Source organism: Camarhynchus parvulus, chromosome 3 (genome assembly GCF_901933205.1).
Source record: "Camarhynchus parvulus chromosome 3, STF_HiC, whole genome shotgun sequence".
NCBI classification, from domain to species: Eukaryota; Metazoa; Chordata; class Aves; order Passeriformes; family Thraupidae; genus Camarhynchus; species Camarhynchus parvulus.
Genome location: NC_044573.1, coordinates 52,471,044 through 52,592,961, shown reverse-complemented (window position 1 = coordinate 52,592,961; position 121,918 = coordinate 52,471,044). Strand labels below are relative to the sequence as shown.

Below are 121,918 nucleotides of genomic sequence, written 5' to 3'. Positions count from 1 at the left end.
TTACTAGAGAGGAAAATCACGCATCCCTTCCCAATTCCTGTGGTATTCCCACTGTCTTTAGTGACCTAGAAAATATATCTACAAGTTATTTTTGAATTTCACTGGATACCACATCCTTAATGGTCTTAGTATGTTATATTTCATTATAGCACTTTTAATAGTTACTTTGCTGTACCATTTTAGAAAAACCTCTACTGTTGTCCAGGAGAAAAAAGTATTTCTGACCGAATTAAAAAAAAAAAAAAAAAAACTGCAAAAATTAATTATTATTTCCATGGTGCCACTAGAGCATGGCCTGGCACTTTTGTCTCAGCCACTCTTACTGGAAGGCTGCAACCTGAGGTAGCAGCAGTAATCCTGAACCACCAGACCATCTGACCAGGTTCTAGTGGGTGACAGCCTGGGAGCAGGTTTTCTACACAGAAAATCTGCTCCTGGCCTACGGGGCCAGAACTGGAAACTTCCAAAATTATGGTTGGCAAGACAAAGGAGGCCTCTCTCAGTGACAGTCCAATAGACAGAGTTATCTATCCTATGTGTTACCTGCTGTGGCTCTAGGAGATGACTTTTTTGGTAACTCAAACAGGTTCCCATGAAGACAGGCTGAGATCAGACTGCCTGGAGAGATTGTACAGTTTCTTTTCAAGGAAGATTTCATGAGGATAAAGCCATGAGTGAGCTGAGCTGCTCTGAGCACACAGCTTGAGCCTGCTTTGGGAAGGAGGTTGCACCAAGACCTGGAGGAGTCTGGTTTGACTCCTCCACAATTATGTTCATGGGCAAGCATAACTTCAAGCTTGGCTCTGATGGAAGACTCCACGCCATGGTGGCTGCAGGGTGGGAGGGGGGTGCTGCTGGCACACACTACTGGGCAGCAGAGGGTCCCTCAGAAAGTTGCTGCATGGCATGTACCTGTGGGAACGCTGCTGTGCCCACCCTGTACCCCGGCCATGCTCATATGGCCAGTGACACCAGTCTGGGGACGCTCAAGAGTGGTGCGTGCTGCAGAGGAAGAAATTGCACTGGCATTTCATTTATTGTGGGGAGGTGGCCACTATAAATTTGTCTTGTGTATGCCAGTAGTATGTCACCTGCTGAGAAAGCCAACTGTAGAATTAATTGTCAGGAATATGAAATGTATATTTTTTCCTAATTGGCTTCAGTGCAATTATATCCAAAGGGCCTTTTCACAGTCATTCACAGAGCTTAATTGGTATAGTTTAATATTACAATCTAAAAAGGCCTGGAAGGAGAGCTGGTATTAGGCTAGGTTCCTGATGAATTATAATTATCACTTTGTGTAGATGGATGGAAAACATTTCTAATTAAATTAGTCTTGTTACATAAATTAATATTGTGCTCTGGATAAAGCACTTCTGATTTCACATCTAAAATATTTTTAAGGGCACCAAGTTTGTGCCAGAATTTTACTTGGCAGGTCAAATTGTCTTTTAAAATTGCTGAACTTTTCAGTAGCATCTTATGATAGGTTTCTGCATTGAAGATGCTTGGCAATGCCAGAATGATTCAAGGATTGGACAGCAAATAAAGTAAAACATAATAAAATAAAACTATGCAATTAGCATAATTTCCTAGTTCTGTGAGCATGGAGGATTCACAGTCTGAATGACAGGAATTCATAGCATGACTGTCACACATTTTTTTCCTGTATTAATTTCATCTCCATCTGAGGGTGTTTGCGGGATGTGAACCACTAATCTAATACTTTGAAAACAGGAAAGCTCATTAGCAGCTCTAGGGAAGGGAGTGAGATGGGTGAGGAAGGTGCAGGTCATTAAAGGTTTAAAAGTAAAGGAAGTGTGAAAGTTTTAAGAAGGATTACTCCACACACAATGTGTTGTGCTCTGTAAAAACCCAAAGATTTTTGTACATCTCATATTTCTTTCTCATTAATGAGACCTGCAGTGAAAAACGTAAGCAGGCAAATGGAAAGGTGTCAGCTGAAGATGTCAAGCTGCATTTCAAGGAGTGGGTTATAGGCAGTCACTGCCCAATGACCGGAGCTTCATGGCCTAGTACATGCAGCCAACGTCAGGTGTTGGACGCGGCCCTTTCCAACAGGCCTCATCAGACATTCAGTTTAAGTTTCCAGAGCAACTGGAGTCTGTGACTCCAACAGGGTAGGTATTTTTCAAGAGCATAACGTGGAAGATAGATGGCCACTTTCTGGCAGAAGATAGTGGGAATATTGTGTCAAGACACTCTGTGCATATGGAAGACCGTTCCTGATTTTTTCTGCGTGCATGCCCCCTTGTGTATGCAGTACATTACAGCTTACCATATGTATCAAAATTTGGCAGTACTGTATCTCCCTAAACATCACATCAATCTATCTGTCTGTCACCATGGTAACAAGGCTCCCTATTGATGACTGAAGAAGTGCCGAACCATTAAAACTAAATGTACACTGTTTAAAAAAAAATCAGTAAGCTCACTTGGAATAGCACTACAGAGACACAAATGGTCAAAAATAGGCTAACTAATATTTTTAATGCGTTATTTTTATAGATTATGTGTATTATGGACCTGAAATAAAGCCTGTTATTGAAATGATCCTTAAATCTGATATTTGCTTCTTCATCTCTATTTTTTATATAATCTGCTCAACTCAATATTAAAAATTGTGCATTTTTTCAGAAATTTACATGTTCCATAGTCATTCATCCTGGAGGATGGAGAAATGAAATTAATATCCTAAAAACACCACATAAAAAGCAGATTAGAAATATTGCTGAATATTTTACTGCACTTTTTCTTTCTCTCTCTTTCTCTCTTGCTTCCATACTTGTAACTTTGCCAAAATAAAATCAGTAAAGTGCACTCATTCATTAAAGGATCAATGTCTAACTGAGCACTGTTAGTTAGCTGGACCTGAGACTTTTTGAGAATCACAATGTTGTGGAAACTCTGACATGAATTACTGGACTTCATAAATCCTTCTTGGGCAATGTATTTCCATTTCTTCTTACACTGGCGCCATGCATGCTATTAATGGTAGACTTGAGTCTATAATTCTATTAGGCATTAAAGAGGCCTTTGATTTTAGAGCCAAAATAGAACTTCAAGCTAACAGCTGACTTCTTGTCTCCTTCTGTGTTCATTAGATGCTGCTTTTGGTTCTCTAGAAATGAGAGGACTAGAGAAAGAAATGCGAATACTGCATTTAAGAACACTCTGTCACATTCACTGAACTGAAAGTATGAGTATTCTTGCTTATGTCAGGATTGATACCTGGTTTAAACTACGGCTCTGATCTTATCATAAACCCTTGGGTCAGGAGGTAGCTCTCAAGGGTGCTTTATCAGCCCCATGAAAAGTTGACAGGTTGGAAGGCCAGATGGTGTCATTGCTCTGTCTGTGGTGGGGATATGGAGTTTGTACACATGCATGTATGTTACATGGATGTATATCACACAGATTTTATTAAATCTAATGTCCCAGTGGGCAACAATACCCTGTTACAGGTATATGAGCCCCTGGAGGACATGAAAGATCAACTGAACCTGGAAGATCAACTTGGTAGAACCAGGGGGCACAGATGCCACTAAGCAGCCTAGAGTTTCTGATTAACATCTGACATTTAAAACATTTTCAGTTCAGAAGAAGCCACAGAAACTTACAGGTGTGGAGGAAAGCTCCCTTGCTCTCTCTTTCCTTTTCTCACTTCCTCTTCAGGTGGGTGAAGAATTGTGATCCCTTGAACTGACAAAAAAGGGTATTCCTGTCTGATATGAAGCAGACAAGAAAGCAGCAACCAAAGAGAGTCTTCCTAGTTTCATCTTTGACAGAAAATAAAAGTATAATTCTGAACTTTATAAACACCAGGGTTGTGACATGTGGGTGGACAAAGACAAGACAAAATTATCTGACAGGGAATGCTTTTGGAGGGCATAAAAGTGGCATTTGGCCATGCAGATGATGGACCCCTGTGACGTATGTTGTGATCTAATTTGTGTTTGTTCCAAACAGTACATCACTACCACTGGATCCAGCAGGCCTTCCAAAACAGTGGCAGCTACCAGCACAATTTCTCAGTGTTCTTCCAGTGAGCTAAGCTGTCTCTGATTTTGAGGAGATCTTTGTTGGTCAATACAATTTATTTTGCTTTCCCAAATGTTAAAACAACAATGTAGTGTGTTTCGCTGATACAATTAATTTCAAATAGTTCATTATATAAAGAATAATACAGAGCAATAGCATTCCTAGGGATGGAAGGAACTTTGCTTTTTACTTACAAAATTATAAATTGTACCAACTTTTTAATTAAAGCTCAAAAGAGTGTGTTAATATTCAAAATTCAAAATCCTTACCATTTAAAATTAGTATTCCCATTCTAATTATTACTGAAATGCTCTCTTTCAAAAAGAGTATTCTTATTTTCATGATTTTCAGAAATCGTACCATTTCTCTTTGATTTTTTAATTTTAATTGCATTTTTCAAGATCTAGACAACATATTTTGTCACTCCAGTGAATTCGTTCCTCTTTTGAAGGAAACATGAAAATTTCCTTCAAAACAGGAAATTGTATGCCATTGTAATAAAAACTTGGTTTGAATCCTCAGCTAGCATGAGAGTTATTTCCCCCCAGCTGTATTTCTGTCTTCAAGCCATGCAGCAGTGATGTCCTCTCACTCCTGGTGTAAGAAATTTGAATGTTATAGAGGACATGCTTCTGCACTGCTAGTGGCTTTGGCTGCTAGTCATATACCATGGAGCATTTCTTCAAAACCTGTTTTGGCACCTTCCCCTTTTAACAGTGACTCTCACCCTGTTAAAACCCCATCCAAGGAGGAGCCACGTGGGTTCTGTCAGCCCATCAAACAACAGAACTAGCCCAAGCAGCTTCCAGCCTGAGCATCCCTTATCCATGATGGCCAAATCCAGTCTTTCTTTTCTGAAGTGGTCTCTGCATAGCAAAACTAGATGGAGACTTAAGACATAAGCACTTGGGTTTAAGTCAAGGGGGTTACTTGTGATGAACTCTTCTACTTGTGAAAAGTACTTAGATCTACGTGTATTGTACAACATGTTTTTATTTAAAGTTTTCTGCTTGCCAGCCATTTTAAGTGAGGTGTTCGAAGGCAGATGTTTTCCTCCTTCATCTCAGCTCCATGGCTGGCCTCCTGGAGGGAGATAGTAGGGAATATGGGCTGCCTCTGTCTAGTGGGGATATGGAGCAGGAACAAAGCAGTGAGATACAGTTGGTCTGCCCAAAACAGTTTGGGTTTTGGTTTTGTGTGAGCCTTTCAAGATGCAGGCCTGATCACTGACCTTAAAAAAGAGTGTTCCAACTCCTCAGAGGCAGGATAGGAGCTAATCATACCAAGTGTAAGAAGATGGGGAGCTGTATCCTTCCGGTAGGTTGGTGGAGAGGAGAGATAAACTGGTGGTTTTCATGAGTTTGGAAGGAGGTGGGAAAAGGAAGTGGGAGGATTGATTTCTTTTTTTTTTTTTTTTTTTTTTATTTTTTTATAGAGAGGAAACTTGTATTTGTCTTCTTGAGGAGGTGCAGAGGAAGGAAAGAAATGAGTACATTTTTTTATATGTATGAAGAGAACAATTATGTCCTGTAAGCACTGGTTGGAATGAACATTCATTAAAATAATGCCTTTCTTGCCCTACAGACCCAGGTGGTGCTTGTGAGGCTCTGTTGTTTGCCTACCATCCCAGGGCTCAGAATTGCCTAGACGCTGAAATAGATATAGACAGACTGAAAGACATCATTTTACCAGGCTATTCCACATTGAAGGGTTCACCAAACCCTGCATACAGAGATGGTGTGGGATGGATCCACTCATAGGGATTCTCACAGAATCTGGAAAATTGACATTCCATGAATCCTGGCAGTCCACGGAGTCAACAAGCTGAGTGCACAGTCCCTCACAACCCAGCATGCGTGCAGGTTGGCTGGATGCAGACACTTCATCCAAGATAAAAAGCCAGCAATGCCTGAAATAAACACAAGTTCTCCAGCTTTGCAGAAGCTGAGGTTCTGCAGTGGGGGAGAGAGTGCCAGCTACCCAATCTGGAAGAGTAGAGAGCTGACAATGACTGATATTTTTTCTCTTCAGTGTAGTTGTAAGAACTGCATAGACACATCCTGTGGGAATGTGAATCCTGTCTTTTGTTCCTGGCAATGGAGGAGTCCAGACTGAGCAAGAGCTATCAATATTTTCAATGTTGCTGAAGATTAATTATGTAGGGATATAAGCTGTGGAGAATGGCTTTGAAGATCTTGACTGAAAACAGACCCTTGGATTTGCTGAAGCTCATCTGTACAAATGCCTCCTGAATATGCATGGCTGCCCAGAATGCCAGCTCCTGCTGAATGGCAGGTGCTAACTCTGAGACAGGCATCTGGCATGCAGAGAGCTTTTGATTATCTGCTGCTTGTTCCAAATAGACCATAGCATGGTGCCACAGGGAATGTTAGTCTTCAAGATGCAAAACCTCTTAAGTTATGAAGCTATTGAAAAAAAATGTATTTCATATAATTCTAGAAGTTCTTGCAAGGTATTGAGATGTGATATCTAGAGTTGGCTTATCAGGCTCAGGCAGGCTGAGGAGAGGCCTGAGATGCTGTCAGGATTTCTTGAGCTGTTGCACAAGGAGCAGGCAGAGTGGCAGCCAGCAAGCAAAGCAAAATAACAGGGGGTGGGGTGTGTTTGTAGCGTAGGCTGCACAAAGGTGACGGGTGTGTGCTAGGCTTATTGTGAGCAACGTGCTGTGGTTAGGGACTGCGGCTGGAGCAGACAATTGCTGAGCCTTGTGCATCATGCATGACAGGCAGGGCCGTGGCACGCAGAGAAAACCAGCGTGGGATGGATTTTGCACTAAAATAAGCTCTGTGAGTGTGAAGAAAGGCAGCCCAGCTAGGGCTCTCCTAGTGGAGCCAGTCCGCTAGGAAAGCCCTAGCTTTGACCTGTGTGCCAAAAGCTACTCTGCACCAGATGGCTCGGATGAAGAGAATCACAAAAAAAAAAAAAAAAAAAAGAAGTGAAACTGGGTTCTCATAAATCCCTGTGAGCTGCCCCTTCATGCCACCAGTTATTTGCTTTTTGTTAGAGTTTCTCTGTGGAAGAAATCTTCCTAATTGCAGTTATCTTCAGAAGTGGAAAAAAACCCACAAGTTTTTAAAGATTATTTCCCCTCACAAGGTGTTCCTTCTGAGTATGGTGTCCCTAAAAGTCTACCTGCAGTTTCTCCCACAGGAAGTGAATGCCAGGCTGTCCCTGCTGATGTCCTCTGTCCCTAGTCCTCAGCTCTGCGTAGCCACCTGAAGATCCAGCCATCAACTTTACCAAGTATTCACCATCTCTGAGGCATCAAGGGCTGATGCTGTTTGCATGTAGGACTCTCAGTCCTCAAGGAAGAAGAATTCATTCTTCTATATGAAACCCCACTTAATACATTTTTGCATATAAATATTTATGTTTGTATATTAATGTTAATTTTTTTCCTGTTTTATTCTCTCTGGTATTCTGTACCTACACTTCTCTTAATCAAATAAAACATACCAATTCAGAATGCCTCCAAGACTAATCTTTGAATATTATTTATTGCATGAATAATTTTCTTTAGAATTCTGAATAGTTTTCCTAGATTTGCTGGTTACAGTTTTATTGGTTTAAAATGTAATTATACTCCAGACTGCCATTTGCTCATCAGAATTAATTTAGATGAATGCTAATAGATTAGCACTAGAGTTAGATTAAACTAACTCTACAAAAATCAGATTTATAAGCTTGTTCTCCTATTATGGTGTAAAGTATGTTCTAAAGTATTTACAATCATTCTCAGAACCTTGGCCAAAACATTCTCTTGACCATATGAATAATCCCCTAGCTTTTCTTATAAGAAGTTCTTGAATTTTTAAAAGAATAATTATTGGTTAAAATAATTAAGGTTAATAAATCTTATAGGAAAAAATAGAAATAGGTCTAATGACACCCACATGGGCATATTTGAAGAAGACAAACTTCTGAGAACACTTAAAAGTGAGCCATTATGTTGATTTCAATATGGAATATGCATTTATTAAGAGAAAAACAGATTTCCATCAGAAGATGTTGTACTAGTAGAAGAAATAATTGCTAGAACTCTGCTTCCATAAACACATACCTAGTCGGGCACACACTTGTGAGCAAAGTCCATCCATTAAAGTGTTCACAGAAATGTGAGAATGATAGCTATAGTAAATACATGAACAAAAATAGAAGAAAAAATGTTTTTGTTTTATGCTTCTGACCACATTTGTGTATGATCAGTATCACATTTCTATTAATTGTCAAACTTCCTTTCTGTACTGCAGTGTTGTCAGCCATATGATTCATGAGTCATATCTAGTCTTTTGTATACAGAGCTCATTGAATATTCAGATTCCACAGAGTACAAATTACCAAGTAAATGAACTAATTTTTTTTATCCTATTTGGCGGGGGGAAGGGAAGGAACTCAGGCTTTCCAAATTTGAAATTAATTCAATCATTGCAGTGCTGCACCCCTGAGCAGCAGTCCTGGCTTATTCTTCTGAAAACAATAGCTCTGAGAGGTGTAAAATTACCTGTTCTCCCTTATTGTTTTTACTCATTGTTTTATGTTAGGAAGGTGTGAAAGAGGGGTTGGTATGAAACCTGAGACGAACATTGCTGTTTTCTGAGATAAAGTATTTACAGTGAGGAGGGGCAGGCCTCAAATAGAGACAAAACCAAGTGGAAGGCAGAGAAGGGAAAGAAAAGAAAGGCTCAAGAGAAAAGCAACTATATAATACTAAATTTTCCCCATTAATGATGCTGAATGTGACAATAGAGAGATTTTCACAAGCAGCTGAGATGGCCTAGTTAAGTGTTTAATGATGCAGGTAGCCCCACTCTGGGATTCACAGAAGACTCTAATTGCCTGATTTCCCCCAGAAAACCTTCTATGTATTTTGTGTTAATCCGTATAAGGCATCATGGATGTGTTCCACTGACAGCAATGGATGGTTCTTCTGTAAATGCTCAAAATGTGTAGTCCAAAACAGTGAAACAGCCCACAAGTATATTATGAAGAAGGCTTTTCTCAAAATGAGTGTCATGCTCCCACATAAGCTGGATGGAGTCACTTTCTTGCACTCCACAGCAGAGCATAAGTTCCTACTTTCCCACAGTACTGTGAGTGGGTGTTTACTGAGGCAGCAGAGAAGAGAAAGAAGGGGCACAAGGAAATATACACAGAGGGGGGCAAAAAAGGTTGTGTATGAGATAAACCAGAGCGTATTTGCTTCTGTTTTGTCAACCAGAGGTACAGCTCCTTCTATAGCCTCAAGCAGGAAACAGGAGGGAAAAAGAAAACCTGTAAAAGGGATATTTTTTTAAACAGGAGATACTAGTTAAAGAACAATATCAAAACATTTTTACCACATTAATTAGTTAATTAAAGTAATTGTAGTTGACACCCTCTTTTTAATTGTGTGACCCTTTGTAGGTGTGTTCTTTGTTTTGTTTCCTATGGGAACAGACTTAGGCAATTGTTTTAAGTGTCAGTCAGACTTCTCTTCATACAGAATAAGTTGAAACTTGCTCAGCTGAATGGAAAAGAGAGAAAGGGTTTCAAGTTCAACTATATTTTTTTAAAGTTTCTAGAAAATCAATGAAAAAAAGACAAATTGATGCCAACACTTTTTAAAGTACTTGGGTGTGATGTACTACTACCCCGGGCATGTCATGATGAGCTGGCTGATCTAACAGCCCAGCACTACCAGATGCAAGGTCCTGCTCTCCCTTCCTTTTCTGTCTTTAAGCTGTGTCTTGTGTCCTCATGTTTTGCCAGCTCTTGCATCCTATGGAATCCCTCCATGAGTACATCTGGTTGAGCCTGAAGTTCAGGGGCAGCCTAGACCAATCCAGCTGCTGTCTACAGTCTTACTCTCTGCCCCTTTATATATATATTCAAGTTTATATAATAGCTATTTTTTCAAGAGGAAAGCTCTTTTTTCTTTCACTTCCCTTTCCTTGGGCATTCTGTTCCTGCCCCTCCCTTGTTGCAGTCCTTTGTCATGCTTTGTCATGTCCTTTGCCAAGTCATTTCAGCACATTAAAGCAGCAGAAAACTAACTTCCTGAAAAAGGAAAAAAGTGAATAATTTGTTTTTTCATTTTTAATTCTGCTTATATTCTTTACCAAGACAGCTCTGCAAAACATCTGATAAGCTGTGGTGAGACTGCAAGGGAGAGGGTGGAAGGATCTGAGGAGAAGACAGGCCAACAGCCACCCTTCACTGCAGGTTCAGGCACAAGGAAATGTGGAGCGAGAGAGGCTGTCCTCCCCTGGTGCTGGTGAGCTGCGAGCTCTGCTCAGCACTCACCCATCTTTTGTCACTTCACTTTTGCCATGTGGTGGCAGCCAGCTGGTCGACCCTTGGTCAGCCTGTGGGCAGGCTCCCATCAGCCACAGTGGGAAGAGGAAATCCAGCTTGCTTCATCCACTACCCCCACTGACACTTGTCTTTACATTAATTGTGCAGATCACAAAGAATGAGATCTGGCTCAATGGTAGGGAGTTGAAAACAGCCAGAAAACTCCCAGAAACTGAAAAGCAGGTGTGTGGTAAAGAGTACAGATAGGTGTGACCCATCATTTGTTTATTTCTCTGAAGTGCTACGTTCATTTCCCATACATATTCCTAAAAAAATTAAAAAACAAATTTTAAAGAGGAAGCCCACTGGAAAAAAATAACTGGCTTGATGAAGTGGGATTAGGATACTGGAAATTTCTGTACAGTACTGAATTACTAAATGATGCTGCTCTGCATCTACAAGGCTCTTCACAGGGGAGCAAAGCATCAAACAAACTGTAATTCACTCCACTCTTTGTGCAGTGTACTCTACTAACACATAATGGGAGATTAAGGAAAATTATTTCCTGGCTCCAGTGAGGGAACTTTTGATGTGACTGGTAACACTGGAGAACATGGGGGTTTTGCTCATGTAACTGTACTTTCTTGGCCATTTCTTTTGGCTGGATCATGCTCTGTGTCAGTCTCACAGAATGAAGAAACATTTTTTTTCCCTTCAGTCAATTTAGAGCAAGACAAAATGTTCAATAGGCTTAAAATACCACACTGACAACTTCATGCAATGCTCATCTTTATTTTTTCAGTGGAAATTGTAAGATTTTGAGGCTGTCTGCCTTCATCTTTGGAAACAGTCATTGATCAGGGAAGCATGGCCAATTCCAAAAACTTCTGGATTTTAATTGCATTTTAAGGAGAATTCTCATTTTATTCTACTGGAATAAATTAAAATATCCATCGATTCTGATTTCTATCCAAAGCAATGAAATTGTATGGTAGAAGGCCAAAGTCAGAAGTTGAAAAACTACCAAAATATTGCAGACTTTATATAATTAGGCAATTTCAGATTTTTAACTTACAAACAGCTGTGTTTCTAATGCTTTGAAACAGGGGGGGAAAAATAGCCACCCCAATCAAGATATATGGTTTCAACATGCAGTGGATAAATGTAAATACAAAATTTTGGTCTCCAGAACTTGCAATGAAAAAGCGCTGTTACCTCATCTTGCCTTCTAAACTCAAACACTGCAGAGAAGTAATATATGTTGCACTTTTTTAGAAGGCTGCACAATAAATGAAAGCCATCTTGGTCTTTCAAAAGCAAGAGATACTTAACATCTTTTGTGACCTAAAAAAACCCTTATTTTTTTATTCTTCAGAGAGATTCTGATGTGCATTCTGACTCTCTGTTCCTGCCAGTGCCTATGAATGTAATGTAATATTTCTCGTTTGCACAAAACCTTTTTCAAAGAAATTAAGTATTTTCACAAAATAAATAGTTGGTAAGACTCTAAAATGATGGCAGGGAGAGGTAACTTCTGAAAAACAGCACAGAAAAAGGAGAGAAATATTTGGTCAGAAAACCAGGTATATTATAGACAACTCTTAGGATTATTTGCCCTCAACATTGTAAACTGGCATGTATGATGTACTCTAGCATTCAGCAAGTGTGGAATGTGCAAGACACTGTCAGTGTCCTGCATGGCAATGGTGTTATTGCTACTTTGTTTGAATTTTTTCATTTATTTTTCAAAATTAATTGTGAAGGGTGTCTAAAATGTGCCTAGAAAATGTGTCCACAGCAGTGCTTAATTTACTTTCCATCTGTAAGAATAGCAGGACTTTCAGTTCAATATTTGACACTTCAAGTATTTTAGATATTTGTTTATATAAGCCCCCTTTTCTGATTGGAAGCAAAATCAATTTGGCAGTGGTGGATATATGGTGTACAGAGACCTTATGTCCAAAATGCTGAAGTTTACTACTTTGTGTTTATTCAATCACTTAAATACTTTTCCTGATACTGCTTCCAACACATTCAAGTAGATTCTGCCATGAGGCACGCTAACAGATATTCTATGAATGTAAGGTGACATGTCATCAGAGCAAATTAGCTTCCTGTTGTTTCAAGACTTGCCCTTGTGACACCTCCACACCTAGACAAGGTAAGAGACAGGAATTTTCAGCAGCAACAACTTTTTCATTAGCATTTGCCTAACAGAAAGATAGTCTGTCTTGGTTTCTTTTAAGCTAGGTAACATTGCTGCATCATATTCATCTTTCGCATGAGATCAACCTGAGTCACAGCTAAGAAATCAGAAGAGTACATACTGCAACACATGAACCTACAAAGTTTTTTGAAAGGAGAATATTTTTCCTACCTACTGTAAGATTTCAACTATTTAGTGCCTCAAACCAATTTTCATTAATGTGAATAAACAATAAATACTTTGAGGGATAATGTTGAATCACGTGAAATATTGATATTTAGTGCTTTTTGTAGAGGAGTTTTCAAATTGATTTGAGAAAAACGTCAAAGAGGCATTGATAAAAAAGATGTTGTAACATATCTTTTATTTTAAAGATAACACTTATATATTTTATTTTAAGGATAACACTTTAAATTCCAATGCAATACTACTACTGATTAGGGACTAAAATAGGCTATCATGAAAAGTACAATGTGTAGGACTGGATGATCCTGGTAGAATCAAAATAGATTCACTATTGAAAATAAAAGTGTGTTTGTTTTCTGAGTTTGACTTTTAGAATTATTCTTCCCAGGACTCCTCAAATTCCTTTATGTATTTCTCTCAGTTAATATGCCTGAGGTTCACTTCTCAACTACAATGCCTTAAAACCCAAGGAAAGACTGTGGCATGAGACAGCAGCTTGAATGAGGTGCTGGTATTGTTTACAAGTGTTTCGCTTTTGAACAGTGTTTCTGAAATTAGCCTGAGTGCTACCTGTGAAGATAAGCCAACAATGACATTTTTGCATAAACCATTAGCTCTATTTGTGAATGTCTAAAATATTCCATAATCTCAGGAGAGAACAGTGCCATTTGACATGATACAGTCATTAATATTGTCAAAGCACTGAAGACAGAGCTCCAGCAATATGCTAATAGAAACCTGATGAAGACTAAAAATGCTTGTCAGTGAACCAAAAAAAATCTGTCAGCAGCCTTCTGAATACACAGGTGCTGTATTCATTAAAAAAGAAAGAAAAGTTATTAGCTGTTTATAAAGACCATTTCAAAGAATAAAAAATGCTGTGATATCTAAGTTATGAGATTGCAGGCAAACTGCTGACAACAGGCACTACAAGAGGAGGAGAAGGAGATGGGAAGGAATAATGTAGCTGCATCTATTATATGTGTGGTAAAAGGATGCCAATGCATTTTCATGAGAGATTATATCAGAAACTATTTTTACATCCTGCTGCCAAAGGCCTACTTCTTTATACCTTGCAGAGGGAGACACCCCCCACGCCATATTTTTCCCATGTGTCATTAACATTGCCAAAATTATTTCTGTGTATCAATAAATGGATTGTAGAATCACCAGGAGAGTGTCTACCAGGCTACTCTGTGTGTAATTTGGTTACCAAAGTAATTGATTTCTTCCAAGGAAGGGGAATTTACCCAGTGCTGGTCAGTCCGTTCCACGGTCCCTTTGTTATCAAGCACTGTTTATGGATAAAGAATTAGCTTTGGTATTAAAGGGATAAATATTCCATTCCAAAATTCAAAATGAAATTATGAAAACAGAAAACACATTCCCTGAGAACTCAGCTGCATCCTTACGTGTTTTTGCTGTCTCTCCTAGAACAACATTCAGCCATGAGAGATGCAGGTGATTGTAATCAACTTTTTACAAAAGTTTGCTCAGTTTGCCTGTGGCTTTTCTGAACTGTATTGATTCCTACCGCATGTCCCAAACTAGTTCATTCTCTTTAGCTTACACAGCTCTGCTAGTAAATTGCAAAACTGTAAAAGAAGAATCAAAATGAATCTTTGTTAGTACTAGTTTATGCCTGCTTACCCAGTGCAGATCATAAAATTATACAATGATTTAGTTTGGAAAAGACCTTTAAGATCATTGAGTTCACCTGCAAACCTGGCACTGCTAAATCCACCATCTCCCAAAGCACCATATCTACAGTCAATGGTGATTCCATCACTTCCCTGGGCAGCCTGCTCCAATGCTTGACTATACTCCTAGTGTAGAACTTTTCCTAATATCCAACCTAAACCTTCCCTGGCACAACTTGAGGCATTTCCTTTTGTCCTGTTGCTTGTTACTTAGAAGAAGAGACAAACCCCACATGGCTACAACCTCCTTTCAGGTAGTTATAGAGAGTAGTGAACTCTCCCCAAGCCCCTTTTTCTCCAGGCTAAACAACCCCTGCTCCTTCAATTGCTCATCATAAGGTGCTCCAGCCCCATCACCAGCTCCATAGCTCCTCTTTGGATGCATATGGAGAACGTACTATGCAGAAACAACAGCAAGCAGCGGTTCTGCCTTAACTGTGGGGAGTCTCCCTGGGCTTTTTGCAGGCACCCCTGCCACCAGTGCCCGTGTGAGAAGGGCCTGGTGCAGGATGGCATTTATAGGAAAGCTTTCCCTTTGTGGCTCATACCTTACCAGGATGTGCAGTACTTCCTGGGATGTGCAGTCAGGACATAGCGAGGGTCTGTACAAACATGTCAGTGTTGGTGGACAAACCTTGTACTTCCAGCAGTGTGCCCCAATATCCATCCTGGCCTACATCAGGAATAGTGTGGCCCATAGGAGCAGAGAGGTCATTCTTCCCCCGTACTTGGCACTGGTGAGGAAGCACATTGGGTGCTGTGTCCAGTTCTGGGCTCCTCAGTTTAGGAAGGATGCTGAGATCAGGAGCATGTCTGGAGAAGGGCAACAAGGCTGATCTGGGACACAAGTCCTAGGAGAAGTGGCTGAGGGAGCTAGAGTTGTTTAGCCTGGAAAAGAGGAGGCTCAGGGGAGACCTTATCACTCCCTACAAAAACCTGAAAGAGGGTTCTAGCCAGATGGAGGTTGATCTCTTCTCTCAGGCAACCAGAAATAGGACATGAGGACACAGTCTTAAGTTGCCGAAGGGACATTTAGGTTGGACATTTGGAAGAAGCTTTTCACAGGAAGGGTGACTGAACACTGGAATGGACTGCCCATGGAGGTGGTGGAGTCACCGTCCCTAGAAGTGTTTTCAAGGTAAGACTGGATGTGGCACTTAGTGCCATAGTCCAGTTGTCAAGATAGTGTTACTTCACACGTTGGACATGATGATCTCAAAGGTCTTTTCCAACCTAGCTGGCTCTGTGATTCCAGCATCAGAATGGAGCATGTGGATGCCGCCGGTGGAGCAGTGAAGCATTGGCACTGTGTGAAGCGGGGACAGCCGCGCTGGCCCAGCTCCGGGGCAGTCGGGCACTTTGGGCGAGGGGGAGAGGAAAGGAACCACCTTTGAGTTACACCGGCTGACCCGGAACGCGGCGGGGCGGCGCGGCTCCCGACGGGACCAACTGGGGGTTCCAACGCCGCTTTCCGGCCTGACTAAAAGCCAAACTCGGACGCAGTCCTCCGCGACAGGGGAGGGCACGTAGGGCTACCCCGGAAAAAGCGGGGCCGGGCATGGGGCGACGGACGCGGGGCAGGGCGGGGAGAATCTCCGCCCGCCAAGGCAGATCAGATCAGATCAGATCGGCCCGGCCCGGCCCCGCCCCGCCAGGACGGCTCGGAAGGCATGCTGGGGCTTGTAGTCCCGCGCAACGCCGTCCCGCCCACGGCGGCAAAACTACAACTGAGTGAAACTACAACTCCCGGCGGGCAGAGGGGCGTGTCTCGGGCGCCGTGTCCGAACCCGCACGGGGCGGGGGCTGATCCCGCTAGGTCGGGCCGCACGGGCGGGGCTTCTCCGTGTCCACCGTTCGCTGGCAGGACTCGCCCGCCTTCGGCCCGGCAGCGGCAGCAGGGCAGGACGCGGCTGCCGCCCGGGGCTGGCGGCACGCACCGCTCGCGGCTCAGCGGAGCGTGGGTCGGGGGCGGCTCGGCTGAGCGGGAGGCAGTGGGAGCGGGGCTCCAGCGCGGACACCCGCTGCCCGGCTCGCTGTCCTGCGCTTCCAGCCCGGCCGGTGGGCGGCTGCCTGCGGGGAGGTGGCGATGGAGAAGAGTTAGTGCAGTCACTGCGCTCCAGTGGCCGGGGAGAGGGCCGGGCCGGGCCAGCTAGTGTAAGGGACCTGCTGCCCTGTCGCCGAGAAGCGGCTGAGTGACCGACCGGCTGAGAGCGGCGGAGGGCGCGCGCCTGTGTGGTCCCGTCCCCCGCCAGCTCCTCCCGCGGGCGGGCGGGCGGACGGGCGGGCGGCCGGCGCTGCGGTGGTTACCGCCTCCCCCTGAAAATGAAGAGGTGGTGGCAGCTGCTGCTTCGGGGTCTGCCTGCCGGGGGGAAACCTGGATAGAGGCTCGTAAAGAAGGGTGAAGAGAAAGTCGCCGCTTTCCGGTTCGCGAAGGGGGAAGCCGGGCGTTTTTCCTCACCTTGCTGAGGGGCCGGAGCACAGCGAAGCCGGGGACGCCGGCGGCGAGCCGCTCCCGTGCGCCGGGGGAGGGGGCGGGATGCGGGGGCGGGCCCGGCACCGCCGCGGGCCGTGGGCGAGAGCCTGCGGCGGGGCGGGGTGCGAGCGGCGGCGCTGAGCCGGGCGGCGAGGATGGTGCGGGGAGGGAGAAGTGCTGGCAGAGATCTAGCGGCGGAGAAGCCTCCGTGTCCCCTGCCTCACACCCTCCCTGCCGCGGGGCCGAGGCGCTGGGGAGCATGAGGCGGCGGCGGGGACCTGTTGTGTAGGGGGAGGCGCGGGCAGGGAGGATGAGGAGGACCCGCTCCCGAAGCGCTGGTGTCTGTCGGCGAGCGGCCGTGCCCCGGGCTGCCACGGGCTCGGGAGAATCCCTCGCGGTGGAGCGGTGACAGGGCAGCGCTGCGCCCCTCGGTCTGCGTGGAGCGGCGGCCGCTTCCCGCTGGACTGCGGCTTCGGGAAGAGGAGAGCTTCAAGTGTTCTTCGGAAGCTGGAGTTGCAGCCTCGTTCCTTACTTGCCTTTTTTCTTTTTTTTTTTTTTCCCCCCTCCCCTCCCCCTTAATGATTTGTTTCGCGTGTCTCTCGAGGGAACGTCTTAGGAATGGTCATTTTTAGCAGTGGAATCTGCTGCGCAAAGGAGGATTATAACAAATCTCTATGAATGATAGACTCGATTGCTAAACCTTGCCTTGACCAACCTTCTGACCCTTGAAGAAAACTCTCAGGGTGTGCGTGGGAAGGAAAAAACCTTCCCATTTGAAAATAAACTTGATTTTAAAAGACTGATTTTTTTTTTTGAGAGAGCCTAACTGATTTATCATTACTTTTTTTTCTTTTTGTCCTGTTTTGTGATAAGTTGTTTTTAAAAGGATTGTTCTACGTGGCTGTTTTGTAGCTGGTGGAGGAAGGAAGGATCCCTCTCAAGCGTTTTTGATATGACAGCTTTGGTTTCTGAAGAGTTAAGTGGTGTTTGCATGATACACCTATTGCTAGTCTGGTAGCAGACTTTTCATCGTTTTGTTTGCTTTTTTTATTAACTGGGGCTGGTGGAGAGGGCTCTCTTGGTCAGAAGAATATTTGCACATATATATTTGTATATATTTTTGGTGGGGTTCTCCCCACATTTTACTCTTTCTTGATGACTCCTGGAGGTGGTAGTGGGCCCATGAAAGACTGTGAATACAGTCAGATCAGCACACACAGCTCTTCGTCTCCCATGGAGTCTCCCCATAAGAAAAAGAAATCAGTTCCCAAGAGAAAATGGGAGGTTTTTCCTGGAAGAAACAAATTCTTCTGCAATGGGAGGATCATGATGGCTCGACAGACTGGAGTCTTCTACCTGACTCTTGTTCTCATCTTGGTCACCAGTGGACTCTTCTTTGCATTTGAGTAAGTGACTTTAAAGTCTTCATATATCCCTTGTCCTCCTCTAGATATTTACTTTCTGGCTGAAAGCAGCATTAACGTTTTTATTTAGGAGAATTCCACCAATATTGATTTATATAATTGAAAATACCATCTGATAAGATGCTGAGGGGCGCATAATACAGTTTGGGTTATCATACTCTGTGGAAAACTAATGAGAATTGAAGTTGCTTTTATACCACAGGTTTCCAGCTCTTGCTGCTCTTGAAAGAGGAGTGTAAAATAGCAGGTTTGGGATGACCAGGAAATTATGAGGCTCCTCATCTGTCAATTGCTCTGAGAATCAGAACTGGCACATGCAAAAAATACTGACCCTTTGTCACAGAACTGAATGCAAGAAAAACAGTTTTTTTCATAAGTTTATTAATTGGGCATGATTATTTTTTTTCTCTTGACATCATTTTAATAGCTTGTAAATGAGAATTTGAAGTGAGGAGGAAAAAAAAGAGCTGTACAATTTTGCATTTACCTAGCCTTCCACCACTAGGTAACAGCATTACTTTCTCTTTGTGATAATTTGTATGGGAGTTTAGTCTTAGTTGAAGCTACATTTGCTTTGGAGGTTTTGACTGTATTTTTTTTTGGTAAGCTTCTGGCATCCTTCTAGGGCTTTTTTCTCTGTAGCTCTGGAGTCCCCTTCATCTGTATAAAGTGAACACACAGTGACAGCAAATCAAATATACTGATTTTTGCTCTTATGTTGTAGTAGTTAAATTGACTACACATGGCAGTAAAGAATTAGGCACTTGATGTGAGCAATATTGTGTAACTTTTAATTACTTACTTTTATTTAGGAACCAAGTACAAAGAAATTCATACTGCTAAAATATTTCCCATAAGAATAACTGAGTTATCTTAAAGGGTTAGTAGTGCTCCTTTACCTGCTTTAAATTATTGTGGTTTGACTTGTGGCAGTAAAATATCTTCAAATTACTTTTTTTCTGCAATAAGAACTATTATTTATAACTAAGCTTCAATGCTGCCTCCAGAAATTGTTTTGCTAAACAGTACAGTTGAAAACCAAAGGTCATTCATTACTTGGTGTCTTCAAGCCAGAAGATAAGGACATTAACAAACCCTAAGTTTTACCTGTTAAATGCAGATCATCCTAACAATAGTGGTAGCAGTAAAGAAAGTAAAAATGCTCAGGAGGTAACCAGTGGCTAAATGTATGTGTGAGCTCAGTAGATGAATTGTCACTAGTGGGCTCCAGGTAACTTTAGAGGGGTTTATTAAATGTAAATTCTCCTGCAGACATTATGAAGGAGCTTAAGTATCATTTGAGTAGTTGAAATAACACAGACAATGATGGTATCCATACTGCAAGTGTGTTTACTTTCCTGGTTTTAAATAGGTATTAAAGGTGTAACCTTTATTAGTATGATAGTATTGCATTAGGACTGGGTGCTACTCTCTGCACCCAGAGGTGCAGAGAGGTGTAACCTTTATTAGTATGATAGTATTGCATTAGGACTGGGTGCTACTCTCTGCCCTTTGCCATGATTAAGCTTTTGGAAAGCTTTTCTATGTAGGCTGACACTTCTGTCTGTGTGCAGTCTCATCACCTTCAGCACAGCCCCTGAAGCCTGCTGGACTTCCTGGAGGTACCAGAGCATTGAAAGTATAATGTTTTATAATCAGGATTGTAAAACTCATTTATTAAGCCACCATTTGCAATTTATTTATATGTTTTAACACTTTGATCTTTCAGAGATAAATTTTTTTTGCAGCTGCATGATTCAGAACTTCTAAAACAGGATGGGCTGCTAGCTGTTCATCACTTTCTGATTTCATCGCTACTGTGAGCTACATGCTCTACCAGAGTTGAATTCTGCAACTTCCATTGTGTATTTGAGAATATTTGCAGTGTAACCATATGTAATTGACGAGATTTTTAGTCAAGGATTTTCATATATACTTGGTGCTTACTCTTACTGGCAGTCTTGAAGCAGGGAGGAATCTTGGGCTTTATATAATAGAACTGTATAAATTCTGTGTGTGTGTACTGGTTTTGAGTCACTCTTCTATCACTTGCACTCCTAAGGAAAATCAAAGTAGAAGGTGACAATGGTATTTCATTTTGATAATGATTTTGGTCTTTAGAAAGCCCTTGCATTGAAAAATTATTACTCATCCTCTGAAGGCTAATTAAAACCCCAATCTGAAGACTGTGAGAATGGTGTTCAATATGTCTGTGATAGTTAGACTGCAGAGGATTGTTAATGTTAGAAAGAGGGGAGTCTCTTACTGAAGAGTGTTACTTTCAAGCAGTTTCTACTTTTGTCTGTTCATAGTAGTGTGTATTGATCAGTGATAACATCCTGAGTGTTAAGTGTCACTGCCATTATTGGCTGATTTGATTATGGTGTTCCTCATTAACCAGCCATTTATTGAATATGACAGAAATGTCTTTCAATCCTTCATGTACCTGCGGAGCAAATGGTTTGTAAATGAACGTGTGCCCTGAAACATAAGGTCAGACTGCCATTGAAGAGGAAGGTGACCTGTATGTTCTTGGAAATGTTTGTTCTTTTTTTGCTACAGTGAAAATAAATTATTTTGTTCCCTTTGATTTTGGAAACTTGAAAATGGGTACTCATGGTTCAAGTTATTCCCCGGTTACAGGCTGGAAAGGGGGGAAGTAGGAAAGATTACTTTGACAGCTAATTCCTTGGAAAGCATCATGCTAACATAAACGTGCTGACATGTCCTTTATACTTTGGTTTCGTTTGTTCCTTCAGTGTGATTTCCCTCCCTTCTGTTTTACTCTTGACATCCATACATACAGAGCTGTATCTCATGTGCTTTGGAATGCACTCTTCAGGGAAGAAATACATTTCTCAGAGTCAGCAAATCCTATGTCTCCAGAAGCAAATGTATGTCACACATCTTGACCTGTATAGCTTTTGACATTGAGTCATGTCTTTGTAATCTTTCTTGCTTTGTATTTGTGCTTTTGTGCTTTTTTCCTGCCTACTTTTTCGAGCTCCTGCTTTCAGCTGGTTTTATTCCTTTCTCTCTGTTGACTTTTATCTCTCATATACTCAAAGTGCATCGCCACTTCTTCCTTTTATCATTTCACTGTTCTTTTTCATTTTCAAAGAGATAAGCCAGAATTTGCTTAAAAGAAAAACAACAAACCCTGAGTTTTCAAGCAGGTAAAATATTTTTAGGTCCTGCTTCCCTCCCTTTCCAAAGGAAGAGATTGCAAATAACAAGCAGTTTTATTTCTATAACTTGTTTATTAAATGTAATGTGAATGATTGCAAGCAGTTATGGGTCCTAAGAGGGATGCTGTGCTGAGCTGTTCTTAAAAACTATGCCTATTTTAAATAGTTCAGGATGAGACACCACAAATTACTGAATTTGTCTTTGAAATTTGGGTACGTTACTTTACCTTGAAACTTTTTTCTAACCCGAACCTTGAGTTATTTAGCTGTTTCTTCTTTTTTCTTGTAAATTTGACTTTGTGTTGCATTTTGTTTTTTTCCTTTGCCTTGCACCAGTACACAGAGATGTGTATTTTTCCAAACTACTTAGCACTCATTTATCAAGGTAGCTGCATTTAAACCTTAGAAAACAAATTACCTCTCCAAAGAGCAGGGTTAGCATCTGTAACTGAAGGGCGGATCTGTTGCTGTGTGTAGCCAGTAGAACCATTGTATTTACATGTATGTAAAGTCCTTTATTTGTGCAATAGAGGCAGAACTAACATACTTTATACTTACTGCACTTATACAGCTAGGTATACATATTCAAAAGAAGTAAGAGCCTTTTTTGCTCATGGTCATTTGGAGTCCTGTTTCTGTAGGTTACAGGAAAGCAAAATGGGGCCTGAGTGACACATTTAACACGGTAGGATTTGTGAAACAAACGTATTGTCGTTAAATGACAAATCTCATGTGGATACACAAGATCATGAGTTCCAGAGAGGTGGCTGATGACCTCAGCTATGTTGCTACTGTGAGTTGCCTCTGGGTGCTCCTTTTCCTCTTGGGCCTTGCTGGGCAGGTGGCAGGAAGGAACATGTCTGCACCTGAGCTGCTTCAGCTCAGGCAGGCAAATTAAACTTCCCATAAAATGTGGGTTTAAGGGAAGATGCCGACTGAACTGAATTGACTCCGGCAGAGTCATGTTTTCTTCTGTCAACTTTTTTGCAGGGTGAATGGCTCTGGAAGAAGGTTGAAACAGATGGTAGGATGCTGGAAGGGCTGAAGCAGTGCAGCTTTTTTCTCTGTAAATGTGAATCAGAGCTCTATCACTTCTGATACCATTTGACGCTTGCACTGATTCAGCAAGCTGGAGGGTTTTTTAGTTTGTTTGTTTTGAGCTAACTACCACTTGATTTTTTAAATTTTTTTTTTAGTGAGCATTTGTGTAATTGCATTTTCTTGCAAAGGATGTATGCTGGAAAATTATTTAAACTGAGGCTGTTTATGTGCATACGTGTGTACAAACCATTGATTTCTGTGCTCTCGCTGTTGCTGGCAACCTGCTCCATGCCTCCCACTTTGAAAACCGGTGTGACTGGAGAACATTCATGAGTCACACTTTCTGATGCCGTGTGTGGATTGTTCAATATTGAACTTCTGTGCTGGAGTGGTGTAACTTGCTGCTCACTGCAACAAACCTCTGTGTGTAAACACTGATGTCAGTAAGCTGAGCATTTTCACTGCGGTATCAACAGCCCTTGTCATCTTATGGCAGGTGTTTTCTGCTCTTGCAGAAGGTGGTCTCTTAGCATGACATTGTGTGCCAAGTAGGTGGAAAGTTCCTCTGATAACCTCCTTTATCTTTGTTCTTCTGCTCTTATAAGTTACTTGTGCCTCTTGATGACCCTGTCCTTAAACTATGAGTTCTTAGAAGAAAGTGCTACCAATCCGACTTCAACTGTTAGAGGCTGCTCTAAACTTATAGGGCATTTCTAGCTGAAGATGTCAAAATGGATTTTAAAGCAAAAATCATAGTATATAAGCTAAAATTATTATTCAACAAGAGAACTGCATCCTTTTCTACGTGGAAGGCAGTCACTGCCTAATTGTGCATGGTGACATAGGTGAGTGTGGTGTTGAGTAGGTGTTCTTTTCTCCCAGTTTTACTTTGTTGTTTTTTTTTAAAAAACCTGTCAATAAAATTAAATCAGAGGAATATTTCTGTTCCTTATTTTGTCATATTATGCATCTCTGATAACTTAGTGAAAAAGACGTGGAATAGAGTAAGTCTAATCTTTAGGGTTTACACTTTGTATTGAGCAAATGATTTCTAAGGGACCGTATGCATTCCAAACAGAGTGTTTATTCTTTGCTCTTAATTGCCCTGAAAATGTTAACTGTCAGAGTCAAATATCTTAATCTACTAAGTATATCTAATACTATTTTCTTGATGAGGGACTTTTTTCATTACAAAAGAAGACTTTCCTAAGTTTCTCAGTGATCTGAGCAAGTGTGTCTGCTGAAGTTTGTCCCTGGCCAAAAGAGAGCAGTTTTGTACTACCATATCTCAAAAGTAGTGCATCACTGAGCAGGTATGTCAGTATAAACTTGTAAACCTGCTTTGAATGAATTGTATGATATAAATTGAAATAATTCTGCCCAGAAATTAACTAAAGGCATTTGATATTAGGTCATGCCCTTCTGTTTTTCAAGGCTAGGTCTATTTACATGGAAATGGACAATGATTAAGTGCTTCATTTTTCACAGTAAAATTCTGTGTGGATAACAGAAGGAAGGATAACCTCTCATGTTTTTAAAAGTTGTGTCTTCCCCTGAAACTGCAGAAACTTTTAGTGGTTTTGTAACATTAACCCGTGTTTCAAAACAGCTTTTTGCTTTCTTTATGAGGGTGTTTGTTTTGGTGGTTTTGTTTTGGCTGGTTTTTTGGTTTTTTTTATATTCAGCTTAGTTGATGGCCTTTATCTGCTGTTTCATGTAGAAGTTTTGAACACTTTTTTATTTTTCTACTTACATTTCCAGCTTTTCTTTGTGGAGGTACGGGGAAATGAAAATAGGGACTATAGTGGTGTAATGGGATGTTGGCTTCTCAGATGCTATATCATTCGGGGACCTCGAGGAAATCATTATGTAGCTTTGAATCATCAATCCATGTGCATCTTCAGAGTGAAATGTGAACATTAACAGTCAACTTTGCCACCCAAAGCTTTGGGAAATTCAGTCACTGCTGGCTGGTGGGTGATAGCTAGGCTCACCATAAGTCTTGTAGATAGGTATAAATCCTTACCTGGAATATTTTATATTAATTCCAGAGAAGCAGGGAAAAAAGGTAATTTTAATAGTTTAGTTCTTATTTTTTAATACATATATATATATATACACATATATATATACATATACACATATGTATATATATATATATATATATATGTGTGTGTGTATATGTGTGTATATGTATGTATATACATGTATGTATACATATGTTTACAAATGCTGATAGCTAATACTTCTCTACATCTTGAATCTCAAGAATAGGGGTTTTGATTTGTAATCTTGTGACAGTTGTTTGGTACAACCTATCTTAATTTATCACTGAAAAGTTTGAGGTTTCTATTACTGATATGTGCATATTATGCCTCTTTTGTTTTGTCCTTCCCTGAGTAGGTGCTGTTGTCCCTTTGTCTGAATGAATGTGTGTTAAAGGTATCTTTTGGAGATTAGTGTAGTCATATTAAATAAATTTAAACGATTGAAATATCTATCTGTTCTTCTTGGAAGACTGGTATTGTCATGTGGCTATCTGGAAGTCTTCTCATATCAACTCTGCAGAAATTTTCATTTGTGTTTTAGAGGAAAGATGGTCTTTTTCAGGTGTTTGTTCAAGCTGGTTTCTCAGGAATCATGTTAAATGTTTAAGTTCATATAAAGTATTCTTTAATTTCATGTTGAAAATTGGGATAATTATGCAAAAAATACCTTCGTTGCTATATGATTTAATTTCTGTCATAGCTGTCATGTTGCATTATTATTTTGTAAATGGCATTTCATACAAAACTAAGTATTTCAGTGAATCTGGATGACCAAGAAATTTTCTTCTCAGTGTGGGCAGGGGGAGGGATGGCAAAATACTGCATTAAAAATATATGGGTTTTTTTGTAGATTGTAACACCTAAGTTTTACTTTTAAGTAGTTAAAAACCCCAGCAAACTAAGGTTTCTAATGGAAATGGTCTCTGTTATAATGCAGCATTGAACTGTTGACTGTAGCACTCAAGCACAAACTAATTAATGAGAAAGTGAAAATTGCTGCAGAAGAGGAGAAATTGGAGAATATTTTTAACTTTCTAAGCTGCATACTTGTTTCAAAATGGCCCAGCCAAAAACCCCTACAGCACTAGCTTAAAATACTGGAATATTTTGAAAAATTGCTTAAAAAGTTGAACAGCTTTATCTAGGAAATTTTTCTTATTCTGGTAGGTTATTCTTGAAAGTGAGGCTGTAGTAGCTGATGATCACTTGAGGTGCAGGCTACTAGTAAAAAGTTTGCACACAGCAGTGCAGTTCATCTTTGGTGTGGCAAAGCTGATGGAGAAAGGGGGGGAAATTCCCCTGAAGTCAGCTGGAACTACCAAAAGTTTATTAGACTTCATATAGTTACAGCTCATTTGTATTTCAGAAATTAATACAAAACTGTAAAGTGGATAAATTTTTTACAAATCAAAGAGACAAATTGAGAAATCGAGATGAAGCCTATATGTAATAGCCCCACGTAAAATTCTGTTTCTCATGTTGCAGAAGTACTCAATGGTACTAACATAAAACATTCTTATGGAAGGATGCTGGAGTTGTTTTGGAGTTTCAGTTTAGGGCAACATATGTCCTGTCCCTTTACTGTGTGGTTTCTGTTTGTATTTGAGCTCCTGCTCATCCAGCAGTGAATAGTCAAAGGGGGCTTTTTGCAGTGTGCATCAGTGGAGCTCTTACCCAAATGGATCCTAGAACTTCAACTACTAAGTTGACAGTGTGCTTTAGTGATTATATATGATGATTATATATGATGATACAATTCTGTGTATGATCACTTCCATTTCATCAGTGTCCATAGGGTTTATTTACATTAATGTGAGGTGGTGCCTAATGAGGTCTTGCATAATGAGCTTGGCTAATGAGATCACAGCTGGTTTTATGTTTTTCCACCCCTGCTGTCCCCTGAAGTTGCTTACTGCAGTAAATGCTGGCAGTGTGCATTTGTTGTAGTAAATATGCAGTCAGTTCAGCTGGTTCTAAAAATTTTACTCTTGTGTAAAAAAAATAAATTATGAAACTAATCAAATAGAATACTGAAAATCAGATTGAAAACAGAAACCCTGAACTCACAAGCTGATGTACATAAAATCTGAAGTGAATTTTGTAGTTTAAGTGCAAAATAATGTTTTTACGCTGTCTGCATTGAATGAATCTATGAAATTAGTTTGAAGGCTTTAGTATATGTGTCTTGTACATGTGATCAATATATATCAGCTCTTAAGAGCAAGCAACAGATATATTAGAATTTATTAATATTTAACATAAATATTTAGCATAATACTAAAAATTATGAATGTAGATTAAAAACGTGGTCAGGAATTGGAAGCTTCCTCTTCCCACCACCTTGCAAAAGGAGTACCAATACAAAAGTTTCTGATTTTGATAAATTTTATATCCCCTCTTTTTTGGACTGTATATCACTGTCTGTATATCAGGAGCTTGCAATCCTGGTCTTGCGTGTCCGTTGCACTTGTGAGGTACCCCACTGGTTACGAGTGCCATGATTCCGGGCAGAGAAGTGAATGTCAGATCAGCCTGTACTTAAATTTTGCTGGCGTGCTTGTTTGTGCACATAGTGTGGGTTTTCATGGCACATCTATGCATGTTCCTTAGTAAACACTTTTTTTAGCAGAAAGGGTTTTCTAGTGTTCAGTTAGTACATGGATGAGTTAGAATTCCTTATTTGGAACTGTGTAGAGCACTTAAAAGTACTAGGAAGAAAAGTAAAAGCATTTATAAACTTGCTTCTTGTGAGTGTGGTTTCCTTAGAGCTGAAGCTCATAATGTGTCTATATGAGGAAAAAATACGTTTTTTAAGATATTTTTATTATTTAACATCATTTGAGCTCTTTCCATGGCTGAGAGTCACAGGGTATGGGAACAGCAAGTAAACTCTATCACTAGTCAGGGTAGATGTGTTCATGAAGTGTGCTGCATGGAGTGATACCAAAAATTGGAGTGCATGGTTAAAAGAGGCTATTCACTTCTGATTTGCTTCAGTGCATTAGTTTGGAGAAGAGAAAGCTTGTGAGGGAAGCCTAATTAATAAGTACGTGATGGGGGAGAGGGAATGGAAAAAAAGAGCATTGGACCCTTCTCAGTTGTGTTCAATGACAAGACACAAAATAAATTACCTTTAAAACAGAAGAAAGAAGGGTGGGGTTTCTTGGTTTTTGGTTTTGTTTTGCTTTGTTTTTCTCATCTGCCTGCCTGTTTGTTTTTTTTTTTTATTTGTAGGGGTTTTTTTTGCTATGAGGATGATTTGGCATGGGCATAGGTTGCCCAGTGAGACTATGGACAAACTGAAAACCAGCCAGATACAGACCTGAGCAGTCTCCTCTACCTGACCTTGCTTTGATCTGGTGAAGTTAGACCGAATTTTCAGACTTCCTATCCTACCTCAGCTGCCCTGTGTTATCTGTGAAAATCAGAGAACTTACCATAACACGGCAAAGCAAGATGTTTTTAATCTAGCAAGATAATTTGAATCTTGTTTTGATGACTCATTTATCACCTGCATACTTTAAGAGAACTTCAGTTTTATCTAGTCATAAAATATGAACCTAAAGTCTCAGTCTAACGAAAGTGAAAGTCATAGCTGTTCTTTTTGACCCTTCTCTTTTCTCACATTTGAATGTGGCTTTCTCAGTCCAAAGTGCATTTTCTAACAGTTTTTGGAGGTTCTTTTCCTGTTTTTTTCTGCTGTTCCTCATCAAGCTTTGCCCTCTACTATTCACTGGCTTTTGCTGAATTATAGTTAGTATTTTCTTTTCTTATAAATAACAGCATTAGGTTTTAATAAATTTCATACAGAAGAATGTCTTTGTATACAGTTGTTCCAGCAGTCTTATATGTTTATCAGGTTGTCTTAGTCTTGCTTTTGTAAGCTTTTCTCTCCTTCCATCAGTATTCCTAGACACTTGTTCACTTTTAATAGGCTAAGATCACTGTTGCTGTAGGAGTGTGAAGCAGTAAAGTTGAAAAACTTAATTTTTCTCTTTCCATAGTCATTAAAAATGAGCGTATGTTGTTTGGTTTTTTTTCTCTGTAATCTGCATTGTTTGCCTATATCATTTTGCAGATATGTGAAATCATGGGGTCTCTCTCCTTGTGCTTGAGCCAGGTCAAAAAGTCCTTCAGATCCTGCAGGTTCAGCTTCCTCCTTGAGCCTGTTACTTGACAAGATCAGCTTCTGTACCTTAAATGATAGTGTGTTCCAGCTTCTAAACTCCTAGATATGAATGAAATGGCTTGTTTGAAAAGCTGCTAAAGCTGGATTAGTTATCTTTGGGGAATGGAAAACACCCTAGATATGTCAGATTAGTCCAAGCTCCCTTTAAAGGGTGATTTGCTTAAAAAAATTAAATGTGTAAATAATTCCAGCAAGGCAAGTGTCCAGTTCTGGATTAAAAACTGGAAATAAAATAATAAGATAAGAAAGCTTAAATGATACAGAGTGTATTTTATTGAAGCAAAATATATATATATATATATATGAATCTCTATGTCCCATAGCAGCTATCAGAATTAAGTTTCTCCAAGGATGGTGAAAGACAAGGGGGACATCTTCCCATAACACATATCCAAAGCACTGTTTTTTTAGAGTGAACTCCATGTCTGTAGACCTGCCTGTTTTGTTTGAGAGACCAAAAGTTGACATTCTGCTCAAGAATTCAAACAAAGCTCTAGAGTATTTTAAAGGAGCATCCCAGTTTCCTTTCTGTTTACAAGTCTCCATTGCAGGAAGATAGCTCTGATGATTGTAGAGTGCTGAAAAGGATGAACCCACCTCTTCCCTTCTCCAGGCCTCAGATGTCACTTCTTTTGTCTTGCTCTGCTATTTTCCCCACCCAACAGTGAGCCACTTCAGGGAGTTCCCTTCCTGAACAAAGACTGTCCTTCCCTTCTGCCCACAGAAAGAAAAACTTTCTGCTGCTGTAGATCTGAGCTGAATCTCTGAAAATTCAGAAAAAATATTGTTACTAGTGGGAGGCAGGAGGTTGTCATATCATCTCCACTGTGATTTGGACCTGTATCCCAGCTTTAGCAAACTTGTTAAGTAGTCTTGGCTCTTTGGCATCTGTGAGGGTGAGAACAGAACATCTTAGTTGCTTAATGAAAATGTACAGAGTTCAGACTTTTTAACCATACTTTATTTCTGAAGTAACTGGGTTGTAGTTTGTAGAAATTGAATTGCAGCATCTTTCAAATAGCACCCCTTAGTTGTTCATATCTTAGAGATTTTCTGTTTTTTTTAAAGACATCCAATTTGTAACACAACATAAGCAGTAACTGAAGCAGTGTTTCTCCCTGCATAATATCTTGGGTAATCTGTGTTCCCCATTTCCAGACTGCAGAGCCAATGCATTGTATTGCATTTGATAGCAGAGCCTATGGAAAGCTCCGTGAACGCTTCCTGGCTTTAGTCTGTGTAAAAACAGCTGAGTTAGCTCAAAATATGCCAAACTGAGCCAGGATGGGAGTAGTGTCAATCCTTGCCATTTCTCCCAGCTTCAGCTGAGATAGCAAACAACGTAGGGAATAGCATGTTTCTCCACAGTCCCACTTAGTTGCCTGCTTGGGTGGGGTTTTTGTTTTGTTGGTTTGTTTACTATTGCAAATGTTGAATCTTTCAGCTTAGGAGGTTGTAGGAAGGACGATAAAGCAGTTAATCGAAACCTGAACAGCTGCATGCAAGAGACTGTTGGAGTGTATGTCTCTATTCACAGTGCGATTAAAAAATGGCCTTTGAAATGATTTTGTTAAATAAGACACCTAAAGCTAATTAGAGCAGAAGGAATTGTCTATAGAGCAGAAGATGGGGAAGAAGTTGTGGACTGAAATCTGACAGAGATTAATATAATTCAATATAAGACCTTGAAAGGGTAATCATTCTTTTGCAAGACCCAAAGCTCAGAAGGCTCTCTTCACCTTGAGGTGTGGAGGCTTTGAGACTTCTCATCACTGATGAGATCAGTGTTCATCTTTAGAGTATGGGTTTTTTCCTCCACAGACTCTTTTAGGATCAAGCTGCACTGTGCATTGTTTTTAATACTGGCCTCTGAAAGCTGGAATCTCATTTCCAGTACTTGAGTGTATCACAAGTAGTGTGCTGGAGGGCAGAGGGACATTGCAGAGGAAAGCCTACAGGGACTGGGTGGAGTAAAATAATTTTGCTTTTTTACTCAGTTCATACTCGAGAAGAGTTTCAGAAACAGGCAAATGACTATGAATGTGAAAATCCAAACAGTCTGATATGTGGAAAACAACTGACATGCTTGAGTCGCAGTAAGTGAAGTTGTTATGGGCTGATATCCAGCTCAATTGAAAGGTAAACATGCCTTTCCCAATGCACATACCTTTCTTTCTGTTATTGTATCCTAGAAAACTTTAACCAACAGTTCAGGTTGCTAAATGGTAGTGAGGGTGCATTTACCCAGTGGTTGACTGTTCTTGGTGAAAGTAAGTTTATTTTCTGTTCTGAAACTTTTATAAACAGTTGTTGGCGCTAATTCTTGCTGTTGCAACAAAGAAATGCCTTTTGCAAAAGGAGATCAAAAGTTTGTTGCTTCTTAGTTCAATACAAAAGAAGTGACATTTTATTGAAATAATATTGTCACATATAATAATATTTTAATTTCAGCTTTATTGCAAGTGTTATTTCTGACTGCCCAGTAAAGATCAAAGATTTGGGGGGGGCGTATGATTTGTTACTGAAGTTGATCCCCACAGATAAGAGTTGCATAGTTCTATTACTCATTCAGAAAGAGTGCAACCCTCAGCCAGCTATACTTGTCCTCATATTCTGATGGAAAAAGGTGGACAGTTTTGGAAGGTTCTTCAATCCATGCAGAAGAGTTGGGGATTGAGGGGGAATAAGAAGCGGAGAAGAACTGAACTGCTGTAGTATTTGCTTCTGGAAATAAATTTCATATACTCAAAGGAAAGTTGTTTTGTTTCCATATTTCCAAAGTAATAACTTTGGATACACATGCTGGATTTTTCAGTTGTTACTGCATCCAGTACTGTAGGCATAGTTGGACTGTACTCTTAAGTTGCTTATGCATGTTGTGTCCTATCAACATCCCTTTGCCTTTGGAGCCTGAAAGTAAGAAATAAACATATGAAAAATAGGTGTGAATAGATACAAAATGTTGACAAGACATGTGATGAAATGCTGACAGTCCTGCTTCATAGGTGCAGAGTCAAGAATGCTGGGAATGACAGCATGAGGCATAGAAAGAACTTTGTTATTTGACTCCTTTGCGGTTTGGTTATTTATATATTTGTTTTAAGAGTGGGTCAGGAAAGAGAGCTGTAATGGGCAGTTATACTGGTAGTGCTTCAAGGTTTCAAATTCTTTTTTGTGGGGTTTTTTTTTCAGTCCAGCTTTTCTTACCATTCTTGTGCTAATCTTTGTCATGACAAGGAAACTCTGTAGTTCTGACCAGCACTGTTCTTTTTTTGACTTCCAGTATGATAATGGTGAGAGAGAGTGTGGGGAGACTGGCTTGCAGGTTACATGTAGAAGAGATAGTGGCTTATTCTGACTTTTGGCTGTACGTAGGCAGGACTCTGCAAGTGTGGCGATCTCTCAAAGATGTGTGTTGTGTTGTCTTCATAAAAGTGCTGACATTTGCCAAGAACTTGATTTTTAACAACTAAAATTTGATAGCTGTGCCTCTGCTGGGCATGCCTCTCTGAGGGCAAGGCAGAACTCCTTCACTGAAATTACAGTTTTGAGCAATGCCAGCCTAACCACGAGTTTGGTAGCACAGCTACAGGTTTTGGGAATTAAGCTCTGCTCTTTGGAGCTGCTTTCACCTGTGGCTGTAGGCAGCATAAATGAAGAAACTTTTTAAATTGCTTCATTCACCCCTTGCCTTCCAGTTTCTGCAATCTTGAGTTCTGTACAGTGTTATTATGCAGAAATCATCTTTGTATGAACTCCAGTTCATCTCCAGAACTGTCTCACCTAAAGGTATAAGGGAAGCAGGATTCTCTGGGGGCATTTGAGGTGGAGGTCTTAAACTAAAAGGCACATGGCAGAAGAAGAGGAGCCTGGCAGAAGAGTATCAAATTTACCTTCTACAGGCATGCTGGCTTTTTATTTCTTTTTGGCAGTCTTGAATGTAGCAGTCTTACAGTTTGTTTTAGAATAGCTTTTCTGTGTGTAGTTATTAGACCAGTAAGTTCCCAAACAGGCACTATTTCTATTCTTTTCCACATACTCCCTCCCAAATCATTATCTTCCCTTCTCTTCTCTTGTAGTACTAACACCTTGCATGTGCTTGTTCTTTACTGTTACATTCTGTGGATTGATACTTCTTCCTCTGGATCTTTTCAGAGAGCATAAAAGGGGCAGCACTGCCTCTTCTGCTCAACAGTGTAGTTAGTCACTGTACTTACTGGAAGAAACTGGGAGATGCTCTTTGCAGGCAACAGGGTACTTTTGTGAATTGTTGGAATTGGGTGTTCTGCACAGGAGGCTACTGCTCTGCTGTATAAAACAAGGTGGCTTGATGAATCACCTGTTTTTAACCTGGTACCTAATGCATTGTACAGAATACTTGATCAAGTGTGGCTAAATGCTGGTTGTATAGGAATAAAAATATAAACCCTACTTTGTAACCCTAAATACTGATACTGCTTTTCATCAGGTGTGAAACATGTGGTGTGCAAAAGTGACCAGTGAAACTGCCTAGGTCTTGATGACATGGAATTTGTAGCAAATGTAGGTTAGCAAGGTCCATAACATAATGGTTTTTAGTGTTTACACTTTTCATTTTGTGACCATTTTATGTGCTTAAGATGCTATTTTTCACAAGGTAATGTAATGCAGATAGTTTGATAATTACGCCAGCCCTATATTGGCTGGTTTACATTTTCATATTGTAGTGCTTCAGAACCTTCTTGTTTGCTATCATTTTTTGTCATTACTTCCAATATAATTCCTGTGTTCTGATTCTGACAATCAGCTTTCATGTGTGCTTTTTATATATCATCATTAAATATTAATTTGTTTTGTTTTGAAGGTGCAGAAAATTTACTGCTTCAGCTTTGGTCATATATCATAGTTCTAAATTTATTTTCAGTTTGTAAGATGACTCTACCTTTTGAGTAGACAGCTTGTGTTGACTAAAGTGGACTAAAGTTCATTTACCAGTGGAGGAAACTGAGGAGATCAGCTTGGTTCTCCAGTGACAGTACTGGTCTAGTATGGATGAAAAAATAATAAATACATCAAAGTAGTGTTTAACTGTAAGTAGTAGCTGTAAGAGGGTCAGGTGCTGATCATTCTACAGACAACTCAGAGATGTGTGCATGTGTGTGACAGACATGCTGGATGAAAATTTTTGCTCCAGTAGAGATTTTTTCAGCTGTTGGTCAGCAGGCACAAAACCTAGTTAATGCTAAACAGCTGTCTGGATGGAGAAGCAAAACTACTTTTGCTTTGCTGTTTGTTGTTGTTTATTATTCCAGTCTGACTTTTTTGCAGTAAGATTGGCACTGGCTGCTTCCTCAGCTAGTTATGAGGGTTCCCTGCCATTTTGAGTTTATTTTTCTTGCACAAAGTCTGGGAAAAAAGATGAACCTTGTTCTGAAGGTCACTATGTCCAGCTGTCTTTCTGAGTGATGGGCGTGAATGCATTTCAGAACTACTGACCCTTCATATAGTATTGTGCTGCTGACTGCCCTCATTTAAAGCACAGACCCACAGGACACTGAAGGGATTGCAGCACTGGTGGAAATGAATGAGGAGCATGTCCTGTTAAAGTAGCTGAATGCCATGGATTCTTGTATTGGCAGGTTCCACTGGAATTCTGGAATTTTCTTTAAGCAAAAATTCGTCCACAAACAAACCTTTTTCTTTATTTGATGACAGCAGAGTTTTAGAGGAGTTATCTTTTTCTTCTAATAAGACATCAACTAAATTTTACTGCTGTTTGTGGCTTTTGATAAATGAGGCTGTCTGCTGGGAGAGCTTGAGTCCAGTAATTTGCATCTGTCTCTTCATCTCGTGGTTGTGAACACAGCTGTGTCATCAGTTTAATAAAGGTATATCTGTAGGGTGGAGTTTGACACATGAAAAGGAGAAAATGGCCACTGAGAGATGCAAGATTTTTTTTTCCTTTTTGACTGGGGGCAAACTACGTCCTTTACTAAGAGGTATCTGACATGTACTTGTGTTCTAGAAATGTGGTGTTTTGCACAATTCATGCTACAAATTGAAAGCCAGCTCTAAGGTCTTGTTTATTACAACCAGAAATATCTTTTGTGAGGTACTGTATCTTAAGATGGTATCTTCCCAGGTTTTTTTTCTACAACCTTCTTTTTTTTTCACATGTTTATACTTAAAATTGTTCTTCAGAATCTTTGTTTTCAGTTTGTATTCTGCTAGTAGGACTAACATAGTCAAACCATACCCTTCAGAATAGTACATTTCTCTTTGCAGCGTTGCTTGGTTGGATGCAGGATAGCAATTCAACAAGTTGTGTGCTTTGTGTTGTGCAAAACAACAATGCAAAATTTGTAAAAAGATACCTATTCTTAATGAGGGGCACTGAACTATGACAAATAGGACTTTAAGAATCCATTCAGAAACCAGATTAGATCAGATTATTCTTCTCAGATTTGTATGATGATTTCTGTGAAGAGAAATCTTCACATATTTGGAAGACATCACTGGCAGTGCTTATGATGTGTACAAAAATTGTTAAATCCTGTTAACATCAGTGTAAACTGTTACTGTAGATCAGAAGTGGCATGTATTTAATTACTTGAGCATGTTGCTTTTACTGGAGCACTCACTCTCCTTCCTAATAGTCCTGATGGTGCGTGGAGTGATGCAGGCAATATAATGGAAGATACTGTATTTCCTTGGGTATTGCTTTCTTAACAATGGATGGGTTAGGTTGTTAAATTGAGAAATGTTTTGAATATTTTTGTTTCAATTTCCTGAACACCTTCCCTTTTATTTCTCTCAAAAGTGGAGAACTCATCACTAAAACTGGCAGTTTTCTTAATCACAAGAATTTCTTCCTTCTCCTCCCCTTCTCTCTCATGACCTCAGATAACTTTAAAATGCTGGGGTTTGTTTTAGTCAGAGGGGATTGTAGGGGGCTAGAATATAAGAAAATAAAGATAGTGTAGAAAGTAATCTTACCCCTAAGGAGTTGCAGCTGGGCCAATTAGCAAAGATTAGGAACAGGCCTGACTTTAACAGGCCACAGCTGTAACCAACGGGAAGAAAAGTGCTATAAAAGAGTGGGGTGCCTGGTTGAGAAGGGAACTGGAGTCAGTTGGCTCCTTTGTGAAGAAGAAAGAGTCAGTGCTCTGAGGAGCAGCCGACCAGAAAACACTAAGAAGGTATGAAACTTTTGTGGTAGGAGACAACAGTATGGAACCCCTGCAATGAGATGACAACAGGGGATGGTGCTGAGAGAGTTACATTTACTCTTTTGGTTATGCAGAAGTATGGTAAAAAAATAGTTCTCCACATCGTTTAGGATGTGACAGGACATTATGACTTTTAAGTTGCAGGAGGAAGAATTCATATTAGAGCTTAGTAGACATTAGGAGAAAAGAGCCTTTTCCAATAACAACTATGGATGAGAACTGAAATAAATTTCCGAGGAAGATTGTGGAATTGTCATCACTAGAAGTTGTTTGCTAGCTGTGGTAAATCTGAAGTGATTTGTGATCTTTTCTTGAAGAAGAGTAACTTCCAAAGATGGTTCCACTGCCATTATTCATGAATATATCTATGAAATACTAGAAGGATTTTATCTGGAACTGTTGTTTTTCATGTCTTTATTAATAATGCAGCACAGCTGGGGGTTGGGAGAAGGGGTGTGCTGTATATTGAATAAAATATAGTTATATTAGTTATGTAATGCATTGCAACTATTACTACATAGAGGGGATATTAAAAAGTGAACTTTCAGAACCAGAGATGCTGTTGTGACTCATGGAAAAGTTTTAAATGGAACCTACAATCTAGAGTTTAGAGTAATCATAGTCTTAATCACATAGACTCTTTATGTGTGAAGAAATCAATATAAATATTCACTGTCTTAGGAAATGTAATTCATGAAAAATTTCATAGGTTGCAAAATTGATTGGATGGTATTAAAAAAATATGTTGTTATAAAGCATGATCTGTTTGTCTGTTCATATTAATCATCTAGTTGTAAATGTATTTTATTGTTAGTAGGAAAAATCACACCCTGCCTAGTGAACGTACAACTTGCTTATTGCACACTAAGGTGGTTCATTAGTCTATCTCTTGCAAAGCCCATGGGATTTTCGAAAGTGATGGTGCTGTAGTCCTGGGCATATTTTTTTCAGATGCCACCTATGATATGTATTTTGTTGTAATTGGGAAGAGTTGGGCTTCTTTATTCCCCCTGGAAGAATAATGACAGGTGAGAAGAGCTTGGTGATGCTCACAGCTTTGATGGCTAGAGGTAAGCTGGACCAAGTAATTAGGAGTGGTGTTTAGCTCTTGCCTGGCTGATTTCTTGAATGGTGTGTGCATAGTTTCTGGGAAGCCCTGGAGCTGTATATGTACACTTACCAGCTGTCTTGACATGTGACATGGAAAGGGCAAGTGCCTGCAGGCATATTCTGCCACTGGGGAAGCTTATACAATTATGTTATTAGAGACTGTGTGGTCCGGTATCCTAAATTTATTGAACCAAGATCAAAGGTAGGATGAAACTTGCAAAATTTCCAAAGAGCTTCCATGTGATTTACAGAGCTCTAAATATGTGAATTTCTAAATTATGTGTCACCTTCCAGTGAGTTAGAGTAGCATTGACAAGAAGTATATTAAAAATCAATAATGTGGGAAAATATGTTTGATATGAACTACATAAAATAAATGCTCATGGAATCTGTTCTTACTCTTTGCATTACTGAACTCCTAAATTTTAATGAACTAGTACTTAGGATTATTTAGCAAGTTTACCTGTCCTGTGTTAGCTTTGGAATCAGAATGAGTCATGAAAGCCTCAATTTAACCAGGTAACTTAGACAAAGGCAGACAATGAAAGCATAGGCAAACAAACTGCAGGACTGGTCTTGAGTTTACTGGCAGGACAGCAGACTGGCCCACAATGGCACGTGGAGGGTGGCTTGCTTCTCTTGCCTTGTTGAGGTACATTTGGAATAAGGCTTTTTATGGAAATAATCTCTTAAATAAGTGTGAGACCAATTTGGCAGTGAGAACATCTGGATCTTGCAGCTTGGCTGTAATTACTATGCTCCATTTGAATGTTCAGCTAAGTAATTTGAATAGGTAACAACCACCTCTGAAGTGGTTGTTTTGCAGATCTTTGACATCTGGTTTGTGAGTTGTTCTCACTCACTGCTGGTGGTAGTCTCTACAGCACTCAACAAGCAAAGACCAGCTGACCTGGTCTGTTGGTTACAGGCCACTGTAACTTGTTTCCTAAGGTGTGGAATCCTGCCCTCTTGCTACTCTCTGTGACCACCGCTGTGATGGTGCATTAAAAAGGAGAGAGAAGAGCTTTGTGTTATGAGTGGATGTCAAACTATTTTGCTTTCTGTGTGTGGTTCTGTTATTTTGTGGCTGTAATGTTTTATGTTATTAAAAAAATACTTAATGTTAAAGTAACTATATGGGAACAGTTAAGCTTTCACAGCTGAATGTTAAAAATTTGTGGGATAGGAATGGGTCATAACTGCTGGTATCATATTAATTGTGAAAAGGCTATCTGTAGATTGTAAGTTCAAATATATAACTCCCCCTCCCCATCGCATGCCTGTTCAAAATACTGTTTTTGAGGCATCCTCTTCACTGTATGAAAATTGTAAATGAGTTTCTTTGTAGGCCTGCCTTGTTTCCTGACAGTGGGGCTTTGCAACTAATTTCATCTTTGTCCTGTTTTGTTGGGTTTTCTTCCTTTTTTTTTTTCTAAAGCCTGATGTACTGTGGCAAAGACAAATTTAAGGTAAATAGTGTTACCTATTTTTCAGATATGGTAGATTAATTGATTGTAGACTCTATTGAGGTTGTGTGTAGAAATAGGAACATATTGCTGTGGGTGATGCTAGACAAATCAGCTGGGGCTTGGTGTTGCCCTAACCCATTTCAGTTGGTTCTTTCAAGAAGTTCATAATGTTTTCTGAGAAATGGAATTGAAATTGGTACTGGAATTACTACTTGGATATGATTGAGAATTAGCCAATGGAAGGGATAGGGCCATAGTTCTCCTGGCATCTTTCTTCTGCTTCTGTTGACTGATAAATATACATTATTAAACCTTTAATATTAGCTGACGAAGACAGATTTGTATCTCAAAGATTAGAAAATAATGTAACACACAGAATAAAGATACAATTCTTGCAATGATTTGGTTCTAAATTCATAGCTATGCTTGCATAAAGTTTGTGTGTGTTTATCAAGATCATAATGTTCTATTTTTTCTATTAACTAATTGAATATATTTTGTTGTGTTGAATTTTTGACAGAAAGCACTTTAATTTTCTGTCAATCTAGGAATATTTAGTCATAGATTGAAAAATTGTAAATATTAGGAATACTTTAAAAAAATCCTATTAAGTAGATTTAACCCCCTCTTATTTATAATATTTCGTTGAGATTGCCCCAAAATCATGTAGTAATTCTCAGTTGGTATTTTCAGGTATATAACTTCAGATTAGGTGAAAATTTTGTGTTAAAGAGGCCTAAGTGTCTCAGTGCCTTTGAGCCAGCAGGCAGTTTCTTCATATATTCTGCTTTTTTTTTTTTGTAAGGCACTATGTAAATAGCCATCATAGCTTGGACTGGCATAGTTACTTAGAGAACTTTATTTGGGGCACACTTCTAGTCTGCTTTAGTTACTTTGTTGGGGTTTTTTTCTGACACTAACTTATGTTAGATTTAGGCCTCATTTTGAGGTGTATACAAGCGTAATTGGTAAAATTAATTGGGAAGTCTGTTTCTTATATGTCATTTCAGAACGATAGAATTATGTCTTTGTTATTTTAGGTCCAAAATGTAGTCACCAGAGTACTTCTCCTCCTAGTTTGGCAGCCATTAACATAGTTGGATTTTGTATGTGAGGTTTACCAATATCACAGAGTTTGAATCTGGAAAGTGAGTAGACTAGATTGTTTTGTGTTTCCAGAAGCATTGATTTAAAAAAAGTCTTATAATTATAGTTCTTGGGAAGGAGAAAATAGGTCATCACTTGAATAATAGCCAGTTTCATTACTATTGAAAGATACTAATATTTCTGTGAGTACTATCAGTTGCAGAATTTTGCAGAGACAATGGTGAACTCCTTTGATATAAGACAAAAGGTCACAAAATCAATGATATGTGGGAGCTGATTTTTTTTTTCATTTACCATTGCAGCTTTTAAGGTTTTCATTAGGTTTACACTGAGCAGTTGCTGGCATAGTCAAGGCAGAAACATAAACTTTTTTATGAGCAAGTTCATTATTCATCCCATGCTGCCTGTTCTTGCCTTTGTTTGAAATCCTATGTGGATCTTTTCTAAGTTTAAATATTTTGCTTTTTTCTACACTTCTGTATGTTATAAAAAACTTTTTAATGCAAATTTTTTTCTGATTTTTGTCTGTAGTACAGTCCTCTCTCAATATCTGAAAAATGCAAATTGAAATTACCTTCTGATCATTTTCCTAACTTAATAAAATGCTGCTGCGGAGTCCATGAATTTTCTTTCTCTGATTTTCCCAAGTTAAGGAATGCAAGTGTGAAATAAAGCTTTCTTCTAGGTTTTTCTTTGGAGTTTGTTGTCTACTAATTTGTTGCTGATTTAATGCAGCAATTTGCCAGATAGTTCAATTAAATTCTTTTGTGTGCCTCTCTTTTATACACTTAAGAGTGATCTGAAAGATTTTGAAATTAATCAGAATGGGTATCTGCAGGGTATTCTGGAAATCTAAATTGAAGTTTGTTTTGGGTATCTTTTGGAATATGTATTGTTACTGTGTCTTGTATGTGCTGTAGTTGAAGTTTGAGTGGATCCTGTACTTTGGCTAGCTGAGCCAAGATTATGTTGTATGGAATTTGTTTAAATAGATCTGGGTCTTCGTTTCTAGCAGATAATGAAGATTATATTAAATCAGCTGTAAAATCTGCTTTGCAAATGAGCCAGACTTCCTTCTCAGCGGAAAAATAGGTTTGACTTCTCACAATGATTTATTTTGTTGATGCAAACTATTTACAATGTAAGCAGTATACATGGAAATATTGTTTCATTTCTGCCATGCCTCTCTTGAAAAAGTTTCTGGAAAGGGGCCAGGCTGTTTTCAGTTTTTGTTTATGGATGAGATTATCCAGAGATAAGGGCAGGGAGAGACAGGACTATAAGGACAGTTCATTTCTAAACCTTGACAAAACAGTCAATGTGCCTTGGTGAGTTGGACATGACTAGAAACAAATATAATCGTGGAAGACACAGAATAGCATAAAGCCTATTGCCATCTTTGTGTTGGCAACTCAGATACACATCTGTGTGGGTCTTGATCTCTCACACTCTTTCAGTGACATCTTATTGCAAGTATTTGGCGACGCGGGTTTAGCAAGACTGAAACAAAACAGCCTCCTCTTTCCACATCTTTGATCAGTAGTAGCAGTAAATGTACTTCCTATAGATTTTTGTCTTGTCAGCATTGAGTGATGGCCACTGGACATGCAATGACACAAATGGATTTCCCTGACTTGCCTTTTCTCATCTGTTATGGCAATAACAGCAGTAGATTTTGGTCTTGTGAGTAGGCAGTGGGAAATACTCTATTACTTGAGTACTTTGTATGTGTAGCCCCCAGCTCCCTTGCTGCTTGCACAGTGGTTTACTTTTGGTGTCCTGCCAGATGTTTGCTGGGATTTAGACATTTACAGAGGAAGAGATATTTATAAAATGTCTGCTGTAAACTCATGGAAAGGTATACAGGAAATACTGTTATAGATGACATGCTTTATATTTGTAGGAATGTTTATAGAGAATTATGTGGTTTTCAGAATTTTGCTGAAAGGGTGTAAAGGCTACCTTTGAACATGAAGGAAAACTAATTTGGGGCTATTTTGTTTTATGGCTGTCTGTAAACCCTGACATCTGGTTTTGGAGTCCTGTCCTGAATTAGTCAGTAATATATGGTCAGGAGACTTAAAGATGTTAAAACAAATCTACTTAAAGATGAAGGAAAGAAGTGGTTTGAGCAATTTTGTGGACCAGTTGTAGTTTTTATAAAGTAAGCATGTTTTTGTGCTGCTTTTCAGAGAGCAGGAGTCCAGATCCAGGGATTCTTCTGAATACTGTAATTACTAAAAATCTGCTCTTGCATATTTGCTTGTGGGAGAAAGCAAATGTTTTTCTTTGTTACAGTCAGCAGAAATGTGAGTAACTCCCATCAAAGTAAGAATTACTCCAAATTATTATTTTGGGTGTGTCAGTCATTCTACAGAGTAAGTGAAGAGTGGCCTGTTTTGGCACAGTTTCTTACTTCATAAATTTAGCCTTGTTATCAAATTTGGTTTCCTCCTTCCTTGCAGGCAAGGAATTACATTACATCTTACTTAACAGAAATGCAGCAGAAAACACCATCTTATTTACACAGTTTCACAATAGCCACCATTATTTTTCCCTTGTATATTTTATAAACTCTTGTTTTTAACTTGCCAACCTGTGTTTTCATTGCTCCTGACGTATATACTTGGAAAAAGGTATTTCTGTTTAAAAGTGTAATTTTATAGGAAGAAAGTAGTGAAGCTGCTTTTTTAATCTTCCATAAAATCCTTTTAAGATAACTGCATCTCCTTTCTGGGAAAATGCCATGGAAAACCCTCAGATATAACACCTGCCCCCAGTACCGTCTTACCCTTCTCCCACTTTATCTCCAATATAAAAGCTATTTAGTGGAATACCAACTTCTTTATCACCTCTACATTTTGATTTTAATTAGAACAAGCACATTGTTAGATATTCTTTAGTTCTTTGTACTTTCTTAAAATCATGCAGAAGGTTTGTCCCAGTCTTTTGAAGTTACAGAAAAAAAGCTGGAAAAGAGAGTAGATTGACAGCGTGATTGTGTGCACTCTGGTCCTTAGAATGTCTAATATGACAATAAAATGGTTGAACTTCAGTTCTTCTTCACCTTCCTTGCATGGTGGAATGCCCAGCAGAGAATTTTGAGTGGTTTCTGGATACATGCACACACTGTACACAGTGTTTTAAAGTGAGGTGAATATACTCAAATGATATTTAATGTCAAATGTAATTAATGTGCTTTTGTATGTTTCCCTTATTTTCTCTCTTGAATTCTTTTAATCAGAAGGAGATAAACAGTTGAAACTTTAGAATTTTTTTGAAAACTGGGAGCTGAGATGGCATGCTCCCTTAATTTATGCCTGTGATCACAGTCTGAGTGGAAGGAGAATGTGCCCAAAATCTTAGAAGTGCAGATCATGCACAATGAAATGTATTACAAGTGAAAGAGTGATACTGTCTTGGATATACGCTAGTTTTCTCTGATGAAAACAATATGCCAAATGCAACAATTTGCATTTTCGTTATGTCTTTCCCCAAAATCATGTCCTTTTTTCCACTGAGGTACTTTAAGGCTATTGGTTACAATCTCAACAGTAAGCCATATAATAGTTTGTATCTACCTCTTTCATGAAAATATCTATGTTTGCTTTTGGATGTTCTTTTGTATATACTCTAAATTATGAGAAAATATGTGAGAGAGTTGTGTAATTGTTTGCCCGACCTGGCGGAGGGATTCTGTAGCAGCTGCAAAGGCTGGATCTGTAACTAGAGAGAGGAACTGTTGCAGCTGATGGTCATAGAATGTTTCTTTGGGAATTTATACTGTTACCTGTCTTTTCCTTGTACAGGAGTACAGAGATAGGCAATGCTTTGGCTGCATCCTGTGCTTTCGTGTGTGTCTGATGCCTCTCAGCTGCCACATTTTTAGTTTGAGAACCCTTTGAACTTGCATGCACAACATGTAGTTAAAATTTGATTTAAATGTTAGCTAAACCATACAGATTCTTCTGCTTGTTTTTCACTGCTGCTTAGGTTTAATGGTATTGAGCTCGGTAGAGGAATTGGCAAGTTTGTTTTCAGCAAACACATCATCCACTTGGCCTAAACAGGATGCTTGTATGTATTTTTAGCATAATTGACTGTCTTTCTGGTAACTTCAGATATGTAAACTCCTGGTTGAGATGTATTAATGAGGTTTTTTTATTTGAAATAAATAGTCTCTTAAATCATGCTACTATTTATTTTGCTTTTATATAACAGCAAAAATAAACTGTTGCATCTTTCTCATAATAAAGTTGATCTCTATGGGATTATTGTACAAGTGGACTTGGGTGCACAAAGATGTTCAGATACCTGGCTTCCTGATGGAATCATTAGAAATTCAGAGAGACACCTTAAATACATTTTAGAACCTGGCCACAGGTAGTTTTAATGCTTTTTAGGCCTCATGATAGTTATTTATGGTGATCACTAGGTGAACTCTTCTTTAAATGATTACTTTATTGTTTAGAACTGTAAGGTTCTATTGTGAGAAATATTGATATGATAACTATGTATCACAGCAAGAATAACCATATTTCAAAAATTTTATGTAGATCTGTATATACAAGCAAAGGTTTTTTTGCTTGCTGCCAAGTGCTGTACAATTCTGTCCTTTAAGGGTAACTTGACTTTGCTTTAGGAGCTGTGAGAGACAGTTACTGTTTTGGTAAATAGCCGTGGTTTGAATATTATATTAAGCTGCCTGCTGGTAGAAATTATTTTAATTGAGAATGTAATTAAAAAGAAAAAGCTAAACAAGACAGCAACAACAACCCAAAGCTGCTCTCCTAATTTATTTAACCTTCTTTAAAAAAGAACATCAATGTTTGTGAGGGAGACGAAGATAGAGGAGTAAATATGATCAAGTACATAGCAAATTAAATTTGAATATCAGTCAGGAGAATGTTTAGCATCCTAAGGATGCTATTCTACCTTGTGGATAACACCTCTGAAGGAGATCTTTACCTCTGGCAAAGAGGATAGTGATGAACTTTTAGGGTAATGAGTGTGGGCTTGATTAAATTGCTTGTAATAATGTATTTATTACATGGTTTTCTTTGGGAGAATTCTTCATGGAGTTTGTGGCTAGAAGGGACCATTAAATTGCCAAGTCTGGCATCCTTTACATACAACAAGGTTTATCTTTATCTTTCGCTCAGGTCTCCTTAAAATGAACCCTTTGACTTAACTGGCCAAAATGCAGCTTCAGTTTGTGCTTAGCTAAAATGCATTTACCAGAAGTATATCCACCCTTCATTTAAAGATATCAAGGGAGTGAGAAGACACCACTTCTTGTGCTCGTTTTGCTCTCATGGTTGCTTCACTTCCTTGTTTGTAGGAAAAAAAATGTACTTCTGTGTTATGGCAGTGATTTGAAATTGATCCTGACTTTTCTGGTTGATAACATGTTTAACAGCTGTACCTGTAGAATAGGAATGCGTATATGCACACAGTATATACATAGGTCCATAAACTCTGTCTTAGTTACATTTAATAAATTTTTTTGTTTGGAAATTCTGCTGTGCCCTTTATCTTTTACATATGATATATGGATATAGTACAAAAATGACAAATTGATTTGAACACAAATGTTTTTATTGTGGTTTTATGTAGTACAAATATTTTAATACAATTCTGTAAATTAATAGTAACCCAATTATTTCAGCTTTTTATTAATTATCTTTGCTCTGAATGTACAGAGCTTTTGTACATTGTTGTACAGAGCTTTCATTAAACAGCATTATCAGAATAGGATTGCACAAACATCTGCCACAGATTTTAATAACTTCTCATATTTATTTTTAAGCATGTGGTAGTTGGATCTATATACTTTTTCCACGATATTCTACAGAAGTTGTATTTTTATATTTATTTTTTTGCCTCAGGTGTTCATGTCCCTGGTATTCTTCAATTTCCACATTGTATGGGGACTGAAAAAGCATTTTGGCAGTGGACAAAATCCCTAATGGCTTTGCAGACTCCTATGAGAGGGTTCTTTTCAGCCAGGTTTTGGGTTATTAGAATCTGACCCACATAGTATTAATAGGCCTACAAATATGGTGTGATTTTCCTTTCCCTTCATTATGTTGCTGTCCGGCTGCTGCTGCAATAAAGTGCAGAATTGCATTCAGTACGGATGTTTTGGTAGACATTAGCATAGTTCTCTGTCTTGTGTGGTTTGCTTTTGGTCATGTTGTGTGTCCTCCCCTACCCTGTAACAAAGTTTCAGCCTTTCATAGGTAATCCTCTTATTTTTAGTATGGTGACCTACATTTTTCAGCCAAGTATCTCTATTTGAGAAGCTTGTGACTACTAGCCATATTGTTGACTTTACTTTAGAATTTAGTTGTAAAGTAGAGCTCAGTATGGTGTTGGGATTGGTATTCCTACCTTTCCCAGGTTCCTTTTGGTGATTCTCATAAAATCAGAATTTCTGTAGTCACTACTCCTGGGATTTTTTTAGTTTGACTTAAGAATCTAGAATTTAACTAAGAAAAGTGCTCTAAGCTCTCATGTGCAATTGAATTAATGGTAATTTTGTGTTAAGTAAATACAAAATTCTACTTTTATATATAATAAAAATACTATGCAATTACACCTAGTCTGGAAGATATGCTGCTGAGGGCTTCAGTTTGACACCCAATCTTGAATGTTTTCTGCCTTTCTGAATTCTTCCATCTCAAATTTTGAGGTAATGCTTTATAGGTTTTAGGGACATATCTTCAGGACAGTGTTTTGTAAGATGCTTAGTTGATTCAGTTATGTGCCTTATTGAATACCACACCAGGAAGTGAAGGAGTTCACCTTTTTACAAAAACTTGAGTAGTGCTTAATGGAGAAGGTCTCAAACTGTATTTCAAATGCTGAGAAGAAAACAAAGTACTGAGTAGTTGCTCAGTAAATGTGTGTTGATTCTTCTTTTTAACTGAATCAGGGAGCAGCCTTGTGGGTGGTGGTAGGATGTAATTCTATAAATAAAACTCTCCATAATGCATGCACACAGGGCAAGGGCAGATCAAGGCTCCCAGGCATCTTGCCCATTGCTTCTGGCAATGACTTTGACATTTGCTGACTTTGGAGTGCTTGATTTTGCAGCTTGATTTGTCTCTAGGCATGGTGTCTGTTCCAAGCTGTATAACTAGGAATAGCCTGCAGAACCTATGACACAAGTGAGATATGGGACAGAACAGCTTTTAAAAGTTGATTTTGACAAGGGCCATTGTAATGTTGAAAAGAAAAATATCATGCCAGAAAAAAGGTCAAGCGTTTTGGGGTTAAGAACAAATGCCTGATATGCCAGTGTATTTGTAAACTGTGTTTAATCATTGCTGTGGACAATCCATAATTTATCTGCTACTAAGGAAAAGGAACATGAAATTTTCTTCTCAGAATGAGCAATCTAGTGTGGGAGCTATTCATCAAAGTTTGAATGTCAGAAAGGTCATGGGAAGAGATTTGTAAAATTTTCATAATTCCAGAAATAACCCCTTTGGCATCCAAAAAGAAACTTGAGTATTTAGGAAAGAACCTAGTGTATCTGATAGCATCCTGCAGCAGGGTGGGTCAGCTCTGTGATGGATGTTCTGTTCAGCAGGGCTCTATGTTTTCTCATACCTCTCCCACCCTGTGGAAAGGAAGGGGGAGATAATACATACATTTTGGGAGACAAACAGAATTCATGCCCTTTGCTGCTTATGTCTGTCTTGTTTTGGTTTGCTATTCTGTATGAAAACCAAGAGTATACTTTAGAGACCCTATATTAAACTTGCTGTTAATTAAGTTCTTCAGATAAAAATCTCCCAGCAGGAGATTTTTGAGTTGGGAGGATTTAAACTGGAGCTCTCATACAGGCCTCCTGCTGTAACATGCTGTGCTCTCTGTGAAGGCTCTACATAACAAAAATGTCAGAATATGCAATGTATTTATCAGCCTGTTTGTTAATATTTTTTCTATTCAAATGTTTTCTACTTCTCTTTAGTTTTGTCATGTCTCTTTCCTGTCCTTATTTTTTAACACATTCTATCTCAGAATGATTTTCCTAGTATATTTTTTTTCAAGTTCCAACTCTTAAACTTGTTAACATCTTGTGATTGCACATAGGAAAAGAAAATGTATTTCAGAGCCTTTTTTTCCCCTGGATAAGGTATGTCAAGATGCAAAATATTTGGTTGCATATTGTAAATGTCTGTGAAGTACTCTTGGAAATTCTGCTTCCAAAGAGATTAATATGAGGAATCAATATTTCCTTTTTGCTCAGTTTTTTCTTCACTCCCCCAGGAGTTTAATAATCTCTGATCAGTATTGATGCCGGTAGTAGCAGAGAATATAGTCTTTTCAAAGCAAAAGTACCAGGAATTACTTTATTTTCTTTAAAAGCAAAGTATGTAGCTTTTAATACACAAAAAGGTCACAAAATTATTTATTAATTGTTTGGACTGGAAGAGAGCTCTAGATGTCATCTATTCGCAGCCTTGTTCCACTAGAGCAGGTTGCTCAAAGCCTCATGCAGCCTGGCCAGGAGCACTTTGGCGATGGAGCATCAACCATGGAGCAATAAGTGTGCATTGTCAGACAAAGGAACACTTGCTGCACAATTGGTAGGCTAATATAAATCTTGCAGGGAAGTATTTGATGGCAGCAGGCTATATTACCATGAATAAAAAAAAATCCTCTAAAAGAAATTTCCTCTAAAATAATCCAGGCAGAGACCAGAGGCCATTCAGGAATATCTTAGCTTCTTCCCTTACTGATTTCACTCTTTGAGTAGAACCAGCATGTAGCAAGGTTTTTGAAATGTTCTCTCTTCCTTGATCTAAGGCTATTGATACAGTTCATACAAAAATGTGAAACTTTCAGAAAAAGAGTGTGAATTTAACAGCAAGAGATTTAGTTTCAAGCATTTTGAGGACAATGATCACAATGAACAAAAATTTCATTTTTCTATAGAGATTAAAGTGTGGCTTCTGTTTGGTTTTTCAATAACACCTGATGTTGCATTAATGTTTTGAATTTTGCCTGTTTTGTCAACCATTTAATCTATCTGCATCCAGTTTCATCTTCTGTGTATTATTCTGTGCCATTTTTTTCCTGTTTTTCATAATCTAGAGTGCAGCCTGGCAATTTTGTTCTTCCTGTATAGTGCTGATACTTGTAGTAAAAGATTGGCACAAATTTAGCCAAGCCTTTTCTTTAAAATCGCTTTACAGAGGAGTTGTGAATTTACAGTCATATGCTACTGCTGTATGAGTGTATATAGAGAACAGGTTTAATTGTAATGATGTTTTGAAGTGCCTTGACCCTACTGAAAGTGGCTCCAGAAAGGATGAAAACTGCTGTTCTTTGTCTGAAAGGAATTAGCAGAGCTCAAGAAGTGCTGTGTAATGGTTTTCTTGATGATTCATAGCACCTTTTTTAGCCAAGAAAAAAAAAGTTACTTCACAGCCTGGTGTCATTTTGAAAAACAGTCAAAGAAATCGAGGAGGTTTGTTCTGGAATGCATCACTCCTGTTGCAAAGTTAAAATCGGTTTAAGTGCACTAATCAGAATGTATTTTTATATATTTTGTTTTTTAAATAATTCTATTCTAAATTTAAATTTTGGCTTTTTTGAAGATGGAGTTACCTTATGATAGAACATTTTCTTTTTGATGGGTTTTTTTAGGCCAAGGAATAATATGACTGTTAGGACTTGGGGAGTTGCACTGTCAGTTTTATCTCCTTTTACATGTATCAGTGCTGCTCTGCAACAGACTTGCTGGTTTTAAACCAATTGCTGAATTGGAATAGTTAGTTCTGATGAGAGGAAACAATGTCAGAAATACTTCTTGTGAGCTTGCTTTATCAGATGTTCTGGGAGAGAAGAGAATTTCCAGCTTTGCTCAGGCCATATATATTTTTTATTCCTTACAGTACCATATAAATTATGATTAATAGTACCACAGTGTGAAGATACAGCTGTAAAGCTCTCTTGTCAGAATGGACTCCCACTGATGTTCAGACTTACAGCTAGCTAATGTTATCAGTGGCAACGGTCTTTATGTTGACTTTTAATATATTATTTTTTCAGTGTATTGTTGAATTCCCCCCTTTGTAGAGGTGTGGGTCAGCTTTTTACAGTTGATTTTAAAAAAGCATGACTCTGGCACTGCTAGTGCTAAGCCTTTGCTTTGAACCTTTTTTCATTTTCCTTCCTCAGATTTCTCAAATTCCCGTGCACTAGCTAATGCCTATGTCATCTGTCTTTGTTCTTCAGAGATAAAACTTCAAATTAGATTTGTGATTGCTCCATAGCTAGATACAGTTACACTGGAAGCACTTCAAAGCTCCTTGGCACCATGAGGGTCAGAAAACACATGTATGTGTGTCTCTGTGCACTCATGTGTAAGGATGTGTGCATGTGTATCTCTACAGACTTATGTAAGATATCGGATTCTTATTTTTGTTCAGGACATGTGAAGGCAAGGAAGTCTGGCGAATTCCTAGGGGTTGTGAGATTTACATGGAGCTGTTTCAGAAGAGTTTAGAGATTGTATAAATTCTGTGACTCTGTGTGAGGGGATGGATTTTAGTGCAAAGCATCTTTAATTCCCTGTTTTGCCTAGGAAAACAGGGAATTAAAGATGTTACGAAGCTATATAGGAAGCTTCCTATTATGGTGAGCAATCAAGATGCTTTTAATTTCATATACACAATTCAGGTATCTAATCTCAGCTGGAAGTCCTGTAATCTTGGCTGTCACCTTTGGAAGCTTTAATAGAAGACTAATTTTAAGTTTCTGTAGCTAAAAAACTCTTCAAATTTCGATGATATGTAACATGATGTGTTGTGGAGTATTTGATGTATCCTGTTACTGTATCTGGTATGTGACTGCCAGCTTTTCTGATTGCCTTGGTAGCGGCATGATGTAATGTTGTGCTGAGAGTGAAATTAGTGTTACTTATAATGAACATTTTTTCTAAGCTTTTAGTAGTTGTATTTAGCAATACCATGAGTAAAAATAACATTTTGAAGTGGTTTTGAGGAAGCAAAATGAAATATTGAGGCAAAATGATGACTTAATGGCTTACTGCTTTACAATAGTGGCTGCTATTACAGCAGGATTTTTTCAAGTAGGAGTGAGACAGCAAATGTAGTACTCGAAAAAAAGACCTTAAATGCTGTTTGTGTTGGCTGTCTGCTGGGGATGAATTTCATGCTCAGCCAGAGAATATCATAAATGAGTGGCTCTAAAAACCCTTGCAAAACCTTGGCAAAGGTTGAATATGAAAATAAGTATTGAAAGAATAGCAAACTTCAGAAGTTTTGGGGAAATACAAGTGTTTGTTTCAAAGAGTGAGGCAGCAATTTCTTCACCTGAGACAACCCGATGTCAGGTTACTGTTACCAGAAGAGAGCCATGATCTTCCTAATCCCCTCCCACCGCTGTGCCTATGGCGCTTTCCTCTCCCGTGCTCCGGTCCCGATGCTCCATGGACTAGGCTGGGATGTCCTGCAGTAGCTGCTGCAGCTGGGAGGGCCCTTAGCCGAAATAAATAGGGCAGGAGACCTTTCTCCTTTTAATGGCTTTATTAAAATCAGCTCGGGTGGGGAGAACCGGCGGGTCGCGCTCACGCTGCCGCTGCGTCCAGGAGTGGCACGGAGGAGAAGGAAGAGTGCAGCTTTGTCCGCTGGTCTGTGGGCAGAGCTGGGGCTTCCGTCCTCACGAGAGCATCAGGCGATTCCCTGTTTTTCGGTTTGACGTTCAAGGTCCTCAGTCCCGCCGACATCTTTTAGGTTAGGGTGAGGGGTAAAAAGGGTCTTAGCGGATACTGGATTCTGTTCCTCACGTCTAGACATCGCTTCGATCAGTCAATTTCGTGTTGGCTCGTTGTTTTTAGAGGTTTTTGGCTAGGTTGGTGAGGGGCTTCTTCCTTTGCAGGCCAACCCCGATGTCCCCTCCTCTTCACCGCCTGGGTGCCATCCTTCAGGAAGCAGCAGGGTGCCACTCGACAAAAGGGGGAATTCTTAACCATCAACAACAGGCAGTTAACGAAAACGACAGGTGATTACAACAGTTAGAACTGCACCCTGGCAGCAACTGGCCCAACCTATGAACTCTGCAACCTTTTAAAAAAATGGGCTACTTTTCTACTCATAACATCAGCCGTGCCCTCAGCCATGCCCTTTGCCATCCCTTCTGCTGCAGAGGAGCTGGGCCGGCTCCCAGGGAGGCTGGCACGGGGTGGGCAGCAGGACTGGGCAGAGCAGGACTAACTGACTCCTTCTGTCACACAGAGTTCTACGTTTGTCTGTAATCTCTCTGCTTTTTCGTGCTACAGGGCAGTCATTTTCTAAATACACCCTACATTAAAGTTCTAATTTTGCACATTTCAAAACCACATTGCTGGTCTATCCTACCAAAGCTGCTCTGCAAGGGATCAGATTTCCTTGATCTCTGCCTCATGGGGTTTTTTTTTAGGACTTGCAGATTTTAGACTTCACCTTTTAAACGTATCTTTTCCCACTTGCACATTACAATGACTTAAAATTCTTTTTACTGAAGTTGGACTTTTTAGCCTTCATATTTTGCATAATATCTTATCAATATGCCTATTGTAACTTATAAATACTCTGAAGGAGTTTCTTACAAACTGCACTAATCCTTTCTTGTGAAGCTTTCAGTGCAAAATGTTAACATAATTTTCTGCCTCAGCTCCTGCTTGATCTTTTTTTTAATCATATGCCTCTCTTAATCTAAGGATTAGTATTGGTTTCCTAGAAATCAAACAATTTAGATGAGGATAATTCTTTTGGCTAGAAGTCTTTAAATGTGCAGCTTTAATATTATTATTAAAAGTTTCCTACAGACAGAATTTACTATTTTTATAAAAGTTAATCATTATTAAGAAGATTATTATTTAATATAAGTGAGCTTTTCCCAGGTTTTCAGGAGTTCATCAAGAATATATTTTTAGCTTTTAGCAAAAAAGTGTGAATTTTAATAACTGTAATCAAGCCTAAACTTTGCCTAAGTCACTTTATTTGCTATAGATCAAAGATACAGACTTTTACAGTTGTTTCCTTGGGGGTAATTTGCAGGATCCATCACTTTGTTATCTATAGATTGATTTACTATTATGTGTTCCGTGGTTTTTTTTGTGTATGACTGAATTTCTATTTTTTCTTCTTAATTTATATTTTTTTCCTGAAAAACTTATATTTTTCTTTTTTTCTTTGAAAATTGGATTCAAACAGCTGTTTTCAGTGAAACTAATTCATATGTTTTCTTAAAACAAAGTTGCTTCATAGAAGCCCTTTTAATAAATTCGGGTTGTTTACTGTAGTAGTAATCTAGGATCAGTAATCTGCCTTTAAAAAGTGCACTAATTTGAGAAAAAAAATAATTGAAGCAGGCTGTCAAATAGAGGGTCAACCATTTCATGTTGACTTTTGACTTACATGTGGAAAATCTAAATTGCCAAAGCAGCTAGGGTAAAAATGTGATTGTATTGGCAAATGCAATGGACTATGTTCTCCAGAAATTCCTCTCTATTCTTTCTTTTATTTTAATGGGTTATTCTGCTTTTGTGGGCTCCTGTTATCATTTAGATGAGGTAGACATTTTTGGCCATCTGGAGTAGAATAAGGGTTTGGGTCACTGTGCAGGTGTTTTTGCAAAGGATGTGGGAACTTGAATTAGGCAATGTGTGTCTGGATAGGACAAGAAACAGGAATTTCTTTGTAAGTGTTATTAGTTCACCTCAGTTATCAGTAAATCTTGAAAGAATAATAGTGGGAGAGTAGACTTTCACTGTACTTTGTTTACTTTCTTCAGTTTGGTCTTTCAAAGTGTGTTCTGAAGCACTTTTTGTGGTCATTAAGGCAAATTCAGAGTTCTTGTCAAAACTGGTTTCAAAATGCAATTATTTGTTGCTTGCTATTCATATGGAAACAAATAACTAGTTTCTTAGACTTCTTACAAAAACTTCCTACTTCATTTTTGGTTTAATATGCTGCTTTATTCAGTTTTTTTATATCATTACCGTTATTTCTAGTTTTTCACGTTGTGTCTTCCAGGCTTCATATATTCACATGCAAATGTCTGTTATTACTCTTCTGACCTATCCTGAAAGAGTCACTGCAGTGACTACAGTTCCCATCCATATTGGTTCCTCTGCTGTCCTTGTAGCTGGAGAATTCTTTAACCCTATGCTGTGTCTGTGTCTATCCAGCTTTCACATGGGTGTGGAAACCAAAACTCCATTACTCTTTGGGACTCCAAGATCCAAACTCTGGGTACTGACTTCATGCCAAAACATGTTATAAGCTTTAAGTTAAAGCTTATCCCACAGGGAGAATCTGTATTTCCTTCCTAATGCCTTTGTTAGACATTTTTGCTTTGGTGAGTAGAATTACACATAAATTAACCTAAAGTGGATTGGGTGACTTACTTATAAAGTATAAAGCTGCTTCCACTTGCTTACAGTCCTGCCTTAAATTAAGATGATGCAACTCTGAGTGTGAATGAGACATGACTAAATTCAAAGTGCATTTGATAGTGTCTTTCCATTCTGCTTTGTTAGACCAAGTAAAAAAAAGTGCCACAAGAAGTGTTGCTGGTTGAACTAGCCTTAAGTGTCACCTTATAACACATGAAAGTCTGACTGTATTAGGATTTTTTAGAAGTGTATTTTTGTACTTTGTCAACAAGATGGCAGTTGCTGGTCATTGTCATTATGTTGACCCAATTTACTCAATATCGTGTCCTTTAACAAAACAGTAGTGGTGGTGTGCAGGTAGTTAGTACAAATACTTTCAAGAAAAAAAACCCAGTTAACTAAGGATTGCCTGTCTTTTGGATGTTTGTATTTCTTCAGGGATCTTTCTTGTCTTTTCTGAAGCTCCAGGCTGTGCAAGGACATATATTTTTGTATGGCATTCATCATTCACTGCACTGTTGGGTTTTGGTGGGTTTCTTTTTTCCCATTTCAGACTTTGCCATTGATTGCACAGTCACAGAGTGAGCTGCAGGGCAGAGAGGGAAATGTACTTTGCTGTCACTCAAAATTTGCTTTTGTTGGAAAGGAAGCAGTACTGAAAGGAACAAAAATGAAGCTATTCAGTCAGTGCTGCATTGAAAATGCCTTTCCCCCCAAAATTATTCTTTTCTCTTTTATTATAGGTTTATAGCACTGGAATATAGCTATTTCCTGCCAGTTTGAGATAATTGAAACCACCGAGTTACAACATCCTTCTGTATAAAGTCTCTCAGGTGTAGTCTCAGTAGTTGTTTTGCTGCTGAGCAGAAGGAGTTGTCCTCTGTCTGGAGTCTGCAGTGTTGGAGCACTGAAGTATTCATCAGATGCTGAGATAGTCTTATTACCTATGTAGGAATAAAAAAATTGATTGCATTTTTATTTATAAGAACTGTTTATCAGGATGCATCCCTGGGCAGCCATCTTTTAAAAGTTTAATTTCGCTGTGAACGCAAGGTGCTGCTTTATGGATGCTCCCCATGTCTCTTGGCTAATGTGCATGGTGGGTGGAAGCACAGCCAGCACTCAGGACTCTTCAATAGTGACAACAGGGATTCATCTGTGTACAGGGAATGAAGGAAAGCTGTTGGTTTTGAAGGGAAGGGGTTTTGGTGCTTCCCAGCTCAAATGGTCAGTAAGCACCACTACTGAGTCCATTTGTAGTCCTGCTCCAGTGTTAATCCTTTCCCAATTTAGAGGTGTTTGTGTCATCTTAGAGATGGCACTGAGCATTTGGCTTTTGGATTAGGCTCATGTGATTCATTCTGTTTGCTGGAGTTGATGCAATCAACTCATATAGGCATTGGGAGCAAATACAGATTTGCCCAGTTTCTTAAGCAGAGATTTATAACAGTAAATGCTGGAGAGACTGATGTGGAGATGTGCTTTTCTTGCAAGCAGAAGGTGCAAAATGCCTGATGTCTGTATTCAGGATTTATAGAAAGAATGTGAAAAATAAAGGAAGTTTGACAGTGTAGGAGGTTTTTTACCCATGGAATCATAAGATTATTTTATAATTTACTTAAGCCTAGAGATCATACAGTTATTGAAGTATTATCACTAATTATATGTTGTAGTCTGGAGAATTTATATCAACAGTAGCAATTTAACTGTTGTTCTATCCAAGAAGATTCCAGTTCTACTAAGTAAAATCATACAGCTAATATTTTTGCTTGACACAAGAGGAAGTTGCAAATTAAACAAATCTTATATCAAGTAGCAGTAACTCTCACATAATACCAACACTTTTCTCGTGACCTAGGATTCAGAGAACTGCTATATAACAAAATCAACAACAAAAGAAAGGAGCAAAGTCAAACTTCCCTTTTTGTTATGATGGTAATGATAGAATTTGCTTTGTAAATATAGTTCATATCTCTGCAGATGACAACCTATTTTAACTTATCTAAGTGTTTTGAAGAGGCTGAGTGGAATTGGAATTCCTGTTTCAAAAAGGTTTTGTCTGTAAAATTCTATAGAGTTCAAGAGCAAAATGTTGAAAGGGCTAGGAATTTTTATGTGCTTTGGCTTATTTCTTTGATCAGTCATCTCATTTATAATGGGTTGCAAGTATTGCTTAATAGCACCTATTCATATTATCTCTGAATGTCTGTTGCTTTCCTTTAAAGTTCAATATTCCTTTAATTACTAGATAGTACTTAATGTGCTGGAGTCAATCCTATGCTGTGCCTCAAATTAAATGGAGGTGTCTGATTTTCCCCTAAAAATATTTCAAAGCTTTTCTCTCTTGTAGCTGTGTTTACAGTTTAACTGAATATTATTTCACATCTTTGAAAGTTGGTGATCATCTCTTTATTAACAACCAACAATAAGTCCCAGACAACTCTAAACAATGAAAACCAGTGATTTTAAAAACAAACAAAAGACCATCTCACTTCCCACTCTAGCACTTACTCTCTGGAACATTGTGTCAGCACAAGGCAGGAGTGGAAATGACTAAGCTGACTGAGAGGAAGAGGAGCTTCATTTGGATTCTCAACAAAAAGTTACTCTCAGCATGTTGGTGGTGGAGGAAATTACTGTGGTCTGTATGGACTACTGTTATTCCTCACAGTAGCAAATAGATAATATCTGATTGCTTCAAGGCTCAGATCCTGAAATTCAGAAAGTGTAGGGCTTTTTTTGAATGAAATAATTTTCTTGGAACATGGTTTTTTCTCAATATCATTCACTCCACAGAAAAAAGGAGAATTCACATATCTCTAGAAACTTTTTACCCACCAGAACTTTGAAGTAATTTCCTTAGAGTTATTGTCTAAAATATTGACAAAGATGTGCTGCCCATACTTGGAAAGAAACTTCCTAATATGTCTGTCAGCATCAGGTTCCTATTAAATAGATTTGAAAACCAGTAAAGTTTTTGTTTGAAGCTGAATTGGATAATTTTATAAAACAAGATTAAAATATATAAAGGACAAACACCTTGTCTCTTTAGGAGAAGCTGGAACACTTTTGGATTGATGAATTTTCTTAATTTTTTGTAACCATAGTATTTTTTAATGAGACAGCTGATAATCAGCTTAGTAACATATGGAGTTTCTATTTTAAGTCCTCCTCCTTTTTCTTCCCCTGTTGTATTGTGTAAGCCAAGCAGTGTTTCCTGTTAGTAATTATTTGTATTTCAGTATTACCTAGAGATTCCAGCTGATTTGCTTGCTGCTTAGGCAATGTTTTTGTACAGTAGTCTCCAAGACCATCATCAGGGGTCACTGGCAGCAAAAAAATCCCCCAATAAAAATAAATAACATGGGGAATTTTTATAGTCATACAGGATTTGGCACATAATTTTGTCTTGAATGTGTCCTGGGTAGGTGTATGCTCCAAAAAAGGAGAGAGATCAGAGTGTGGTGAATTGCCTTTGCACAAGGTCACGCAACAGAATGCTGGCTGATCCAGGAAGCCAGCTTAACTGATTCCTGGTCTCCTGCCCCATCCACTGAACTGTTTCTGACCTCTATTGTAATGGGCCTCTCTTAGGTTGATCTGTCTCCTTTTTGAAAGAAAATAAAATATTATTTCATCAACCAAAAATGAAGTCCAATGCATACATTCAGTGTCCTTCAAAAGAAACAAAAGAAACAAAGATGGATTTTTCATTTAGCAGCAGTTGGAGGATACAGTATTGTTTGTGCAATACTCATTAGGTCTCCAGAGATTGTTTCCTAAGGATAGGAAGGCTGAGGAAGTGAAGGCATTGGCATGATGTTGAAGCAGCTGCAGAGGGTTGGCTAAGCTACAAGCATCTGACTGCAGAGTAGTTAAAAAACTAAGGAATGCTTTTTGTTGTTTTGAAATGCTTATATAGTTTTAGCTAATTTTAGTATGAATATTATAACATCATATACAAAATAGAGATGACTGCACTGTAGGGTTATAATGTAGCATATTAACAACTGGGAGGTTTACACCATATATTTCAAAAATATTTTCAGTACTTATTTTGTAATCCAGACACTTCCCTGTACCAGTTTGACTCTAATAGACTGCTTCTGGCCAGAAATGCTACCAGGGCCTTTGTTTGCCTGTTGCTTACTTTTGCCAGTTACCTTGGAATAGAAATTTAATATTAATTTAGTTCTTCAGTACCATATGAGAAATACCTTGAGAGGTTTTTGTCAAGGGCTGTGTGCCTGCAGATTTTCTAATTATTTTTGTCAGTTGTTTGAATGTTTCTATGAGCAAGAGAGAAGGGGTCAATAAAGTACAAATGAATAAAACTCTCTCAAAGACTGGATTCATATTGGTACTAGGTTCTGTTGCAATCAGTGTTAATCATGTTCCTAAATGCTGTCCTTTTCCTGGAACCTTACCCTAGGGTACGACAGACTTTCAGAACAAGTGTTACTTTTTTTTAGGTTACAGAACAAAATACAGCTGAAGATGTTATGAATAATTATCACTGCTGTTGAGAAGCAGCAGAATGTGTTCATGTTCAAAGAGGGAGATTTGTGCTGTCCTGAGGATGCTCACAGTGAGATGATCATACCCTTTGCGTAGTACATGAGCCTGAAACACAAGCCTGGCACTGGTTCTGGGTTGGCAGATGTGGACTGTTACATTTTAATGGCTCTTTACCATTCTGACAGACTGAAAAATTGCAGAGAGCTCTTGGTATTTCTCAGTGTTGGTGAGGATTCAGACACCAGTAATAGGGCTCATATGAATTTATGGCTATGAATTTTAATTCAAGTGTAGTTGCATTAAAAATCTTTTGGGAGAATGAATACAGCTGTACTGGCGACTTGGTATTTGCCATGCTGCTTGCTCTTTTAAGGTTTGTAGCTTTTCTGAATAGGATAATTGCACTTATAGCTCTTGCATGTTTGCTTCTATTTCCGTCCAGCCCTAGTATTTTCTGCATGTTTTAAGCAAGGTTGTTAGTATGTATTTGGGACATTGAGGTTATTAATGCTGTATTGCAGTTTAGGACAAAAATGTAATGTTTAGCATTTTAATTAACATAAATTTGAAATGAAGTTTCTCTCTGGATTAGAGTGTGGTTTAGGATAACGTCTTGTTTTTATAAGATGTGTAGTCTTCGGTCCTTTTTTCATCCATTCAGCACAATCTTGTTAGAATTTTCTGTATCCTTGTAAGCTTTGACTTCATGGACAGAATAAAAATGTATCTGACAAACTGTCAAATATGAGAAAAGAATGGAAGTGGTCTAGGAAAAAGAGGTTTTGTATACCTGTGAAGAAACATGAGCTTGTGCTCCTGGTCTGTCCTTTATTTGTAAATAGAAATTGCTTACTCTGCTGCAGTGTTGGATGTACACTTTGCTCTGTCATTTATTCACTGTGAGCTTTAGTGTAATTTTTAGAACTAGGAATAAGATGCTCCAAGGTTGCTTCTTTCTGAACACTTGCAGACAGAAAATGCTATAAATTCTGATTACGTTGCACCTTTTCATAGAAAAACTATTCAGAAATTGGCCACAAACCTGAAAACTCCTGAACTTTGTTGTCATGTAAGGGAGACAGAAAGGAAGGAGGAGCAACACATTGGGCGTTTATCCTTTCATTTAGTGTAGCTATTTGAAGTGACATAAGCAGCATGCTTCTTAGTTCCATGTAGCTCATGTTTTTGGGCTGTAGTATGTTCTGCCAACCTGAAAAAGGCAAGCTTTGCCATGGAGAAGAGATGTAATCAGAAGACAGGTTAGAAGAAGCTGTAGAAGGTTACCAAACTTTGGATATTCCTCCTATTATGGTCTGTTTGTGTTGCTGTGTATGAAGGCACTGATTAACCCAGGGTAGCAGCTTCTCTTTAAAATCAGTTGCAAATATCCTCAGATAAACTGGGACCATGGTGGGGTGTTACAAAATCTGCAGCTCCTGGTGCTGTGGCATGAAGAATGTGTGCATTCACATTTGGCAAAAGGGCCTGGGCAGCTTCTCAGGCCGGAGAGAGTCTGAGGGAGTGGCCAAAGCATCAAAGCTTGTTAAGGACAGAAAACACCAGGGCAAAAGGTGGAGCTCATGATATCAATGCTTGAAGGACTCAGTGAAATACGTTGCACATTGCTGATGTACATTTAGAGGTGGTGCACTACAGTGGTGTAGGCTGTAATGTGATGTCATTTTATACAGCCAATTGCAGTCTTTGTTTTATTTTAGCTTCTGTGCAATAGTTTTAGGTATTCAAAAGATTTCCATTTCTATTTAGCTTCATGCCCCGCTGGTTTCCTGTCTATGTAAAAGTGCCAAAGTGAAGAGCAAGAGTTGGTGTGCTATTTGCATGGTTGAGAGTGACTGTGGGAACAGTTTTTATGTCAGCATCTGAAACTGAAAGGTGGACAGCAGAACATGTTTGACAGTGGAAAGATGGAGAATAAATCTTATGTTGCAATTCCAGAGAGTGTATTCTGGGAACAATGAAGTAACTGAGCTTTTCTCTGATTTTCATGGCTGGTTTGCCTTAGGGGGAGAGTTCACATCATTCCACTTGCAAACTGTCTGCTGATGTCTGTATAAGTAGTGGCAAAAAAATATTCTTCAGTGGGGATCGTGTCATATACAGGTGCTAGCAAGTTGCGTAAATGACATGTTAGAAGAAGAAAAGAATTTGAAATTTATAGTCACAGTGGATGTAACAAAGACCTTTGCTTTGCGTCACCTTCTTGTGACAATATTTAGGAGTTTTGGCAGTCTGACAAAAATAGACAGTTGTTAAACTGAAGAAATAAATTACACTTTCAAAGAAGGATAGCAGTAACACCCTGTGTTTGTTAATCTCCCCTGCCTGAAATCCTATTTTGCTTCACATTAAAATTAGGGGTTGTGGTAATTACCAGACAAAATTGCATATTAGTTGGGAAAAGGCTTGAAAATCTCAATGAAACAGTAGTAAAGGAAATTTTCATATGACAAAAAATTAAAACTGAGTGGGAATTTTGAATAAAATATTTTTAAAACTGTAAAAACTGGGCATTTATTCATTCATTTTACATGCAGATCTGGTTTATGCATTAGCAGTCAAAATATTTGGTTACTGTAGCTCATGTAACTGTAAAGTAACTGTAGTTCTTAAGTGACATTTGTGTGAAGAGCATAATTATTTTAAATGTGGAAATTTTTTTGTTGTTGCACTTGCTACAGAATCGTCTGTGATACCCTGAACTTGAAACCTTTCACAGGGATAATTTTCATCCTTAGTTTTTAATTTTTAAAGCAACATTTCTGTGATAACTTCATTGTACTTTTCTGTGATCTGTATTTTTGATGTCACTGACTTAAGAGAAAATATGCTGGAATATGTTTTTTCTTATTTAAATGGGTGATTTAAGCACCTTTATTTAATACAGAATTATTAATTATTAATCACCTAATTTGATACAGCATTGATGAATGGTAAAAATAACTTTTGGTGAATTATAGATGTGTTCAGGAAGAGAATATGAAATTAATAATTTCAGTCAATGGCCTTTCCCAAGAGGAAAGTGCCCCTCGGTGATGTGTTTGTGGAAGTACAGAGAGAAGTATAATATGATAAAGCCACTGATTTTCAATTTGAACATGCTTATCTAGGTTTGAGAATTATTTAACATAGAAGTCTAGAAAGAGCATTTAAATGTCTTCCAAAAAAAGGAAATACTCAGATGAAGGTGTTGCATTACTCAAACACTGCAGTCTTCTCTCCACACATCCCTGAAGGTAATTAAATGCTATGACATTGCTAAACTCTGGTGATTCAGAGGCAATCTTTCATTGTAGTCTATTTCTTAAACTTTCCATGCCTGGTCTTCTGTGACTTGCTCTCAAATCTCGGTTCTAAGGCAAAACAGTAAAAGGCTATTCCTAGTTCTTTCAATTATATTGCTAATCCAAATATTTGTAGTGGTGATGCTCTCTGTGTAGATGAAGCACTGTGTGCTTTATTTTTTCTATGAAGTAAATGATTTGCCTCAAGCTGGTTTTTGCAAGTTGATATATTTAAACTGACCCATTTTTAGATATGGTGATCTGGCACTGCTTTGGAATCATGAGTGCAAATTAGTTGTTGGGGTTTTTTTTTTAGTCTGAAGTAGCCTGCAGTATGCCAGTCTGCCTCTCCAATGAGTGCTCAGTGTGGGACAAGAGATTCTCATGAGACTGTGAGGAGGCAGCAGGAGAAAGCAAGGGATGCCATTTCAGGTAAAACTCCTCCGGCACTTGTGGAAACCTGTGGCAGTGAAGTTACTGCAAACAAGCCTCTTGAGTCTTTTTATGATCAAGTTGCTGCATTGCTCAGCTCTGCTTCTTTTGGGGAGGAGGAGGTTAAGCTCTCTTGGTTTTATCCTCCTCCTTGCTTTATGTTCCCAGTTGCTCTATTTATAACAATGTGATATATACTTTTGATTTGTAGGGTGGGTAGCATTATCAGTTCTCCATTTTTATAAGTAAAGGATCCCTAGGAAGTGCTGTGTCTGCTTTTCAATGAATATTCAAAGGCTTTTATTATAGTGGCTTTCACTGAGAAGTTAAGGTGTAAATGTTTTTCCTGTATTTTAGATGAAAGTTCATTTGTGTGTTCCATACAAAAGACTTGTGATACAGAGAACTGCAGAGGAAAGAAGAGCAAAAAAAAATCCAGGATAAATGAGCAGCTGGGTGGTGTTTAGATGTCTGCCAGGTTAAATCATGGCAATGAGACACTGGGTCCACTATTCCTAAGATTATGATTATGGATGACATTTCCACAAAGCAGCTGAATGGATCTAGAAATCGCAGTTGAACTTCATCCTACCTTCTGTGTGTTCCTACCTGCTCTCTGGCACTCATTAATTGCACAGTGAATTAAATTGTTTAGGAAATTGATCAAACAGAAGAGGAATGTTTTTGGGAGCTCTTGAGTTTGGTGGTCTTGGTTCTTTTCAGAAAAGGGAACAGATAAAAACAATTCTTCTGTTTTAGCTCAGCATTAGCCAGCTCATTTGTGCTATACAGGGTAAGTGACAGTGGAACGTAGCCAGAGGCGGGGATTGCATTGGCAGGCCTTTGCCCTTTAGCAAGAGCTAGGCTTTACATCTAGCCTTTAGACCTTATAGATTGGGGAGGGTGAAAACAAGCTATGGCACATTGAAAGCTCAGAGTCCAATAGCTGGGAGCAGCTGATTTGTGTGTGCTTCAGTTTCCAGAGGATGCTGTGAAAAATCATCTCGAAGCTCACACTCCTTTAGGGACTTAGTTGTGGCGTAAGGCATTTCCGCTTGTTTTGTCCCAGTTTTCATTCCAGTTCATTAGTACTTGGGATTAACCTGATGGTTTAGTTATAAAATCACATAACAGGAAATAATAAGAAGTAGTAAGAAAGCAATATGAAGCACAACAGGAAAGAAAGTGTTCTATATGGGCTGTTTAAAAGAAATTACAAGTTTATGTATTTAGTGGAATTCGTTGATTGGTGGTCTTACCCTCTGAAAACCAAACCTGGCACTGTATGCAAAATTGGAAAATTTAAGTGCAAATATATTTTTAGTTTTTCAAGTAATTAGTCAGGGAACAGAAGTAGCAATAAAGCAAGACTTCAATTTGCTGCATGTCTGGAAGCTATGCCTTTTCTAAGTTTGTGTTTTGAGGATATGTTGTACTTGCATTGACTTTTCATAAGTGAGGCATTCAATGTATCTACCAGTTTGGTAGATATTCCCCATTTTCTTACTACCTTGCTTGGGAATTTCTGGCCAACAGGTGATGGAATGCTAGTTTTTAAAATAGCGTTTTGTAAAACAAAGATGTTCCTTATCTCTAGAACAAAGTAAAATATAATTGCCCTTGTAGGAGCTTCAGTAATCACATCTGTTTTGCAGACAGGTTCATTTTGCATTATGCATTTTATTTATTCCAGCTTTGAAGTTTGACAGTGGATCGTTAGAGTTAATTCACATAGCAGTAAAAATTGGGAGGTCCTGCAAGGCTGTTACTTTGATTGTTGCATATCTGCTGCATTAAACCCTTGAGATCTTTACTTGTAGGAGAGAGTTTGTGGTTATCTTCTACAATGTCTTAATCAACAGTGCTTGCTTTGCTTCATCTGAACTCCTACATCCAAATTCAACCAGTGTAAGTCTTATTTCAATCGTAAGGCATTACAATTTAATGGAGTCAGTGCTGTAAGGAGTTCCATTAAATGCTTGCAGGTTTGAGCCAGAGGAGAGAAGTCTCTGAAGTCTCTCATTCTTAGTAATTGCTCATGGGTTTGAGCATCTTTAAAGACCAAACTGCATCCAGTTTTTGCATGAAACTTTGAAGACCAGTTGTTGAGCTTTTGCTGTTCAGGGTAATGTTAAGCTAATTTTATTTTGTAATAGGTTGGAGAGAACCTATAAAGCACTTACCTTGTTAGGTTTAAGGATCATGCTGGTTCAGTAATCTGTGGGATTTCATCACATTAATCCTCTTTGTTTTAGGTAATTGTTTCTGTGTGCTGGTAGAGGCTAGAATACTTAGTTATACATTAGAATCACTACTAGTTTATATGTGTTTCCACTTAAAAATTATTTTCAAATTAGAATTAATTTTAAATGGAGTTAGCCCCAAGAAATATAGCAAGTAATGAAAAAATAAGATGCATCTAATACTGTAAAATAGAGAATAAACTAACAATGGCTCTCATCTGAATCCATTCAATAAATATGCCTTTCTGATTAAGACATAATATCTGAGATTATTAAGATGATGAGAAGATAGTATTCTGGTTATTGCTTCTGTTCCTGTTGTCATTCTGCCTTTTGTTTGGCAACTATTCTGTTTTCCATAGTCTTTACATGCTTGCAACATTCCAGATTTCCTGAGTTTAAAATGAAGCAAATTGTCAGAAGAGTGATTTTTGTCTTGTATTTTATCAAGTAAGTTTTTGTAACTGCTTTACCATTGTAAAATGAGGGAATGTATGATTTAGAAAGAATGCTCAAAACAAATAATAATGAAATAAATTAATTTTTTAAAAGTAAATTTCAAATCCTATTGAAATTAGTCTGTGTGTTCCTTAATATCCCTTAAAATAATTCAATAGGGATTTTAAAAGCTGTACAAAAGAATGAAACAGATGTAGGAAAATAATGCAAAACTTCCTTAGCTAATCTTGTTAGAAATTTACATTACTTGGACTAATCTATACTCAAATTATACCACATTTTTTGTGTGCCAGAACATGCTTCTGTAAAAAACAAGTTAAAAGAAGGAGACCTCTAAACCCCACAACACTGAAAGTATTTCACTCTGATCATTCTCTTTGTCCTGTTTATCTTTATAAATTCTTTATCAGGCAGCAGCTTCCAAGGTTTTTGCTGTGCCCTCACATTTTGCCCATCTTTACGTCTTCCTCTGCTCATGTTGCTCTTCGTGCATGTCCTTGGCTGCACTGGCAACTTATCATTAGAAAAATAAGTTATAAGCTATTTTTGTTCTTCTAGCCCAGAGTCTTGCTTTGCCTTTAATCTGTCTATATATGGGTATTCTGTTGCCATCTCTAAATTGGAAGAGGTCAAAGTTAGAACATGGTTTCACAGGAAGCTGTGGTCTGAATGAAAACCTTACTGACAGCTGCTGAAACTGAGGTCTCCTCCCTCCCACTGTCCAAATTTCCCTCTCCCTGTAATTTTGTGTGTGCTTCTTTTTCCCTTGCTTTGTGCTAATATCCTTTTCAAGTGCACACTTGGTTTATTAGAGAGACAGAAAGAGAAGTCAACAAAATGGTGTCATTTTCACACATTTTAGTAAACTAACTTTGCTCACAAAAGAGCCTGATGAAGATTTGTGTTGGCATAAGGGCAGAATTTTGGGAGAGTGGCTTGGAGCAATGATACAGTGGAGTTGAAAGGAAGGGTAAGCTGAGAAGAGCCATAAAGGAGAGTGGAAGGAGAAACAACAACCCCCTTGGGCTAGTTTAAAGAAAGCAGCCCAGTCTCATTCAGATGTTAACTTGTAACATGTGGAGCTGAAGCCAGGGTGCCCAGTGCCAGCCTTCTCTCTTCTGTTGGGCATCACCTGCATGCCAGTAGTCACTGGTACATTAAACAGGCAGTACGTGCAGAAACAGAAACAAAGTTGATGATGTAGGAAAGGGAACAATAATTTTCTTTCTTTGTTACGTCTCTCAACTATATTTATATTTTTCCTAGAGTACATATATTTTATATCTGCTACAAAGAGTTTTATATTGATGAACAGCTTGACATAGCGTATCCTCTTAGCAGTCTTGCAAGCCAAGCTTGTAGGGCTTTTTTTTTTAATTAGTGTAATTAAGTGTGATAGCTATTTCATCTTTGCATTAAATTTGTACTTTTATTGTTTTCCGCATGCCAGCTGAGCAAATATTAATTTAAATCTTCAGTGTATAAAACCCTGGTTTGTTGGGTTTTTTTAAATACAGGCTCAACCCCTCTCCAGATACCTGTAGTGGATAGATTTGTCATTTACTGAGTGTCCCCATCAGTGAATTACTGTCAGTAAACCTTTCAGGAAAGTCACTATCTTTCCAGGAAAGGCCTTCAGGAGATTTCTTTTCTTTCCTCCCCTTTTCTAATGACAATGCTTCAAAGTTGTAGGACTCTGACTGTGCTCCTCAGCACAGTTTCTAGAAGTACTTTTCTGCTGATCTCAGTAGCCACAGGGAGTATGGTTACACAGTTACAAGGGCTGCTGGGTGATAAGAGTTGCTTTTGTACTTCCCCTGCATCCTTTGTTCACGGGGGTGATGCTTGATAATTATCTCTTCTGTGTCAGGGTGTTTTTATTTTTATCGAGCTGTGACAGACTAGTCTTCCACCAGATTTTATTTCCCTCCTACACTCATGCAGGCTTTCACATGATGTTTCAAAAAAGCAGCTGAGAAGCCAAGTAAAAAGCAGGGCTAAAAGTATCAAAGTTCTCAATTAATTCAAAACTTCAAGTTATGTTACAGTTTGCTGTATGCGGATCCAAACATCCTTGTCTGAAAAAGCTATTTTCACAGTAACAGTTTCTAATGGGGCCTGTGGTCCAGTAATACTTTCTAAATTTCTAATAATTTTCTAAAAAGGTGTTTTCTGGGATAGACCTAGTCAGTACTTGCTATGCTTACAGATGCTGATTAAAACCAACTGTTTTACCCTGTCTAAGATGTAAACTGAGGATGTCAGTTCACATCTAGTCGTCACCAAGTGCCACTTGGGGAAGGTTTGTCACTGCTTACTCTGCAGTAGGACAGACATCTGTCCTGGAGCTCTCTGCTATTCATCAGTGTTACTGGCAGTGGGCAGGTCTCTGCACAGGGATTCCCTCTGCAGGGAAAATTCTGAAATTTGCTGTCAGGAAATACCCACTAGTGTTTGCTTTAAAAAAATCACTGAAAATACCCTCCAAAAAAAATAGTTCTTGTAATATCTGAGGAAAGCTGCTGCCTGAGGGGATACATCCTCAATTAAATTAATTAAGGAATCTGAGCAAACATGAGGGGTAATCTTTTTCTGTGTTCAGTATTTAACAATTCTAAAAGTAGTAACACTAGAAGTGTTTAAAATAATATTGACTTAATGTTGCAGTACAAATACATTTGTTATATAAGCATGCAAATATAAAATATTTAAATATGTAAGTGTATTTCTACATATTTTTTCACAGTTTTGAGCTAAGATCCATGTTTTTAATTTGAAGGCATATTTCATAAGTTTTTTAATAACTCAGGAGAAGTAAGATTTTTTCCCCTTTTTTTAAAAAAATGTGAAGAAAAAAGGTCTAATGGTATCTGCTGGTTTTTGTTTGGTTTGGTTTTTTTAGTTTTGTCTCACAAGTATTTAAAAAATTAATTGGATGTTTTTAAAGGAGAGATGTCATTGAGCTCTCTGTGAGCTCATGTAATATTATATGGTCTGTGCATAAATCAGACTGTATTAAATGGTCCTGCCCAGACTTACTGTCTGAATCTCTGTAAGGAGCTGCTGTAAGAAACTGGTTTCTCAGCTTGAAATAATTTTTTAATTGGTGGAATATGACTTGGTTCTTATTCCCAAAGATGCCATCTTCAGTCTTTTCTGCATAATTGCTGAAATAATTTCAAGTCAAAGGTGGTAAAATGTATGTTGTTAAACCTTGAAAGCAACTTTAGGCAAAGCAGATTACTTCACACTTGCTTGTTGTGAAGATTGTACAGGGCTTTGAGAGTGGGGATTTTTTCACTGCAAGTGGACTTGGTTCAGCAAGGCAGAGACAGGTTTTTCCATGCTTTTTTTTTCTATACTGAAAACGTTGCTTTTCAGCAATCTTGGGCTTTATTAGTATTTCAGCACATCAATTTTTTCTTTCTACCAATTTCATTTGAAATTACTGTTAAAAGGAAACGTGTTAGAGTCATGATGGCCCTTTAGTTTCCATCCTGTGAGCATAAGAATTTGTGTATGTGATGCCATTGCTGGTTTTGTGTTGGCAAGGGTCGAAATAGTACTGTGCCTACTGTGCTACCCTGAGATTATCTCATGTTACCTTTCACACACATACAGCTCTTGTTTGGTCAACAGACTTCAGCACAGTTGCAATTTCTTGAGTACATGTAATGAATAATGCAATAGAAGAGTGAGAGAACTGTGCTATATTTAGTGTTCATTAATGTACACGTTCCCTCTAATCCTTTCAGAAATATGTTCTTGCAGCCTATCTGTACTCTTCTCTGAGCACATTACAGTGGTTTTGATTTTAGTAGTCCTTTGTGGCACGATATAAATTGAGCAGTAGGACATTCATGCAGTGTGAAAGCTTCTCTTTGGCTGTTCGTTCTGACTGGCTTCTCCTGACATGAGGAGCAAGGCTTATAGCTACCAAGGCTTACATCTTGCTGCTGCTTCCTTTAGCTAGCACTGGTTTCGTAAATCTGGGCCTTTGAAGATTTTCCTAAAAGCATACATTTGAAGGATGTTTCCTAGAATTTCAGTGGTCTATTTGTTATGTGAAACCCCGGTATCTCTTGGGCCTCATCTTTTTTTAATACCCAGATATCTTTTTAATCTTTTGTAACTTGTTGCACCTCTAGTGTTGCATTAATGTAGGGAGAGATGATTTCCATTTCTGGTGTACACTATGTAATGCATATGGACTCACTGCATCCATGAAACCCTCTGGGTCTGGTGAAGCAGCCAAGTATTTTTAATAGGGTTATGCAGGGAGATAAATGCTTTGTACATGGCAGCTGGTATGAAAAGTGTTTCCATTCTCTCCCCATCCTGTTGCAGAAGTGATGGACAGTGGAGCTGACATTGTCATCACTTGCTTAGGGTTAACATTCCACTGAGGTTAACTGACTTGCAGTGCAAAAGCTTGCCCACCTGAATCATCATTTAGGGCAGTCAGCAGAAATAGGGAAGATAATGTTAATTAAGCTTGATGAAGAAACTTTAGATGAAGCCCTAAGGCCTAGAACTTGTTGATTTTTGATTTCTGTTTTTAGGCTCATTTTATGACTTCTTATGCAGACATCAGAAGCACATGAAACCATCTTGGTATTCTACACATACCTACTTAATATAAGAGCTATGAAGAGTCTTCAGCCTGTGTGTTTTCTAAGATGGTGTTGCAGTGCTTCTTTAATATCCAAGTGTTCATATCCCTTCTTTTTGCAGAGCTGTAAAGAGATGCTTATATTTGTGTATTGGTTGGATTCCAGTCTTTCTGTCCATTTTGATTTAATCATATGTGAAGCACAGAGGAAAATTTGCTTAAACTGTAATCCAGTCTTAACCCCTGCATGTATATTGTAAATCTGGTAAACATAGAGCCATTTTTGCCTTGGTCATGGGCTGTTGATGTTGCCATAGACATGCCCCTGGATTGTTTGCTTCCAGGTGTGTTGAACAGTCATTTGCATTCTTCTTACTTTGTAAATGAGTAAACAAATTTACTAAGTTACAAGAAATGGGTTAAGAAGGAAAATCAATAGAGATGTTAAAATATTTATATACACTAAGACTGTTAAAGGAATGCATTGCATGTTCTTGAGCACCATCTTTCTGGTGGATGATAAATCCATTTTATAGACTTAATTATGTATTTCAGTGTGGCTTATTTTTTCATGTTATGGGCTTCTTCAGGTTATTTCCCCTTTCCTCTCTCTGCCCAATTTACTTTTATGTAATTGGGCAGCAGGTGAAGAAATATATAAGCTTATTATGCTGTGATAAAAATATTTTATCTTATGTAAATGAGTACTGCATATAGTGAGGTCATTATTATGCTACTTGTGGCTTTATTATATTGAACATGCTATGAAAATTTGCAGAACACATAAATAGAAATTTCAGCTTCAATAAACATTCCAAGGCAAGTAATGCATCAAGAGAAGAAGGTGAATTCTTCATATGCATTTGTAGAGGTAAAGAGTTTTTGAGAGCAAGTTGTATTATGTGTTGCTGACTGTTGGCTCTTTTTCTTTTTCCAGTTGCCCGTATTTGTCAGAGAAGATTACCCCTGCTATACCTGCAATTGGTGGGATCCTTTTCTTTTTCGTGATGGGGACCCTGCTGCGCACTAGTTTCAGTGACCCTGGTGTCCTCCCCCGCGCAACACCAGATGAGGCAGCAGATCTAGAGAGACAAATAGGTAACACTGAAGGTCTGTTGTCTCTTCCTTTCCTCCCGAGGGTGCATGTGCTGTGGGAAGGCAGTGTGCTGCTCTGCTCCTGGCAGGAGTTACTCCTACCTCGCCACAGTGATTGCTCTGCAGCTGTAATGTCTGCTGACGTTGCAGTGATTCCTGTGGAAAGATGATTGATCAGTTCTTCACCAAGAAAGTAAACAAAACCCTGGCCTTTTACAGTGATAGTTATTACTGTAAATATTTCTCAGCAAGTGTGGTAGAAATCTCTCTGTGGTACATAAGAATTTTTTTAAGTGTTTTTGACAAGAAAGCTGATATTGCAGAAGATCGACAATTGTGCATTTTTAAAACAGTGTATTCTCAGAATTTAACTGTTAACTGAATTTAATTGTTATTTATACTGCAAAAGAGTCAGAAAAGTCTCTGTGTTAAGATATGGTAAAAATGTCACCTTTTTTTGAGTAAAGCCAGCATAATTAAATTAGAGAGCTAGATTTTAACCATTCTCGCTTAGCAAGAGCATTGTTAACTAAATTCTGTAAGTGGTACTTCTACAGGTACAAATATGCTCAAAAGCTAAAATTTGCCACCTGGATAAGAGAACACAGGATGAGTTTGCAGAGCTGCTTCATAAATAGTGGGTTTGTGAGCTTAGTAAGCTACTTAACCTTACTAAATGCTATTATATCTGCTTTGATATGATAATCAGTGGAAGTTCCATTTTTTTGAAGCAGTTTCAGAGAAATGCTCACTTACGTAATTGAAAAGGCAGGTAACAGGTCTGTGCAAGCACAAGAGAAATATTTGCAGCATCCTTGATGTTTAATACCATAGTGCAGTCCTAGGCTTATTACGATAGAAGTATTAAAACGTTTGCTATTTATCTGAATATGGAAAAGTATAATGAAGCATTCATTTAGCACCTTTTTGTAACCAGTGTTATGGTTTACTTTTACTGATCTCCTTCAAGAAGTTCTTTGCTTAGAATAAGTGCACCTTTAGTGCAAAACACAGGTGCAGATTCCTGTTCAAGGAATTGCTTATTTGCCCTGTGTTCATAGAAACATTGATCTATGTCAGGAAATAAATTATTTCAAATAAGCAACTCACAACAATAATTTTATGTTGTCATCTGTCAGAGTTTTGGCGAAATACAAAACTAAAAATACAAATTGAATATACTAGAGGGGACGGTCAAAATGTTCCTGTGTGCAGCAATTTCAGAACTTGTGTTTACAAATTATAATTCTTTTTATATGCTATTGCATACTTGTTCACAGGTTGAGGCTGCTGAGCTGATCAAAGCCATGGTCTTTTCTTCAGCAGTAGGAAAGGCAGTACTCTTCCAAGGAGGGCCAGTGGAATATTGAAGCGAGGAATTGCAGTAGCAGCAAATGTGGAGTCCCCAAGCATGAGGGCTTATGGCAAGTGTAATAGAGGAACAAGCTAGGTAGCTATAGGAAATCATTCTGCCCTAAAATTGTGATTCTGGATTCAACAATGGAAGTGGAAAGAAACATTTTTGTACTGTTACAGTATGGGTTTTTTATGTGCCCATATCCTAGTGGAGTGGTATCTGTGCAGCAGGAAAAGCTGAATGGCTCCTGCAGTTGAAAAGAAGACTGGATTCTCTAAAACTGTCATGCAGGCTGGATTGCCTTGTAACTTGCTGTACCTTTCAACTTGAAGTGCCTTCTAAAGATAGGGTGCAAGGTTAACAGTAATTTATTTTAGACAAGGAGGTTCTTCAGATAAGTCACCTAAAATTAACACCTTTACCAAATAGTTTCTTTGCTAAAATGTGTTAATGTAACCTGTCCTATCTGTAGCTTTTACTTTATTGAAATCGTTCTTAGATATTTGAGTCTTAACCTGCCCTACTGGTCTCTCTGGGAAGCAGCCTACCAGAAATTATTACAGATGCACTGAGAAACAGTTGTGTCCCAAGACATGGAACTGTGATTTAAGAATGCTATTTTGAAGTTCTCTTGAAATGTATAAAATTTTTTACTTTAGAAAGCATAGAATAGGATGAGCTGATTAGGAAGAATGGTTCTCAATATAAGACCTTTTAAAGAAGCTGACAGTACTTTGTCCTTCCAGGTGACTTTCTGGGAATAGCATGGTTGTATTACAAAAAATGTTTCTACCTAGGCTATCAGCCTTCTTCAGGTGAAGAATGGGGGACTAACAGAGCTGTGATGCTGCTATTTCCACCCCCTGTGTGCTGGAATGGAAAGCAGTTATTTCTTGAGGATTTGCTGTGTTCATAGATAAACAAAAAGTAAAACGTATGGGAAAAAAATTGTCCAAAAAACAAAAGAAACTTCTGTTATTCAAAAATACTATATTTAATGCATAGCATCAAGCTATCCTCATACAGAGGAGGGTTGGGAAGTGTAGTAAGAGGCCATTTTGACTGTATTTGATTGTAGTCAAAAAGATACTAGTGCCAGCAGTGGAGATAGTTCCTAAAGGTCAGTATAAAAGGATGGCACAAGCATATTGGGAAAGGCAAAGGAAAATAAAGTCAGTTACAATCAGCAAGGAGCACTAGAGGACAACAGGACAGATTCTGTTAGAGGTGAGAGGAAGAAAGAAAAGCTGAAGGCATGCTGTGTAATTGGGAAATGAGAAATAGCAGAGGACAATCTGTAGGATTCAACACTGCTTTGATCTCAGAAGATAACTTGTATGCTTCTTGATAGCTGATAGAAAGAGAAGAAAGAAAGTAGTAGTAGTTTCAAAGTCTGCTAATCCACTACCCTGTGTCTTTATTGGTTTATCTAGTGTTCTGCTTTAATAGAAATCTGTCTATTCTATCACTAGAAACTGTTCTCTGTCTGGAAAGACATGGTGCATGATCAAATTATAAGAATTGTGACTGTCAAAGGGTTGGGGCTTGTGGCTATTTAAGTCTCAAAATAGCAACAAAGAATTTCAAGAGAAAATTGAGTGTAACCGATCTGATATCCTTCACTGAAAGAGTAACTGTCTTGGGGGGAAAGCAGAAGATCTGCTTAATTTTTCGCTCTAATTAGGTTCTTGATGATGTCTTGCATAGGATTCTTTCTATATAAGTTTAGGAAATAAGTTCTAGATGTAATTGCCACAAAGTCAGTAAGTACCTTTTCAAAAAGACACTCTAGCAGCAAATGCTAAGTGCTCAAATAGGGCCTTTCAGAGACTGATTGTGGGCTCATGAGGAATATGCTTAACTCTAAAGTTGGAGAAATTTGCAATCACTGGGTTTGATTTTTTTAAAATGTATTTTAAATAGTTTGAGCAACATTAGGGAAAAACCACAAAATGCATGAATACAAGTGGAAATCAAATACTAATGGAAAGGGGTCTAAGTGGTGAATAGTGCAGGAAGAGGAGACTTGAGTATTATTTCCAAACAGATTGGGTTTGCACTGTGATACGACAAAAAGGAGGAATTGTTTTTGGGGCATGTTAGAAGAAGAGTGGTTACATGAACCACAAGAAGTTCTGGGACATTACATGAACCAGAAGAAGTTCTGGGACATTCTGGGATACCCAGTGGTGATGAGGGCTCATTTCACTGTCTGGTTTTCTACAACATATATAAAAACTCAAGAGGAAGGCAGCTAAACAGAGAAGTCTGGAAAGCAGGACTTGTAAGAATATTTAACACATACATGTATTTGGCCTAAGAGAGAAGCAGCAAAAGTCTTAAAATACTCTAGTTTGCTGGGGTTTTCATATAACATAATAGAACAACAGCAACTAGATGTATGAGGCTTATATAATGTAAAAATCACTGAGGGTAACTTTATTTACTATAAAAGTGCTATAATTTCACTGAAATGCAGCAGCATTTTTTTTCTTTCTTTAAATGCAACATTAAATGTACTGATGTGGTATTTCTACTTCAGTTATAACTTCCATTAAAATCAAAGTAATTTTTCCAGGGGTACCCTAGCTGTAATTACATTATTGTCATGATGCATGTAAGCATGGCTTCTGCAATCACACACAATATTATACTGAGAGGGGCTTTTTCTTCTGTGGAAACACAAATACTAAGAGCAGCCTTATTTTGAAGCCGCTTTCCAGTACATGTCTTTCTTGGAGTTAAGTCAGTGTTAAGTCACTTCAAGTGGAAAAATTGTGAACTTCTGAATATGAAGGCTTAGAAGGATAATCCAATCTAGGAGAATGGGTTTTGTAAGCAAGAAAGCATTTGTCCAGTTGATATACACAAGTTTAACAATTCTTCCACAATATCAATCTTGTTTGCATTGGATAGGTGATGCAGATAATTGAAGAGATCGTCATGGTAATTTATCCTTCCAGCCTTAAAATGCTTTGGATTTTTCTTCAGGCTGTCATAAGTTATGTGTATCTTCCTCATTTAATCTGTACAATTAGCTCAGGCCAGTTCACAGGGCAGCTTCTGCTCTCTTGCTTTTGTGTTTTCCAAGCCCTGAACTCAACGTGTGAGCTACACTGGCACACTATCTCTGCAAATTGGCTGTCTAATTTATGCTGATGCTCAAGACCACATTTGAGACTCCTTCAGAATTCCTTGCCTATCTTTCATTTTGAAATGCACAATTGGATTTCATTATAGCCTTATAAAATTAAATCTGTGCCACAGCACAGGCGTTTCGTAGAACTGACCATGGCCTGAACAAATACATACCATTTGTGGTTTGCACATTTTGCTTTCTTTACAAAAGTGGGATACCAGCTTCCCAGACTTATAGTTGTACCTGGTACTTCACCCTTAAACAACATTCTTAAAATAAACATAGTGAAATTACTTTGTGTGTCAGGTAAGTCTTAGAAAGCTCTTCCTGTCTATGCTTCTTTCCCTCAGCAAATCACTAAATATTACATTTCTTTCTGGGAGTGAGCATACTATTCGCATGAAATTGTAGGCTTCAAGGAGATCATGAAACTCTACTTTTAAGAAAATAATACATTATTGCAGAAAAATCTAAGGCAGCAAGTGCTTAAAGTCAGGAGCAATATGTGTTCTGTATCTCTTGATGGCTATCAGATGAAAAACTGTGAAGAATGTAGTTAGCAGCTGCTGGTTTCATTCTAAACCAGGTTGCCAGTATTGTTTTGAGTAGTATTGTCCCTGAGATTACTGTGTTGAAACAAGAGCATTTTATTAAAGTTCTCTTCACTCCAATAAGTAAATTATTCTTTTGTCTTGTACCCCACTGTTGTTAAACAGGTACCTTAAATTTGAACAGTTAAACACATAGGAAGACATTTCTTAGAGATTTGCATTGTTGGCTGGCTTTGTTTTGTTTTGGTTAGAATTTTTTTCTATTATTTTTAAGATTCTTTTCATTACCTTTTCATTTAGTCCTCAGGAAACATTAGATTTGTTTTAGTTTACTGACTTCTCAAATAATTTTGTTTGAAGATTGAAATTGTGTCCTTTTGAAGTTGTCAACAAATGTTGCATGCTATGGTTATGAAGCCTGTATAGAGACAATGTAGGGCTGCCTTCTAGAGGCTGTTTGTCTCAAGTTCTTAGGAACATTGGTCAAAAAATCCAACTCTTGATTGAGCAGGAGAGTCCTACTGATATGTATCCAAACTTGCAGCTTCTGCCTTTCATCAGCATCACTTATTTGTTTGTAGCATAATAAATTGAGAAATCTAGGTGGAGTTTGTTGTCCCATTAGAAGGTTGCTAGGTTGTGCTCCATTAAATACTTGGAGTATCTTTCTTAGAGCAGTTCAGGTTTCCTGGTCCTGTAAGGACATGAATTGCATGCATGGGGTTTTTGTAATTATCGTAATAAAAATGCTGGAGCCCCATCTAGTGCATGAACAGTTAACCCTTCCAGAGAAGTTCCAAAATGTGTCAGAACAGAAAGGATGGATGGCAATCCCATTAGTGGGTAAATTTTAGCCTTTTTTTGAAAGAACTTGCATTACTATATCAGTAATAGGTTGGATGAGTGAAAAGTAGCTGTGATCAAACACAGTTTATTTTGGGGAAGGTGGTTCCATAAAGGTTAATCTTTCTGTTCCTCAAAGAGATCTCATATATTGAAGATTTAACTGTGTTAGACCCCAAGTATGAGCAGTTGAATTGAAGGCAAACTACAGTCTGAAAATTCACAGTGAAACCAGGACATATTTAGCACGTTTAGGTTAGATAAATTGTATTAAATCCAAGCACATTTGACCTTGCTCTGCGGCTTGTTTCCAGGAAAAAGCTGTTAGTAAACAGAAAGACTGGAACATTCAGGTTTGATTATGCAATTTAGGATTTTGAGAAAAATTCTCAGTCCCTGGAAAATCAGCAAGAGTGTTTATACTTATTTCATTTGCATGAGCTTTCACCCTTGGATTTCAAGATTAATTTGCCCTGGAGAGCTAGGATTTGCTGTCTCTGTGAACTTCCCTGTAAATGTTTGGGGGGAAATCCTCTTAAAAGACTGGTGTAAATAAAATGGGCTGGACAGTAGTCTCACTTCTCCACCAGAGAAGACAGAAGTTGCCTTTGAGATTCTGCCGTAGCCCATCTAAAATTATTGTGCTGCACTTTATGAGCTTCTTGAAAGGAGGGGAAATACTGAGTTTAGTCAATGTGCCTTTTACAAAATAAATGTTTATCTAGGAAAAAGAGCATTTTCCCTGTAAACAATTCCCCTTGACTGGTTCAAGTAATTTTCTTTCAATTATTATGTACATACTCCAGAATAATAAGATTTTATAAAAGAAAAAAATCTGAAATATTACTGTTATGTTAGGAAATTCAATACATCTGTATTTCTAGCATACAAAGCTACACCTAGATGAAATTCAGGCTTTAGTAGTATTTTTTTATAATTATGCACCTAAATTTTGAGTATCAAATGAAAATATTTGGGTTTTTTATGAACATGCCATGCCAGCATGTGTTAAATGCTTTATTCAATAAAATAAATTTGTAGGGCTAATGACCTATATTTATGTTCACAGTTTAAGTCTTGTCTTGACCAAAATATGGTCAGAAATGGGTCTCACATTGTGTTTTGTAATGCCCAAAGATTTCTAGAAGGACTGTGACTATTACAAGCCGATTGGTTATAATGTCACCAGAAGCTTTCTTAATGTAATATGAATTAGAAAAAATTCTTCCCCGTCTTCTGGATTTAGGTAACATCCATGTGTCTCTAAAGCTTTAAATAATAGAAGCACAGTTGTGCTGTGTCTTCCAAAGAACATCTTTTCAGCTTATACACTGGTAGCGTTACTTAATCAGAAATATTTGTCAAGTAGTATTGGCCTTGAGGTCAAAATCAGTATAACTGAGATTTATGGGAACCACACAATAATCCATGCTTCCATGTGCAGGTTGTAGGACCTGGCCAAGCATCACAAGCACATTGCAGGAGTTGTTTTGTATGCAACACAAGTGAATGTCTTTACCTCATCAGTCTGTAGGAGGCTGCTTCTATGCTGCTCATTTTTAGTATTCTCCACTTCATTCTCATAATGGATGTTTAGGAGCTTTATGCCTAGATGGAATCTCAGCTATTGCTCCCTTCATTTCATCCTCTTCTCCATTAGAGTTTTCTGAAGTGTGGTTATTTTAATGGTCAAGTTTACAGTGGTGTCTCACAAAGACTTTTATTTATTGATGCGTATTTATGGATCATGTTTATGTGTGAGCACTTTGCAGATGAGAGCTCCTTAAATTGGATTTGCTGCCCAATCAGCATGTTGTATAATTGCACCTTTGTTAGCACAGCTGTGCTATTGCCAGTTTGGATGCCTTGCTAGGTGGAAGACTTTCTTGTTGCCCTTTTGGAAAATACATAATTTGTAGGCTGTGTAATTGGCAGAAATCGAAAATGTGGGTGATATTTCTAAATATTTTGAGCTCAAATAAAGTCATAGATCTTTTAATAACAAGCCACACATGAAAGCGGGACAACTTAAGATGCAGTTGTTCAAGTGACTTGACTGTGACTTTGAAATCTATTTTCATTCATATATTGGAAAAATATTTTATTTTACTTTCCTATTGTCTTAGCTGATCTGTTTTCCAAGTGTAATAAATTTAGGGGTTTCTTTTCCACTTCTCTGGTTTGATTTGATTGTGATTATACAAGAACAGATGCCTGTTAGAAAAAGGCACCATTTTTACATGTTGAAGTTTCAGAGTAAAGCTCACCTTGGGCAAAATTGAACTTTATTAGCCTAATCAGTCCTTTAGATGCTGTAAAAATTATTGATAATATCCTAAAATAAAATAAAGGGAAGCTTAGAAACAAAACCCAAAACTCTATTACTTGTATCAAACAAGGTAGTTGGACACCGGTTTTGTGCAACAAACGTCAAGCTGTGTAGAAGTAACACTGAGAGTTGGGTGTTCAGACTTCTAAACAGCAAAAGCTGTAAGATACTTTTGTGAATGTGCTCTGTTGTATCACAGCTTGCAAGAGATCTCAACATTCACCAGGCTCAGATGACAGAGCTGCTGTTGCTTAAGTAAATGTGCAGATTCTCTTCTAGACTGTAGAATTCCTGCACCATTTCTAGGGAGAGTTTTTGTTGTTACAGGAACTCTGAAAAAATTAGGAAGATTCTAAAGGTAACTTCCAAGTTTTGCTGTCCTACACCAGTAGTTATAGTTGTCTTTAATATGTTATCTAAGAGCTATTAGGGGGTATGAAACTGTAAGAATTTTGGGATCAAGGTCATTGTCAGCATTTGGGAATTGGGTTTGGATGGTTTCTCTGATTCAGATTGATTGGCTTTGAATGCTATTTGTAATGAAATGTCTCTTTGCTGCTTATTACTCAAGAATTAGATGGAGAAAAATTGTTTCTTTTAAATGTCTAAATACAAATTTGAAATTTGCTATAGATTGCCATCGAGGACAGTTTTCTGCATGCATCATCACTCATGTGCAACATTTCATGTCTTGTATTTTCATGCTTAGATATAGCAAATGGCTGCAGTTCAGGAGGATATCGACCCCCTCCCAGAACAAAAGAAGTGATCATCAATGGACAGACAGTGAAACTAAAATATTGTTTTACTTGCAAGATTTTCCGCCCACCTCGTGCCTCACATTGCAGCCTTTGTGATAACTGCGTAGGTGAGTAAAAGAAAGATGCAGCATATGTTCTGTTGAGTAGCTTATATCTTGTAATGAATACTTTCCATAGGAGATAGAAAAAAACCAGTTAGTGACAAGATTAGTCATGAGGTGACTTGCTCTATTCATCTTCCTTTCCTACAAGATCTGTTAAATGTTAAGAATTTTAGAGGAGATAGAAAAGGAGACTTGGCCTAACAGATGTTGCTAGTCTAAGAAGACTTTCCTAACCTGCCCTAATGACAAAGAACACACCCAACCTGAATAAGGCCACGTATAATGTTTGATGACCTTTCCAAGCTTTTTGGGAGTCTCAGAATTGCTTTTTTTCACCAAACTAAATTGAGGGCAAGGAGCTTCTTCTCCAGTTCATTAGTAACTAACTGTAAGGCATGGTTCAAATGGTTAGGGCTGTGTGACCAAAATACACCCTGTAGGTGATTCTTACCTTTGAGCAGTTTTATGACTGGATGTACTTATGTCAGAATCCATAAGAAATTACTGGGCAAACATGCTCTTTTGAGACTAAGTACATGTTGTCAGGACCCAAGCATATTTTATAATTATGGGGTTGGTTTTTTTCTCTCTGAATATCTTGTCCTTTTTCATTACTGTTTTCTATGGAGGTTAGAAAAGGTGATTAAGATATGCTTGGATTTAAAAGCAAACAAAAAAAGCCCTACCAATCAAATCTGAGTGGTTTCCAGTTAATTAGATCACATTTGCAGTTTAGTGCAGTTGATTAGCACACTGTTGAGTCTGGATCTTATGCATTCAAGAAAATAATGTAGAAAGATGTCTCCAGCTGAGATGTAATTGCAGCATTCAGCAGTGATATTTTTAGATATAAAGCAGACATTGGAAGAATTAGAGTTTTATGTTTAGATGATACTGGCTTAGGGAATGCACTTACATCAGACTGAAAAGCTTATTAGCCTTTTGGCCCTATAGAATTGATTGGTATCTGTAGGTGGTTCCTTCAATAAATAAATTTTTCTGATGTTGTAAAATTTTGTAAGTGTTGCGAAAGCTATTGAGCTTGCTTTTATTGAGCAAGTAGGGATGTTTATGAAATGCAGTTGTTACATTTTTTAGAAAAATATTTTAACAAATGTGTAACTTTAATACTAAAGTGTTGTGATACTGCTCAGCAAACTGGATAATATGTAAATACAGTTGTTGTCTAGTGTGATAAATAAAAGTTGAAAAGCTGTTGTCTTTACCAAGATAGCAAAAATAAGAGCAACTTCACCTGTACAACCTGAAGCCTATTTTAAAATAATGGTTTGTTTTGAAGGATTTTCCAATAGGTTATTCTGTAATCTGTGTCCTTTTCATACCACATCTGGAAAACCTATTCTGTAAAACATTAAAATAGTGATGGCAGGGAAACAACTTACACAGTCTTCTGATCATGTCTGTGATGAAAAAACAGATGTGAATTATTATGAATATTTATCAAAAGAGTGAGCAAATTACTTGTATAACTGAGATGTCTTTTCTGCTCGTAAGATAGGTATGATCACTGTAATTTCCTCTTGCACATTTTTAAATTTGGAGTTATTTGTTTTAAAGTAATTGAATGAATTTCCTGTGGTTTTTCTCCTCAGTGTTTATAACGGGAATTACAATAAATTGACTTTTTCAGAGTGCACTGTATAGTAGCTTTGTTTCCTGATTAGATACAGGTGTTGATCATGTAAATATTTGGGTGTACTGAATGCAAAAAGTGGGATCTACAAGCACCTGCAATTAATTTTCTATTAAAAATAGGTGTCAAGAAAATTGGATGGTCGTGTGTCTGTGGAAATGTAACAATCTGAGAGTGTACACTTAATCAGTGTGTTATGCAGTTTACCACCACTTCCAAGTTAGTATTGTCTATATGATGATGCTTTTATTTCAGTTCTGAATAAATCTTCTAATAGCAATGAGTATTCTTGTGCCACCATTTGTTAGTTCCTTACTGATTTAAAACCTATGCACAAGTAGTCCTACTTCACCTGCATATGGATATTTAAGTAATTTATGCTATTTAAACATAACATACGATATTTAAGCAGCTCACCACTAGTATGACCATGCATTCCTTTTTGCCACATAGTTTCCAAAGATTTTGCTGCAATTACAAACCAGCTACAGAGACTCAGGTACAGGAAGGGAGTCTGTCCTCAAACCAGCACTGCTCAGAAAAAACAGTGTGTTACTTTACCTAAAGATGTCTTATGATACTTGGCAAATGAATGCAGTGTGAAAGAGAGGTTCTTTCACTCTGAGTTTTCTATTAATGTTTTTATTGTGTAAGGAATCTATGGCAGCATTTAAAATATGGAAGTGCATACAAAAACTTACTCTTTATTTCTGTCTAATTGTTTAGTAAGCATACCTGTTACTTGACCTTGTTTGATTTTTGTTTCATCACTGTTTTTTATAAATGTCTGTGTGGTATTTGTAGATAAAAATAACAACAAATAGCTTAAAACAAGAAAAAGAAGAAAAGAGCTAATTTGAGTTCTAGCCATGGTAATAATTCAGACTCCTTTAACTCTACAGTATTTTCCTAGTAGTGTCTAGAAAAATCTCTAGTTTCATACAAATGTTGTTTGTTTCATTTATGTAATACCTTAAAAAATTTGGTTGAATAAGTGTTCCCTGAAGCAGATACCTTGGGTGTATTCCTGATTTGCTTTCTTTACTGCCTCTGTGAATGTCAGTTGGAAGCTAGCCCTTCAAGGGTTTTGTGTACCATTATGTTGCTCAAGAATTACAAATGAGTTAAACATAATATGCATCTGAAAACAAGAGATAAAGACTTCAGGATAAAAGTAAGCAAACCAGACATAAATTCTGAGCTCAAGGTAGTTATTGCTGTGTCTTGACAAGAGGTTTTGATGGCACTGGGTAATGCTAGAAAGAAGGCAGTGGTTGGACTTGCCTCTGAAATGAACTAATGGAGGCTCTTGAATTTATTTTTGGTCATTGGAACATCGACCATGTAATATCCTTTTGTTTTATTGGGTTTTAATAAATAATTTTTGTTTTGTTTAATTTGATTTCTATGATGAAAGCTGAACAAGAAGCCGGTGGCTATATCAAAACAATATGGGGAATTAATTTCCAAAGGACATGTAACACAGACAGTGTAAGACAGTGAGAATTACCAGTGTGTTCTGGGGACAAGCGTTTCCCTGCAGTTGCTCTAGATACCTCCATCTTCCTGGTTGAAGAACACCAGTTACTTCAAAAGCAGGCTGAGAGGTGACATTGTAACAGTTTGGATTGTCTGACACAGACAATGTTTCTGAGAACAATTTTTCAGGACTTTGTAGTCCTTTATTATCAATGTGTATGTCAGGACTTTGGTCTGCTTGGTTTTAATTCTATTCTGTAGCACTCTTTCTTCATTATCTCATTATTTCCTTTCTTGCCATCACTTCCTTTTCATGGCCTTTGCTTATTTCCTTCCTTACATTTCCTGCAGTGAATAGAGTACAATTTTCACTTCATTTTGAACCTGTAAAACCTTAGCTCCAGTTGTCTTGAAATTACCCTTTTGCTGAACAGTTAAAAGCAAAAATTTGGCTGCTGTGACCATTCTTTTCTTTTTTCTTCTCTTATGTATTTTCCCAGTTTTTACAGGTGAGAAATGGCTTGGACTCTTTTTGTTTGAGTGCCCCAAAAAGGTAGAACAAGAAGCTGCCAAATGGAGTACACACGAGCACTCTCAGAAGTGATGTATTATTTATGATTGTGCCATTTGTGAAATTAGATGTACTTTGGGAATTCAGGGAGCATGGCATGTGTGTCAGAGTTTCTAAATCCTAAGCCAATGGACTGCAAAATATGTCAGTCTCTTTAAGAAAGAAAATTGTATTATAGGTTACTTAGGAGAGCTTGTGGCTTATGCATTGGTCTGTGTATGAAAAAATGCAGAGATAATCAGAACATCTGACTGAGTAAATGATGTTGTAAACCTCAAGGTGTCAGAGTAAAAATTGAGGAGAGAAATTACCAGTTAAAAAAATTAGAAACCTAAGAAAATGAACACATAATTACATTCAGTGCAGTCACAATTTGCAGAATGGTTAAAAAACCCAAATTCCAATAAAAAACAGCAGAGAAAGTGTGTAAAAAAACGTGCTTTTCTGTAGAAAAGAGAAAAATTAATCCGTCAACTTTGTGGATGCTGTTGCTTGGTAAGGATAAAATCCCTTCCTCCACAGTTGGGTGTGTGTCAGGCACTTCTGGGGGTATGCCAAGGTGTATGTACTCAAATGGGTATGTAAAGAGAGATTGTGAAGCAATGAGGTCCTTCCTTCACTGTGCACTCTTTGTACCTCTCAAAGAGCAGCCATTCTAAACTGCTGCTGCCTTTGAAAATGTCACCATTAATGTACATGCAGCCAGAGGAGTTTGTAATTAGTAAATATTTATTATTGGTGGGTGCAGTGAAGTGATCTATGTGACAATACAGTTTAATTACTATGAGCTATCCTAGGGCAATGGCTGGATGTTTTCCTAGAAAATCAATTTCTATTTTTATTTTGAAAATTAAGCATGTTTATTTTCTTTTTGTGAATAGCAATAGTCTGCTAAAGTTGATTAGCATGCAAAAAGTTGTTATTGCAACTTACTTTCTTAAAACCCCACCCAAATAGCATAGCTATCTGGAACAGTTTAAACAGTCATGAAAGTGAAATACGTTAACAGCCCTTGCGTTTGTTTTTCTGATTGATTTTTGTTGTAGATACCCATGCACATTATTAACTTTGTTCATTGATAGAGGCCCATCTTTCCTGGTATCACATTGCTGTTTCAGTTTTTTCAGTTTACATCACCTGGTAGAGGTGAGTCCAGAATGTAGTTTGAAGTAAACTTTTGGTATTTCCCAACATGAGGGCCAGAAGATGCTTTCTTTCTGTTTGTTTTATGGGGTGTTTTCATTTGGAATCAGTGTATGAAAGTGCTGAAGCTTGGTGATTTAAAGGATCCATTGTGCATTGTCGATAACAGATGTTCTAAAATAACATCAGTGTGCCTATAAATGTAATTTGCAATTGATCTTTTGTTATTCACTGCTTTTTTCATTTGAATTTCTTAGATTTCATTCCACAAAAGTAGCAGCAAAGGTATTGTCAGGGGAATGACTGTCAGACAGGTGAATGGTGTGTTAATTAAATTGATCCAAGTATTTGATTGCTGTTGCCAGTTGATGGCAAATCCTATCAGTGTGGGTGGTTTTTGAAATATTATTTAAAAAATAATTTTCTTAATAGTGGTGATTTCAGTCGGTGAAACTGAACATCGGAGCTGAGGATAGTTGTTATGAATATGCTATGATTATTGGATATAATTTTTTTTGTTATGTTAAATTATCATATATTTTGAACTTACTGCAAAGGACTTAATGTAATGATTATATTTGCTTTTGTGCCTGTGTGCATCACTTTCAGCAGTTGGGATTGGCCTGCTGTATCTTAGAAGAAAATAAATTCTTTTGTAATAAAACGTATTTCTTATATGGATTTCTAAAAACCTCATTTGTTTTCCTAAACATTTCAAGAGCAATCAAATTCTGAAGGCACTATTTGTTGTACAAAATGTCAAGCCAAGAAGCCTGAATGGATGTGATCATATCATGACATCACAGTCCTTCAAAAAGCTTTAATTGTCACCATTATAAATACATGCAAATGTGTCAGTCGCTACATAATTACTCAGTGTGAGTCCTTGACAATGAACACTGTAGTCCTGTGTTGTACTATTGCTACTATCAAAGTAATTTTGAGTAATCCTGACCCAGTTGGTTGAGTTGTCATGTGACTTCTTACTGATGCAGGATTTGCATAGTGGCCTCTTGACTCTTTCCAATCATGGGATACCATGTTTGCATGTTTTAAATAAAGATGGTAACATTCAGGGATACCTTAGGTTTGTGCCTTTGTCCTACAATCCTTTACTTGCGCAGGATGGAAAAATTACCAAGAGAATTCTAACTTTTGCTCACAGGAATCTCCTGTTAACATGACCTAGATATTTTTCCACCTGTCGACTTCTTGTCTTTGAGTCCTACCTTCACATTGAGCTTTAGAAAATGTGTGCTGGTGTGCAGTGATCCCGTTGAGCAAAGAAAAAAGGAAACAGTTAATAAATACTGCAAACTGAAGGGACAAGCTGGCCTACAAATGTTCCGTTTAAAAATGCTTTTGCGTTCCTTGTAAATTATTAGGCTTTCATTAAATGTTTTGAAAAGGGAAGGAAAGCATTTGGGTCATTTTGTGCACGGTTTCCTGGAGTGTAGTGAATGAAAAATGGAAGCAGAACATTTAAGTATTTAGGAGTCTACATGCTGTGCTGTGGAAAAGTACAGATTTGACTCTTTGGTTCTGAGCAGCAAGGAGCGTGCTTTGGTGTGGCTCCTGAAGGAAATGCTGCATGTGTAAGGCCATTGCTCAGTAAAATGGGAAATGTTCTCAGTTTGGTTTTTATTTGAGATATCCAACAGTTAATGTTTCTTATTCAAGTTTTAAATATAAATGTTTCAGGGAAGGTAAAAAATGGGAGATGTATGAAATAGAGTGTTTTTCTGTCACCCAGTTAGCATAGATTATTAGGTGAGTGTTCATCAGACCACTTGGGTGAGTGTTAATGAGAACACTGAGTCCTGCTGACAGCTTGCTGCTTCCAAAGGGATTTGAATGTCCTCCTCTTTATTTCTTCCTTATTTCCATGATTCTCTTGTTTGTGCCTATTCACAGACCGTTTGGTAACACAGCCATTGGTAAATCAGTTTTTCCCACTCATCAGTGAGTAAAATAATTCGGTTTTTTCTTTCCTGGTAGTCCAGGGAACTGACTTGATTCATCATCAGCTTAGAAGGAAGAAAGTGGGATGAAGTGTCAGGAAAGGCAGCATTTGACCATCTCTTTCACCGCTACTATGGTTTTGGATTGGCTCAGTTATCTTGTGAAGCCTTGTCCTTTGGATTGAGTTATGGGGGTGGTGGCTAACCTCAGAAGTTATTATTTAAATTCAAAGATGCTGATCACTTGGGAAAGAGTAGTGAAATACTCTTTGTTAATGTTACTGACAGTAAACAGTTACAGAAATTTCAGTTCCTGAAATCTCTTACCTCTTTGGTTTTCTGTGACTTGTACAGCAGCATTTATAGTCTGTTTACTCATCTCCTCTTTTAACTGATGCTTTACCTTATAAACTCTTCACACATTTTTTCAGTCTTTTTAAAATTTTCTTCAGGTTTTGATCTCAGACCCTGAAAATGTAATCAAAACTGGATTTCTCCTGCAGTTGTGATAAGTGTTAACCTGTAGTAAGGTTGGTGTCACAGCTAGGCTGAATTAACACTTAGCTGCTTCTGAAGGTGTTATTTTATTCCTTCTCTGGCAGTGTGTTCTCAGTGCTTCACTTGGGCCCACTTTGGTGTTTTTCTGATGAGGCGATCTGAGGAGATAGGCAAAAGAAGGCCATGGTTTTAGGTTCATCTGGCTCTGTCAACCTGCTCCCTGCAGGGTAAAATGAGCACCACGCTTGGCCTAAGAATGGAGAGCCATGAACATACAGGCAAAAAACTTCACAGAGCTGCTGAAATGGTAGAAACTGGGCCATCTGTTCTATCACTTGTTCTTGATTAGGTAGATGCAAGATACAGCTGTAACATCAAGAAGGCAAATATCTTGCTGCTTTTGTTTGAACTGGGGTGTAGGAGGATGATATATCACAATGTTTCTACCCATAGAGTGCTTCAGCTTTCTTCTTCCCTCATTATGAGTTCTAATATGCTTATACTAACAAGAGTTTATATTACCAATGTTTTAATTGTCTGTTTGCCTGAAATATTTTTACATTGACCTTGCCACAAATGTCTGTTTGAATACAGTAGTATGTTAACTAACCAGAACTGTATTCATGACCTCTTAACAGTCTGTTCTTCACAAGAAATTGCATTTCTATTTGCTCTGCATTTAAAGTTCATGAGGGCTGGAATTCCAGTTTTTCTCAGCATCAGTAGTTTTCATTTCTCAATGAAGTTGTCTTAATTTTGCTGCCAACTTTGTCCAAGTAGAGATGTCAGAGCTTCCTTTACAAAATCATTGGTTGTTCAGTTGTCAGGCATCTGGAATGCTGGAGGTGAACCTTAAGACACTGTGTTACTTCTTCATTAATACTTACTATTAGGTTGTGTGTTCTTCTAAGGAAGAAGAAACAGCTCCAGATTTAATAGATTTTATATTTCTTAACAGCATTAGAAGTTTCTGCTTAGCATTTGCCTCTTCATTTTGCCAGGGTTGGCAATTTTTTCCTGCATTAATAACTAAGCAGAGCAGCTCACAAGCTGTAAGACTGTTATCTTTAAATTGCATTTACATATTTGTGTTCTGCTGAGTAGAATGTCTTGCCTTTTAATATACTGTTTTGTGGCACATGTCACATGCCTTTCTATTTTCTGACTGAGAAAAAGAGACCAAATTTATTTATCATAAGATTCATGTAAACCTTTTAATATGCCTCTTTTTTCATTAGAGTTGATTCCAGTTTAATACTGTAGTAGTGGTTTTTGCATCCAGCCTTTTTGGTCCATTCCTCTTTTGTAAATATCTTAGGTAGTTACTTAACTTCACAATAATTAGTAAGGTATTTATTGAGATAGCAGAGCTTTTCAGTTCACCAGGAAAGTTTGAAGACGGAAATTCAGGAAGAGTGACAAATAGGTTAAAAACCCCAAGTCAGTCCTCGGTAAGGAGTGTGTGTATGTATAGGAACAGGAGTTTATAGATGGAGGGGTTGTGGTTTTTCTCTACATTTATCTGAATCCATCAAATAGATGTCTGCATATATCTAAATGTTATTTCATGGCTAGAAACAGCTTTATGTCTGTCTCTATTTTATAATTCATTTCCCTACTGTGTCAGCATAGAGGAGAATGAATCCATGTACATGGAATTCATCTTCCAAGACACATAATGTATTTTTTTAGCAGTAGGTTACAAAAATACCCTAGGATTCTGCTTTTTAAAATGGCTCTGTTGCTGTGTTTCTTCGTGGTGTTGTTTGCTTGTGAATTGTATGTATGAATGAATTTAAATGAAGTAGAGTGTTTATCAGAATATGAGGGCTCATTCAGAAGTACAGGTTTAAAGAGAAGTGCTTTTAAAATGCAATATCAATTTATTTTGGGAATACAACTGTAATGCACTGAGAAAAGGTAGTATCACCTACCAAGAGTGTTTAGTACTTGGCATTCTTAGCAGTAGTCCCTCAATCACAGTATTATGAAGCCTTATCCTAAGAAAGTTCCGTAACTTCACCTTGAATAGCCCTGTTGGAATTTGAAACAGATTTATGGCAGAAACATGTGGTCCAAACAGCTGTCACACAAAACCATTTTTTAAAAAGCCCCTGAAAGTCTGGTAGACTCAGAAATCTGTTGTGCATGTTGTTTTGACTTTTTTAAAATGAAGATAATACTAAATATATCCTTCAAGAAAAACCTCTAATCTAGGCCTTTAACATAAATCCACAACTAAAATAAGCTGATATACTTGGTCAAATGTGCCTTTCTAACACAGGGCTTAAAGGACTTTGTATTTATAGCTTGCCTTTCCTGTGGAATTGCAAATAGTTTGATAGTACGTTGGTGGAGGCATAAAAATCACAGAAAACAAACCAGGATTTGGACAAGGATCAGAGAGTGAAAGAAAGAGTCAGCATGAATGCATCTGTCTTATGGTTTTGGATTTGATTAAAAAAACCTTAAATTTTGTCAGCGTAATCTCTCCAAAGTAAAGTTAGGAAATGCAAGTTTGTTTCCTGGCAATAGGTCTGTTTCATTACCCAGCATACTGGACGTGCAGGGTGGCTCCAGGCTGCCTGGGGAGAAGCAGAGTAAGCCATTTCCTCTGCTGCTTTCCAGCGCTGAGGCATTTCCCCCATGTTGGGGATACTTGTTTCTGATCCACCCTGGCCTCTTCCTATCTCATGAATGAGTTCTCTCAGGGAGGTAAAGATAAAGGTTTAGTAAGAAGGAGACAGAGTCTATAGTGCAAAGGGCACCAGAGCATGCAGATGATCAGTTTTTATATGATGTATGTAAATTTTAACATTTGAAAAATGTTTGATGAGAAAGATTCTGCTATTTTTAATGATCTTGTATGACAGCATCAACTCCAAGTGGAAAAATAGATGGTCTAGAATGAAGAATATTTTGAATGAAGCAATAAAAGGAAGTGGGAAGGTGTAAATATTTCATGCTCCAAATGGATGGATGATATGATAGTAGGCATAAGTCAGAGGTGTGATCATGACAGATGTAAAGGAAAGAACCTCAGAAATTCCAATTTTGAGTAGTAGATGCACCAAAGGAAAAAAACCACCTTGTTTTGAAAAACATCAAATACAACTGAGTTGCTAATGCACCACGTGACAGTGGATAAATACATGCTTGCTGGTCTGACTGCACAATTTGTCACAATAAGGCTGTTAGTTTAACAGGAACTCACCTCAGCCATGCTTTAATTTCTTTAAAAACTGTAAGGTTTCATTGAAGTACTCCTTTTTTTTTTCTATTTTTTGTTCCTTTCTAAATAAGAACTTCTCTGTGGCTACTTTGCAAATGCCAGATTAATCATGAGTTTTAATGTAGTATTCAGAGAGCATTTTTTTGAATAAACAACATTTTATTAATTGTTTTCCATTTTTTTTTCTTCTGCCTCTCATTTCAGAACGGTTTGATCACCACTGTCCCTGGGTAGGCAACTGTGTGGGGAAAAGAAACTACAGATTTTTTTATATGTTTATTTTATCTCTGTCCTTTCTGACAGTCTTTATATTTGCATTCGTTATCACCCACGTCATCCTTCGTAAGTATGCTGGTGAAATCAGATTACGTATGTAGCCATTTGCTTGAGTTTTTTAAGTTAATATTTTGATCATTCAGGGTTTATTTATTTATTTATTTATTTGTTTATTTGCCTTTTCTCTGAAGCCTCACAATCCCCAGTGAGTCCCATTCTGGTCTATAGTAGGCACTGCTCGTAGTAGTCATTGGCCTGGCACTGGCTTTACCTTAATGCAGTCTTAATTTTTTAAATTTTTTTTCCATTTTATGGATGATTAATTGGAAAAGCATCACATATACTGTATGTTTAAGTATACAGGTAGTATCATTTACCTAAAGAACTTCTGTGTGCTTTTTTAACTGTAAGCATGGGTCATTTGCCATCCAGACAAAGAGGTAAATTACTAGAAAATAGATTGGAGCTATATTTTTTGTAGTTTGCTGTTTAGTTTATACCATTCTCAACCCTATTTTTAACCCATTATTTTCATTTGCATAGACATTCTGAGAATAACCAATTCATAATAGAGTGAATCACAAATATTAATGAGTTTGAGACTGATTTTTATTTGTATTCTGGGTTGTGTTTGAGGTCAAAACTCTTTTGGGTACTGTCTTTTGTTTCCATACCCCTAACTAATTTTGCTAGCTCCTATACAATGATGATGCTGACATTTATGGTGACAGGTTGCTTGACTTGTCTTTAAACACCTTTTGTATGTTGGGTTTTTAACCCATTATCGCTAGAAGAGTGTTCTGTATTTTTCACTTATTATATAGGATATTGCCTCAAAGAGTGTTTCTTTAACCATTTTGGAACTGTAATCTGTTCATTCCTTTGTATTCTGTATTGCAACAGAAACCTGATAGAAATAATAATTTCAGTATATAACACATTTATAAAGCTATCTTGATAATGATAATATTCAGAGAATGTTTTACTGGAAAAAATATGTCAGATTGTGTTCAATTTCTGAAGTTGTTTGCAGCATGCAGGGAAAAGTTGTGTTTTAAAGAGCAGAATTCCTGCTCGTACTCATTCTTTGCAAAACTATGATGCAAGCACTGAGGGGCCCTTCTATAGCTCAGAAATCTAGTTCATAGGCTAGAACTGGGATATGTGATTTTGAGGGAGTCTGAATGAACAACTTGTTTACACTACCAGATACAGCATTTGTAATACCAGGTGAAAAAAGCAGAGATAAGATGTATATATTGTTTTAAAAAGGAAAATTATTGGAAAAGAACACTTGCCATTAATACTTAAGTGGTTATTATTTATCTAGGCATAGATGAATATATGCATGCACACCTTTTACATTTAAGAAGAAAGACACATGGGTTTTTATGCAGTCTTTGCTAGTGTTCAATAGTTGACAACATTCCTAGTCTGACAATGTAAAGCTGTTTTTGACACTAACCTACCTTCATTTCAAGAGGACTTCAGTGCTTTTTCATTTGTTTTCAGTATACAAGTTATCAATATAATGTCAGTATTTCATGTTATATATGTTAGGTAGGTCTATCTAGTGGTTTTAAATTTACAGAGTCCAAACCTAACTCTTGAGTATGATTTGGACAAAGAGCAGAGTAATTAATTGTGCCTCTGTGTGGTTGAGAAGCACTTGAGCATTGTGTAGGTGTTACAGATTATGTATAGTAAATGTTAAATGCTGAATTGCCTGTCAGCTGCAAAATATTCTTGCCATGGAGGTTCATCTACCTAGAATGAGACAAGAAGAAGCTCTTAAGAATCCTTAAGCTCTAAAGATTGGGCAGTTCTCAAAGGCAATGGGAGCAGGTATACTTGTGATTAGTTCCTTGATGTTTAATTGATATACTGGAGCTTCAAGCCCAGCATTCAAATTTGTCTGCTATAGTCTTGACAGTGTCCAAATAAGAGTTCTTTACAAATAAGGTTTTCTTATCACTCCACTCTCTTTGTGCCTACCATACCTCTAGACGTCTTCCTGTCTACCTTTCTAATAATTACCACTCACCAATTTGTGTTCTAGTTTGTAGCTCTTCAGTTCTTTGGCTGATGCTAACCATTAAGCTGGGTTCTCAGTTACTGAATCTGAACCTTTGCTCTCGGCATAGACTGCTTTTTGTTAGTGTGGCTGAAGGAAGTCTTGATTTTTAGACCTCAGACTATGACCTTCCTACAATATTTCAAAGTCATACATAAGTCCTGGCAAGATTATTTTAATGCGTCTTGATTTAGAGAAATTTTTAAGTTTGTACATTTTTTATAATGCATCTTGCAAGCTGCCATTTTACAGCTGGCATTTTGGTGGGCCTAAGTGGTGATGAGATACAAGGTACATATTTTTTTTTTCTGTGGCCTTCTGAGGCATACATTGAAAATTTGTTCTTTCTAGGTTTAAGAATATGTGCACTTAACATTACTGAAGATAATAAAACTAATTTGTAAATCAGTTATTAAAGATGCTGCCTTGCAAGACTTTCTTCCCTCTCTCCAAGCTGAACACATTTCCAGTAGTGGTATCTGTATTTCCAATTACTCATCTCTCTTTGAGACATCAGTATTTCACCTGTTGCAGTGAGCAGCCTTCCTTCCCCTTCTGATGTTTTGGGCACTGCTTGGAAAAGTGTGACTAGCAGCAGGGTATGGAAATCACATCTATCTGCTGCCATTGCCATTAAGGCTGCTAAAAATAGTAAGAAGGCAGGGAAAGTTCCATTAGTCTTGTACCTTGACACTAAGAACCAATTATAAGAGTCTGAAAAGGCTCAGAAATACAAGGTAAGTAACTTCCCACTTGTAACAGTAAACAGTAAAACTGACCAGATAGGTCTAGAGAATTATTCATATATTTCTTTATTCTTGTCAAGACAAGATTCTTCTCTCCATACAGATCTTCAGATTAATTTAGCTAAGTGGAAAATTTTTGCTCTGGGGAAAACTTTCAGCCTGATGCATTTAAATAATTTATGTTATACAGTAAAGTTCAAACTGTGTGCCTGTAGCTATGTCACATTAAGTCAGTTTCTACAACAAATTCACTTGTTGCAGTTGTGAAATCACTCTAATTGATTAATATCTCATGGTTGTGGAACCCAAGTGCTTCTACATTTCTAGTTGATAGGCTCATGCTTCTTTTGAGCTGTTTTCAGCTACTAGATTGTCTTTTATTTGCCCAGAGGCAATAGTAACCTATTAGAAAAATCTTCTGTGTAGGTGCAGTAGAATTATAAATAAGAGAGCTTTGCTTCCAAAACAAAGGATGGAAAGTTGGGAATCTGAGTTTACAGAATAAATTTTCTAAGGTCAAAAGTTACTTTGAAAAACAGTCTTTCAAAACAAAACAGGAGATTATAATTTTTGATTCCATATAAGGTCTGAAAAGAACAAGGATAATCAGAAGTCTTGTTCATGGGAAAGTATGTGTACATCAATTTAGTATGACTGAGAAAATACCCTGCAGATGCTAAATCTGAAAAGTTGCTCAAGGGCTTTTTTGATGTTGTTGCTGCTGAGCAACATATTCTCAGATTCATATTAGTAAATCTATTCTATGATTATTTGGTTATCTTAAAATGTTAATTATTTTAACTATAGTAAAAACAGCCCATAGTCCAGTTTCTTTCTTGGCTGGTAATTTTGGCTTCTATTTCTACAGGTTCTCAACAAATAGGGTTCCTCAATGCTCTGAAGGACAGTCCTGCAAGATATCCTTTCACTGAAACATATTGTAGATTTTGTTGCAAAATAACATCTGAGATGGTTTTGCTTGTTTTCTTGCCATTGTTGAATGTGTGCTTTTAGACTTTATCAGTTAATGATTTCATCACTTCCTGCGCAATAGGATTTCTTGCCACATGTTGGAGGTAGGAAAGAGACAATAGCCTGGGGTGGTTTTTATTCTTCATGTTTTGCAGAGCAGTGCTCTTGACAAAGATCTGTAGTTTCCATGTTCATTAAATATGCTTCATATTTTGTGGTGGAATTCATAAATACATTTTGCACTATACACATGCTGTGGTTTCACTAAAAATATTCAAGAATTGTTCTGCTTTTACAACTGAAGGTATACAAAATGGCTGATTATTTCTGGGATAGAAAATGTAGATTTTGTAACAGAAGCAACATGCTTTCCTTGAAGAACTCAATTTCTGAAACTGTTCTTTATGTTTTTAGAGAAGTCATTTTCAAATAGCAACTTGCATTAAGTTACATAGCAGTGTGTAAATTGCATACACAGGGACTACAATTGTTGTTCAGACTGGAAAAGACAAGGCTCTGGGGAGATTTCATTGTGGTCTGTCAGTATATAAAGAAGTCTCATAAGAAAAACAGAGATGACTTAGCAGAGCCTGTAGTGACAGAACAAGGTTTTAAGCTGAAAGAGAGCAGGTGTAGATGGCCATAAGAAAGTTTCTGCAATGGGAGTGGTGAGGTATGTGAACTGGTTACCCAGAGGTTTGGCTGATGCCCCATCTCTGGAAATGTTCAGGCTGGGTGGGGCTCTAAGCAACCTGGTCTAGTGGAAGATGTCCCTACCCATGGCAGAGGGGTTGGAACTATATTACCTTTAAGGTCCCTTCCAACCCAAGCCATTCTGTGGTTCTGTTCTGTAAATGCTCCGTGCACTATTTATCACTTCATGGGAGCTTTCTGTATATTTTCTACTCAGTGAGATTGGAGCCAGAAAGCAGCTAAAATAATAGAAAAATGGGAAACTGATGAAACCACTGGTTAGTTTCTCTACAGACAGTAAGCTTCCCATTGCTTATGTATATGTTTTGAATGATTCCTGTCTGATTAAACAGTTTTCACCTCTCACAAAGACACTATAAAAAGTATTCTTTCCCATTTGTCCATTGTGCCTCACACAGTTTGCTTTCCCACACAAGGGTAGGAAGGAAGAAAACTGTCATTCACAGTTGTGCACCTTTTTCCAGGTAGTTTTCTCAAGTGTCAATTTCTGCAGATACATTTTTTTGTGTGCTTGTCTTCATCAGGTAGAATCACTGAGCTGTATACTCCCTGTTTAAGCAAAGCCATGTTCAGATTTTTTTGCACAAATAATTTTAAAAAGCACAAACAAACAGTTCTAAATAGAACAACAGTAGCTTCCAATTAAAACAATTACAATCAATTCTTACAAAAGATAATTCTTTCAAACTGTTTTCAAACGGAGAATAGCTTTCAGTTTCCTTTAAATCAAAAGAGAATGGCTTAGGCATTTGAGGATTTTTGTACAGGAGCAATGGCCTGGAATTCATAATTTTTGTTCAGAGATGTGCTGCTTTGGAAGGCTTACTAGCACATCTTGCAGAAATGCCTAGTTTGATAGTGATATGTTGGACAATTTAACAGCTTGGTAACAAGTAACAGCAATAAAAAATTAAATTGTCCAAATAGTTTTGGGAATGCTACTTTGGAGCCAGTCAATTCAGGCACAGAGAACATGGCCATTTAAATCTTGCTAACAACCCTGTGTGAGAAACTAAGGGAAAATTATACTGTATGACGCTCGTAAGATACTACACCATAGCATGCTACAAGGCTGTACTTTGTTAAGAATACATGGCTTTTTTGTGTTTGTTTTACAGTTAATGGACTTAGCTTGAATTAGTGGATTTTGGTTAATTTGATGTAAACTACCCCTGCTGTTCTCGAGTTGTTTTTAGATCATTGTGTGGGGAACTGAAAAGTGTCCCTTTCTGTGGGGAACTGAAAGAGGTCTTGAAAGGAATTATCTTTTTTTTTTCCCCCAGTAGGAGTTATGACATGGAGAGAAGAACACACTTTTCATTACCCTTTTGAATGTAATTGTGATGAGGAACATCCTGTTGATATATTCAGGTTGCAGGGAGCTCTTTTCCCTCTAAGGTTCTTTTCTGACCTGGTGAATCTTTCTCCTGGTGTGTAGATTCTACCTAACAGTGCTCATCTGCAGCCTTCCTTACTATTTCTACTCTTTCAAAGCCCAGTCTGTAGTGTGCATGATGTTTTGGGCTATTTCTTTCTTTTACACATTTTGGAACCCTCTTCCAAGAGTCTGTTTCCTTACCCATTGTCCCTCATACTCCTTGCTTTAGCTGTTGCAGAGAGTCAGAGATCCTGTCTTGTGTTGGTTTTGCCATCACACAGCCTGAGGAGGAAATGAGAGGCAGAGCAGTGAACCTGCTGCTCAGCAGTGCACTTTGGTCATCCTGCTGCTTTTGGAGCAGATCTGCTCAGAACGCAAATGGCTCTTTTCTGCCTTTAAACCACTGTGATTGAGCTAGGTCCTAGGCAAGATTATACAAACTCTTGTGGTATCTCCCAGTTCATTAGGGGTGAGCAGCCCTGCAGTACAAAACTCTTCACTTTTAACTAATGTTGGGATTTTTTTTTTGCAAGTATTTATGTCCATCCATGCCATTTCCAGGCCATGTCTCTGTGTCATGGTCAGGAGCTGTCATATTTTTCTTCTGTTGGTAGGTTCAGTAATAAGGGTGTATTTTCTGTGTTCTAAGGCTGTGTCCTTGTTCGGGAAAATTTTGAGTTGACGTTGTCTTGGAAACTGACTTCACTAAAGGTTGATATGGTTAATATACAGATTATTTTTATCCTGTTCTTCTCTCGTAATTTTGTTCCTAGTGATGAATTATATGTATTTTTCTAGGAACTGAAGTATTTTCTTCTGTTGAAGCATGTTTCCTTAAAAAAAAATCCCAAAAATATTGAAGTATTACAGAAAACAGCATTCTCAGAGTAGATATATTCTCAGTTCATGGCTGTTAGGTGTAAGTAAATAAATAAAAGCTGTAGAAGTACAGAAAGTTTGGAAAGTTCCTCTTTATGCTTGATTCTATAAAGTTTAGAAGCAACTTTATTGTCTTACTTATGAGATAATGACTCTGGACATTGCACCTCACAGCAACAGTCTGCTGGCTGGACACACATTCCTCACGGTGTTTGGCAGGGGTGGTTCTGTGTCTGGGCTAGGCAGATGTCTAGAGTTTCTTTTTTGCTGACCTCTTTGAAGTACTCCAGACATCTCAAAGGACTTGTGGGCTACCCTGTATTTTGTGATTTTAACTACTTGTTATTGGATTTTTTTCCCATTTGTGTATATTTCCTTGACTTTTAATTACTGTGCTGGAAGCTGTGGTGTGTTTTTTCTCAGTATGGTCCATTGTTGGCCTCTCAGGTTTTCATACGTATTTGATCAGCTCCAATCAAACAACAAATGAAGATGTAAGTTTGTAGTATATTTCTACCTATGTATTTCTAAATAGTAATGAGGAGGTTTTTCTCAAGTCAGACATGTCTGCATCATTTTGTGAATACCTCAGTAGGAAAGAAGGAATTAGTATAGTCTTGCTTGATTCAAAAGATCAGATGAAATCTTTTTGACTGTGTTTGTTGTGGTTTGAAGATGTGCTCATTATATATGTAGTATGTCCATTATGGCTTGCACATATAGGATCTCTATCTTGAAATAGGAAAATACAGGAGGAAGGAGAGAAACAAGTATATTTTATACAGTAGGAAATTAATAAGTACTTTTCAGTATCTCCTTTTCACTGGGAGTGGTAAATATTCTTTAACATAAAAATTGCTTACTGTGAAACTTGAAAAATGTGTTGAATTCTCTAAAAAAAAATTTCATCCTTTATTTTATCTTACCTCTGGAACTTTTTTTGCCATTCTGAGGTCCAAAACCTCTGGCAAGGAGTATATAATCAATTTGAAGATCAACTTTCTCATTTCTACAGCTGTCTATTTTGCATGTAGGATTCCTTTGTTTGGCTGTTGAATTATGCTTAACTGTGTTTGGAGTCTTCGTGTCCTTCCCTAACTAAAAGGAAAAATGTGTAATGAATGAAAGGAGTACATAAAATTAGCTAGGGAGCTAATGGAGATTTAATAAGTGATCTAACAAAGCGCTGCAAGCTTTAAGTTATTTTATTGTAATTTCCTATTGTACCTTTTTCATAGGTATCTGCTAGATATAAAAGTAGCATCTTTAGTATTGTCAAATATGTTTTGTTATTAAGGTCACAGTTAAAAGTATAAATTTTACAGTAAATATAAATCAGCCAGAAAAACACTTCCCAGGCAGGGTCGAAATGAACTGTGCCTCAGCATCAAGTATCAGAACAAGTAGCCTGACTTGGGAGAAATCTACCTTGTTAATAAGACAGATGAGATACCCAGTTATTCCTCAGTCATTAGGTTTCCCCAAGGTTGTCTCTCTAGAGGGACTTAGTGTGCTTCCACTCTCTTCCCTCAAATAAATGTCTCTTCTGGATTGTTGAAAGATAGATAGCAGGGAACTGCAGCAGTAGAACATGTCTGAATATCAAGTAAACTGTTCAGTAATTTAATTTAAAACATAAATTCCCAATTGAATACAGCAAGACATTTTACTCAGGCTCTGAAGTATCTCACAAACAGAAAAGAAAACTAGCTAAGGGAAAGTGTAATAGGCAATAAAAGGTAGCAATGGCTGCATTTGCTTTACGATATTTTAGAATCTTTTGTGAACTTTAGGGATGATAATGTTGTGTGATATTGCACAGCTTGAAAACTTACCCAAGAGTATGGAAAAGAAGTGCTCAATTGCTGGCTTTAATCATACTTTGCCATTGAGCCTCTTCTGTAAAACATACTGTAATATTTGTAAAATTGAACTTGGACCATTATGTTTAGATGCTGAAATTCCTGTTTTGAGTATATTGATCTCTGGAGATTGTGGGTTGTCTACATCTATGGAGCTAAAGCATGTGCTCATAGGGTCCAGCCTTCATAACAACCCAGAACTCTTAAATTGTTTGCAAAGTGTCATTATGGATTTTCTGAGGTCTCTTCTGCAAGTAGCGTGTGCAACCTTAATTTCTCACAGCCATTTTCTGTATTATATTACATGTGATGCATATTGTTCATATCTCTTCAGATTAAAGGATCCTGGTCAAATAAAAGAGGTAAAGAAAACTATAATCCCTACAGTTACGGCAACATCTTTACTAATTGCTGTGCTGCTCTCTGTGGGCCCCTCTCTCCAAGGTAAGAGTTTCAAAAGTATTGTCATGTAATTATTAATGAAAAAATTATTCTTTTTGATTATTTGAGTTTATTCAGCAAAAGGGAAGTTTTGGATTAGAGTCCGTTAGAAGCTTTAAGTTTTTCTTCAGTGGTAAAGAGATAAGTTGGTAAATTGTGTTTAAACTAAGTTAGTGATCAAATCTTATAAAATGACATCTGAAATGGAAATAAGCTTGTTATTTGAACTTTCACCACTACAGTTAATAGCTTAGAGCAATAAAAAATTTCTAGTAGTTAGCTGTTGCATGAAGATCAACCTCGAAGTTTATGAAACTTTTACATACGTAACAAATGTGACATGAGTTGGGGGAGAGTTGAGGAACCTTAAATCTACAACTAGCTTGATAATTTTTGATTTTTGTTGATAACTCTGAAATGTTGTATTTAAATGGACAGGTTTTTTTTTTAATTTAATACTGTTAACATATATACATTAAACTGATTTTGGTGGTCTTACACCAAAGCAATTCCAAAGAACGTGTAATGGATAATGTTTCACTGAATAAATTTTCACCTCCAGAAGTCTAAAATATTTATGTATTTGAGGTTGGAGATGTTTTTTCATCTTGAAGAAAATGTAGTACAGAGCTGAGACTAGAGAAATAAAACTGGCAGCCGGAAAAACTTAATTCTTTTCTTATTCCAGTGCTCAGTGATTAGGCAGTTCACGTACTACATACACAGTAGAGACCCAGTTTCACTGTAGAGAGGGCCAGAAAAAATTTGTAGATAACTTTTTGGCCTGCTCCTTGGTTAATATGTTCTGCTTTGCCTGGAATTGTGAAGTTATGAATCCGAGCAAGACAAAAGAAAGAAAGTAAATGACTTTATGGTCTAGAGTGTCAGGTGTTTAATTGGAGTGAGATTCCTGGCTTTGCTGTCAGGAATGTCAGAGGTGGGTCTTCTATGAGCAGTCAGAGTTTAACAGGGGAGACTGACATCTTTTCCTAAAGGGGAAACAACAGAATAGAGATTTCTATATACAGGATTACCCCTGGTGAGAGTGAATAGCTTTGTCTCTGCTCCCTGCCTGTATGGATGTTTCCTGAAGCCAGCCTTTTAATTCTGAAATTTTGCTTTTGATAAAAGTACGTGACATAAAAGCTCAATGCCATGCTTCAAATTCTTCTGACTCCAAATGGAAATCTTTATTAAAACTACATCGTGTTTCTCAGTATATGAAATAGTATATTAGGCTGATAAAATAGCAACACACAATTGGACCAGACTGGCATTGCTTCATGTTTTTTAGGAGAGTTTGTGCATTTTTTTCCTAAATTCCATGTAGCAACATTATTTAGACATTGATATGTGTATATAGCGGTTCTGCAGGGAGGAATCTGTGACCACAGGGAAAAATTTACTGACTGTAACCTGTAAATTATTAGCTTGCTTCTTTTACTTTTAATCTCAGCTATGTCCCAAGTCACTAAATATTACATTTTTTCCTTAAATTCTGGAAAAGTAGCTTACCAGTAATTTCAGCTCAAAATTCAAAACGTTCAAGTGCCTTGAGCATGGAATGCAGATGAGGAAATGATTCGTGAATAATCAAAACTTACCTCACTCATGTTAAAGATCATTTATCATTTTTAAACCTATGCTAGCAAATTCAGAATGTATTTTACATGTCCTCAACAGTTACCTTCAAATCTTTATTTGATCCTTGGCTGTCAGCATAGGTCTAACCAGTATTCTGGTGCAACAAATTATATGACTTCTTTAGGCATCTTTAATCTTTAACTAGGTTGGATTATTTCATTCTATGTATTTGGTTATAATCTTACACAGATTTTTTTTTTTTTTTTTTTGCTTACCTTAAGTAATTTGTCCACAGAGCATTTTCTTAGAAACTAGAAATTTTATGAGCACATCACTTTGGTAAGCACAGTGGAACACTATAAGCAGTGTTAAGTGGCTGTCATGAAACACCTGTCAAGTTAAGTTGTCTGTCAGAAAGAAAGATTAACTTTTTTTCATTCCTGCTAAATTTTGTGATTAAGTAGTTTCGATTTAGATGTGGAAGCTGGTAAAAAAAACAAAAAGAACCTTTAAAAGAGATACTGACTCGAAGTACCCTAAGTGAGTTTTGTCATTTGTTTTGTCACCTGTGGTTTAAAATTCTTTGGTTTTGTGGTATCTGCTGATAGGCTTCTAAGTCTATGTGATAAAAATCAAAAAAGTAGCAGTGCTTATGGCAGGCAGTATCACAAAGAACAAGTACCTTACTGATGAATAGAAAATGAAGTCTAGTACTTCATTTGACTAAAGGGGGACATTAGAAGGTATTGGTGAGGTATTAAGGTCTGTTGTACAATAGAAAGTTTTTATTTCTTTTTATTGAGAGGACATAGTTAATGATCAGCAACGTCTCTAATACTTTTCCTTTATTGTGATTATTCTGTAGCTTAATTGACAGAAGAGGATTTATACAGCCAGATACGCCGCAATTAGCAGGACCATCAAATGGCATTACCATGTACGGGGCCACGCAATCTCAGAGCAACATGGTAGGAATCATCCCATAGTGTTGTTCATCAGGATTCCTGTGAATGTTTTTCTTCTCCACTTTCATGTGAACTAATCAAGTAATAACTAACTGGATACAGCTGACACACTGGGTGGAATGAGTTGTTTAATAACAGTAAAGAAAAAAAAACCTAAGTCCAAGGCTCTTTTTAATGTACATTTCATGCAGTGTAATAGTTACTGATCATGGATTCTAAAAAAAAAAGAGTCTTTTCTACGCTGTTGGTTTATTGAATATGCTGGCATTTTGACTTTTGCTGTTGACACCTACTGTGATTTGAACTGGAATATTCAAGTATCGTGGACTTACTGTGGTTCGTCATTTTCCAGCTAATTGTTATTTTGTGTGGCACTTTCTTCATACTCTGTTTCTTTCTTTGCTTGTGCACCGTGGTTTTGCATAGACTAATGTATTTTAAAAAGCAAAGATGAACAAAGAGGAGTTTCTAGGGGAGAAATATTTTGAAGAAAGAGCAGGAGGACGCTGAACCTGAACAAAAAATGGCAACTGAATTGTTACAACCAAAGTTCTTTAAACATCTTTGAAACTGTGCCAGTAGTATTTACTTTGATTTTTTGCTGGTAGCGTTGGCTATCATAATGGAAGATAGGATTTCCAGTGCCAAGAAGAAGAGAATAATTGGAAAGAGTTCTTTTTCTGAAGGCAACCATCTTGCATATGTGCCTATTTCTGAATTGTTGTCTGCATATCTTCACAGTATGTGGGTTCTAATACTTTGTTAAAGAAGTTGTGAGTTACAGATACCCTCCTTCTGCCAAAAAAGAGGAATCCACGAGGCCTTCTGATGTAGTTCAGCCTTTCTTTTGAACAAAAGAAGAAAAGATGCACTCTTCCCAGAGAGATTAGTTTCAGTGTCAGTGATAAACTCCTGTAAAAATTTTGCTGTAGTTCCTAAGCTGGATTTACTTAATGTTTTGAGAATTAAATAGATTTGTCAGTCTCCTTAATAAGAAAATGTATTACAGACACGGTATTAGGTCTGAATCTTCTGAAGTACAGTTGAGCAGAACAAGGTAATGTTCTATGTAAATTTTACTCAAAATATTGTAACTCTGAAGAGAGAAAAGGGAGTTTAAAAAACAAAACAAAAAAAAAGATAAAGCAAACATTAGAAAAGGGCTGAGGTCTTTCAGGGATTACTCAAACATTCTGATGCTGTCAAGGCTTCTTATTTGTGAGGATCATAAACCTGTCCATGGCATCAAATTGTCTTTATCATTGGAAGAAGTTAGACGCTATCATTATTCCTAGGTATTAATGAGAAGATCTTCGCCAGTTTGGTAGAAAATTGACTAAGTTTGTCTCTAGAAATGGAGAAATCTGTTATGGTATTACTTTAAGTCAAACAGGTAGCTGTTACAATTTTAGAGTGTGTTACTCCTAATTACACGAATTCTTCAAAGATTTCTTCTTAAATCCTAGAATGAGCTGGGAAATGAGCTTATATCCACATGAGCTGGGAAAAGCCTGCGTTCTTTAACAGTTATCAGAGTTGCTTGGAAATGTGCAGATTTCACTCCTGAAAATGACCTCTTAGAAAAGCTTGGAAAATGTAATATGTCTTCTTTGGCTTGAAGGAGTACTTTGGAGGACTGTAATTTTTCTCAGGGCGTCTTTTCTCTTGGTCTGTATCCAAGACCAATTGGTTTCTAAGGACTGCTGGCTATCAGCATTAAAATTTCTCCCTTGAGTTTTTTTGTAAACTGTTAAAAAACCGGCTGAGTTTACCCATCTCTCTAATACTCTTTTCCCTTCCCTGTTGAAGGGGATCTATCTGGTACTGGAACTGCTATTATTATGATTTCAGATAAAGACAAAGTGAAATTCCTTGACTTTAAAGGAGTATGTGTAGATCATAGCCATGGACCATAATATTTTTCTAATCACAGAAGTTTGGCCATTTATACACTATCAGAGATATTTATACTACTTTAGCAAGCTTAATTCTTTTTGATTACAAGAAATAAATTAGCAGAAGTCTGAAGTGTGTTTCAGTACACCTTTGTGATGTGTCTCTCTTGATTTTATTGCAGGATGTATTATATCAGGTCTTCATGTCTAGATGTTACCCTGCTTAATCCACAGTGTGCTAAAATATTTCTCCTCATCACTGATAAAAAATAAAGATTTAAATCAGCATATTCTCTCTCACTTGTCTTCTCTTATTCTTTCCCTCTTTCATTTCGCTTTCGTTCCTTGAATCTTTTACAGAATCAGCTAGGTTCAAAAAGACCTTTGAAATTGAGTCCAGCCTATGACCAAACACCACCTTGTCAACTAGACCATGGCACTCAGTGCCACATCCAGTCTTTTCTTAAACACCTCTGGGGTGGTGACTCCACCACCTCCCTGGGCAGCCCATTCCAATGTGTAATCACCCCATCTGTGAAGAACTCCTTCCAAATGTCCAACCTTAACCTTCCCTGGTGCAGCTTAAGACAATGTCCTCTTGTCCTGTCCCTAGTTGCCTGGGAGAAGAGCCGAACCATCACCTGTATTTAATAGCTTTTGTGGTAGTTTTGCCTCTGAGACTTTGAATATTTAGTACAGGATCTACCCTACTTGTGGTAGCAGCCCAGTTTATCACAATCTCAAAAAGTCAGAGTTGTAGCTGTAATTAGTGCTTGATAGACCCATACTGTGATTTTGGGTTTTTTCCTGGTCTTTATAGAAGAGGTTTACTCATGTTCTCTCTGTAGTATCCACGTTGTTTTACTAAAAGCTGAATCTTTATTTACTTTATTACTTGAAGGCTGGAAGCACATAAAATTATTTTCCTGGTGCATTCCCAGTGTTTTTAATTTCTTTTTCAATATAATTTGAAATTAGTCTGGTAAATTCATTAGCCAACTTCTTAATATCCTCATCCTTATGACCATGAAAAGAATGGTCACTTGGAACTCTATGTGGAGTTATTTTTGGAATAATGTGCAATTTCTAAAATATTTCCCTATTGCATTTTATAGGTGATTATTTTTATGAGCTCATCATTAGATTGATTACTCCAGTATTTTCCTTAAGAAATTTTTTTTGTATGAAGCACAGTATCTCACCCATTATGAAAAAATAATTTTCTCTGCAATTTATTCTTTCTCTTTTATTTTAAAGCTTATTTTCTTTGTGTTCTGAAAAAGTTCTTGTTTACCCATAAACCCATGAATTACCACTACTTGGGTCTGGAGCACCGTAGTACTTAATTTTATCTTAAAGCTGGAGTTGATTCTTGGGGTTTTTGGTATAGGGTATTTTATTCTTTAGTATTCCATTAGGGGGAAACAGAATATGTCTCACTTCATGAAGATTTTTTGAGGAATTAGTTTGGTTTATATTTACAATGATATCTCTAGGAGTTCTCTAATGCCTTATAAAGTGATAGACTTTGCTTTGGTTTCACTCTGTGTCAGGACAGGTTTATTTCCTTATTTTTAAGAAATTTCCTTATATTCCTGCATTCCTGGGCATTTCTTCTTCAGTGTATGGGTAGTGTGTCCCAAATTCCCTTGTTTCTAATTCTCCATTTCCTTTCCTGGATGCAAATTCTTTAGTGTTTTCTAACATATATGTACTGCTGAAAATTGTAGGAACTGTAGTGCATGCACAACATTTATTACCAGTGATAACTGCAGGAAAGTCCTCTCCCACATGTTCACTTAAGTATTTCTGCTACTGATCTGGAAATAGATCCAGCTAACTCAGGGAGCGTTAACTCTGACCGTCCTTTATTTTCATTTTTGCATTATTAGGAGTAAGTATTTCTATCATGACAATAACAGAGTTGGCAAGGACCACAACCCCATTTTTCTAGGAATTTTGTGAGTGTGTTTCCTTGTATATTTACTGATGTACTTCCCAGATGGCCAGAAGAAAACTCAGGGCTCTTACCAAGTCAACATTACCACAGTCAAGGTTCATAGAGGTTTTTCCTTAATGTATTTTACTTCACAGGTAAAATGGGTGGCAGGCACATGCAAGTAAATCAGTTTCAGCATTTGCTTTGGGCTGAGATATGTTTTAGGAGCAATTCTTTTGATAATGCATGTTTACTGCATTTTTATGAACTAGATTTATTTTAGAAGATACACCCCTGGAATGCACCCAAGTTGCTCTAAGCATTCTCAGACTTTCATTCCATAAGAACAAACAGTCTCCAATCTGAAGTAAAGTCTCTGGGCCAAGTGTAGCTTCCCGTTTGGCTTCAGAAGTGTTTCCATTCCTAGATCTACTCATCATGAATCTCTACTCATCTACTGCCACTGTACTGCTTGATAGTAGAGCCATTGACTTGTTGGGGCTTGTGGCTCAGCTGTTGCACAGTATCCACAGCACACTGAATTTGATTGTGAAATCCTATACCTGCTGGGAACACTTACACAGCTCTATCCCTCCACTCTTTGCCAGTTGTTGTATCCAGAATTTGGTATTTCAGCATTCTTCCTGTAACTTCATACCGCTGTCAGCCTCTTCTGAATTCTGTGTTGTTTGTACTTTATTCAGAGTTTGTGAGACTACTCAACCTGCTTTTTTTCACCTTCTGGAGAACTGCAACAATTCTTGAATGTTATTAGCATTTAGGAAATTTTAAACTAAGTTTATTTAATATTTAAAGTAAATAATTCTGATTATTTCAAAATAGTCACATTTATAAGTGTGAAAAATATATTGCCATGTACAACAATATCATCATATTTTTTGTGTAGCTTAGGAAAAAACATTTTATTCAGAAAAAAAAGTATTTTTTCTTAATTGTTTGTATTTATTGTGAAATAAACACAGAATTCTAGGTTTTGTCCGATTTGCTTCAATTTCTGCCTTTTTATGTGGAAATAGAGATATCTAAAAATCTCTGTGCATATATTTAGTTGAACTTCTGTACTTGTAGAACTTACTAAACTTATCCTACCTTGAGAATCTGCTGTTTCTCTGAAACAGTGGAAATTTTAAGTGAAAAATAAAGTCAGCATATTTGAAATAAGAAGATGCTGGTGGAATAATTTTTGCAGTAGTTATTGAGATTTTAATGCTCAGCTTCCTTTTTGTTACAATCATAGGCTTTTTTGTTTTATTTGAAATTCTGGTGTTAGATAATTCATGTGATAAGTAGCAGCTAAGACTTCCTGCCTTAAATTGCATTCAGTCAAGAGTGAAATAACGCAATCAACAAAAAACCACCACGCCAACCCTATAACAAATATGATTTCGTTGTTTTTATCAGATGTTTTTGAGAGCCTCATAGAACACACATAGTTTTTCTGCCTTAGACCCCACCATAGTTCCCTTTCTAGAAAACTCTTTACAGCCTGTATCTTCCTAAGGATTTTGTGCTGATCCCTCTTGAACAGACAAGAAAAAGAAAACCTGAAATTGATCTAAATGAAAGGAGAGGCTTTAGGGAAGTGACAAGTGCATGGAAAATGAAGAGATATTTAGCACCTCAAGTTATAACACTGTTTAATGGAGCTTTATGAGGCTACTTTATCTTTTTGATATTAATTTAACTGAAATGCAGTAGCATTCCTTACGAAGAAAATTAATTTAGACTATACAATGAGTTCAAGTAAATTATCTTCAGCTAATACAAAGCTATGTGCTTGTATTGCCTGGAACACGTTAATGATTTCCTTTGGAAGATCAGAACTGAATGTTCACTAAAGCAATAAGTCAGCTGCTAACATTATTTGTTTTCAGTGTACCCCAGTGGTTATAAGCATTCCTTTGTTATTTAACTTGTTCTTTGGCTACCACCTTTCAGAGAAAATAGGTTTTGTTGGTCTTTTTGAAGTTTGAAAATTCAGTTAACATATTTTTTTAAGGTCTGCATGGCAAGGTTGGTTGAAATTTTAAATTAAATAAGCAGGTGTGAATAACAGGATATTAATCAAGCATGAGTTATTCACAACGAATTACTAATTGAAAGCTTGACTTTAAAAGATGCTGACAGTTTTCTTCTTAGTAAGGTACTTAAGGTTATGGCTTTAATCCTGTGAGTAATCCCTCTGAAATGATAGGGAACCACTTCAGTTGTTTGGCTGGGGCTGTTCATCATTTTGTGGGGCAAAGATTGCTTGCAATTTATGTGGAATCAATTTATGTAACAGAAGACCAGTCCATTTGTCTTTCTGCAAGCAGAAGTCTTGGAAATACGTACCTGAGTAAGGATTGAGCTTCTGCCGGTCAAAAGTAATTGGTCTGGGAGTCCTAAACCACTTAGATGTGTTTTAAACACTACCTATCTCTTATGACCAAGTAGTCTGCTTGCGCACTTGCTGAATGTTAGGTGTGTGCATCCATCATTTGGCTATTCAGTGGTGAAAATGGAGAACCTGAAAATAAGAGTTACTTTAATTAACCATTGTTTATCGTGGTTTTCATCATACCATAAAGGAGGCAAAAGTCTTCCCATGAGTTTTCAGTGTGGCACAGTGGCATATTAAACTCAAATGGGCATTTTAGGGAATTGCCCATTTTGTAACAATGTTAGTAACAATGGTTATGGTCAGGAATATCTGAACAGATAATGGATCTGTAATATGTAGTAATTTGATAAAAATCTAGTAAGTCAGTCATAGAGCAAAACATACTGCTTTAACAGAATACTTGAAATAACAGTGAATATGATGTCTTGCCTCTGGATATGTCTTTTATTCTGCTTGCTTGCCTCCAAATGTCCTTCATTGCATTTGTAGTTGTATTTACTGGTTGTAGTTTTTTTCTTACCCAGCAGAGCAGTACTTTGGCAAATTAATCTACAAGCTTTTGAAAAACTGCAATGTTATAATTGATCAGACAATAAATTAAATACTTTTTACTTAGGACCTCTCAAAAATCATTCCAATTCACGTTAAAGAAACTTAATTTGGCAGTAGGTGTACTACCCACTTAGCTAGCTGGACATTATTAAAATGCACACCTCTCTTTTCATCTCAAGGAATGAGGGGTAATTTTGTATAAACTGTTTTTAGGAATTGTGTCGAGCCAAAAAAATCAATTTCTGGTAACACTCAGTAGCTTAACTGGATTTATATAATGCTGGATTTGGCTTATTATTGAGACAGTGCTTGCCAGAAAACTTGTGTTTTGTGCCTTGATTCATCACATTGTCAGGATTAATCAAGAAACAGCCTAAAATTCATTAAGATTGATCTCGATGCATCTCTGCACTGCTGCCTGGCTTCTACACATCCTCTGGAGTATGGAGTACAGTGTAGGACATTCTCTAGAATTTATATATAATGTATTAAATTGTGACGGGAAAAAATTTTACTCATGGAGCTTTATTACTAACTGTGTAAGAGATCTCTGTCAGAAGAATTAACCTCTGGGGTAGGTTAATTCCTACATGTGAAGACCAGTTAAAAGGAAAAAATTGCCTAGTGTTTTTTAAAGAACCCTTAGATGAACACTGCAAATGTATATCATCATTTTCTTTGATAATAATCCAAAGCATTGGCTGAGTTATGCATGCCTTTCTTTTTTTTTTCCTGGGCAGCATGCAATGGGATGTTTGGGTGGCTAACCATGGAATGATACTAATGGCCTTCTTTTTTTCTCTTCACTTCCCATTCTTTTCCATACCTTTTTATCCATATCCTCCATCTTTTTTCCTCTGTTTTGTTTTATATGATTTTGACACCCTTCCATCCTACAGTGTGACCAAGATCAGTGCATTCAGAGCACTAAATTCGTTTTGCAGGCTGCTGCCACCCCCCTCCTACAGAGTGAGCCAAGCATAACTAGCGAAGAGCTCCCTTTACCAGGAAAGACTTCTCTCAGTGGGCCTTGTGCAACTCTGACTCTAGGGCAACCAACACCACCATCCTCTATGCCTAATCTCACATCAGATTCAGGTCTGACAGACATCATACCATTAAAAGAGGAGCACGAAGGCCATCAGTTCCTGACTCCTGAAGAAGCGCCATCGCCGCCCGGGTTGCTGCCCAGCGGGAGCCCCATCGCGCACAGCCGCACCATGCATGTCCTGAGCCTGGCCAGCCAGGACTCGCTGCACGAGGACTCCGTGCGCGGCCTCGTGAAGCTCAGCTCAGTTTGAACAGCTTTTCTGAACACCACACCGTGTCCTGGTGTCTCTACAAATCTGTGCTTGACAGGAATGACACTGCATTACCACTGTAAGGCTTCGTAACATGCCTGTAATGGAAATTTTATCACTTAATGGAGTCTACTAAAAGGACAAATTATTTTTTTCAATGGAGCTATGGCATTTTTTTGACCAGGTTGTTAATGGTTGTGCTTTGATGGTGACTGCATTTTACTTTTAAATAAAACCAGAAAAGGTCAATAATCTCATTTCCTGAAGCTTGGGTACAGCAAGTTGGAAGTCAGCCTGTAGCAAACACCATGTACAGTACAAAAGAGAGAGATTCTTGGATGTAAGTGTCATGCTCTGTGTTCTATGCTCTTGTAATACACACTTGTTACGGCTTACCACACCTGTGGCCAGAATGATCTGCACTTACATGTTATGCTACCAATATTTGAGATAGAAAATTGCCATTCCATTTGTTAATACAAAATAAAACAAAAGACTGCAGATGTGGATTTGCATGCCACGCTACAGTATGTGTTACAGTGGTGTTGGTATTAAGAGAAAGTGCTGCTTTTTTATTTGTGACTTTGAAAGTGCTGTTTCGTTTAAAGACAGTACAGCAAACAAATGAATGGACTATATTTTTTGAATTTATTAAATTTTATTTTAAATTAATCAGTGGTGCCTAGAAGATGATGAATTACTGATTTGATCATGTTGCATATCATTTAACCTTCTGTTTAAGTGTTTAAGTGAGGTATTGTGTTGTGCCATACCACAAGATTCTTCCACCCCCTAATGTGATACAGTTACCTGTGGACCTCCAATAAAATGACATCCTCTATTTTGTGGATGTGTACAGTTATCCTTGCACAGTTTTCATGGGGCCAAGAGGGGGAAATCATGACTTGTTGACACAGTTTGTAAAGATTTGACTGGAATATGTGTACATGATAAAACTAGAGCTATGGAGGAATAGCTGGTTACAATTAGGATTGCTTCACCATTTTTTATGGTTTTGTTTGAGCTGTGTATTTGTTCCCATAGGAGATCTTTATTTGGAACCAGTAGAATTAACCTCTGCTTGCACTGTAGTTCAGTGTGGCTGAAGGGTGAGAGGCTTAAGGTTCAAGACAAAGGCAGAGCTTAGTGAAGTAATCTTAAATGAATAATAGTCTGTAGCCCTTTCCTGGCCATTGTTCGTTATTTGTGTTTGTCCTTTGATATTTTAAATGGAAATTTGATTTCATGGAATTCTTCTGTGCTTTTTCTTTGCTTGCTTAAGTAAAGTGCAACTAAAAGGCTGAAGAGAATTTTATAAGTATTTTTTGTGACAGCTGAAGAGAACCTTAGTTAAGCTGAAAAACTGTAATAGCTTTAATACTGTACTTACCTGCTTTTCAGGGTGTGGAACCTGGATTCTTCTCTTCCCAGGACAAATTACATGCAGAATGGGCTTTATCTGATGTTTCTGTGGCATGAAAGCATTTGCCAGTTAAGAAATGTAACAGTTCTATATTGATGACCATGGTCATTCACTGACTCCAAGCTAAAAAATCTTTTTTCTTTTAACATTTGTTATTGAAATTTAGAATAATCAGCCTGCGGAAAATCCTTCACCCCTGCTAGTGAAGATTAAGACAAAATACTGACAGAATCCCTACTCCTATAAGATTTCACGAGCAGTCTGTTTCTAAAACTGATTATGTTACCTTGGACCTAATTCAGTGTGTAGAACATAGCTAGTGCTTTCTCTCTGTAAGAGCCAGAATGGGTCCACCAAAGAACCTCTGGCAGACAAATCTCTCCTAGTTTTTTGAGCCACTGAAGAAGCTCTGGCAGATAAGTCTGTCCCAGCTATTGTAAACCACCTTCCCCATATTTTCCAGAAGCTGGGACAGTCTGGAGTTCTTTCTACCAGCCAAAGTGTAGTGACAGACATGTCCCAGTTGGCTGCTCTCCCAGTGAGCCATGAGTTTCAGCACTTCTGTGTCTGCTCTTGAAGAAGTCAGTGATGCTCATCTTCTTGATTTCACCTTTCCCTGACACAGCTTCTTGGGTATGAAGCCGTGATCATCTGCATTAAAGCAGGCAGTGGATTGAGGGCTGGAGATACTGGTCTAATAGACCTGGGGAAAGAACCCCAGCTTTGCGTTTGTAGACTAGTACTTGATGAATCATTCTGTTCTCTAATAGCTGTCTGTGGGTAGTTAACTGTGGATGCATTACTCACTACTTAGGAGAGCAAGTCAAATATTTTTAATGTGGTATCAAAACTTTCCATTTGTACAAGTCATGATGAGGATGATTATTTTAAGGAAATTGTTCTTTTTAAGTTTCCCTGAAATAGCAGATGGATTTTTTGTTTCCAAGAATACCGGCTTCGTGACAACATTTGTATGTCACTGCCACTAGGGAGTAGTGAAGAAGGCTCTGTGCACAATAAAATTAGTGTCAGTTTTAACATGAAAGGGAAGGGAGGGGGACAGGATTAGAGTCTTTATGCTGTTTGCCTTGTGCTCATACTTTTCACCATCATCTTTTGAACCTTCTGTTTTGTTTACACGGGAAGTGTAAGAATTACAAAACATGGTGGAAACAGATGTGCTGCTTCAAACACACTTGTTCAGGTGACTTTCTTTTAGTTTTTAACTTGACACTCCTTTTTTCTAAATGTGCTGCCTATGTTTTTAAATTTGGTTTTTGAGAATATACTGAATACTTTGAATTCGTTTATACATTTATGTCGCCCCTATTTTAAGTCTCTTTTCCTCCCCATCTGTCTGTTCTAAATGGTGACATCTTGAAGCTCCCAGACATGCCTGCCTTGCGAGGACATCTGCTGGAAGGCTTCAGAACTAAGTCCTAACCCATCGGGATCGGTAATTGCAGCCTTTGACTGGCAGCGGTCAGTGGTTCAGCAGCAGGTTGATCACAAAGGTACCTCTAACAGGGCTTTTGGATGCTTCCCCTCACCTCCATCACACCTGTCTTCAGTTCTGGGCACTCTCTTCGTTGGAACTTGTGTATATATCTGGAATGAGTCAGCAAAGTAACTATTCATCAGCTTCTCTACAGATTTGATTGTTGATATTTTATTTTGAAGTATGTTTACAGAGCATGCACACTGAGGATCCAAAATTAGAATCCTTGTGAGTACTGCACGGGGTTTTTTCTATTTTTATTTTCTGTGACAGTATACTACTATTAAATAGCTCTTTCCATGTTTGATTTATAAATCTAGAATAAAAATTGATATTTTCAGAAGAGTAATTTTTTTTCCTTAAAAGCCTGAAATCTTTGAATGTGTAAAAACTGCTTTGGTTTTTTTTTAATAATATTTTCCCCTTCCAGTTGTCTATATAATCTTCTTTGTAGAATGAAATACAGTGCTTCATAAAATTTTTTAAAGCTCTTTGTTTTTGTGATTTCTCAAAGATATTTCTATCTTAAAGTGAGTTTTGTATTCATAGCAGTTAAACAGTAATGTAATAAATGTCCAAATGTTACTGTATTTTCCTATTATAGTATATCCTTTGGTAACTTTTTGTTCCTTCTTGTGAACTCATGATACAGGTAGATGTATTTCTGCATTCCTTAAAAATAATCTTATAGATGGAAGATTAGCTGGTTTGCAGTTGTGTGCATCCTAGACAATGTTCCCAGAAGATCTCATAAACCCAAAGACATAAGACATGGGTAAGGCAAATTTATGAGACACGTCTCACAGGTGTGATGACCAACTTGTGGTAATGTAGATTTTTCCTATTTTTTTCAGTCTATTCAATGATTGTAACAGTTCACAGTACCTAAATGGTTGCTAATGTTCAAAATCCTAAACAAAGGGTCTTCACTGGAGAGCCAACAAAATTGAGCTTCTATTTGTCTTTTAGTTCCCAAATTCAATACAGTTTGAAGAACAACTCAGCAATGTTGTAGAGAGATATAGTCCTTACTTTAGTTATATTCTAGTTTAAATGATATGTGGGAACTGTCATGTATTTGTTGACTTATTCTTTCTCTCCCTTCCCCTCCTTATCAGCAGTGGTAATCTGAAGCTGAACATGGTATGTTAGGCCATAGGCCATTCTGAGTCTTGGTATTAAAAGCCAAATGATCCCATTTTAGGGACTGCCATGAAATGAAGTAGTATACTTCAACACAGTTTTAAATACTCCTAGGCCCAAAATATGAATGAAGTATGTTTTAGACAGTTGCATGTGGATTTAGCTCACTTAAATTAGAGCTGTCCTAGTTTTCAGGATTCATCTGGGTCAGGGCTCCCTGATTTTGGTTGCCTGCCTGCAAAGACGTTGCAGTTTGACATCTGAGTGCACTGCCTGGGCTACCAAAAGGCTCATGAGATTAAGTGAGCTATTTAAACCTGTGGATATCTAGATTAATTATGAGTCATTGCAGCAATTCAGTTCTATCACCAGAAGGCAGCTGTCTGTTAACATTCAGCTACACAGTTTGAAAGTTGATGACAAACAAGACAAGTTGGGGAGAACAAGTTTTGGATGTTCTAAGGAGATTAAATAGGAGTTTGTTTCTAAGGCAGGTCAGAGAGGACAGGAATAAGAAGGTGAAAGGGAGAAAGAGTGAAAGCAGAACAGAGATTATCAGGCGACATGGAGGAAAAGAAGAATTACCTGTAAGCTGTGGAGTGCAAGGGAGGGGGTAGAAACAAAAAAGCCTCATGGGAAAGAAAATTAGGACGGCTGTCAATATTGATCAAACAATATTTTTTAAAAACCCAAAACAGCAATTACTCAATGATATCCTTGTTTGTGGTTTTGTTTTTAATTTCTTAAAAGTCATTCTAGAAAAAGAACAAGGTCAGACTTTTGAGAGAAAGTGATTGTAGGAAGATGGTAAGGAAAATGTGAGAAGTTAGTTTGCCCTCAAGCTCCTCTCCCTTAACATCTTTTTCTATTTCTGTTTTGAAAACACATCTGTAAATATAAAAACAGATGAAGTCTTGGCTCCTTAGAAGTTGACAGCAATATAAGGACACTGACTGTGATAAAAATGGGAATTGCTTTAGCATTTTGTATTTCCATACTGTTAATCATTTAAACATTCTGTATTTCCATACCAGAAGTGCCATTGCCTTGGAAAAATGAGTGGGGTAATATGGTTTAGTGTTTCTTGGTGATGCCTTAATTAAATTTGCCCATCCTTTAGTGGAGAGTTTTCCTAAGCAGTAGTCTCACCAATTTAACATGAAGCCTGGAATTCAGTCAGAATTTCTGTGACTGTTGTGGAAATTGGAATTCAGACTACAGGCTAGATAAAGTTTGTGGTTTGAAAACTGAAAGATCTGTCCCACGGGGATGTATTTACTTTGCAATGTATAACAAAGTCAGTTCCACTGGCAGCAGGATGTTAATGACAATGTTATCTGGATGTATTTTATGCACTTTGCAATTTTAGCTACATTGACACTTTTGGAAACCTGGAAAAACAGAACCAAGTTTAATCCTAATATAATTAAAATCTCCTCAAACCCAAAGTGGTAACAGCTGCTGGAACTTACCTGTGTGTATTTAGGTGTGGTTACAGAACAGGCACGAAGGAACCACCTTAAAACAGCTTGGCTGAATGATCTGTGATGTGAGGAGAACTCTTATAGCCTTTCTTTAGCTTCTTTTAAAAGCACCATCTACAACTGAGAAAAGCAGGCTCTGAAGTGTCTCGCTTTGAGCTTGTGCTCTGCAGTCTGTCCATGGCAATCTGCAGGGTTTTTTAATTATTTAATAAACTTCTGATAGGATAAGTCAGGACTACTAAAAACAGTTTACACAAATCAGGAGGAAAAAATCAAAATGCTATTTTTTATTATTTCTATCACAAGACTTCACAATAGCAATAGGTTCATGCAGTTGATATGAGATTACTTGCTGTGGATTCCACATACTGACCCATACACGTAGGAAACCATCCTGAAAAAAACCTAAAAAATTTGTATCGACAGCCTAAAATGTTATGGAAAAGGAATATATTGGTGAGGAGGGAGCAAGAAGACTTAATCAGAATGTTCTGGATATAAATGCCTGGGACTAAGTTTGTTCTGGCCTTTGGTTGAGTATGTATCCACATATGTATTTTAATGCATTTTGGAAATCTGTTTTCTTGTTACCTCTGCTTAGCACTTAGACTCATTCCATGGAGCAGTCTTGTGAAACAATCTAGATTTCTTTTAAATAGAAAATCAACCAGAAGGTAAGTTCCAGCAGCATACCTAATACAATCCAAGTGCTCACAGGACCAGACTGGAGCTGGTCCAGAGTTTCTGTCCTCAAAACAAGTACAGTGTGGGCATGAGGTGAGCAGCACCAAATGTTTTGCTGCAGAAATCTATGCATATAAAACTCACTGCTTGTGAAAGTAGGTATAACCAGTGGATTGATTTTCCAACTGGCTTGTATTGTTCCTCTGGTTCATACTGCTGAAGTTGTGCTTTCTTAGCAAAAAAAAAAAACCAACCCAAAGCAAAACCCCAAGAACCTAGTATCTGTCGAAATTAGCTTTTATGAATTCATATGTTGTTTTTGTTTAAAATATAAAAAATAATTCTTATATGAACAATGTGCTGAAAAAATGCTCCTCAAAGTTTGTGAAATGCAAGACTAACGCCTGCATTTCAAGGATGAGATTTCAGTAGCATTATATTCCTCTGTAAACTGCCTATTCACTCTGACCACCTGTCATCTAGAAATCTAGTGGCCTCTTTTCTGGTCCGTATGAGTTTGGTTAGTTGATGAGCCTTAGCAGGAATTATTATAAGGAGATGGCTTCTGCTTTGTTTTAATTTATGCAAGTCTATTTGAAGAGTTTAAAGTATGTTTTATTTCAGCTATTTATGTTGTTGCTGAATTGTGGCAAGTTTTTTGTCTCTGCTCAGTAGGCAGTTGCTCTGATCTTATATCCTCAACACAGTAATTAGTGATCCTGATGCCTCAGGAATGGATTCATGTTTTAAGACTGATGGTTGCATATTGTCTTCCTACATTCTTCTGCTGGCTGTAATGACAGTTGCATCCTACAGAATTTTACTGACACATATGTCAAGGATAATTAAGGAGCACTGATTAGATTACATGCCTAAAAATTCTTTAAGAGGTGCATTTCTCCCACTGACTGTAAGGAAAGAATATTGAGTTGCATTAAAGAAAACAGAAACGTGGTGTAGCATGTTGGCTTTTATCTAGTCTCATTCAAGCAGTATCACATTCACACAAACTTGTATTTGTGGTCACCCTACAGTTTGTGGAAAAGCCACATGAGTGTGAAGATGTCACCTTAAAGTTTTTAATTCGGTGTCTTTGCACCGAGGTACACAGCAACGAGGTGTTAATAGCACAGTTCAGTGACAGGTGCATTGCCTTTTCATTAAAGGAAAATGAGTGGGGAATGCTGCCTGCAGCCTGCTACGTGAGTCACAAGGGCTGTGTGCAAATCAAGCACACATACAAGCCTAAAATTTTCAACTGGTCAGTGTTTTTGTCTTAGTTAGAGACTAGCTCTTGACCCAGCATGCTGTTCGTGTTATCCGTGCTTCAACATCTGCATTGAAGCCATTTGTTGATTCTGAGAATTCTGTGCCAAAGCTCACTGTAAGTAATCAGTCTCAAAACACATCAATTTCTTGATTTTTCTTCAAGCTACCTTTTGCTTATTTCTCAAAAAAAAAAAAAAAAAAAAAAGAAAAAAATTTTTTTACAAATGGTTCCCCAGGGTTATAATTAGGCAGTTTTATATAACCAAAATGTTTGAGCTATCATGAATTAAAGGACATGCAGTGTGACATGATTAGTTATTAAGATTAAATTTACAATTTGTAAGTAATTTAGAAATAAAACCACATGCATGTCTTCGTGTGAAATCACAATTTTGGATATTTGTCTTGAGAGTGCTGGTAAGTTTAGATAAGTGGAATTTCCAAAAGAAAAAGATAGCACAGAGGCCAAAATCTCTGACTTAGTTCAGGCAGCCCCACATAATTAAAGGCTTAGTATTTTTTTTGGTTTTATGATTTCAGGAGTTACATAAATGGCAAATACTGTGTTTGTGCAACAGCATTCTTGACATGTAGACTCTTGTACTTAAATGAGCCATATTTTATGAGCAAGATAGATTGAAAGACCAGTGTACTATTCTTGAGTGTAGAAAGTCTGTGTGATTTTACTTTTTTAAAACATAGCTTTCCAATACTTTGTTCTGTTATATTTGATGTCGTGTAATCTATATCAAAAACCAAACAAATATCCAGATTTGTTGTCTCAATAAGGTGTTTAGCTGATTTCACAGGGCCTGGTGTTTTCCCAAGACATTATGATCATGTAGATCTGAGGTGCTTTTTCTGTCCTCACAGATTTAGGCACTGTTCTGCTTTATTTACTGCTCAATGTTACAATTATCCTAATGGATAATGCAATTGCCTACAGTTCTGCCCCTGTCAAGGAGCAGGAAATCTTTCCAGGCTTTTTTCCTGTTACTTGAGTTTCATACTTACCTCTACAGTTTCTCCTGCACTTCCTTATTCTAGGTTTCTAGATGTTCTTCTCTCCTGCTCTGTTTTTCTGATTTGGTTCTAGAACAAGGTGTTTTGCTAGGAAATTTAACCTAATGAAACTTTAGCTGTGTTTCTCTTTTGATTTCTAATTGTAGCTCTTTCAAGGAGGGATCAGCTATAAAGAGAGTTTCAAATGTTCAGTTCTTAGATTGGAAGCTGGTGAGGTCTGTAGCCTTCCACTGGGCCTCAGGTGTCGTATCTTCTGTTTGAGACAGGACTTGATGTCTGGGGGGGTCCCCACTTGTGTAGATCTTTTTTAGTTTCCTCAGTGAATGTAAGAATTTACAGGCATAACAAAGATGCAGTTATATTTATGATCGAGTGAGTGTATAAATTGAAACTTGTTCTGATGATGCATGACCTGAAAAAGGTTTTCCTCGTAGTTGTATGAATTTAAAGGAATAGGGAATAACAAAATTGTATTGGATTTGTCAATGAAATACATTTCAAAAGCAAACAAAAAGGCACATCCAATTAACATGGGAAAAGAGCTCCTCTGCACTGTGAGATTTTTAAAGGAGGCCTTTTTTTCTGGCCACACTCACCTTTGTTACTTACACTCAACTGTCACTTGTCATAACTACTCATTTTTGTGTTTCCATTTGCTTTCTAAATTCGGAACACACCAGTTTTGACTCTGAGCTAGGTGATGGAAGAATATACTGCCTCACTCTTTCCATTTTAAGGGTATTGGTTTCCTGCCCAAGACTCATATTTTCTGATTCTCTTGCCACAGCAGCATGACCATCTCCCACAGCAGCATGACCATCTCCCACAGCCTTGTAATGCTCACATATGTATAGATATGGAGATAGATATAGATAGATATAGATATAGATATAGATATATAGATAGATATAGATACAGATGATATAGATACACACATGCATGCTCCCTGTATTGCTCCAGGGGTTTGTTGTGCTCTGGCTGCCCTGCTCTGTGTTGGCTTTAGCTGAACTTCTCAGGGATGCTGCCAGTCCTCTGTCCTGCCTCAGGCTCGCTCAGCACACTGACAGAAGCCCGTCTCCACCCCCCATACAGCAGCTTGCTGTCATCGTTCTCTGGCAACTCCAAGGGTTTTAGGAGGATCCACACCCTAAAGCTCAGGCTGAGTGCTTGAGTCTGTTTTTCCTTAGCAAACCCTTCTAAACAGTCTGCTCAGTTTTGCTCTATGCTTTGGCTTTCTTTGCAAGCAAGTCCACTGTAGCATGGACTTTTATCCACACACATGTAATGCTGAACCTGATTTTGTTTTCCTGTTCAAAGAATATAAGCCACAGAGTAGACCTTTGTTCAGTATACTTCTGCAGCTCCCCTGTGTTTCTCAGTTTTTTCTAAAGTAATTCTTTGAGCTCATTTGAAAGTCTGCTGAAAGCTTCAAGATAGCAGATTACTTTGTGTAAGTAGCTTGGTGGACAACTCAACCAGTAAATTATTTAGTGCCTGTCTTTCCAGAAGGGCTGAAGCTAGGTTATGTGTTCTATAATTCAGAAAATAGTTAACACTTGAGTGAACAGGTACATACAAAAAGAAACATGACTCACCCAGTATTAAAGTAAATCTGTTGCTTTCAGGTGTAATTTTTTGTCCTTCATCATTGCTCAATGTTCCTCATTCTACGTTAAATAAAGGATGTAGGATTATGCACCCAGATCTAGTAGATAACAGGAACAGCAACAACTCCATTTAATTGTAGCATTTAAAACCTATTGAATTATAAAAACTGATGTTGTTTGTTCTTTTTTCTTCCAGAATAACTGCTCATTTCAGTGCAGTTGGGTTCAGTGATGTGCTATTTCAGTCCTCCAAAAAATTTGCTGCTTCTTTTCCTGTGAAAATATGGATTTGCAGAAGGGGTCTGTGCTGTAGATAAGTGTGTTATCCAATCATCTTAATATGCATCTTTTCCATTAGTTTACTGAAGTATAATTCATAGCTGCTGTTTTATTAAAAAGGAAAGTTTCCATACAATAATTGTGCCCACTTAAAATAATATGGGAAGATTGTAGTGTAATTTTTAGTAGTGAAACTGAAGAATTGTGGTGAAACTGAAGAAAAAACACTGTGAAGTGTGCCTTCACATGTGGCACCTGTGCAAAATTGTGGTCTCTATGTCTTTATGTTGTGAAGACCTTGTTCTTAAAATGGGAGATTAATTGGCAATTAATATATTTATCAATCAAATAAAACGAATTGCTTTATTCAGGACCTGATGTAGACAAAATTAGCAAAATGGTGTGAATAGAAAATAGTTTGGTAATAATTCCCATGAGGAAAAAAAGGACCCCACTTCCCCAATTTTGTCTGCAGTCAAGATCATCTGAAAGTCTTTTCATACCTACCTGTAATGCTGCAAAACTGGCTAAGCAATTGATGGTTTTACCCATTGCATGTAACAGGAGTTGGAAGCTAACACACATGGTATTATACAAAACTTCATCATCCAGTGGTTTGATCAGCCAAGATTTAAATAAGATTAACAAGTAGGAAAAAAGTCCCTTTTCATTTGATCTCCTTATTGCATTATCCGCCAAGCTTTGAGTCACCGTTGCCTCAGGTTAATGTTTTAAAAGAACAATTAAGTAAAGAGGTTTGCATCGATGCAGGGTTCAATTTTTAAATTATAGAGTCAGTGGTGCTCTGCAGTGCTGAGAGTTAGATGTGTGTGTGACCTAGCAAACAGATTACATTTTTGTTATCCTCTCTTGTTTGCTGCTTTAATGTTGCCTTCAGTAAATTCTGGGATTTGGAGTTTTTATTTGTGTCTCATAATTTCCAAGAAAATAAGAAGCTTCTGTGTCTTTCAGGAAATTAGCTGGGGATTTTTTTCTGCTTGAAGCCTCCCAGTCTTAAAATTGGTGTCATTTGTTCTAATTTAATCTATGTTCTAGGCTCTGGGAATGGAAAGTTTAGCTCTACAAGGAGGCAAAATATGGGTTTCAAGTGTGTTTTTT

The 121,918-nt window shown here is 37.7% G+C and overlaps 1 protein-coding gene across 5 annotated transcripts; it reads left to right on the top strand.

The window, feature by feature from the left end:
* Positions 1-16,256: 16,256 nt before the first annotated feature.
* ZDHHC14 (zinc finger DHHC-type containing 14) lies at positions 16,257-111,251 on the top strand. 5 transcript variants are annotated; one of them, XM_030944371.1, is made up of 10 exons: positions 16,257-16,871; positions 17,538-18,327; positions 70,628-70,800; positions 79,714-79,872; positions 90,612-90,749; positions 94,372-94,420; positions 97,838-97,940; positions 99,643-99,752; positions 102,199-102,301; positions 109,988-111,251. In XM_030944371.1, exons 2-10 carry the CDS (start codon positions 18,077-18,079, stop codon positions 110,387-110,389), a joined length of 1,488 nt encoding a protein of 495 aa, XP_030800231.1. In that variant the 5' UTR covers positions 16,257-16,871; positions 17,538-18,076; the 3' UTR covers positions 110,390-111,251. The 5 variants fall into 5 exon arrangements, with proteins under 5 accessions (XP_030800231.1, XP_030800233.1, XP_030800230.1 ...); XM_030944373.1 differs by lacking the exon at positions 16,257-16,871 and having other exon boundaries at positions 17,010-18,327; positions 110,033-111,251; XM_030944370.1 differs by lacking the exon at positions 16,257-16,871 and having other exon boundaries at positions 17,010-18,327.
* The last annotated feature ends 10,667 nt before the right edge of the window (positions 111,252-121,918 follow it).

Excerpts from the sequence above, each read along its gene's own strand:
- ZDHHC14 (XM_030944371.1), top strand. The coding sequence starts at position 18,077 with ATGACTCCTGGAGGTGGTAGTGGGCCCATGAAAGACTGTGAATACAGT. Across the intron at positions 70,801-79,713 it reads ACAAATAGGTAACACTGAAG|ATATAGCAAATGGCTGCAGT; the intron begins GTCTGTTGTCTC and ends TTTCATGCTTAG. Across the intron at positions 90,750-94,371 it reads TATCACCCACGTCATCCTTC|GTTCTCAACAAATAGGGTTC; the intron begins GTAAGTATGCTG and ends CTATTTCTACAG.